This window comes from Chanos chanos, chromosome 3 (genome assembly GCF_902362185.1).
Source record: "Chanos chanos chromosome 3, fChaCha1.1, whole genome shotgun sequence".
NCBI lineage: Eukaryota > Metazoa > Chordata > Actinopteri > Gonorynchiformes > Chanidae > Chanos > Chanos chanos.
The window spans coordinates 50,462,257-50,584,152 of NC_044497.1; the positions used below are offsets into that span (position 1 = coordinate 50,462,257).

Here is a 121,896-nt window from a genome sequence, read left to right on the forward strand (position 1 = left end):
GAAATCACAAATTGCTGTGGATTCCCTGTGTGCCCAATTATCCTGCATCAATTTCTCTGACCCCTCAGAGTGCTGGTAAATTAATCATACGATTTCTTTTTCACTCCGTCATGAAATACATATGCACACGTTTGATAAACTAATCATACTTGCTCAGTTACACTCACAATGATTTCCTCTCCAGAAGATGTAGGCACCAGCAACGCCAGCGCGGGAACCAAACAAGAATCACAATAAAAGAAAAAAAGCCCTCACAAAAAACCGGACAAAGTACGTTCACTGTTCGTATACGGCCTCCAAAAAAGTACAGCTTTTTCAGAAGTTTCGGGAGGTCTTGCCTTTACCTTAAGGCATTCTGACATCTGAAAATGTAATCAAAATGACCGATCAGTTAAAAGGAAAGATACGTTGGCGTAGTTTGCTGCACCTTGGGGATCAAACACAATTAATAAAAATGTTCTTCAACCTCTGAATATTACTATTGTTCACAACAAAATAATAAGTCATCCCTTACATGGAATTACCGGTATTATGTCGGCTTTCCAGTTCAACTGATAATGTCCTATCACTTGTTGATTGGTACCGTTTATTGACGCAACAGCTAGAACAACAGTGCTCTCTAGCGGTGGCATTCCGAAATCGACCCAAGCTGATTTTGTAAATGAGACTGGACAGGATGCCGACCATTCAATATGTTTGACCAGGGGCGCGGCGAGAAATTTTTGGCCCCGTGAAATAATATAATATTGGGCCCCCCAAATCTTAATAGTGTTATTTATAGTGTGGTATGAGGGCCTCTTGTCAGTGCTGGGCCCTTGGAATCGCCCCCCCCCCCCCCCTTTACGGTGTCCCTGCGTTTAATTAATGTTCCGATTATTTGGTAGGGAGCTTTATGAGCGATTTATATAGTCTCAGTATTCTAAATCGAAATCCTAGCTCATAACAAAATATCCTTAAAGAAACAAAGGAACCGAACACATATGTTTACACTGACCAGAAATGCTGCTATGTCAGAAATGCTAAATTATCGACCTTTCATACATACATACATTTATGTTATTATCGAACTATTTTACAGTCAATACGTAAAATAATGTTTCTGATGACGGACATGTAGCCTACTGATGTACACAGAGCATAATCTATGCTTGGTCATTCCAGATCTGAATAACAAGGGTCACTTCTGAACATTAAATGAAACCGAGTTACATGTGCAGAATTTTCTGAACCATTTCAGCAAAAATATGAATACTAACTCTGCTCATGTCAGTTATCTGCTCTATAACTTATTCTTCTAATCTATTCTTTTACTTCTCTGAGCGGTAAGGATAGAGGCCTTATTGGCATTTAAGAATGCAGGGGAGGGAGAGGACGCTCTCTCATTCAGAGCATGTTGAAATCCTGAGCTGTTTCAGTCAAGCACTGTCCTATGATTCTCCTCCCAGAATTACAATACATGGTAAACAGTAGTATTAGTGACCTCTAAAATATGTCTAAAAACAGAAAATATTTTGTGGGGTGATGGTCTGTTTTGGGAAAACACCACGCTCAGCCAGTGTCTGGGTTGTCATAATATCCTTAGAATAATGCCAACAGGCTTTATCGGTTAGGACACTACGTGCACATGTCATGCTAACAACTGTTTTCCGTTGGGTTTCACCACGCATATAAAATGAGTCTTGCTGTCAAGGGAGAAAAAAATCCCATTAAAATGATTTTAAAACTATTTCAACATTCCCCTGCATAACAGTATGCATAACTATGCCCATCTTACCTGTCTCTCCCTCTGCAAATCTCAAAGAGTGCCAAGATGTGGTCGCTAAATGACAGTGCATGTCACAAAGTAACAGGTAACGTGCCCATAGGCGCAAACCTTAGCCAACGCTATTCCAGTCAACAGTGCGTTAAGTGCTGAAGAAAAAACTAAGAGCTGAGTTTGATTGACTTTTTGACTGCCAGTCTTCAGAGGAAAATAAGAATGTCTTGGCTAAATCGGTAAAGAAAAGGACACTTAAATAACAAACGACACGACCGCAAAATTGTAGTGCAAAACATTGAAGATGATTTTTTTTTATTTTTATTTTTTTTTATCGTTCACAGTTAACACAAGCAACTGCTTTTAGAACTTTTTTTTTTCCAACCTTGTATTTCAGAACTTTCGTCTCCAGCTAAGGAGAGCTCCAATTCAAATCTTTCCGTTCAGTCCTTGCTGATTGTACCTTTTATCTTGGTATGTCGTAGATTCTATTGTTGGCATTTTAAGTGGATTGTTGTACATGCTTTAAATAGCAAGGCAGAAGGGGATGACAGTAGAGATTTCAAGGGGACAACAGGATTTGCATTAATCAAACAGAGCCAAGAAAGTGCACTTTCACAATCCCAATCTCCATTATATGTGCCACGTAACCAACTATAAGCAACAGTAAGTGGATACACGCCTGCCGATTAAAGCTGACAGTGGGATCTTGCTTCATTCTGGATGACGATAAATAAGACCATCACTAGCTCTACATAAAACAGTGCATGTCTTAACTGAATTATAGGCCTTACTGGCTAGAAGATGTTGAATGAGTATGTGTGTGAATAAATGATATCTTCACACTGCTAACAACTTTAAAGGATATGCAAATGTCCTGAATCATACCAAAGGTAATCTCATGTGTTTCTTACATTTCAGAGTTCAGATTAAATAAACGAAATCAAATACGTATGTATTTTGTCAATCTGACTCAACAATTTGGCACTTTTCAAAAGCAAGACCAAGTCTGGGAAGTTTAACATGATGAGCTGTGTTTGTTTGTCCAGCAGTGTCGGTCAAGATGTAACACAGCACCCTGCTGTTTAATCGCAGTCACCTGCAGACTATTAATGCATTCATTGAGTCAGCTTATTTTCAAGATTTGAAAATGACGTAACACAAAAGAAGAATGGCACAACACCGATGGTACTGGTTATGTTGACTTTCCACTCTTTGTGGTAAATAAGATCATGACGCAGGATGTTCTGAATCATTAAACTGTGGAGGACAAGTTACAGCGTCTTGGTTCAGTTACTACACTGCTAACATGTACATGAGGTTTTGTGAGAGCCGCTCCAAGTCAGCTCACATATTGCTTGACATATTTATGAATGATTCCTGGATTACAGATTGATCAGATTTTGAACTATGAATAAAGATATGTGGTTATAATTTAAGGTTTGACACACAAACGATGCAGAATTCTATGATGGCCGGTACCGAACCGAGCATTTCATTACTTCAAAAATGTTCTTTACCAATATGCATGGTGAACACAAAAGGCTGCTTTCTGTCCTTTTCCTCTCCCCGATACTACTGACCGTCAATACAACTCTCCTTTTAAGGACTTTGTGAAAATGGGTTTGTCTCAGACAAAGAAAGGACAGTAAAATAAATAATTTTAAAATTCTAGTCATATAAAAAAAAAAAAAAAGCACCACCGGGCTTCTCCAACCTATCTCATTATTCTGGCTTCTGACTGCAGGATAACACTCAATTTCATGCACACACACACTCATGTCTATGTGTGTGTGTGTGTGTGTGTGTGTGAGTGCACATACACACACAGGGATTCGTAAAGATATGTATGCTTTCCAACACAGGAGAAAGCAGTCATTTCATATCCTTAACCAAGAAAGCTGGGCATACACTCTAATCCCCACTTGGCACAAGGAAACTGATCTTGCTCTATACCTTAGCAACATTCAATCAATCCACCCCAATCAGATATTGCTTGAAGTAACACATTGCTTTCATACTCTAGGTGACTGATTTACACTAGTTACTTAATCACAAGCTCTCTTCATTACACTGTTAGAGTAAATTGTTGGCAGTTGCTTAGGTTTGAAGCTAGATGCAAATAACTGAATAGGCATTCTGATAAACAAATGTAGCATTGTGTGTGGGTGAGAGAGAGAAAATGGAATGAAAAGAATGGTATCTATTCACTATGTCGGCCTGCTCATGACTGTGCACCACTGTGCCACTGAAATCCATCCTTCCAGTTTTGCTAAAGGAGAAAGAAGGAGAAAAAAACCAACGTAATTCTCCAAATCCTGTTGTCTTCTTGAGGGAATGGGACGAATAACACTGAAATCAAAAGAGTCTTGCCTTCCACTCTCAAGCCTTATCATAGTCTGTTTGCAGCTCCTTCCTCCAGATCCACCCTTCATCTCCTCCTCTCCCCAGCTCTCTCTCTCTCTCTTTCTCTTTCTCTCTCTCGCTCTCTGTTCTGAGTGTCTAGCTGTGCTCATGATGCGTTTCATTGTAGTCCATGATCTTAAGCTGCTGCTGCTGTTGCTGCTGCTGCCTGGGCCGCGCCGCGCGCCCGCCTTCCCGGTTATTGGCCCTCTGCTGGGCGTCAGGATGGGCTTCTTTAGTGGGGGTGGCCAAGCCGGGCTCCTGCTTGGAGGCGGGGCCGGAGGAGACGGGGGCGTTCGCTATGGGGGGCTCCACACAGAGCTCAGTCTTCAGGCCCTGGGACAGGCCGGTGAGTCGGCGAGGCGGCGCGTCGGCGTCGGCGTCGTCCTCGTCGCACTGGCTCTCGCTCTTGTTGCGGAAGAGCTCGCGCGCCCGCATGCCCAGGAAGCTCTTGGCGCTGGGATACGAGCCCACGGTGAGCGGAGCGTCGGGCGGCTGGGCCGGCCCTAGCGGCACGTGGGGGTGGGACGTGGGCGGCTCTAGGATCACGGAAGGGGGGGTGTCTCGGTTGCCGTTGACGGAGCTGGTCGCGGCGGGTTTGGGCTTGGCCTTGGGTTGCCAGGTGCTCCCGTTGCCTTGCGGGGGCGATTTTGCGTCAAGCCCCTCTTTGGTGGCTGGTTTTACTGGTCCGTCTGGCAAAATGACACTGTGGCCGCGCAGCCAGGGAAAAAGAGACATTCTTTAGCATAAAAAACTAAATAACAGATTCATACGTGTTAAACAAAACAGCCTTATTAGAGGTTTAGACTGCGAAGGCAACAGAATACCTGCTGGAATACTGCAGTGATATAAAAATAAACTCATTAAAAACACAGAACCGTGTGAAACAGATATCGATGTTAACTCTCCCAAGCCAAAACGTGCTCTTACTTGGGTGCTTTTGACTGCGCTACCATATGAAATTCAATTTCAGGCTTTAAAAGGTTCATGAGAAAAGGTTCATCGTTATTATTTACCATGCATTTATGGAGATGACCATTACATATCCCCACACTGTGATAAATGGAACTAACGCTTTTTCTCATATCACCAAATACTGGACTCTTCTCAACTGGGCAAACATCATTTCAACAATCATCTCCATGACCAGCTTAAGCTCTGCTGTGTATTCTTATACCAGATCTCTGAGTCTCACAGTAGAGGGTTATCTAAAATGACAGTGGTTCTACCTGGATTGGCAGGGCTCAGTGGCGCCCCCTGGTGGTGGTGATGCTGCAGTGGGCATGGGAATCTCCATCTCTAGCCTACTGTACAGCTGTAACAGTTCTGTCTGTAGGGCTTGAGTCACACACCTTTGTGCCTGATACCTGCCTTCAGAGGCCTGTAACTCAGCCCTGCAGTGACACACAGATACAGAGACATGGAGGTCACACGCTGGTCACACACAGAACACCACAAACAAGTTTGTGCTTTCAAAACGACAGAAACACACAAATATGCATAAAAGATAACCGCACTCCCTCAAATTCAAATCACACAATCCTCTCTCACAGAGTAACCTTAATGAAAAACATGTAACTGTATATTTCTCTAAGTTTTTATGACTCTCTCTCAGTTTTACGACTTTTAAGACACAGCTGGAAAATTATCCACTACTATCCATGTTATCTATTTCTGCAGGGAAATCTGTAATTAATCTACAATAATCAGACAAGGTAGAGCTTTTGCTCAAAAATGATGATAATGACTAAATTCAAACACTGAACCTTTTCTAATGTTAATCCACTGCACTAACATTTCATTACTGTTTCCCCTGTAAGACTCAATGAAATGCTGCAGGTTTTAACTATGTCGAATTGCACAGTTATAGTTATTTTTAAAGTGCTTTTAAAGGCTGCGCATAGCACTCTGGTTCATTTTCTCATGTCCGCGTTAAGACTCTGCAGTTGTCTGGCCGTAAGCGCGACTTCTGACTGTTTGCGTCCGGCGTGGGCTGGAGCGGGACGGAAGCGTCGTACTTAGCCTGGCACTTGACGTCTTCTAGAAACTTCTTCTGCTCAGCGATCAGGTGTTCCTTCTTCGAGAGCTGCATTTCTAGCTCCGTCACACGCTGCTGCGCGGCCTCCAGTTTCTGAGCCTGCACTAACAGACTCTGTTTCAAACGCTCGTGTTCCTTCTCCCACGACGCCTGCAGCATCTGCACCTCCTACACACAGAGAGAGAGAGAGTCAAAACGAAAGAAAACAAGGGCTTAAACACTAATGCAGATGATTTCGAGAGCCGCGTTTTTTTTTTTTTGCGTATCTCTGTACCTTGCCGTTGTCCGTGTCTGAACGCTGCAGCTCTTGAACACACAGTTTGTGAGCCTCTCCTAAAAGCAACAGCTGCTTGTTTAAGAAACTCATCTGTTGTTGCATGTTCTCACTTGACGTCAACTGAGGGAACGGGGAAAAAAAAAAAAAAAAACAAGAGATTAAGAAGAAAAACAAAGTGTTTCATCTGTTGCCAGTACAACCAGTCTCTCATGAAAGCATTTCCATCGCTTTTTTTTTTTTTTTTTTTCAATTTTGTGGTGACTTCATGTCTTTTCTGGAAGCTTCTCTCACCTTAGCAGACAGCTGATTGAGCAAATGACCTGTGTGTAAGACTTTGTTATTAGCCCTCTGTAACTCTGCCTCCAACTCTCTCATCCTCTTCTGGCATTCCTGTAATTTACTCTGACGGGAGTAAAAAAAAAAACAGATCTACTGTTATGTCACGTCCATAAAGCGCTAGCACAACGTGAGTGGGCGTGTGACACACGCGTGACGTACCTGTAACTCCTGGTTCTTGGTGTAGTAGTCATCGCGGCCCTGTTGCAGCTGACGAACCTGACTGTGTAACCGTGTTACCACGGTCTCCCGGTCCTCCCACAGCTGTCTGTATCTCTGCTGTTCAACCTGTAGACTCTCCCTCAGAGACATGATATCCACACACTGCAGGTTCAGTTGGTCCCTCTGTACACACACACACACACACACACACACACACACACACAAGCAAGACAGACAGTAAACACTTACTCATCCAACAGAAAGCAAACTCACAAGAAAGGTGTTTGTGTTAAAGCTTTTAAACTAATGTGGCAGTCGAGTCATCACTAAACCAACACCTCTGAAATATCAATTCATCATGGGGACATGATCCTTTATGTGCTTGTTTACACAAGGTTTCACAGCAGAGTTCTGTGTAACAGAAACCTGTTCAGGAATGAGTGGTTTATTTGTGTCTTGGTAACTCGTGTGATGTGGTTTGTCGTATAGGGGACAAAAGAAATACCATGGCGTTATTCTGCTCCTCCAGAGCAGTGGCGTTTATAATGCGACGTAGCAGGCGACGGTTTCGGACGGCGTGCTGTTCGCGCTTATAGCGCTCGTACAGGAGCTGGTTATGAAGTAGGAGCAGCTGACTCCGCAGTGTGTGTAACTCATCCAGTGGCGCAGAGCCTGAACACACACACACACACATGCACACACACACGCACAAACACATGCACACACACACACACACACACACACACACACACACACCACAGGCAGAAAGAGTGCATGGAGAGAGGTCACACAGCAAACAAGTAGATGAAGACGACCAGAGGACCAGAGAGGAGGGGTAGTTCAACGAGACAGGATGCGGGAGAAGTAAGGAAAAAATGCAGCCGGAGTTCACTCTGGAAGCTTACATAAGCTACACAAAGTGTCTTTCAGAAGTTCATTTCATGCAATCAAACATTCATGACTTTCATAAACTTATACAACCACGGGAGCTTGTTGAATTGAGACGTTTCTGGCAGCAGGCTACATAAGCCTTTTTTTTTTTTTTTTTTTAAACCGGAATCAGCATCTGGATATGATTAAACTTCAGTGTATTGCACAAGTGGGAGTCGCACATTTAAAGAGAGAGACAAACTGAGCTTTTTCCACCCTTTTCTTCCCCTCCGTCTGTTTTAGCAATATATTACATTTTTCCACTTTGAGAACCACACTTGATTCTATCTAAATGCACTACAACTTCTGCACGTATCAAAAAAACAAAAAAAACAAACGCCTTCGTGTTGTTTACCTCCGAAATGTGTCCAGTCAGCTGACTTGCTTGGCAAAGGTAATCTGAAAGAGATTGTGAAAATAGCAGTGGTTAGGAGGTGAGGAAGGGAGGGGAGTGCGAGCTAAGATCACGTAAGGTCAGCTATGTGATACACGCTCCTGGGGTTAAAAGCCAGTTCATCCGCCCTCCCGACAGAGGCCGTGCTGGCCAGGCCGGGGAGGAGGGGTGGTCGGGGAGGGGGAGGGGGGCGACGACAACACACCTAACTTTGTGCGGGCCACGAATCCAATTCGATTATATCCTTCTAGCACAGCATACTCATGCGATTCAGCTTTTTTGGCAGTCTCCCAACGGGAGGGAGGGAGGGAGTGGAGGGGAGGGAGAGATGAGCAAGGCCTGATTGTTCTCTGCTGACATGGCTTCTGCTGTTGAACTGTTGGCTGGGTTGCCTGGCAGTGTGGGAGGAACGGGACAATGGTTGCAGTTGTTCCAGGCTAAGTGCGAGCCAGCGGGTCAAGCTACGGCTGGAAAAGGCCCGACCCACTTCAGCTCAGCACACTAAAGCTTAAGAACAAAAACACTGGAGGCTTTCTCACCGAAAACACACACAGATCCTTACTCATTTACCACTATGACACCGAAACAATGAACGCCTGGAAACGGCGGAAAAAGGGCAAACACCGGCGCGCTTTCATACGCGAACGTCTCCGTAACGGTTTTGCATTAGGTGCGGAGACTGCCGTCGACGGGAGAAGCCGGGACTCTCGGCGATTAAAAACGTGTCCGCTCTTACCTTTTCAGCACTTTGTCGTGGGCGTCGTTTCCCTGTTGTATAAGGCGATCCAAAACCTCCAGCGGCGAAGCCGAAACTGCCACCTCTGTCTCCCCCACCTCGTCCTCCCCTAGCCTGCCGTCTTCTCCGAGCTGCAGCCTCTCCGTCGTCGCCCTCTGCGCCGCCTCCGACGTCTTCCTCCCCATGAACAGTAAGGCAGCCCTGGGCAGAGCCAGCTCGAACAGGGCTTCGTAGGGCATGGCGGGCGGCTTGCAGGGGCTAGGAGAACTAAGCCCGTATTTCAGCGACTCGTCTTCCTGGGCGGACGGGCTCCTGTGGAGGTGACTTAGCGTCGGGCGCTCAATGGGAGTGAAGACGGGCTGGAAGGACCACGGCTGCTCCTGCGACGGACCCCTGCTGCCCCCGCCGCGCCCGCCGGCCACGCCTTCGGTCTTATCGGGCGTGGATATGGCGTTGTGAGGGTCTTGGGCCAGACCTCCCAGGGCGGAGGCGCACAGGGGCTTCTCCTGAGCTCCGGTGAGGGTTTCGGTGGTACGGTAGAAGGGCGAGTCGAAGCCGTGCAGCACCGCCCGGTCCCGTTTCTCCTCCGTCAGCTTGAGCAGCTCCTCCGTGATCGCGGCTAAGGAGGAGAAAGAGAGACAGCGCACAAGGGCCTAAGGGTACTTCAGTTTCAAATGAGAGATGCTTTGGTTACCGAGTCACGTCACTTCTCCTCTGTGATGGGTTCTCACCACGGGACGACATGTCTCATCTCAGCGGTGGAAGCAGACACAAAGGAACCCATCACCTGTCTTCCCACCTCCGGCAGCCGCGGGAACAAACTGCTGTCTCAGTGCTTACCTTCCTCTCTCTCTTTCTCCATCCTCAGCTGCTCCTGTTCCCTCATGTACACCGAGAGCTCTGTCAGCGTCATGGAGACATTCTCGCCACTGGCGTCTGCTTCAGACAGGGCAGAGCAGTGTATCAGACCAAAACCTTCGACAAACAAATGTCTCAATCTCTCTCTCTCTCAATCTCTTTATCATCAAACTAATTTACAACTTGAAAGAGTGAATCATGTGAACAGTATAATGGAAATGTTTCACCGATGTATTGGTGACGATCAGTTTCAAGCAAACACTTCGCTGATTTCTCATAACTAACCAGCAAATATGCGCTGTATTGTGCTGTATCATGTTCAAAGAATCCACAAATCATATTGGAAACGTTTCAGTCCCCTACCTCTGTGATTGGTCACCTCTCCAACTCCTTTCTCGAGTTCTCTGATTGGTTCCTGCTTCACCAACACAGGTTTGGTGGATTCCACAGCTCTGCCATCCTGTAAAACACCACTCAGTTAAAACACTGTGATCGCAGACAGTTCCGACAACCGAATATTTCGCTATGCAGATGCTCAGAGTGCATACCCTGCACAGAGGACTGGCCGTGCTGTGGTAAACAGAAGCCGGGAGAAATTCGTCTGAGAGAGACGGGGGTGGGGAGGGGGCTGCAGGTGTGCTGGATGCAGGGGTACTTTTGCCACCAGCTGTAAAACACATCCAAACACACGCATCATCACTGAACTTCACCTTTTAGCCTTTCCAGTACAAGGTCAGAGCAAACATGTGTTTTGGTAGCAAACCATAAAAACTGAAATCTTCATTATTAAAGATGTTTTACTGCAAAAATGAGAAATTATCACTAACATGGAATGAATATTGTGCAAGCAATGCTGTATATTCTGTTTATAGTATGCTACATAGTCGACAACACATAGGAAAAGTTATCAATATGAAAATAACAAATAAAGTTATCACTGCGCAGAAAACAGTGATAATGAAAGACACTGGAGACTCACCGGGAGTGCTCTGAATACGGCCAGGCAAGTGTGAGGCACTCTGGGATAACTCTGGGTTAGGTGACATCCCTCTGGAGGAAGGGGGTGTGGCCATACCACACAGAGAGGAGGGGCTCCATAGAGGGTCCTTACCACCATAGGTGGAGTTATATTCACAGCTGGAGTTCTGAGAGCAAGTGCATGAAAACATACATACATACATACACGCTTTCACTTTCATTTCAATGCGATTAACAAGTAGGGCTGTAAGGTAAGAAAGGGGGGGTGGGGGGTTGGGGGGGCATGTTACAAAACAGACAACATGGTCCATCTCAAAACCCTTTTAAAAGGACGCAGGCAAAGGTTTAAATAACGCTTTTGAAAAAGGGATTTTTAAAAAATCTCTCAAACTTTGACATATACTGTTCAGTATTCATTTCTCATTTAATCTCAAAGTCTGCTACTTTGACTAATTTGGTTAATTAACGTGGGTAGCAGCACAGAGTTGCATGTCAGCACTCCTGTCTGCGGTTGATGAGGGGTTAAGAAGAATATGGACCCCAACAGAGCGAGGCTAAGAGAGCACCAAAAGAGCACCCACGTCAGCTGTGTTGCCAGGGCAACAGGTCCTGCGTCAGCTCAAAGATGGCATGTTTTTCTGTTTTTAAAGCCCTGCACACCCACCCCAATGACTCAACTCCTCTCTTCTCTTCTCTCTCTCTCTCTCTCTGCACTTTCCTACCTCAGCCGGGTTGAAAACAAGGAGACGATTCATGAGATTGGTGGGTGGACTGGGGGGGCAGGTGGGGGGGGGGGGGGTTATTGCGGGGGAAGAAATGGTGGAGGGGGGGGGCGGAGGGCAGAGACAAGTGATTTACAAATAGCGGTCCATTCATCAAGTGTAAACACCCTCTGGAAGGAAAACAACAGGAGAGGGAAAAAAAAACAAAACAGTAACCCACTCTTTCTTTTCCTGGCATAATTCTTCTTCATGAAACCACAACTGATGGGTCTGACTAGAACACATTTCCAGCATGGTTTTTTTTTTTGTCTGGCACTCAGGTGACTCTTACCTGCCGGCGTGCTATGGGTGGGCTGCGGTAGAGGGGCTGGCTACCTGAGAGAGAGGGCAAGGTCAGAGGCAGGGGGGGTGGCTGACGGGGAGTGGAGAAGTGAGTCGAGGATGAACTTCCTGCGAGCAAGGAAATATGTTCTGCGTAAACACACATCCATTCGTCTAAGTGACATTACAAAAAACAAAAAGTGACCTGTTTCTCGTCTAACTATCGCACGACTGGTCGTTCGTCATTAGATCGGATCGCGCCGAAGAGAAGCTTTCGACTGATCCTAACTCGGCTAAAATCCACTTCTCCAGACAAGTAGGGTAAAGGAGGAGAGGGGGAAATGGTCTTGCCATAGCTGCTGTGGAAATCTGTGTAAGGGCTGGCGGTACAATCAAGAGGGCGCTGCTGCAGGTGCTCCGGCATGGTGGCGTAGCCCTCCTCGCAGGACGCTTCTCTAGGGTCAAGTGAAACTTTGGCACACTCGATGACGATGTCATGGATCTCAAACCTTTTCCATCTACACAGCAGAGAAAGAGAACGAGAGATTAATAAATAACTGCTTTTTCTTTCCCTTCCTCCCCCTCCCCATTCATCTGTTCAGTTAGAGGTTCACTGACCTGGTGGGGTCTAGTTCGTGATCTTTTGTTCCAGTAACTAATTCGGGGTGTATTCGAACATGCTCCAGCATTGGCTGAGAAATGAATGACAAAATAACAGAGGTGATAAAAAAAAAAAAAACCCCACAAAGATCAAAAGTATTCATCCTTTGCTTTTCTCTTATAGTTTATACATGCACATCCAACAAAAGTACACTGAAAATACACATGATCCAATTCCGCTACTGCCAAAACAAAAGTTATTTTGACTGTAGAAAGTGTTTTGACTGCTCACCTTGACAACTTCCTCAAAAGTGTCCATGTTTTCTTTCATGCTGTAATGGGATCGCAGGTAGGACACAAAGTTACACGGGTACATGCCATAGAGCCGGTGGAACAGCGAGTAGACGCTGGCATGGAGGTGGATGAGATGCACCTCTGAAATGTGTCCTGTGGAGCCCGGAGTGTGAAAAGCCCAAAGAGTCAGAAACAAATTCAGTCATATCACGCCATATAAAGTCAAATGTTTCAACGGGTTCAAAACTGCAACGACACGGTTCACGGCACCGCTTTGAGCCCGTGACCACTAACCAGGGTTCTTGTGGTTCCAGGAGGCCAAGCGACCAAAGATGTCGAAGAATTCATACAGGTGCTGTTTTCCAGCCTGAGGGATCATGGGTAGGAGGGTGATTAGCACCAGGACTCCAGTTATGAGAACGACAACGTCGGTATCGGTCTGTTAAGGGGAGGAAAACAAAACGCGAGAAGTTGGTTTGACGTTCATTTGACAGGTTTGTTTTTTAACTGAAAAAGTTCATTCAGCAGACGCTCAGACCCACACAAACCTTGAGGCATTTGAGAAGTGAAAGCAGCAGTGGGTAGCGAGCTATCTTGTGGATCCAGGACGGCTGCTTGCGGACAACGTGTCCCAGCAGGGTGAGAGTGGGCAGTCTGCAGGCCTGTTTGGCCATGCACTCGTTCATTTTGTCAAAAAGGTGCTGAAAGACAAACGACAGCAGGGGTCTGACATTTTCGATAACACGGATCCGCAGTTCAGCATCTCAGATGCTGAACTGATAACCGAAATAAAAGTTCACTATTCACCAAATGCTATGAAACTAAGCTTTCGTAAACTAACTTGTGGTCGCTTTTCAGTTCTCTGAATAATCTTCTCGACATTCTGAGACCTTGTTTATGTATGAGTCTCTTGCCTTAAGCATAATTCTAGGAAAGAGAACAAAGCGTGTGTGTGTGTATGTGTTTGTGTGTGTGTGTGTGTGTGTGTACTGCCCAGTTAGGCAGAAGGCAATACAACAGAGCGGCCGTGTGTAAACCAAAGAAGATTTCTCTGCCATTTTCTCTGCCAGCCTGGGTGTGTTCATTTCAGATATACTTCAGAAAACCACCCACTGAAACTGAATATTCACACAGAACACAAAACGGCTTGGCTAAAAATTGTCGAGAATAAAAAGAGACAGTCTGTCTAATTATACTGTTTATGAGAACAGAAAAAAAAACCCCAACAACAATTACTTGTCAAACACGCATGTCATCTCTCGAGCCGAGCGAGCAGCTCCCTAAAAAAAAGCTTTGTGGAGGAGAAATGGGGAGGAGCGTGATATATAGAGAGTGTTTGAAATGTCATTGCACTAACCTTGTCATGTGGCTCCCTCACAGAGGAGAGGATGTGCATGGCCTGTGCAGAATTGGTTTCTAGGAAGTAGTCTACCAAACCATTTAACAGCACAGACCCTCGCTCTGGAACCAAAAAATAAATAAATAAATAAAGCTTTTTTAACTTTAAAACATCAGTTTTATGACAAACTATTGAAGTAAACACGCTCAAAATGTCAACTGTGTACGAATATACAGTTACACCAGTGACGCTCAGATGTTTTCAGGTAATACTGAGCTGGAGTGAGGAGTGTCATTGCTAACAGATTTTGAAGTCGCTGGTCTAAGCGACATGCTAAAGGTATGGAGGTGATGCTGGAGAAGGGGCAGTAGTTGAAGCACTACTGGTTGTAACTGCGGGGACACCAGTCCTTACGGACAACTCGACCAGATATGCCTGCATTCTAGGTGGGGCAATGCCTTTCCATCCCACATTCCTCCTCTGTCACTGGTCTGAGGGTCGGAGCCGTCGGTCCTGGTGGCACATAAAGACAAACAACGGCATACAGCACACCCACTCCCCTCCATGCACTGGCACGAGCAGGTTCTGTTCTCCTGATGACAACTACAGAGCCACAGGGAGCGACTCTTCACCCTGTTCAAAAGTGCTGAAATAACCCATCAAGACATGCGTCTAAAACGCTATGTGATCTTTCAGACAGCGAACCTAATTCCGTCCTGTGACAAATGTACTGCATGTTGTTGTTGTTGTTCTCCCGTGCTGTGTGTTCCCCTTTTCCAAATGCAAGAATCATTGAAACAATGAGCTCTGGAACAGAAATTTTCACACCGTGCCTTGTTTAGTATCCCCATGCAAAGTAAGATTCATGACAAACATCGTAGTATGTGCCCGGTAAAGCTCATAGTACGCTTTCCACGTTGTAACCAGTTTAACAGGTGCACCATTTTTTTTTTGGTTACAAACGTACAGATGATAACAAAAAGAGGAGGGATTGCAACCCACTACATCAGCCATGAACAGCCGACGTCCAAATGTCCCAACACCCTCGATGGTCATTGCAGACTTCCCATCCCACCTGGATTAAAGATGACCTGTTGCTGTTGCTCTTTGCTCTTCCTGTCGCCGTTGTTGCCACTACTGTTACCTCTACGCCATCCGGACGTGGTGTTCGAGACTGCAGCCGAAGCAATCCACGCTGTCTCCATTGCCCGAATTTCTAATCCCGCGTGAATCTCGGATCATCCAATGAAGTTCATTGCGACTCCAGAAGGACAGTTTCAGCTGCCTCGTCTTCGTGATCGCTCGGGACCCAGAGCTCCGTACATCTTCCATCCCGACGGCCGACCTCCAGGCGACTATCTTCTCTTAGTCGCAGAAGCTCAAGACCGGACCGTCGGCAAGAACATTAATTATCCCGCCTTTTCTGTCACAGGTAATAGTTAGCTCTCCTGATAACTGCATTTACTTAGTGCTGGTTAGGTCAAACACACTGCAACTTGGACTGTACTACATCAAACATTTACAGGAACCCAGGAACCCTTATTCTTTATTATTGATTTGCTATCTGTTTCTAGTCACCTCGCTTCATGAGGGCTTCCTGTGTAAGCTCTTCCATAATCTACAATTTTCCATTATTCATTTTATGTTGCTTAGTCTGTTGTTTCAAATACTCCATCTGAGTGCTTTTCATTCGTCCGCTGTTTCTACCCCTTGCTTGCTGTTTTCTTAATTATATTACTAACGACCATTTAAAACTTTCCCCATGTGGTATTGTTTCTCTTGCATCATGTCGACTCTACAAACTCCAAGAGTTTACGTCCTTCAGTAAATACCTGATTGGACTGTCCGTAAGGACCGGTGCACCGTAATTATAACGAGTAGTGCTTCAACTACAACCACCTCTCCAACATCACCTACAGTTAAGAGCCGTAATCTAACCTGTACTGAGGTGATCGTTGATAAGGCCTTTGATCTCCTCCAGCTGGTGGAGGTCAGAGGTCTCCAGGAGATGCAGGAGGTCTCCGACGTTGAGCTGCTCCCTGGCCATGACGGTGTCCAAAGGGGAGGGCTCAACTCTGTCACAAGACGGGGAGGGGAGGGGCTTTCAGACGTCACTCTCGCGGTGTCCTGTCCTGCCTGGCGGGGTCCCTGGGCCACCCGCCGATACAGTTTCCAGGCACCACTGCAAAAGATGAGAGGGAGCCTAGATGCAGTTTAAAGCAGTATTACCAGCTGAAAGGTTTCCAGAGTCAAGTTTGCTTGACTCTTGCCATAATGATAAGAGTCATAATAATAATTTTACTCGAGTATTACCGTGATCAGATAATGTAATGTGACTGAGGGAACAAGCACCAAGAGCGATAGTAAAGGTTATCCTTTAATGGTTATCTATTAGCCTACTCCAACACTCCAACATAAATTCTTCAAAATGCTGGCAAAATGCATTTAATCAATTCCAGTGTTCTTCATCACAGCCAGAGATCTCATGAGCATTAATCACTGGTCATTTTTAAACATAATTCATATGCTGTATCATGTGAAAATCAATGTGCAATAGGCTTACTGTTCCTTAACTTAAATTTTCAATACACCCTATGACTGATCTCATAATGGTGGCAAAAAAACAAAACAGTAAAACCAAAGTACATGCTGCTTTGAAGAAAACACTTCAAAAGTGCTTCTTACATTTGCCAAAATACAGACAAGTCTAATCTGATTTGAGTCTTATGCTGAGCAACAATGCCTTTCCAATGAAAAACAGTTAGGCATATACAAAAGCACTATCCATTGCTGAAATCCTCTTTACAGCCCTACTGTTATTTTAATGTTCAGTTTACAATGGGATTAGTGTATCATACATACAGCCAGCAAACGAAATCTCCAACATTTGAATTCACCTTAGAAATCTGGAAGAGGCATTTGTTTAAAGTAAAAGTAGAACTTTGTTTAAAGTAAAAGTAGAAGTTGAGTATGTATTTGACCCAGTGTGGTAGGCAGAATATTTCTAAAATTGCCTTTTTCAGACATTTTGAGACAAAAAAAACCCCTGAATTAAAAAACATGCGAATGTTGTTCAGAATTTTAAAACAGGCTAGTTTATAACAAACAGCATCTCATGATTCAAAGTTCATGATTCATCAATGTCAGAGCTCTGCCCTACAACACAAACATAAACAAAAAGCCACTATATGGGGTTTTTTTCCGCCCTGTATTGCCTCAACTTTCAGAAACCCTGATATACTGAAAAACAAGATCCATTTCCATGAAAAGAACATTACTGGAAGCATCAAGAAACCTATGACTTCCAACGTGTCCTTCTGGTTACAGTCTTGTGGATGGAAAGTCAGTCCCCCCAGTCCGAGTGTGTTTAAGTCAGTATCATTTTCAGATGAACATGACAACTCAGTGAAGAGGGCACCTATGTTGCACCTCTTAATGCAAATATTCTTAGTTCAAAGTAGCACAGAAGTGAGGTGGAAATTGACATACTAAAGAACAACAACAACAAAAAAAAAATCAAAGCGAGGAAATCGGCAGATGCCCAAGCAAGTATAGCCCAACTGGTGACCCTTGACAGCGGCTCGCAGCAGCTGAAAAATCAAGAGGATGGAACACTGCGCTCTATGTAAACAACTGGCATTTGTCTGTGCCTATGCTGCGCTAATGCCCCCAAAGTATTCTAAGGACGAACGTGGGCAGCATTCTATTATCTTCCATCATGCACCACGAGCGATGAACAACTGAGAACCGCAAATCCAATTATTCAGTCTTGAACTTTGAGCAACCTTGCCTCACACCCCAAAATTACATTGTTATCTTTGCAGATGATATGATTTCGTGATAAGATGCATGTCTCACGATGAGGCGTGGTCTCTCGTAAGAAAATAAACAGCAGCTTTGCACGTTAGCTTAAGGGCCAACTTGTCAAATGGGGCAATCATGACTATGACACTGCGTCCCAGGTCATGGTTTTCCATCTATTAAAGGAGCAGGCATTCAGGCTTTAAATCCGTTAGCTAACACAAACTGGGTAAAATTACTGTAACAACTGGCAAGGCAAATAATTCCGTTAAACGGCTAGTGTTAACTTTTACTCTGATAAAAACAAAATGTCTAGCTAAGTCAATCCTCTCACAGCTGCAAGTATTCAGCTAGCTAACCCGAGCTAACAGCTTTCTGGGATGTCCATTGGCGTAAACAACTCCCGAGAACAATGGCCAGGATTCACATGCATTGCCTTCAAATATTTTCAGATACTCGGGTTGCACTGAATGACACATCCAACTTTTCCTCAAAACGGTTTGCATGTGCATGAGGTAGCTGGCACTTAAATTCACCAACCTATATCAATGAAGGCTATTATTTTACTGTCGGTCCCAAGCAAGTGGGCATTATTATCGATAGCTCTTAGAAAAAAACACCCTTGGTCCGGCAGACATGACGGAGGACGTAAGAATCAAACCATCAAGAAGACTCAATATTTAGAGTGTTGCAGAGCATTAAGTAGGATATCACTTACTGAAATGAAGCGATAAATAGACCTGTTTACCTGTTAGAGTAACTGCACTCCACAGGGCGCCGCCATCTTGAACACCTCACAACCCCTCCCTCTGCAATCACCCTCCGCTGCTGTACAAGCAAAGTAATTCTCTAGTGCTCCGCTTAGTGTTGATACACACTTCCTTGACATTGAATATCAGTCTCGTAAAGAATTACTTTTTATGCATGAATCATAACTTTTGACATGATATTAATGGAGCCATCGTCTAAAAATCCAAATTTCTTATTGAAACTGGACCCAGGATTGTTTTTACAAAGGGTGGAGGGATGCGTTTCACAGTAATGCGGTTTCGCGTGACTCAGGTGGTGAGCGCATGCGTTTAATCGGACTGGCAGAGGAGAACTGCACAGGGAAGGAATGAGATGGTTTGAAGTACCAAAGTTTGTTGACAAACCTAAGCTATCGTATATGGTGAACGATTTATAATAACGTCCGTATGCCCGACCGAACAGGTCCAAATTTTCTCTTTGTTTGATTTCATGTTGGAACCTTAATAAGTTCTGTAACTAAATCAGATAACTGTCATCGTTGGCTACAAATATGCTCCAACTTTCGAATGATGCTTGTATGACAATAAACAAAGTGCCTAAGTAAATACTGGTTAACGAATTGCAAAGGTATCCTTTTCAAGACATTTGGGACATGAGCAATAACACGGTTAAAGAGCAACACAGAGAGCACGCAAAGGAGATTACATGGAGATATATGACCTATTACTTTCAAGATTTAGGCCTTCATCTAGTAATGACTGAAACATGCACTTTATGCAGTTAAACTGGTTGACATTAGTCATTTGAAGTAAACAAAGCTCTTTCCCTAACCTTTGATACCTAATGCATGAACATCTCATGACTTGTTACGGATGAACAAATATGTAATATGTTTCCTTTAGTGTTTTTATGGTATATTCAAATATTACTAACTTGTTCAGCATCCAGATTCCACAAGCAGTGATACCTGGTGAAAGTTAGACTGGAAAGGACCCTCTGAACAAAATGCAGATAGACATGAACAAATTACTTGGCACAGCACACTAGTCACCATCCCTCAAAATTCCTTACGAGCCATTGCACAGAAATTGAAATCATGCTGTTTTGTCCCTGCACAAGGATTTATTCCTGTTAACAGCACCAGTCATAGCAAAAAATTGGGCCACAATGGGGACTGAGATAAATGATTTCCAAATCAGTGTTTTACTTTGAAATACTGAGGTGGATTTTTAAAATATATATATATATTTCCATGGCATAGTTCATTAGCATTACATCAAGTAGATGTTAATTTCTATGGACATACATTTTAAATAAATTCACCTCAACAAGTAATCCTAAACTACAAAAACATGGGAGAACCTCAAAACATTTAATGCTACATGAAAGAGTTAAATGAAAAGAAAACATTAGTATCCTATCACCGTTAAAGGGTGAGCAGCAATGCCACCTTGTGGAGCAGAAGTGTGGCTGCATCCTCACTGTTTGATTACGGTTACGCTCTAAGCAATTAAGTGTAAATCTGACCCTTTGTTCCACGTGTCCATTTGTCTGATTTCATTTCGTTTTCACTGTTATTCTGTTCTATCGTGTCTGCTCCCTTCTCTGCTTCCCATACACGCCCCACTGTCCTTCAGACTGAATGTAGTGAGGTAAATGTAGGGATCAATTGACTTGTTTACTGACTATTTGACTGTTAGCCCATTATCTCGTTTCAATCATTATATGTGCATATAATGTCAAAGATATTTATCTTATAGAAAGTGTTGTGCATCGGTGCTTGATATTCTTACTTTAAGTGATACGTTATTATTCAGAATAATGAAGTTAAATCCTATCTTGTATTTTGCGAACTGAAATGTTAAGTTTGTTTTTTTGCCACAAATGCAGGTAAAACTCAGTGAATACATATCGGTGGTTACTGGTCTTTGGGCACGAGTTGAATCCGATTGTAATGCCCATTAAATCCACATGGTGGCGGTAGGATCTCGCTTCTGACCCATTGGGATGGGATCTACTCGCCTCCTCTCTCTCTCTCTCTCCCTCTCACTGTCTCTCTGTAATTATATATCTATCTATATATCTATATTTAAACGAGCTGACAAATGATCTTACTGATGTTAACTAAATCTTCATGTTAACTGATGTTACTTAAATTTCTAAAGTCAGGGCATTTAATTAAGAACATCTCTAAGTTATGATTCACTTTTAACTTATTCAAAGGGAAATTCCCTTAATAAAACCTTCGATAAAACCGTCTGCAATATACAATTCTTCACAAACAAGTCTATGTAAATGAACCTGGGCACGGATTATACTGGTTTGGCGTGTATGAATGTTTCACTCAGCCTTGAAGTTTCTTTTTCATCGTCTGGCCTTTATAAATGGCAGTTACTGAACAGGAATATAACTGATTGCTGACAGCAGCCGAGGGACCTGAATAAACTATACAATGAGACCTTTTCCTTCAAAACTGAAATGTAAATGTAACATCGTTTAGCCTATTCTAAAAATAACAACCAAAGAAGTGAGATTTCTTCAAAAGAGTTCAGCATGTTTACGTAAACATTACTGAAATATGGACTGCTTTTCAAATTATGTTACTAAACTCCTTGAAAATCTGCCACAGGGTATAGGAAAATTAAATAAAATCGTTATATCCTTAAGTTTTCTGTTTTTTCTTCTTCTTCATGTTCTCCTTCTTTTGTACGCAAATTTCCACCTGTGCCTTCGCTCTCATTGGTCGCAACCACAGTCAGATTCCACCACAAATTTATCAGATTGAAAATCAGGGAGGGGAACAAGCAAGGCGAGGCGCAGAAGTTCAGAGATGCACTGGTTATGTTTCTGAAATTCATTACGGGATTTCATACGCGTCATTTCTTCTTTAGCACTACAGAGAGCCTATACATTTGTCTCCTGATCTTTTCTCTCTCAAAAAATTTTAATTAGCGAAGTTGGTTTATCATCGTCGGGATCCTAAAATTAAAGGTAGGGTTGTTTTTGTTTTTGTTTTTTGTACATCATGTAAAAGTGGAAAGTGAATTTATATATTTAAGTAAATTTGAATGTGAATGTAGCCTGGTGTCCTGAGTCACAATGCATAGTATGTCATGCTAGGATAAACAACGTTTGTTACTCAACGTACCTTTTTATTTTTAAATTACTTGCCACAAACTATGTAAAACATAAGGTTAACCTTTTGTTCCTAATCATACTCAGCTGTGCAAATATTTTTAAGAATGAAATGAAAACTTGCATCAGAAGAATCACATACGTTTTTTTAATATGTTTAAGCGTATTTAGCTGCTGAGAGTTATCATTTTGTCCCGGCCTTACTGCACGTACTATGCTGAGAGATTTTTGTTGCTGAACAAAATTTTAATTTTGAATTGCGGCGTCAAAGAGAAGCGAATCTTTGTCTTATAGGCTGCAACAATTAAAAAACAAAGAAAGCTAATGTGTTATCTCATGGTTTCGCTAAAGTTGCTGTCTTTATAACATTTTATTGGGATACTGTTTTGTGGGTCGATTTACAAGGATTTCTATATTGTCCTATGTTCAACGAAGTGAGAAATATTTGATTTTTACATTTCCAACAGATTTACAATGCCCCGGTCATTTCTGGTAAAAAGCAAGAAGTGTGCGTCTTACAGTGGACACCGCTTTAATGATGAAGATCAAAGCAGACTAAGAGACGTATCCGATACCAAACGCATCCTGAGTAAGTAAATGCTCGTACGTCTAATATTCACTTGTCTGGTCTTGTACAAGTACAGTATATATATATATATATATATATATATATATATATATATATGTACATTCTTATTTGAATTATAAAACGACAAATCTTTGTTCACGTTGCGAAATAAAGTTAAGGCCAGATTTGCTAAAGTTGCTATGGTGAAACAGAAAAAAAATTGTAAAATAGTGGGTCGTCCTCACCATAAACTGTAACCATGAACCGACCATCTGACATGTGTCCAAATCGATTTTAACACTGTCTCTAAATCCATTTTTAATTTTAAGTTTATAGTAAGAATAGATTTGTAAGAAAAAAAATCACGTGGAATGCAACCGATGACTTGAACTGCACACCTGCCAGATTGATAATTGGTCAAGATTGTGCCTCGGGAGATCAGTCTGTGTAACTGTTGTTTGATGCTACGATTACCAGGGTTCAGCTCTATGGAAATCCTTTAACTCTATGAGCGGTTAGGGTGGGCGGCACAATATGCAAATTGAGTCGCATTCAAATGAGGACAGCTCCACCGTTTCTTAAAACGTATTAGCGCAGTCATGCTGTGACATCAGATGAACGTGAGAATGACTTAATATAACTGGCACAAGATTGATTTAAGCTTTTATGGAAAGCATGCGAAAAAATATTTTTTTTGTGAAATACTTCCTTTTAGGAGAAAGTATGCCAGTGATTCATTTAAATGTGCATTTCCAGTGAAAACAGCTGAAAAATATTCTGAGCAATTTAGCTTCCTATAGTTTTTTATCTTACTGAGGGAAAACAATGTTAAATGAACTGTCTGTATGTTGTTCCGTTTTCCTCTCTTTTCGTTTCTTTCTTTCTTTCTTTCTTTTTTTTCCCTCTTGCATGAGAAGTCAGTTCCCTAATCCAATATATTGTTCTTTAGAGCCATCACTGGTCCCCACAGAGTCTGAGGAGCCAGCCTCTCCAGAGCAACCTCAGTTGGGAGCTACTGTGGACTCTTCACAGACAGACCCCTATTACAACAAGTGTGAACAGGAACCTCAGTGTCCAATCCCCACCCTTCCTGAGCCGAATGTGACTGTTAGTCGGCCTTATTACATGTCTGGTAAGAACTTTCTGTCACTTCAGTTAAAAAAAAAAAAAAAAAACGCTGTTACTGTCCTGGCATGTCTGCACAGGGAAATTACTTCTGACTATCTAAATAACTGTGCCTCTTGTTTGAGTAATGATGTTCTGTGCTTTCGCTCATGCTTGTTTGACACTGTTTAAATCAGTATGAAAACACAAAGGAACTTCCTTTGTACATAACTGTACCATACCACTAGTGATTGGTGAAGGAATATTTATGTTTTTACCCTCAGAGCCTCAGCTGGCAGAGTTTGCTCCCTACTACAAGACCCCCTATACTTGGGAATCTGTGACCACACCTTATGACTTCAGGTCTCTGAATTTCTCCAGCCCTATTCTCCAGCATGCCAATACTTTGTACGGGGCTCACCTGAGGCAGAGCCCAGAGTCTCCGCAGCCCCTGGACTGCAGCACACACTACTCGCCAACCTCTGACACCTACCACTGTATCACATGCGAGAAGGTGAGAATCTAACATACACTACAACAGAGCAAGGAGTGGGTCATGTAGTGATAAGAGCCTGTCAATAACAGGTGAACTGGGAGGGGAACAAACAGTGTCTTACTGACACTGGATTTCCAAATATAAATGTTAGATATGATTTTCTAAAATAGATATCAGTATACAACATTTAAGAAGTAAAACAAGAAATCATGGAGTCGCGGTGACAAAGGGTGTTGAGAGTATATTTTTAATTTTTGAACTTTCACATACAAATGAGAAATCAAATCAGATACAAGTCATTGTCAGACATAGTGGACTAATTATGGACAGTGACTTGCTTGCCAACTAGAAATGAGAATATGAAAAACTTTGGTGAACTCCTTTTCTTGCCCAGGTATTCTCCACTCCTCACGGCCTGGAGGTACATGTCAGACGTTCCCACAGTGGAACACGGCCATTTGGATGCAGTATCTGCCGAAAAACTTTTGGTCATGCAGTCAGCCTTGAGCAGCATATGAATGTTCACTCTCAGGTACAAACACATACTGTACCACACACAAAATGCCCCATTTCCCTCCCTGAATTTACATACAGATAACAGCTACAGTTATGACAGCTGTGGTTTTGTAGCCGTTCCAGTAACATATACGGTAACTGGGTATGGTAAATCATTTTCTGTTATCAGAGTGACCTAATTATAGAACCTCAACACTACAATTGCATCTTCCATGTATGACAGGAAAGAAGCTTTGAGTGTAAGATGTGTGGAAAAACCTTCAAGCGCTCCTCGACCTTGTCCACACACCTCCTCATCCACTCAGACACACGCCCTTACCCCTGTCAATACTGCGGCAAACGATTCCACCAGAAGTCAGACATGAAGAAACACACCTACATCCACACAGGTAACAAACATTTAAAATAAACGTCTGTGACCAGCCTGCTTTGGTTTAAACTGTACAGTATCCATTTACATGTGTGCAAACATCTGTGACACCTTAAAACTGTTGAAACAGAGAGTTCAGATGAAACACTTGAGAATGGTTTACAGTACCGGAAAAATGAACCTCCAGATATTAAAAGTGATATTAAAAACCAAACCAAACCCCCCCCCCCCCCCCCCCCCCCACGTTGCTGTGCTTTAAGCCGAAACAGCTCTTATCCTTTTCGCGTGACAAAGATGCTTTGCTTTCCAGGTGCTGTTTCCAAGAGTAATCCAGCTAAAGATAAATCAAAAATGAAAATTAAACAAATGCTCTACTGATTTGCATATCTGGTTTTCCTACTTTGCTGAAGCTTCTGTGAAAGACACCTTTGCAGGTGTATCGTAACAAACTGCATGTTTAATGCGTGTTGGAGAAATCTGAAAAATCACACAAATCTTTCTCGTCACTGCCGTCCAGATCACATGTTCAGATATGACTACATTTGTTTGTGATTGAGTTAAAGCTGTTTCTGAAAGTACGCATATACAGTAGGAAGTGTAATTCCGATATGGGATAAGAGATTGCTTTTCCCTATTAAGCTGGCGCACAAAGACTCTGTGAAAACCTTTCAGAGCTTTCGACTGTTGTAAATTGGCCTATGAATGTGATCGAAAACCTGCGGCCGAGACATATTATTGATGGAAATGCATGTCTGCGTTTATGTTTGCAGGTGAGAAACCCCACAAATGTCAGGTGTGCGGCAAAGCCTTCAGTCAGAGTTCTAACTTGATCACACACAGTCGAAAGCATACGGGATTTAAACCCTTTGGCTGTGAGATCTGTGCTAAAGGATTCCAGAGAAAGGTGGACCTTCGCAGACACCACGAGAGCCAACACAGTCTGAAATGAGAAAGATGACGTGAGAAATGATGGACAAGGAGTGTGGATTGATACATGCAATGTTACATTGAAGGTTTTGTTGTTGTTGTTGTTGTTTTATTTAAAGGATTGTAAATTAACAAGAATATAAACAGGTGAGATAAAGTTGGATGTGAGATTTTCAAGTTTTGCTTGTTCCAAAGAGAGACATCATTTGCATATATTTGTATATACCAAAATAAATCTTACAGTTTAATATAAGACACAATTTGTGATCTTCATTGCCCGAGAATAATGCCCACACACTGACATGTGGCGGCAAGGTGAATGAAATGGTCCGTTTGTGACTTAAAACCGTGTTGTTGTTAGTGCGGTGAAAAATGAGATGAGACAGCAAACAGCCCTCGCTCTGTTTGTTTTCTGTGTGTCCGCTTTCTGGAGGAGCCGGATGTGAAGTTCCCGTTGACTTCACCAGAGCTAGCTGTATTTTGCCAGAGGCAGAGCAAAATCTCTGGTGTGACTGGAGATAGAGCCTTATTCAAATGGGTCCCTGGAACTCCATGCAAATCTCTCGTCGAGCAGGTTTGTAAACTTCAAGGGCAGACTGAACGGACCTCAGAAGCAAGTGTTCTATGACTTGGCACGAGCCAAGAACCAAATTAAGGGAAACGGACCGTAATTTAACCCTTTAGGCCCTCCAACGATATTGTTCTTTTTTTTTTTTTTTTTTTTTCGTCCCCAAGGAACCTTAAAACCGGAGCGACTCACGCGAACCAGTTACAGAGACGATTCTAGGCAGCAGTTTTAACGTCTAACATTTGTTAGATCTAACATTTTTGAAGGTCCAAGGTTTAAAAGTTCTCGAAAAACACAAAAACAAAATTTTGTGTAGGAGAGTGTTTTACAGTTTATCTAAGACAGTCGTGTAACGACAAAGCTTACACTGTGTTATGTCAGAGACTCGGAGAGAGATTTCGAGTAATGTTCTCATCAGGTCACTCCCATCGCTGCTGCCCGGTCTGCTTTGACAGACAAATTCCCAGCGATAGCGCTCCTGTGCACACCACCTCTCTCAAACAAAACAGACTGTTAAACCATTTCAGCTGATAATGGGAAACCTAACAAGATTATAGACACCGGCGCATCAGACTTACTGGGCAGTCCATTTGCCAAACACAAACACTCTGGATTAAGAAAACCACAAACTCACCCGTAATCCTTAAACTGTTTACATCACATTAGTGTTTTTACTTTGATAGTCCTTTTTGAGTAGTGTTTTCTCTAGAGATTATGTCAAGTCGAGGAGTTACTTGGTTGTTGTGTGACTGTAGCCAAGCCCCTAAGTTATACATGATATTAACACAGTGAGGAGAATAGGACGATCAGAGGACAAGACTATGATCTAACGTAACATCAAAGATAAAATCAACCCTACAGCCGAAAAATTCCCTGCTCTCTTCCCTCCTGTGTGTTAACCACACACGTGTCATTACAGGTTATATAGGGGCCAGTAGAAATCAGTGTCCAAATGGAAGTGGAAACGTACAGACTGACTGCGCTCTGGTACAGTCGGTAAACAAATCTGTGGTGCTCATGCAAATGTCTGTTTATATTACCCCAGCAACGGGGTCTGTGCTGGGACAGTTAGGGCTGCATCCTGGTGTGAGGAAACGAGGCAAATCAGAATCCTGCACATGCAGCCCATTGAGTAAATGAAGATGAAGACAGGCGGGTCCTTAGCAAACAGGACACGAGCCATCAAAAAAAAACAGCTGGGCGGGGACCTTTGCGTCCCTGAGGGATAAGGGGGAGAAGAGGGGAACAGCAGTATATTGTACACCTGAGCAAGCTTTACTTCCCCCTTTTTCCACTGCTTGAACATAAATGTGTGTGTGTGTGTGTGTGTGTGTGTGTGTGCGTGTGCGTGTGTGTGTGTGTGTTAGGGGATGATGCACTTGTTAGGGAGAGAGTGCTTTTTTTCTGTAACAAAACTCCAGGATTCAACAAATGATCTGTTATTCAGAGTGACTCACACCTCCTAACTGCCTGTCAGTTGGAACATTTGTTTGACTATTTAGAAATGTGGTGTGTGCTCTACGCCACATTTCTCAGCTGAAACTATGGTTCGGACTATGGATCTATCGTCTAAAACAAATTCACTTGGATGTCGGACCACTGTAAGGTTGTCCAAAATGATTTTATGACCAGATTCATATTATAACTTTTCGGTGACATAGAAAGGATTTTTTAACCCTTTTAACCCTTCAAAACCCTGTGGTAAATACAGTTTACTGAGCCAAAGAACCCATAAAATCATCAAGACATGGATAGGAATTTGATCAGTACTCACTAATACTGTATACGCAAGCAAGCAAACAATATCAGACTTTAATGTTCTTAGTAAATACACATATATCAGAAAGGAATAGAGCAAGACAGGGAGAGAGAGAGGGGGAGAGAGAGAGAGAGAGAGAGAGAAGGAGAGAGAGATTTGTCTTGCAAATGAGCCATATGCAAATGAGCTGGCTCTTGTGCACAGATAGATGTGTACTTTGTGCTAGCCCGAGGCAAAAAGGATAGTTGAAGAGACAACAGTGAGAAGGAAGGTTGGACTATCACAGATTACAATAATCAGCTTTAAATAAAACTGAAAACTATCTATTGATCTAGAGAAGAGCAGGGAGCAGCCTTCAGAGTTGCATAACCAGAACTAGAACAACTCTACTGTCACGATAGTTTAAAATATTAACAGTGCAAAAGACATATGCTTTTATGAGCTGACTTAGGGTTAAGAGTTTATTCAGAGATCCTATAGTATCATTAATAATGTAAAATAAACATAATAAAAATCAATCTTTTACTCTTAGCAAGGTCTTTCAATCAGGTAAATATGAAATCCACAAATTATTATGTGACATTTCCTAAAACTGAGCAGGTGGTGTAACAACAAGGAAATGAGTCAGAAGGCACACAGAAATATTTGCTTTAAAACACGTTTAGGACCAGTTTGTTTCTGAAGCTGTACCCTCACCATTTACAACTACTAATGTTTCACCAAAAAGAAATATGGCCTTTGATTACTTAACTAAATCATGAATTGTTCTTGAAACATCAAACAGTTCAAAAATGCAACATGAGCAGAATATGAATATGCATTTTTTGCTGTTGACCCAGTAATTCTATACTGACTGACTATTCACAGTGTCTAATATGTGCTGATAGTTTTAGCATTAAGGATCTCAGTCAACTTTCCCAATGAGGTGTCGTTGCCTCTCTGAAAAATGACCTGTCATTAAATTTTATAGACTTGGTACCACTGTAAGGTCTCAGATAGGGTGACCATTCCTGACACAACCAAAAGGATTACTGACTGAAAGACGATAAGAACCAATCATTATTTAAATCCAGTGAGTACAATGTTTGTCTGTGCAAAGTATCTAGTTAAACGTAGAATGAAGCCGCTTCAAACATTCGGTAAGAACAAACGGTCTGTTTTCCTTCCAACCTCTTCTCAAAAGGCTGGAGTACATTCTCTCGCCAAAGAGTTTGTAATTTAACAAACCAGGTGCATACGGCCATTTCCATGTCTGTGTGAAGCTGTAATTTTACCCTAAAGTAGCTGCATTTGTAAGACATCACCAATAATGAAAATAGAAACAATGCTATATCTAAGTGTTGGTGAAACAGCTGGAGTAAGACCACAGTCACCACCGTGTGGGGTCAGGCGTATGAAGAGGAAGCCTGTGTCTTTTTCCTGAGGACAGGAAATGCGTTTTGGGTCATACACTACAGTCGTAGGGTAGTGATACTGAGTGATTGACAGATACCATACAAGGGAAAGAGGGGGCACGCACTGGGCACCCGGGGAAGTAAAAACAGCGGTCATTTTTACGTTACACAGCAGCCCGAAATCAAACATCGCACGGACATGGCACTAACCATCACAATGGTCACACAATTTGATTGTGTAATTGGGAGAGGATATGGAGCGAACAGGCGAATGGCAGATGGAACGGCAAAAAGCAAGGGGAGGAGGAAAGTAAGTAAACACAGAGTAAGAGAGAGCCTCAGTGAAATCTGGGGAGAGCAGGCTCTTTTAGAGCAGGCCAGACTGACGATGGGAGGCCGATAACCTTATCAAGGCTGGCCCACGCTGCAACGGTCGGAACATGAGAGGAGCGTGTCAGGGAGGAGCACGCAGCCGGGGGTGCAAGATAATGCCCTGTATCCTGGTAATCAGAGGGGAGCAGAGAGGAGGACAGAGCAGCTAAAGCCACGCTGCGATGTTTCACTGACTAGCTGCACCACAAGACGGATTGACACTCCTCTTCCACATCTATCCATCTGTCTTTTTCCTCCCATTAAAGCTCAGTGTTTCATAACAGGAGGCAGGAAGTCCCCGCTCCTTATCGGGGCCCTACTAGAAATGCGCGAGCTTTGCAAATGGCATGGAGAACAGCTGTCACACCCCAAAAATAAATCCCATTTCATGAGCTTGATTGTCTGTTGCGGAAACTGCACTTATGACTCGTGGTGTCGTTACGTGCGTTGGAGAATAACGTGAACTCGCACGGCGCCGAACGCAACGCTACCCCTGTCATTTTTGCATAGATACCAGAATGACCGAGTACTCCTTGCGACATATCTCAGGAGAAGCCAAAAAAAAAAAAAGAGAGAGAGGTCACCGCAGAAAGAGGCAAAGGCCAGCATTGACCTTCAGTGGAATCCCAGAGGGCTTTGAAAATAAGAATAAACAATGAGACTAACCTAACTCCAGGTCTCATTATAGATATGTTATGTTCACATTTCTACTAACTGAATATCTCAGGTATCACTGTGGTATCTAATATTGAAACTAATATAGGCCAGAGCATAACCACAGTCATTCACAGTATAACCACAGTCATTCACAATCCACGCTGACAGTTTCTTCTCTTGTGCATTATTGGAACAACGTTCATCAGCTTTTTTTTTTTTACCTTTACTTCCTTAATCTTTTCTTGCATTTGTATCTGGTCTTTAATGGCCACATGCTTGAATGGTATTTTGCCTGAATTAGAAGATGGTTTAGATGAAAGCATCTGCTTAATGAATAAATCTAATGTAAATGTAATATACAGATCATGCTTGCTATATATTCTAGTGTATATAAAACCAGTGCAGAGCAGGAAGAACAGCATGTTGAAATGTGTTTACATAAAATGTATCACAGCAGAACACAAAACTAAAACAGACACAAATCCTGCAGTGTTCAGGTGTAAATCTCACATGCTTGGCATTCTGTAACATGAATGAAAGACCTATACACTCAGCTTTGGGGGAAATGACTTCCTGTGTAGGCAAAGTAATCTGTTTGATCATCCACATTAGAGACACAAAGGTATGACAACTTGTAACTAGTTGCTTGAAAGGCTGACATTTCTGACAAATAACTCTATTCAAATGTGCAGATCTTACAGGACAACAAGAATGCAAAGCAAACAATGGTAAATCTGGGAATGGGGCCTGTTTTTTTTGTTTTTTTTTTAATGCTATGTTAAGAAAACAGGTGGGATCCATAAGCCATCACACACTAAATGTGCACGTCAAACTAAAATGTCTGTATGGTCATATGAAAAGTTATTTGTGGGAAGACTATTCAGAAATGTTCAACAATAAATATGTCAAACAAGTATTTGTTCTTTAATCTCTGAGTGAATGAATATAGTAATCAAACTACCAGTAAACGGGTCTGGTTACTATAGAATGTTTAAAACATTGTTATTACAACAAAATGGTGTCAGCACCTTATTCTCACTGCACAGCATGATCTGAAACAGAAAGTGATCGACGCTGACTTCTCTTTTTCATTCGGCGATCGTTTACTTGGATAAAGGTAGCGTCAGCTGATGTTGGTTGAGCAGTTGTTTCCTAAGGAGTTGTCTGAATCTGGGCCTAAGTCTCAGACATTGTTTGGACAAGGGTTAGTTTTTCATGCCCATCCCATTTGATTTTCATTTTGAAAGGCACGGCGAATGTTCCCAAGAATGATCAAGCACTGGCCCCATGTGGCCACCAAGAAAAGTACATTATATAAATCTCAAGGCGGCTTACGTAATGACCGCATAAACGTCACTGCAGGTCAGGTTTCTGCGCTGACAAAACGGCAAGAAATCAGCTACGAACGACTGTGAATCTGAGCATTTGGAATGTGGAGTAACAACTATGGAAAAAATGATTAAATAGATACAGGAGGTTTTATTTAACATTTTGTGTACAAACAGAGGCTGCAAATGCCTTCCAAATGTTTTTTTTTTTTCTTTTTTCTCCTCAGAATACAGTATCATTTTTTCTTTTTTTTTTTTTTACAGCTCTATAGTCAGAACACCAACGTTTTAGCAGAAAGAAACTCATTACCATAAGAGAAGTCCTAAAAGGAAACATAAAGTAATCTAACTCTCATCCCGTTGGCTGGCCAGTAAGTGTCATCATTTCCCCATCAAGGCAGGGTTTTCAACAGAAATCCGGATATGTTCATGAAATGACAGTAACAAATTTTTCCCAGTAAAAAAAAAAAAGTAACTGATCTCAAATGAATTCAAAACATAGACAGTACATTTTCATAGAATTTCACAATACATTGCACATAATATGGGAATGTTTTGCTAAAACCTATTTTAACACAAATTTTAATATCAAGTAAAAAAAAAAAAAACCAAAAACAAATCCATGGTACAGTTTATGCATACACTAAAATAATAAGTCATTCCCTAAAGCCTTCAGAAATTGTAAAGCAAATATTTAGCTTGAGCAGAACCAGTAACATGGTTCCTGATTGGTCAATGCATTTGTCATTCTCTAACCTGTGTACCTGTTAATGACCAGTGCTTGTATAATGTTTTTTTTTTTTGTTTGTTTTTTTTAGATATTCATAACCGTAATATGTTCTAAAGGCTTTATGGTTACTCTTCCTAGCTGACTGCTATTACCCATTCAGTCCTTTAAAAGGTGTGACATACTGTCTGAATTCAACACAGTTTGACAAATATTGCTGCTCCATTAGTATTTAAGTGAGAGCTCATAGAAGCTAGTAGCAATATTCCACAAAAAAGAATCATGTAACGCAGACAATCAAATCTTCAATAAATAATTATCAGTTTTTCATTATAATCTATTTCTTATTTCAATTCCTATTTTGAACAATAACAACATACAGCACAATAAATAAACTCAAAAACACAATCTGAAGTATGTATTTATATGATACAGCTTTATACCATGTTTAGTACAGATTATCACCTTAGTTGAATTTCTCATCAAATTTCTCATGACCGGCCCTACATTAACATGTTTGTGCCATGGCATGGGACCTCTTTTATAGCTGTCACAGATGGCGGAGGTCAGTGCTGAAACACACAAACGCCACTTTAAGTGCAAGCTGTATCAATACAGGCCATACCAGTATGCTGCTGATATGATGTTTACAGCTTGAGGTTTAAAAAAAAAAAAACATTAAAAAAGAAAAAAATCTAAACAAACTTTTTCGCTGACAGAAATGAATTTTTTCGCTACAAGACATGGGTTAGAAACAGCTGCAAGACATGGGTTAGAAACAGCAAAGAATTATACAGATCAATTCATTTTTGCTAATCATGTTATAAACATGTTGAATGAGTAGTACTGTATAGTCATCACAATTTTAATCATATGTAATAGATGAACTCATAACAGAACTTTTCAAAAATACTGTAACTACCATTACTTTTTCCGCATATTTGACTGAGCAGTTTTGAGATGAAGATATAGTGAGATATTTCTCTCACTGTCTGTTACTAGTGTTGGTCACATGACATTCACCTTCATTGACTTCACTTACTTAAAAATGTTGAACTGAAGATGAGGTTTGGTCCTACCACAGTATACAAACTGACAAAAAGTTCAGTTTAAGTAAAGTCTTATATAGAAGATCATTAAAAAAAAGGGAAACACAGTTTCTCGCAATCTCCGAATCTGAACTTAATTGTGAGGCATGGGAACAGAACTGCACTCAATGAGATCCAATTACACAGGTCTAAGTGCTCAGACTTAATATTGATTAACACCGCCTGTCATTCTTACTTGAGCTAATTTCTTTGTGCTTGACAGTATATGCTGTTTAAGGATCTATCTAAACGTATTAAAGGAGTCTCACGAGCACATGCAAAAATACAGATGATTCTCCTGTGAACAGCCAATATGATTCTGATTATGAAAAATGACTGCAAACAATTTGTTATTACTGAACATTGCTTCAGTATGACATTTTGATGGGGTGAAACACCAAGAGACATGATTGTGTTGAGGAAACTGTCCTGGGAACTCAGTTCTATGTGCAGATAGCTTACAGTAAAGCAATAAAATGATATTAATTAGTGGATAAATGTGAAATTCTTCTAAAAATCAACCTTGACATTTTGCCTTTTTGATGGTCTGAACACCTGCGTACAGTAGCCAGATTTTGGTTCTATGTAACCAAAACAGCAATTATATAAACATATACGAAAATGAAAAGAACAAAAAAAAACAAAAAAAAAAAACAAAAACAAAAAACAACAATAATAACAATTCTTCCTTAATAAAACATGCCTGCATGTTAAATCAAGTTACTAAAGCATATCATTTCATTTCTCATTTGAAAACAAAACAAGAAAAGAACCAAGCCAAACCAAACCAACCGTAAGAGTCCAGGTGGCGTCTGAGAGGCAGAGTTTTGGGGAGTTATAATACATTGTTTGGGGGGGGGGGGGGGGGGGGCACTGCAGTGCTAAGCTATAATGCTGCAGAGTACAGCGCTAAGGGCACCTAATATTACCGGGAGGAATATTTCCTTTATGAAAAAGCTTCGGACAGTACTCAAGATGCCAAAGATGAGTGTCTTCTCTCACTTTTGGTCATGACCCCACCTCATATAACAAGTGAGTATTGTCTTACATATATACACACAGCGTTTACTTATACACAAAACGTCTTACACGAGGACAGAGAGGCACTGCTGTAGAGTTATTGAAGGAATACATGGTGAGACATATATTTATATATATTCATATATATATATATATAGGCACACTTCCCTTGACTTTAAAATGACATATACGAGACCGTGGCAGCCCTGCAGTGCCTGTCCTGTGCTGACAGAAAGAGGCTCTGAATCAGAGGGGCATGGGATTATCAGGTCCCCCATACAAAGCCACTCTGTCACCTTAAGTTTCAAAGAGAAATCTCCCAAATCCAATGCCACATATGGCAGAGAAGTGGAGAGTGGAAACAGTGGAGCTCGTCACTTTGTTGTGATGTTGAGGACGAGAGTAAACAACAGAACAAAAAAAAAAGAAAAAGAAAAGCTGTTTCCTGATCAGAGTGCAGGATATTTTAGTCTCCAGAAACTACAGTACAATTCAGAGTGAAGAATACAAATTTCTTTGTTAAATGCAAAGACACACACAGAAAACAAAGAACCATGTCATCCATCGTCTCAAAATAAATAATTACCATTGACTCAATGGACATCACACTGTTTAAAAGGAAAAAAAAAAAAAAAAAAAAAAACACCCTTCAGATTATGTACATACATATTTGTCAAAGATTCTTGTTCTCCCAAAGTATAAAACATTTTGGCAGGACCTCCTAAGGAATAACTACATAACATTTATGCAGTCGTCCAATGATCCAAACAACGTCTATCATGTGTTGGACTATTGCTCACTACAGATTTAACTAGCTGAGGAATATGGAAACGTATGGACAAGATGGCAACATTAACACTATACTCCGACCTGGGACACAGCAACCAAAGCTATTACTTGTGTTGGAGGGAAAAAGAACTTCATTCCTTTGTTAGCAGAGTCAAATATCCAAATGTCACATATCTGTTTACTGAATTTCTCACTCTGTTGATTTTGGAAAGTCTCGCACATCTGCTAATTATCGGACTCACGTCAAAGTTGTGTTCACTGTAGGTTCTCCACTGCAAATTGTTGACTTTTACCATTCTAGGTGACTTTTAAGGTAATTTATACATTCTGTACAAATTACCCATCGAGACTGTGATGGCTTCACAAAGCTACTTCAGCAGGTATCAAACTGAGCTAGAGACAAATGTCCCAAATATCTACTCGCTTTTAGAGTTGAAAGAAGATGGACTGCACATCTCCAAGAGGAGGATATCCAACTCTGGTTCACCAGCCTTAATAGCATGTCAAATAATTCATTTCTAACTTTAACATGAAAAAAAAGTTCATCTGAACATGTGCCGGTGTAACACTCAGACACATAACCTGTGAGATTTTGGAGTGCTGTAAGGTTGCAGTTCCACAGACAGCAAGTGCACTGAGAGACAGTAGAGAGTGTTTTGCTAGCTGTCAGTATGGACAGAAGAACAATACAGACAGAAAAGCCATGATAGAACAGCAGACAATGTAACTGAGAAACTGGTCATTTTTAACAGCTGTTTTGATTGACAGTGAAGGCCTGTTTGGGGATAAGTTGAGGAGAAGTTCAGTTCTGGCTTTCAATACAATGTACATCAGCAGTGAAACTCTTTACTGGAAAGCAGACAGGGTAGAGCTTAAAACAGACATATACACACACACAAAAAAACTGCTATAACAAAATACACACTGAAAATAGCATTAGCTAGCCTATGTGCTTCAGGCATGAAGTTCAGTTCATGTTCTCAGGAAAGTGGTGATGCCCTCTGTTGGCCATGGCTTGAACATGAGGGTATGCAAAAACATTACTATTACTGTCCAGTAGGGGTCACCCTCACACACCAATACAAAGATCCTACAAACAGTGAGTGCAAACGGCACAGTCTCTCTCCCTTTCTGCACAGATGTCCTTATGAAAAGAAGCATTGTACTCCCTCTACACTTCCGTGGAGAAGAGAATGCTCTGTCTTTTACTATCTGGTGTTGGTATGGTCTCCAGTTGAAGGAAGTACAGTAAAACTTGGACCTTGGGAGTCAAACACACACACATACACACACACACAAAGACAAACAAAAGATATGAGTCAAAAACATAAAAAGCTGGATCTCAAAAATTTCCTGTATTCATATGATTTCTTGTACCTGTGACATAACTTCCAGAGACCAGCTGTCACCCATGGTGATGGGCTGAGTGGGGTTAGCAGGTATTTTGCTGTCTTTCTCTGCAGGCCGTAGCAGGGTTGGACCGAAAACTGTGGCCAGATTATGCAGCGACATCTTGTTAACGCTCTCTTTTTCTGCCACCCTTGAATATGACAAGGGAAAAATACAATTTTTCACACAATGTACTCACATCATTTTAAAAAAAGGCACTGGTTTTCACTGATGTATCAACTATTTGATGAACGATACTTTGATTGGTCCTTATGCATGCTTGTATGACCACTCAATCACTAAAAAAAAAAATCAATGAACATTTATCAGTGGCGTGTGTTTATTTATCAAGTGTGTGATGAGAACTCTTCACTCTTTTTTCGGCAGATTTCATGTATACCTCTTCAAATGATCCAGCAGGAAGAGGAAAGTGACCAAGTTTGGCTCTGGTAGTGACAGCAGAAGATTCAACATGCAGCTTTCCTTAGCAACACTGTCTGAAAGAGCTGCACACACACACACACACACACACACAGACACCCACACACACACACACACACAGACAAACATTCATTTTGTTCTCTCAGTCGATTGCACACAAGAACATTTCATGTTCTTTTGTGAAGAAACATTTCAGCGGAGACGTCACATTTTCAATGAGACTATATAATCATCATCAAGAGTGCTGTTGTATAATTGAAGAGTCCTGCTTTATAATAGGGCCGTTGGAATACTACACTGAACATTTAGCAGTATTTATGCACACTAATACGCGTATTTAACACCACAGTGCATATCGATAAGAAGCTGTGACTAACCGATGCCTCCAGCGAAGTTGGGGTACAGCTCGTCAGTGAAGAGAGGTTCTGGAAGCTCCCGGAAGTACAGCTTTAGCGTTCCAGCGATTGCGTTGACGTCCATCTCGCTCATCATCACAGACACGTCTTTATTGTCTGTTAAAGTCACACGGTAAAGTTAGGATTCAGCCTCAAGCCTGGACAGAGCCGAACCAGCACATTCACCTAATACAGTGCGCCACAGTATACAGGAGTACACAACAAGACCAACAGTAATACCAGGAATGGAAATACAGTGATTATCCTGAATGGGAAAAACAGTGCCTGCAGACAAAGAAAAATAAGCAACATTCTCCTATAAAATCAAGTCATATCCCCAACTCTAAAGACAATCGCCACACGAAGACAACCGAAGGGAGACAAACACTGTGCCACCAAACAGCCCGTTTAGCCCTGAGTCACAGAGCGGACCAAGGGGGTCACTGGATACTCACTTGTGTCAAAGGCAGCTTTCAGGGCCTGGATGTCAGTGGCCACTCCAGAGACCCGGTAAATCCCCACCTCCTCCATCCCTCTCCTCTCAATCTCCTCCAGACACTGTCTGACAATGTATGGCACCTTGGAGCGCTCTCGTCTGCTCACAAACACAAGTGCCAATTCATACAATGTAAATTATGATACATTATGACATCTAAAAGCTACATCTTTAATATAAGTTGATCAAATTACAAATAATAGTTGGTTGTTTTGAAAAACAAAAAACAAAACTTCATTCAATTTTTTTTTTTTTGTTAGCAAAGTCAAAACAGCGTTGAACACTGTTGAAAACTTGGAACGAAAACAGCATAGTTTGTTCTGTGCCGTTGACGTGTCATCAGTTCTGAGGAAACATAAGCTGACACTGTGAGTGGTGTGTTGGTATTATTAGAGACGTGTTGTTACTACAACCATAACTGGTTCTGCCCCTAAATCTGCTGAGCAGCTCGTTACCACCTATCCTCATTAGCGTCACTCATCACCAATCAACCATCTCACAGACGAAAACACAGAGAGTATATCATGGCTTTGCTCAGTCTCTCTCGCGCTCTCTCTCTCTCTTTTTTTTTTTTAAATGCATGTTTCACTTTTGCTGCACATCTCCTCAACGCCTGTTAACAGCATTGATTCTTTTGTGATGTCTTGCTCTGAATCTTTCCATGTCCTTAAAACACTAGTTCTAATTTTATTTTTCTGAGTCTACACATAAAGACAGACCAGACAGGATTTATCAGATGGAATGACATTCACCCTCTTGTCTGTAAATTCTCTCCTTAAAGACTATGTGTCTGTCATGAGCAAACTGTGCTCATTTAATCTCCTCTTTGAAGTGAGATAAACAACTGTTATTCTGGTGTCACTAGCGACCAGTAAACTCAATAATCAGCTAGGTCAGTATGAGTGTGACTGTGCGTGTGCATGTGTCAGTGAGCATGTGGTTCTGGTTTTGTCTGTGTGTCTGATGCCTCCAAGTTCATCAGGGGGGCGGGAAGCAGGACAGGAGTTTCTCAGTGATTGGGTGACATGGAAATGTTCATGGGATTTAGTGTTGTGAGAGGCTCAGGGACCTGGAGGGAGGGGGGGGGGGGCTTGTCCCTGGTCTTTGCTGGCTCTCAGATTAGGCTGTCAGATTCACTTGAGTCACCGCTTAGACAGCTGGCCCCATAACCACACACACACATACACACACACACACACACACACACACGTACACACATATACACACACAGGCACATACACACACGTGCGCGCGCACGCGCCCACACACACACACACACAGGCACATACACACACACACACACACACACACACACACACACACACACACACACACAGAGGACTGTATGCTGATGCCTCCTTCAGGACGAGCTCCCAGTATAATACAGTCAGCAAAGCACCACAGCCACAAAACATTTATCTCCTGCCCACTGCCTGTCACCCCAGTCCTGGACAAGCTTATTAGACCTATCCCTTAGCTTCAGGCTCTTCACATGGATGATTGGATGAATTCTGCATTTAAGCACAATGTCTTATTGAACATAGCTACTGCAATTTGGGCAGATACACTAAGCATATACAGATTATGTGAGAGTGCCTTTCATTTTTTCCACTCACTTGGTCACTGTGGAGATGTTCACACCAAACACACCCAGCTCTTTCCTTGAAGGCATTCTCTTTAAGCTGAACTCTCTGCTGGTGAACTTCATGGACAGCTTCACCTCAATCTAGAAAAGACCACAGAAACAATGAACATCCCACAAACTGAGAAGAGGTGGAAAAGAGCAGGATCATCACGGGGCTGTCAGGGCCATACTCACCCCGTTCATGGGGATGACCGTTCTCTGCCAGTCTTTACCCTGGAGCATCTGAGGGTCCAGCTGAAAAGGCCAGAGACAAACACTGACATTAAAATTAACATTAAAACCAGACAAAGCATTGATAAGTGTGGGATTTGCCTTGTAATGAAAGTGAATCAGAAATCAGACAGACGGCATCCAGAGGATACCTTCTGGAGATTCAGCAGAGAAATGTTAAAACCTCTGTATATACAGCGATCTTTTGAAAAATATGCCTACGGTTTACTGTCTGTTTGAACAAGTCACGTAACGCGTTCTCTTTCTTCCACGAGCCTGGAACTAAACGCTTGCCATACTTGTGTGAAGTGTTAACCAGATGTGTTGAACTGTCAGAATTTACAAAGATGTAAAGATCTCAAGCATGTTCAAGGGGCAGATGAGGCAAGGAACATCTAACATACTCTTTTTCAGATGACTGTGAAACACTTTAACACCACAAATAAATAAAATGTCAACTTGCAATTCTAAGGCAGTTCACTTCACAGCTTTTTGAGTAAACACAAAATTTGGGCCCAAATGCTGAATTCTCTTGGACCCAAAACTAAAAAAAAAAAAAAAAAAAAAATATGGCATCTCTCACTATTTCTTCATTTTTTTTTATACTGAAACTTTTTATATTTCCAAAATGACAGCTTTTCAGCTCCTGCAGTGTATCTAAAGGGCAAGCTAGTTACACAGGGTTTTCTAAACACATACAGTGATCCTACCATCTGGAGTAAGCTAAGATTGCATTATGTTCCTTTCTCTCCTTCCATCTTAATCTCCATATGGTCTCGTGCAGGCCTGGACCCTGCTCCTCTATCTAATCTCATCATCTCAATCATTAGAGCTGATCCACGCTCATCAGACCACAGTGGCAGAGAACTGGGGCATCGCCTACTCATGCTGCACCAGGTAAGGGAACCGACAACGACAATGCATCAGTCGCTCAGGGGAACAGGGAGAGAACATCACTAAGCGCTAACACGATGATAAAAAGCATTCATTTGTTTACAATGCTAACTGGCGACGCGACGCGAGACAACATGGCTACGGTGTGAACAGAGCTTTCTTGATTCTGCGTGCATTCTCTGACACGGCTATTTCATATGTAACACAATGGTAATGCTGACACTTATTAAACAAACAAAAAATAATAATCTGACAACCAGCGGTAAAGTCTTTTGCAAGGTAGGCCTAAATGCACAAAATTCACTTTGATAACCGTATGACATCTACGCGCGATGCCGCAGGATGGCTCAGACTAACACCGTCCTCCTGGATCTTTTTAAAAATTCTCTCACCCCTCCACAGTCACTCCATAAACACCTTTACCTTGCGTCTCTGCAGGGCATTGCGAACGTGTCCCCACAGTTTCACCCCGCTCCCCATTACTGTTGTCCTGGAGCAAAAGCTTTCATCATCCTCTTCAACGCTGCCGACCTCCTTCTGCTGTGGGCACCTCACACCTGCCTCACAACCTCCTCCTAATGTACTCTCACTCATTAAACCTTCACACTTATCAAATCCTCCCGAGGAACCGTGAAACACAGAGAGAGTCTTCTCACGGAGCAGAACTCATATGTACGGCGCTGAAGTCCTTAAAGATTCCATGACATCTCTCTTTGTTGTCGACAGTTTCCTTATATGCCGGTCAGAATCATTAAGAGCAGTAATGCAGCTCAGAAGTCCAGGTTACGCCGCTCCGTGGCTGAGAGAATATTACCGGTGTTAATCTGCACGACTCCTCCACCTGTCCGCCATAACCCAGAGATGCCCACCCATGCAGTGTGCTCAACACAAATGCCCAGTTCATATGCTCTGACCATCAGTGCATGTGACTCGAACGTAAGCTCAGGTTTCTGTCATTTAGTCCACCGCGCGTCTGATTTCCTGTCTCCCGCCTTCTCTCCTCCTCCTCGTCGCAGAGCTGATCCCTCTGCTTACCTTAGCCACTATTTAAGTTGTCACATGGACAGATCAACCAATGGCCCACCCCCTCCCCACTCCACAGACAAACACAACCCAGGCACTGACCGGGGCAATGAGCTTTTGAGTCAATGAGCTGTTAGCAGACTCAGTCACTGATTGCGGCGTAATGAAGGGCTGATCATTTGATGAGTGCCTCACGCTAGGCCAGGCAGCCCCGTAACACAACCGCTCACTGGACCAGAGCACAGATTTTATTTTCTCTTTTCATAATTAATGTGAAAGTACATAACATGCCTCAGCTGATCTGAGTCCTGCAGGCAGCGGGATACAGAGAAGCATGCCGAATTAAAGACCATGAAAATCTCTTTTAAAAATCTTACGAATAAAAACCTCATTTTAAAATTCAATGAATATTTATATGAGATTCGGTTTACTTTATAGGCATCACTAGCCTAACATAAACAAGTGCAACCATTAATGTACTTGTTTGTACTTAATTACCACATCATTAATGCATGAATTGAGCTATAACTTAAAAGAGAATGTCCAGAGCTGTTAATAAGCTCTCCCTCTTACGCTAAAGCATTTGGTGCTGTACAGATGTTGATGGATTTTAAGAGTGACCAAGTACGCAATGTCCCTCCGTCAGAGTTGGACCCATACTCTAAGGCTTAGTCTAGATCACACACCGCACTGATGAGGGAGAACGTGTGTTCTGCCAACAATCTGTACGGTTCCCTTTTGAGAACAGACCAACACACTCTATATCAGTTACACTGGCAGCCAGCTTCCATATAATTCTGTCAGCTATGGTTTAAAATATTGCAGCACTTCAACATGTCATTCACATAAGATTGCCATATGTAGGAGATTCTAACCATGTAGAGTTGACGGTAGTATAATCTCATGGTAACAGAACTCATTCGGCCCAGACAGCATTTGGTTGAATAATTGTGACATTTCGACAGAGACTCTCTAATCGTGTTCTTCTGAGAGTAGCATTTGAGGAACAAAACCTATGTAATGCTAATAATCAAACTGTTCACTAGCATCTGAGTTCAGTTAATTCAAAAGAGTGGAGAGCTTCAGCGATAAGATAGCACTGAACATAAAAGAGTTTCCTGTTCACACACAGCGAACTGAAGGGGAGCTAAGTGTCTCCACAGGGACCACATGGAAAACAAGACGCCGTCTAGGACAGCTGGAAGATCAAAGAACAACCTCCACCTCAACAAAACAGTAACTGATGCCTTTCAGATCCAGACCTTCCTAGAGCCAGACAATACACAAAGCGAGCGAGGGTGGGACCGCCCTATTCTGTGCCCTCCATACAAGCACCTCACAAAGAGAAGCCAAACTCTCTCTGGAGATCCTGCTGACAGGCCAGCACCACTGAAGTCACTTCTTTTCACAGTGACATTTTCAGACAGGACACATGAATTATGGATGGTTTGATTCAATAAGCCTGGGCAGAAGACGGAACATGCTACCCATTACTGATAAGATTAAATGTCTGGAAAAGGAAAGCGGCCGTCCGGTACAATGACATATGTGCACTGTTCCCCCGGTGTGACCAGATGCATCTTTCACCTCATATGACTGGGCTGACGATGGACAATCAGGAATGAGAACCAAAGGTTCTAGAACTCTGATCCACCTAGGGATACAGTCCCTCTTTTTATCATATTCATATTCTACTCTCGACAGACAAATTCCATCTTCTCAGTGACAATTACGAGTATGTAAGCATGTTAATGAAGAAAGAGCTGTGAAAAATAAACGCTGCATCTGAATATCTTAAGGACGATTTCATGTTGCTTAGCATGCAGCATCATGAATGTATTTTGAAAAATGCAGTTATGATGTTGAAGTGACCTACCGGGATCTGCCCTTTGCCTATGATGCGGTCTGTACTCTCACCATCCTCTTTATTCATCTTGGTTTTGTTGTAGCTCTTCTCATAACAGAGCAGGCGCAGTGTCTGGGAGCCCTCCAGTTCAATCTCAAACTCCTGTGGTAAACACCAGGGGAGAAAGAACTACATTACCCACAACGCACCGTGACCTGCAGCAAAACTTGCATTTAAATCATGCTGTCGCGACCAACCACGTCCCCCTGTGATGCATATCAACATTTTTATTTTTCATTTCATTTAGCTATTTGCTGAACAGTCCAGCAGAAAATGCTGCAAACTCGTCATCAGCATGTGCTGACTGCAGTTTTTTCACATTTCAAAGTTTAATTTCACAGCTACAAAGTAATGTGAGGTCACTAATGACATAAAAGAACTTCACGTTCAGGCTAAACACCTGTCCCTCAATCATTACAAACCTAGCTCTCCCTAATTAATGAGGATAAGGCCTCTAATTAAACCGTTACGTTTTAAATCCAGAAGGCGTATATGTTTCACATGTTTGCACTTAAGTTCTCTGACCTAGAACATGTTAGCAGTGTGTACTGTAGACATTTCCAGAGGTCTTACCTCATTCCATTTGGGCTCGGTGGTGTACCTATACACTCTTGTCTTGGCTTTGTTCACAAAGTAGCCAAAAGAGTCCACCTCTAATGTGCAATACAGATCTAAACAGAGAAGAGAGGGTCACTGTTAACATTCCCAGTAGACATGAAGATTCAAGGACTTAAAATGGAGCTGAGATTCGATTTGCCAGAGTCAATGAGGAGAAATAAAGCACTCTGTCACTGTAAGCAACTGGCTCATTAATGTGTCGCTCTTCCAGGCTCAATGCACCATTACTGGAACTGATGAACACAGACAGACGGATAGAGAGAGAGAAAGAGAGAGAGAGAGAGAGAGAGAGAGAGAGAGAGAGACTGAGACTCACTTAGGCTCTGTTTGAGGCCAGAGGCGGAGTGGACAATTACATTCAAGAAACCATGGAGTCCTGTGCACTCATCGTCTGAGGAGAAACAGGACAAGAAGGGGTTAGAATTTGGGACCCATATTCAAGTATCGAAATTCATTCTCAGATTTCCATGCCACTGACACAAAGACAGGTTTGCATTCATTTTTACACTGTAGAAATGTAACTGTTTTACGTTGCAACAGCCTGAACATTCCCAACAATGCTCTACTCGACACACACCCAAGTAAGACAAAGTGTTAGCCTGTGTTATCTGCAGGTCTTTTACCGTCTTTGTTGATAGTGAGTGGAATGTGGTGGACAGTTTGAAGTTTGACACAGGAGTTGGTCAACATTTGGAGCTCCATGGAGGTCAGACTGAAGCTCTTGAAGCCTGTGGGGATGAACATTCAGTCAGAGTCATGAGCAGAGACATAACTGGAACTGGAACTGGAACAACTGCAGTGTTTTATTCCTCATGAGACAGCAGGATGAGTGCTGGAAAAGGTAGATCTCTTGGTCTGTGACTTGCTTTAATGTACTAAAGGAATCTGACTTGTGCTGTTATTAGGCATGCTACTGTGATTCTCTATGGTCACTAGGCCCAGGTGACAGACATTAAATAAATGTTTCATAATGACTTCCCTTGAGCAGAAGTCTTTCATTATCCACTAGCAGAGCAAGGTCACAAAGAAAGGGAAGACTGAAGTATTGTGGCATGGCTAGCTATTCAAACACATGAAATAAACAGTCTTCCCAGGGTCTGGAAGTGACTTACATTTCTTTTGCTGCTCCCTGATCATCTCCTTCCATTCAGCCCGTTCATAGTCTGATGAAATCAGAAACATATAACTCTGCAACATAGAACCAAAAACACAGATGAGGAGTTTGTGTGTCAATAAGGAGGTACAGAGAGAAATGAAAAAAAAAAAGCAAATTCATGTTTAAGCTGGCATGTCACCAACTTGTTGTGTCACCTTGCCATTCCTGTTGTGTACTCTGAGTGCCATGTTAGGGGAGGTCAAGAGCAACAGTGACTCCTGCTCTGACAGTTTCTTTCTCAACCTTTCAATGACCTTTGATCCCTTGTTGGCCCTCTGTAAAAAGGAGTACACATAAAATAATTCCAGGATTTTTTCACAGCCCACGGTTAGAGTACGTGTCGCATTTAACTCCTGAGAATAAAAAACAAAAAAACAAACAAAAAAAAAAAAAGTTCAGTTCAGTACCTTCTCTCTCTGGATCTCACTCTTGAGCTGAGAGATTTTCATCTTCGTGGCATCTATCTCCTCGTCAGGCACCTGTGGGATGGGCAAAGGCTCAGCCTCGTCTGCCGTTTGGAAGGTCAGGTCAGACAGGGGGATGTACCATTTCGAGTCGTACTGCTGACTCTTCCTGTGGAGTGTGAGAGCAGGAGAGACGAGGCCTCAGGAAAACGAAAAACAATCCATACAAATACATGCTATAAAATCGAATTACAAAAGTATCAGTATATGGGGAAAAGGACTCAAACTACAGCAACGGATCAATAGTTCTATTGTCTAGTGTTACAGAATAAGTGGAATTCACACAACTTAAGACACAAAACAGAGGCCTCTTATCGGGAATCCATTCAACTCATGTTACCAAGCCGTTACTGATGGGCTGAGATGCTATTTGTGAGAAACGGATTTAGAAAGAAAGGAAAAATGACAAGGGGAGAGAGGAACATTAAAAGAGAAGGAGAGAGAGAAGCCTATGCGTGAACGTGTTCTGTACCCTCCGATCTGTTTCTTGAGCTTGGCACACAGCAGCAGGTCGGTGAACAGGAAAACATGCCGCAGTTTTCTTGCTCCCTCCACCAGCTCCACCATAAAACTGTCTTTCAGAAGCTGACGGTTCTGCTCCACCAAAACAAAACAAAACAACACAAAACAAAGAACACATATTCAAATCCAAAGGTACGAGACAGCGAGATCATCTACGAAAACTGCATGTACTCTTTGTTTGCAATGAAAAAAACATGCCAGAAGGGGGCACTCTTGTAAGGTCTCAGACAAAAAGACACTAGCCAGCCCTCAGGATAGGACTATACTGTCTGCCAACAACACATACAGCCTTTGTTGTTATATTACAGGGTGAATCGGGTAGACATTTTGATACAGGTAAACGATGTCTACAGAATCATATGTTTACTAAATTATCAGCCTGAGAGCTAAATCTGTGACCAAGGTGTGAAAACACACCAGTGCATCCCCTCCTCCTCCTCCTCCTCCTCCTCCTCCCCTACCACCTCCTGGCTAGAGATCACGCATCAGTGCCCTTTCAGCAACACGTCACCGCTGCAGTGAGGCAACAAAAGATGACATCACTAACAGACCATCCAATGAGAGCTCTCTACCTTTTTCAGACCTCACCAGTGAACCCCCCCCTCCCCCCCCGCCCCTCTCCCTCATCTCATACCCCTCTGCTCTGAGGAGGGGAAATGAAGATAGGGCTTCTTCTCAAAGGCCAGTCATTTCCAATGCAACACCACAGCTGCTAAGAAGATGTCAGCTATGGTGAGTCACTGGCTTACCACGTGCATTGTTATTTTGTGTGTGTGTGTGTGTGTGTGTGTGTGTGTGTGTATCTGTAGATGAGTCTTAGCTATTGTCATCAAGCAGTTCTCCAGAGCAGGACGTCACATAAATGAGATATTCTATGTGTCAAAGCAGACAGAGCACAAAGCAGATGGCCTCATTTCAATTCAGAGCACTGCTAAGTCATGAGAAATTTCTATTCCTGACGGCACAAATGACATGACTTTGGAGAGTTTTGGTAGTACGAGAAAGGCCTCCTCCACATCTTTTATGACAAAGCGTGCTATCAAAATGCTTCATACAATGGTAATAATTTCATTTTTAAAGTAAAACGTGTATTCTCTGTCAGTTCATCAGTTTCTGTTGTTAATGATGTTAGGAGTCTGGTGACAGTCAGCAGGGTAGAGATCTCATATTAATTGTGCTGAGTCTCCTCTCCATTCACGGGACACAGCGTGTAACTGTGTATTAAGGGTACTGTATGCTACCGTGGTATGAAGGGGCACACCTGAAACAGTCCCTACACAGTATTCATAACTATTAGAGCCTGGCAGTGTGATAAACGCCTTTATTTCCAATCCCATGCAAAATCTTGTTGGTCCTACATCCAAAGCGAATCATCTATTAAACCTACTAACTAAAAGGAGATTCTGAGATTAGGGCAGATTATCCAAAAAAAATCCCCTAATTTAGCTCCCTTCAACCTGAAAGAGTCTAATATAGATCAAAGAAGTGACAAAGGGAGGAGAGATAGAGCACCATATCGTTCCCTGAGAGGAGCTGGCACCCCTAGACATCACACTGAGTGGGTCAGAAGTACAGTTGCTTAGAGAGAGAGAGAGTTTCACAGTCCTTACTGTCAAATGAGGTGTGGAGCTGTAAAGGGGACTATCACAGAGAATTTGAGTTTACACACTCCTGTGTCTATGGGAGTCTCATTGTGTCTATGGGCCCCAACAGGGAGCTTCTTCTATAGTAAGACAGCTTGTAGTGAGACATTCAACCCAAACATGAAGGGGGGCCCCACATCTGTTTATTTACATTACTTTGGTTACAGGGCTTTGGTTATAAGACTTATCCTCAGGCATTTGGTAATTGCAAAGGTCTTAGTCAACATCCAGTCATTACTTAAGCAGATGACATAAAAAAAAAACATCGGAAACACTTCAAAAACTTCTGTTTACTGTTTTAACTGTATCTCCTGCACAGTGAATTCAGTCCCTGGGGGCCCAGTATTTTCATCACTATATAAATGTGTGTCTGAATGTGAAAAGTGTCACTTTACATTAAAGAGTGTTGACTGATCTGAAGTGTAGAGTGTGAGAATTTTACACTACCTTATAGTTAGACAAACACACATCCCTCTTAAAGAATGAGCATCTAATACAAATCCTTCTTAAAGAATGACTTAAAGCACCTAATACAAATCCTTCGCAAAGAATGACTTAAAGCACCTTTGAACTATCTTTTGATCCCCAAAAAATGCATCTATTCTTCTACCTCTGAGCTTCTGAGCACAAGACAGTTTAAAGCAAACAAAACAAAACAAAACAAAACAAAATACAAGAACAACAACAGGTTCAAATTTAAATCTGGAGTCTGCTTTCAAAGAGAAAACCCTCTCTTCTGAACACGTGATGAGCAGAGGTGACATGTAGAAACTTAATGCTTAGCATTCAGTTTGACATGCGATGCACTGAAGAGAAGCTTGTTCTTAACAATACTAAATTTCCCTATTTTCTCTCCTAACAGAATAGACGCTCATCAAATGAGCTGCCTAAGCAAATCAGGTGACATTTCCCCTAATACCCGCCTGTAGAAGAAACATGGCAATAACAATCCCTTATAATTGCTAACTAAAAAAAAAAAAACAGCTTGGAATCCCTGCTAAATAAAAAAAAAAAAAGAAAAACGCAGACACAGATGTTCAGCGCCTAAATATTGAGCAAATTGTGGAAAAAGTGCTAAGTGTGTCTGAGTGTACAGAACAGTTCCTCTGTTGGGCAGTGAACTAAAATGACTGCAGAGTCAAACTATAGACAAGACGCAGTTAATCTTCTTGTGGAAATAAACAACAAAGACTGAATATTCCTTTTCCTTGGTTTCACGGACAAAACCGGCACTATTTTTAGAAGAGATGTTAAGATGTTTTCGGTTTCATTTACGCATGTTGATAAAACATTAATTTGAGCTTACGTCTGGTTCCATCACTGACGAGGAAGATGAATCATATTAGTCATCTACAGTGTGTGTTTGTGTGTGAGCATCTCATGGAAAGAGAATTCAAGTGGGTTGGAGCAGGTGGTTTTCAGCAGCCTTAGGTCGTACACTGTGAAAATGAATGTGACAAGTACAATACTAGCTCAATATACATATGTAGCCCACAAGTACCCGTGAGCATCAGCCTATGTAAATCTGGCCGTTTGTTTACAGCGCATCTGCGTGTGTGAGTTTTTACTGTGTACTCATAAAGCTGCACACAAGTATACACAAAATCACTGTGTTTATACTGTGTTTGCGTGTGTATAGTATTCCGTGCTTTTCATGTGTGTGTGCATATGTGAGCGTGTGTTTAGATGTTTGTGGTAGTATGTGTAGTGTTGTGTGTACGTGGAAGTTTTGAACACTCACACATCACGGTGAGTGCATGTTTCCCAGAGGCAGATAGGAATGAGTGAGGCCTCAGAAGTCGGTGGCTACATTTGCATTTTAATTAAGTAGCTTCTGTTCAGCCCCTCCCCCCTCTGGCCAGTCAAGGTCTCCCAGGGCAGCCTGAGATCTTGAGTTCTCCCTCATATCTCCATCTCTCAGAACAGGTTGCGTTTGTTCCCTATACTCTTCCATTTTTAAGCTACATTAGACCAGGTCCTCAAAGTAAAGGAATGTCAAAGTAAAGGCGCTGATCTCCGATCATCTCCTCCTGGTCCATATAACCATATTTTTCCAAGTTATGAAGACGTGAACTGATCTCAGATCCCTAACTCCTCTTCTAAGAAATCTGATACATGCAATTCATTTGGAAATCAGCTTTGGCCCTTGTGGAGTCCTATCGGACTAAACCCTAATCTATCCATGGAAACAGGTATGTGTGGTCTAAAGATAATTAATGCTATGTTATGACTGGTACAAAGACAAGCCTGCAGGTCTCTCAAAGGCCATAGACACAAACCCTTCAATTATACAAAATTGTGCTAGGTGTTTTATCTTTCCTTGCTGAGGTTTCTGTATGAAAACCACTAGCACAGCATGAAAGACATTGCTGAACAAAACCAAGCCACAGTGTGTTTGATAAACAACGTGAGTGTATCAACATTTGGGAAGGTACAATGTGCATAATTCATGTACCAGGGTCAAAGACAACTACCCCCAGGCATCTTGAACTATGCAGTCATGACAATGAGAGCTACGAGAGGCCGCAGATTTCCATGCCTGCCTTTCATGTACAAACCATCAATATTTGATGATCGGTTTTGGTGTGTCCACATTGGGCTCCAGGGGATGGGAGATGGGTAGAGAGCGATAATGATGAACATTCCCTGCATCTTCAGGGAGAAAAGGAGGAGCCACCGTTTTCTCGAGATTGCCCCTTCATGAATAATCGATGACAGAGATGCGAATCAAGACTAGGGTGGCTCATTAAAGCACATTACACGCAACCCTTGTTTGCCGTCAATCAGGCAGCAACAATTCATCCGCCACTCCCATGAGAACGGACTGGAGGAATGGGAGGGGAGGTGGTAGAACTGGAAGCTAGTGTGAGGTGGGGGGAAGGGTGTAGTAGCTTAAACTGGACTTATCTCTGATGCCTTTCTTTACAGCACACAGAGATCTCTTAAAGACCTGATGATCTCGTGGTGTTTCTTTCTCCTTTTCCAGCGGAACCAGTGAGGACGTTTCATTCCTCACTGGATGAGGTTCATGATCATCATCATGACACAAGCTGATCAATAGATGATCGAGGGGTAGATAATTCAGAATAAATCCCATTATACCTTCACTATACGACAATTAGCCTGGTGATCTAATACGGTAATTTCTTTTTCCAGCAAAGGGCTACATAGTGTAAACAGAGAGATTCTGAGAAGTAGTGTCTATTTGTGTGTGTGTGTGTGTGTGTGTGTGTGTGTATGCGTGTGTGTGTGTGTGTGTGTGTGTGTGTGTGTGTGTGTGTGTGAGCACATGCACCCACGCGCGTGTTTGTGTGTGACTCAAGAGTTAGAGTTGAGACCAGCTTAAGACGGTGATATAACCAAATAGAGAGTGGTATCTGAAGGAGGTAGCTGGTTCAAAGGGGTATATGGTGACTGAGGAGAATAATCTAGATCCCGGAGAGTGGCTGGTTACATTTCATTTTTACAGCTCTCTACTTATCATCTGTGTAAAGCTGATGCACTTTAGCTGACCCCACAATTTAACCACTACACTTGGATCATTCCCCTCCAAAAATATGTCTGTGCTGGCAATTCTGCAGGGGTTGAAATTGGCCCAAAGCCCTGTCTATGCAAAATGGATGAGAAAGCAAGGTAATGTTCTAATCTGAGCACAGATCTCCATGAACCTGTAAAGCAGTATCTACTAACCTCCCCTTTTTTAACGGTCATAGACTGGCGTCTGGGTGTGGTCTCCTCGTTGATGCTGGACAGAAAATTCTGGGATATGCGCAATGCATCCTGCAGCAGTGGGTGATCTGGGTGACTAGTGGGCGTGTGCTTCAGCAGATCCTAAACCACATGGACACACACACACACACACACACACATATTTCACACCAAATTTTTTCAAGACATGGTTGAATCAGAACATGCACTACACATCAATATCTGACTGTATTAACTAAATGGATGTATACCACCATTTGTATGTTTCCACAGTACTGTATATACTAAAAGCTTGACTTACATGCAATACCAGAGTGCTCCTGGTTACTCGGTCCACTGGTTTGTACAGGAGGGCTGGCAGACAGAGTATAATAGGATGTTATCAACTAGTACTTTCCAGCAGTTGAATGCAGAAAATGTTTGCAAGACTAACTTTGAAGAAAAGGGAAAATAGAGAATGAATACAGCATATACAGTCAGGTATTCAGCTATATTTCTACCGTCTGATCTGGTTTTATCTGAGAATGGGACATAATTAAGGGTAATTTAAAGACACACACACACACACATACACACAAACAAATAGTATTTTTTTCCACTTACTCTCCAGTGAGTATTTGGCTGTCTGGTCTTTGCAGTCTTTAGTACTTCTGACCTTGAGATTCTGCAGGGAAGTTCAGAAAAGTCAAAAGAGAAGTGATTAAACGTGTAAAAATGAAGGGTCCTCCTAAAACGTTCCACACCACTTTTCTCCACTCTTACGGGTCTTTATCCGGATTTGTCCCTAACATATGCCCCTGCTGTGTGGTCCAAGGTGTTCAAGTCACATGATTTAACTGTTCTGTTTACGATGAAATGTTTCCACGGTGATCTCCTTCTGTGGTCAGTGTTCTAACGAAGTCTCTCACATACAGAGCACCCATGACTCCAGTGCTAGGGTTCAGTCCACATGCCCGTTTACAGGACAGCCGCACAGCGCTTGCTAATGTGTAGCTGAGAAGCATTTGCTGTAGGTTAAACTTATTGTGAAACACCCCCATCCTATTCCACAACTATATGCCCTTAAGGGTGCTAGAAATCTGGTTTGTGTGAGTTTAATTGAATACATTAGCTTGTCACACTTCATTTACGTATAGGTAAGTGAGAGTATGTTCTCTCGCTGCAGGCTTTTCATCACTGGCTTGAGGCTGAAAGCCACTAGAAAATCTACTATCCTCCAGAGCATACATCACTCTATGATCCCATTAAACACCCACCAGTCAGACCCACAATTATCCTAATGTTTGCCTCTAGTTGTGTTGGAAGACAGAAAAATCCTCCAGTACAAATCAGAAAGCATTTTCAGAGCATAAAATGAAAGAGCAGTTGGCATGACAACACCCAGTGTGATGGTTGAAATGAGTGGAGCTGAGCAGACCTAGATTGGATATTTCGCCTCTTATAAAAAATGACCAAGTCATGACATGTTTCATTGAGCATTTTCTAGCTGTAGTTTTCTCTGGTTGTTTTCTGCTCTTCGGTTGGACAGCTGCACATGCCATGGGACTTCACAGATGAAGCTGTCAATCTTTCCTCGGAAGAATCAACAGTCCTACTTTACCTTAAGGGTAAAGTGCTTCTAAAATGCCCTAACTCAAATGGGGTTGTTGTGGGGTCCGTGGCATTTTAGGGGACACACTTTTAGATTACTTACCATCCCGTAAGAGGAAAGAAACCTATCAATAAACTGCTCAGCCCTTCCTGGATGTGCTCCGTGAGCTATTACCTCAGAGATCTCTGCAAACTGTGCATTGGCCTGACAGCACTTCTCTGCTGTCTCCACAGCAACTTCGTAGTTGTCCACGAACGCCCGGTACACTCCCAGCTGACTGGCCTGTAAGAGAGGGATAGAGATATATATTACTGCTTCCTTTCTTTTCTTTGTTTCGCTCATTTTTTTTTTTTCTCCTGTGCTAAAACAATCCGGTCATTAGAGCATTTAGATTGGATTTGTTCTGTTGTAATAATTGGGAACATGCAGAATGACAGCTGCAGCCTCTGGCCTGTACTCCAGTCAAACTCACAGTAATGAGTAATACACACGCTCGGGCAAGGAGCGGCGACACGGCCCAACAGACGGGGCAGTGTCATCGCCGCAGGAAACGCTGGCATTGTCTCTCTCTCTCTCTCTCTCTCTCTCTCTCTCTCTCTCTATGCTGTTGGGCCTACAGTGGTTGCTATGACAGCAGAGGCCAGCTCTGGGGTTGAGCAATTAATATGTGCGCCTGGCACTGTAAAAGCACATTTGGAAATTTAATTCAGCTTTCCAAACTCGACGGCCCTGCCTGCCAGAGATGCCATTTATCTCTCTCCAGCTTAACAGCCCTATCAATTCCCTTAAATACATATATACATGCAGCAATGATGGAGGGTTGTGCTTGTGCCATACTGAGCAAGGAAAAGTGGAGCAAGGCTCTCTTGGCAGGACTCTCAGACACAGGGAAACGTGCTGACTGCATTTATCTCTCTTAACAGTACGGATATGATGATTTTTGGGCGTGGATTTTCATACATTAAATTCCACATATAAGTGCGCAATCTGCTATGAGTTCACTGTCCCCGAGTTACGACAACATGGAAAAAAAAATAAGATACAAGATTCCACAAATATCTCCCAGTTGTGCAGTATACACAGTGTGCTGGTACGGGTGTCCTACATCGTTCTTTAAAAGAAATGTAACATCTTCTCATGGGCTGTAAATTTCCTACCTCTGTGTTTGTGTTTAGGTGACACCGCTGTGATAGTTCGCTACGTCACAGTAATGACAGACGGAGAGTTTGAGAGAAGTGAATGAGGACAGTGCTTTGAATAACTGGTCTGAACAACTCTCGCTCCACTAAAGTAATGGCATCGTTTCACATGCGCCAGTCTCACCTGGACCCTGACCTCTCTGTGACCTCTATCACCTGCTGAAAAGAGTGAAACAATCTGCGCTCTGAGGTGAGAGACGAACGTTTTTTTTCCGCCAAAGAAGCTGGAAGTTGTAAAGTAAAGCTATTTTCTCAGCGCCTGCAATCTTTCTCCTACTGCGCAAACTGACGCCCGAGGCCAAAATCAATCTGCAGCGTGGTGGACAGGAATTTACTCTGTGACAATCTCATTACAGTGAGGAGAGGGATGATGAACGTAATGCAGCCATGGACAACGCTCCAGCGGCTGATAGATCCAACCACTGCAGAACGGCGTAAACCCACACTTTAAGCCACCGAGTCAGAAACGGGATTTCTCATGTATAATGGATACCAGTAAGCAAACCTAATATGGCGCTACAAGCACCACAAACACACTGGGCAAACAGCCCACGTACACATCCAAACATACTTAAGTACACAAAACGGGCGCGAAAAAACCCAGACAAACGTTGGCGTTTGTCGTGCGGAGCGCTCGAGCGGTCTAAGGAAGCGTATCCTGTCTGAAAGAAAGAGAGGCTGGACGAACGTCTGGATAAGACAGGCTCACAAAGATAGTGGAAAAACAGGCCTGACTAACTGCTGGAGTCACTGGAGGTATAGCCTCCTTCATAACGACAGAACCATATGGTGAACCCTACTAGACATGACAGTATATGCCCCCTTTTTTTTTCTGTGCATGCAAATGAATTAGCACATGCTTGCGTTGGAGAGCTCAAAATGCTATGAGCCTTTTCATTGGGAAACGTTGGTATACGCATCATAAAGGGAATTACCAAGTGAATGTCACCAACGGCACTAAAATATGTAGAATAGGTAGAGGGAGGTTCCTTTCCTTCTGCTGCTCAGTAAACGTTTCTCAGTGACGTACCCACTCGTAACGTGTCATTGCTTACATCTGTTTTTCTTTTCAAGTCAGATTGTTTTTTCTTTTTCTTTTTTTTTGCTCTACACAAACTGACAGGAACAAGATGACTTCAAGTACGGGGGAAAAAAAAAAAAACAGCTTCATCAAAAACTCTGCTTGAATGCTTTCTCTATCTCTTTCCGCATCTCGCCCCCTCTCTCTCTCTCTCTCTCTCTCTCTTTGTAAAACTCGTCCGTGTAAGGACGCTCTGCGAAGCTGTTGTCCATTGTCTTTCCTCCCCCTTGATTCTCATTAACAGCCTCCCGACGAGCAGGAGGAGGGCTACGCAAGGCGAACACACAGCCTGCGGCCAGAGTCACTCTGCCTGACTGATTGACTGACTGACTGACTGCCTGGAAAAACAAAACGTCTCCTGAGAAAAGTAAAGCTCTGCTTTTTTTTTTCTTGCCACAATCTAGGAAAAAAGTAGGATAATGAAAGAGAAACAATGCATGGGAAAAAATGGACAGAAATAAAAAAAAAAGAAAAAAGAAAAGAATAAGTGAACAATACAACTCAAGCTCAACCTGAGGATTTTGTCTAGTCTCTCAGCAGATCCTGGGGACTAAGGACAGGGCCTTTTCAAGTTAATGGGAGGTACAGAGGGGCAAAGCAATATACAATCCTCCTGTGGTACTATTAATAGCTGCCTCTTTGACACACAAAGCACACACACACTGTAGTATTAGCCCAAACTAAAAAGACTGAATCGTGACACTGTTCTTAATACATACAGATCACCACACTGAAAAACAGTCATAGCTTGCTGTAGTTTTGCTTTAGGAAAAGAAAGAAGTTATTCACTATGGATTCACTGATTCAGTTAAACTGGAAAATAGCGGTATGATTCATCCAGGCTTGGTAAACAGTCATACGATTACTGCGGCTTAGATAAGCCTCTCCCTCTCAGAGTCATTTTTCATTCTGCTATCTGCTTTGCCTTATGAGGGTGTCTTCATCAAAGCATGATGTAACAGCAGATAATTCACATTTAAGACACTTTGAAACATCAGTTAATTTGAAGAGTTAGGCCTTTGGGCTTGATGTCTAACCATTGCAGCGTTTTGATCAAATTCGCGCCCAGCCTGCAGGCTGTGATGGACACCCGAGTGAGATCTGACGCGTCTGGAAACTCACTTGCTTTTGGAAGAGATCACCCACACGCTGGTGATGGCTCCACTGTTGCACTCTGGGTAAAAGGCCATCGTAAAATTCTTTGTGTATCTCGTAGAGCTCAGGCACTTTGAAGAAGATGGTCTCTATCTGCTGGACGGTAAGAACTGGCTGGGAGGTGGTCGCTGCAGCCTTCAAGGGCTTCATGGGCTGAGAGAGAGAGAGAGAGAGAGAGAGTCACTAAATCAGTCCCCTCTGATTGTGTGGTTATGTGTGTGTGTGTCTGTCAACGCTGGTCTCAGCTCCTCTGTACCGGTTTGAATTAGAGGTAGTGACAGACTACTTGCCCACGGCTTTGTTTTTGACAGAGAATGGAAACAACCCTTGTTAAATATTTGAGGATACAGACAGATATAAAGAGGAAAGAGGTGCCGTAAAAAAAAACAACAACAAATAAATAAATAAAATAAAGGACAAGAGGGAAGGGAGAAGACAGAGGGAAGTGCGTATAGAGAGGCAGTGTGTGATAATGAGGCAGAGTGACAAAGAGGTGTGGGCAGAATTTGGGACAGTCCTGAAGTGGTCTGATCAACAGACCAGAAATGTTACAACAAAGTATTTTCAGACGCCAAACATTACGGTTTATTTGTTCAGTTCAGCTCTGTTTTTCTAAGTGGCGGCAATCGATAATGAGTTTGCTAGTCTATGCTGGCATCGTGCCACAGATGTATTAGTCGAAAAAATTTCCACATGTCATTTTCTTCAAAATGAAAACCAACTGCAGCTCTTTACACATGTAGCGTGTACCAAAACCATTGGCGGCAGAGACAAGTTTCCGTATTCAAACGTTGCAGGCCTAACTCAAACAGCAACAAACATGTCATCTACAAAGACTCACACACACACACACACACACACACACACACCCTCTTTAAATGGAAAAAGTGCAGGAGTGACATCACAAAGAGCAGAAAACAGATGGGTCCTATGTTTGACGGATTTTCAGGCTGAGTGACAAGCAGGAGGAGACTCTTTCGTGTGAGTCTGAGCACACATGCCGAAAATTCTCCTGTTTGTCCTGATCTGACCTGCTCCCCATGACAAAAATCTTCCACTACGTTACTCTGAGAAAATCTTTTCTTTAAGCATGAAACATGACCGTTAAAGCTCGAACAAAACACTACTGTCAGTGTACAACACGACACAGATCTGAAGAGCACTCACCAGCAGCAGGGCCTCCAGGTGGCTAAGGTAGGTCTCCTCACTGGCCAGGATCCCAGACAGAACCCACTTACGCATTTCAAGGCCTTTCTCCAGATCCAGCTCAGCCTGAGAAAGAGAAGACAGATCAATTTTAATAATGACCCTGTGGTACACTCTGTCAGGCGACTGTAATAACACAACCTCACAGCACGTCCACTGGGAAATTCACTCACATAATTATTTTTTCTGGGTCTGGATGAATGTTAAGATATGCCACAAGAAAACTAAGTGTAACGGCCCTGTATGCTGAAAAGTGGAGCTCCGGGTGCATTACACGTATTAACAGCAATGACATTCAGTGGTAAGGCCAACAAAGTTCTTTTAGATGACCACAAAGTTGTCATAGTTTTACACAAAACACATCCATACAGCCACATCTCCACATATCAGCAAACTCATACTCACACACACACACGCAAACACACACATTCACACACCTAGATACATACTCCCACACACCTACACACACAAACACACACACAAACACCATCTCTCTCTCTCTCTCTCTCTCTCTCTCTCTCTCTCTAACACACACACACATACATACACACACACACACACACACACACACACACACACACACACACACACACACACACATACATACACACACACACATTTCCTTTCTCTTAGTGTGCGCGTGGTTTTCTGCATGTGTATAGATTAGTGAGCAGTGATGGGGGTAAATGAGGCAGAAATGCCCGTTTCCATGGCCACTGCACAGGTAGTGGGAACAGCAGATGTTAGTAATATTCTCCAGAGATATTTTAGACCCGAGCACAGGATGAATAAAACATTCTTTATCTCCCTAATGTCTGTGCTTTTATTACCATGTTTAACATTGCTCTTTCCTCTCATTAAGACGGTGACTCTCTGTGCGACACTGCTCAAAAAAAAACTTACACACTGTTTGACCATCTGATGACAGAAGCATAAATGTCAGGTGGACATTTCAACGCTCAGATCTTGAGTTACGAGCGTGGAACACTTCACATTCTGAATACTTTCCTGGCATTCTTGGACACATACAGAGACCATGCTGTTTTCTACAGCTGTGAGTTAAGTAAGAATGCTTCAGCTGCTTTAAATCTATCTTTTCTGCCTCCTTTCAGCGCGGCTTTGGGAATTTCAATAGACATATTTCATATCATACATTCTATCGGTGATCTCAACATTCTCACCAAACACATACTCCTCTCCTGAATGGGGCATCCACTAAGCAGAACAACAGCTCTTATTATTCTTTACGTAAAGCATAAACATATGCATTGAAGCAGAGGTCGTTACAGCCAAACAACTACTGAAGGAAACAACCTGGGATATGAAAGCTAGCTTATTGCCAATGAGCAAAGACAACATCTTTGCATAATTACAGGGGTGGAGGGGGTGCTTCTGTTTATTCATGAACGTAGAGATCCAGACACTGCTCCGCAGGGAACAGCATTCCATCTTCAGACTATCATCTTTTATTCATTCACATATTTATTAATGAAACCTTCCCAGATTTTGGACACCACAGCAGGGAACAAACTCACCTCAGTTCATCAAAAAGACAACAAGCGCTCGCTTCTATCTCACAGGGGTGAAGGGAACGTGCTGGAACCCTTCTCACAGTACTGACATAAGACAATTACAACAAAAAAAAAAACCCCAAAAAACAAAACCCCTCCCTGGAAAATTCATACTCTATATTCATATAGGTGGGGGTTCAGATTGAGGGGTTAGATATCTAAATTCACTTTAGACAGTCACTCTCTCACCCAGTCATAAAAATACTGCAAGTAGAGAAATATACACATCATTAGTAATAACTGTTTATGACAAAACTATGCATTATATCTTGAGCAGATCTGTGGTATCTGGAGAGAGGCGGCTGGTTTGGTTCCAGTCAAGAAGATTGGCAGTGAGATGTCTTCAGTGCTGAAGTGTATTTCAAGGTCTGTGTGGGTGGTTGATGGCACTTTTGTTCAATATTGTTCATGTTCACTGACATAAATCATCTCTACTATCAAGAGAATCTGCCTGAGACGGATTAGGAATTCATTCCTTTTAAACGCACAGATTCACTGAGACGCTTCATGGGAGAAGAAACCAAAAAGAGCCATCGAATTCAATTAACGTATGACAGCTTTAACTCACTGGAGTTCCCTCCATTATATATTCAATCAGCAAGCCCAAATAATTTCTGTTTAATATTTACTACGGTCAATCGAACCAGAACAAAAAAAAAAGAGAGAGAGAGAGAGAGAGAGAGAGAGAGAGAGAGAGAGAGACAGAATGGTGATTTTAAATGCAGGTACCCGTAAGGCAGGTCTCTAACCTTTAGGACCAAATGATCCCACAGGAAATGCTGAATGAGATGCATTTGAGAATGGGTTTGTTCCAGGCTGTTGCTTTCTGCATAATGTGCATTTGATTAAGTCATAAAATCTGAAGGATTGCTCGGGCCTATGGGAAACTGAATGGCCTGGGATCATGTAAATATTCAGTGTGACATCAGTCTACTCACGAAATGTCCGACTGGATAGAGCCTCTTCTAAAAAAAGAACTGAATATGAGATTTAGCTTTATGGCCAGGGGTGAAATAGCCAGTAAGACTAGGACTGAAGAAGGATTGTTAGTTGCAGCTTCATATGGTGCATCACTGCACTGTCCAACATTGCACACACAGGATAAATACAATGAATTATCTTTGTTAGCTGTCTGTAGAGGCCTTCAGAGCATCTGGTTTACTTTGGGATCATGGCTCAGAACAGCAAAGTTTTCTTAGAAAATTCCTTTTAAATTCATCAGTTAGCGTTAATCCCATATATATCCCCGGCACGTTCACCAAATATGGGTGGAGTGTGTGAGACAAGAGAGGACTGGGCTTGCAGATTAAAAGCAATGTGGGAGTCTGTCAGTGAGGTCAAAGGCCAGATACAGATCCAGGAGAAAACACATAAAATCCTGCTAGCCTCAGGACAGCGTATTGGCAGATAGGAGACATCAATCAATTTGATAGTCAGTGGTCTTGTCCATGGAGCAAGACTCAGGGGGCAGGGATACCTTTATCACCACTGATGTGATTACACATAGCATGAATGCACACTGCCCAAAGAGAACAACACTGAGGCAACAGATTGAGAATTATATCGGCTTTCTGAAGCAATAGCAGAAAAACCGTGATCCCTAAACACAGTCCACTGATTTTGCCATGCTATAGATCCAAATAATCCATGCAAATTCAAATGATCATGCAAATAAGGTGTGAGATAAACTAACCATGATTGGGAAGTCGGCACATCCGATCACAAAATCTGAAAATGTCGGACTTCATATACTACATTTAGAGGGGACCTGCTCAGTAGTAACCTTTGAAAATGGGAAGGTCACAGATCATGGCCAAGTTGACCCTTAGGTGGATTACCAATGAGGCTGTAAAAGCAGTATGTGGAGGGGGAGGGAAACCCAAGACTACCCAAGACTGCATCGTGGCTTTTTATGGAATTGCAATTCAGCAAATATTCCTCTACTTCTTTTAGACCCATGGATTGAACAGGATCTGCTTTGAATCCTTAAACACCTAGCACTGAGGTTTTAGATCCAGTGACGTGATCAGTCGTTTGAACAGTGGTAACAGTGGGCAAAGACACTTACAGATTTGGAGGACTCAAGCGAACCAGAGGACAGGGTGTCTCGGCTGCTGCGGCTCTTGGAGCTGAGGTGAGGGGAGGAGGAGGGGGAGTCATCGATGTAGGGCAGGATGTCATGGTGGCGTCGCTGCTCCTCCGCGCGGTCGGCGTCGTAGCCGTAGGTAGGAGGAGTCCCCGTAAACGAACCATCTGCGAGAAACAAACAAAGATGTCTATGAGTCACCTGTAACGAATGTTTTTTACATGCAAAAGGGACGGTGACTTTATTTATCACAAGGTTTGTTGAAAGAATTGCTCTAAAAAAAAAGGAAATCTTTTCAAGAATCTTATAGTATGGTCAATAAAGTTTGCGCCGTCATAAAAAACCAGCGATGCGTGATTTTACTAGAGGAGAGATTTGTGCAAAGATTGTTTTAGACCTTTTGGTAACCCACTCAAACTGCCCATCAACTGAGTACTGACTCAGTCAGAACATTCAACAATACAATCACCACTGTGTCTTGGTAAAGACCGCATTCTTTTACCCCGCAATTAAAATGACAGCCAGATACTCCTCCACAACATAATGTACTAATAGGGCACAGCAGCAAAGGGAAAAAAACAGAATAGAATAGAATAGAATAGAATAGAATAGAATAGAATAGAATGGAATGGAATAGAACAGAATCTGACAAGTCAATCTGACAGTCCTCATGCAGAAAAAACCAGTCTATATGGGAATATTTTTCCTGTCGAAGGACAAATAATAAATAAAATTTGAAACGAGTGAAAATGATCCTGTCCAGATCCCTTTTACTGACTGTAGTCTCCAAACAAAGGAGTCTGTGTTTGTGTGTGTGTGTGTGTGTGTGTGCGTGCAATATGCATGCATGCGAACAGTCACTCAGACACACCTGCCAGCAGACTGAGTGTGTAAACCTGTTCCTCTGCCCAAAGGCAAAATCTCATCCAGAGCCCAGACCACAATCACTCGTTTCCACAGTCTGCCAAAGGAACTCTGAGCATTTTCATATAATAAAACTCTGAGAATAATTCGCCTCTTTTATCATCTCTTACTGCTGCTGTCATCAGCCAAGTGACCCACTTTTGCTAAGCACACAGTGTTAATTTGCTTCAGTGTTTAATTTGTAGATTACAGTCAGCCCGTGCCTGAGGGTTACACAGTTCTGTCTCTGGAAGAGAGAGGCTTGTATTCCAGTCTCGCTGTAGGTTTAATGTTGGCATGAGACATGGGAGGCCCATCTCTCACACACAGCACATTAACTTTTCAAGAGCTTTCACCCGCTAGTATTAGTGAGAGAAAGAGAGAGAGAGAAAGAAAGAGAGAGAGAGAGAGAAAGAGACAGAGCAGACACCCCCAACAGAGACTGGCTAACCGGCCTCATTCCTCTGATTGGCTTTTCCATTAGTGTTCTGGCAACCACACTGCTAGCACTCATATTCATGCCGGTCACGCCCCTGCTCCATTTCCTAGCCAAATTTCAGCTCTCATCCCAAAAGCGACCACAAGAGAGAAATCTAGCCCCTCCCCCTTCGGGCCACTCTTCCAGAGTAAAGGAGACTTGAGACGCTTTATTGATTTCTTCCTGAACCCACTGGCAGCTAAAAACATTTTGGGTGGCTGAGAGCAGAAAATAAAATGAAATTAAAAATCAAACAATTAATACATGTTGGCGTACAAATCCTCTTTTTACGAGAAGGCATTGTTTTTGTTGCAGACGTATGCACAGGGACTACCTGAGACAACCTGGGTTTTTTTTTTTTACATCACAGAAAGGGAAGCTGAGGGTGAATCATGTGAGCTCAGAGCCAGGAGTGACCCGGTTTGAGACAGCCTCCAGGTAAACACAGGAGAACCGTTTCAACGCAAATTCATTACAGCGCCACAAATTAGCATAAATAACCTTACTTGATCTGAAAAGGCCGGGGGATTTTCCATTGTGCTCCAAGCAGTAACACTCTCTGAATTCATCACAGATCATCACACCTCACTGAATGGTTATAAATGATTTGCCTAACATTTGAAATATGCACACACATGCACACAAGCATGCACGCACACACACACACACACACACACACACACACGGTCATTCGGATTGGATTGCTCAGGCATGGCTCAGCTTGGTAGTAGCTGAACACGATAGGCTCTCACGAGAGAAAATGGATTATAATGGACAACAGAACAGGACAACATGACCCCACTGTGTTAGGAGGCTTTAGAACCACTCATGGCTGCAGCAATGGTACACTACATTCAGATTCACACAGGACAAAGTCCTATTCATTAACTTGGCTAAATGAACTGCACAGCACAAAACGGCCCAGCTGTGTTTTGTGCTACATACAACTCTGTGTGTGTGTGTGTGTGTGTGTGAGTGTGTGTGTAAAGCAAAATAAGTGAGGCCTCTACCCTGTGAGTATGACACAGCTGGCACTGCCTCTGACTCACTGAGGCCTTATCATCACAACAAAAAAAGAAAAAAAACTCTCTCTCTCTCTCTCTCTCTCTCCTTCCCATCCTCCCCCTCTCATTATTCTCACACCCTTCTTCTTCTTCTTTTTCTTTTCCTTCTCTCTTTCTCTTCTCTGCTCTTCCTCAGGTTTACACAGATGCAGATGGTTTTTTTTTCCTCTTTAGCCTGGGGAGTAGCAGGATGCTGAGAGAACATCTGGAAACATCTTTATTTCTGATTATTGTAAGAGATTACAGTCTCTCCAGTGAGTCACACAAAATACACACCGACAAAGTATATGTACACAAAGAATACGCATTTACACTGACTGGTGTATAAGCATAAACACGCACATTATCTTTCTTCAGGTCACAGCATTTGGTATGCAGCCTCAGGAATCTTTACGGACTGATCTGTTCCAGCAGTATTTTAAAAAGGATTCTCACACGGTCAGTCGCGCAAAACTGACAGAGGACCATTCAAAATAAACAACCACGATAGTGCGGCCTGATAAATCTGAAACTGCTATCTTTCTTTTTTTTTTTTATGAAAACAGAGGAAGCCTCTGTCCTTTCAAACTCTGCCAAATCCCACCACGCATACCGTTTAACATAATGTGACTTTGCCAAAAGGGTTTCAGCTAATCCACTCATTTGGTTACAGAAAAAAAAAAAATGTTATCAGAGTGGAAAAATATGTCTATTAATACGTGCGAGGAGACCCAGCCTTCTCTGCTCGGTGTTTTCCAGTGGGAGAGAACAGGTTAGGGAACGGGCAGAACTTGGTGCTGCTAATGGTGGTTGGAAGGTGGTCGGGTCTGGAGCGCGGAGATAAATGAGGGCGGTCCCGCCCTTCCTGTGACTGCAGGTTTCGTTAAAGCCAAAAGAATGTGCGCATGGAGGGGTGGGTGGGATGCCTTCAGGATGACACTCCATTTCCCCAGTGAAGTCAGATCGCCTAAATATCCAATTTGAAGGCAATTTAATTCTACAAAAAAAAAAAAAAAAGGACTGAAAAAAGAAACTAGAGACTGTACAAATCACATAGAAATTACAGCTGAAGAGTTGCCGTTGGGTAAACTTCTATTGAGAGGGGACCTTGAAGAGAAGCTAATTTGATGAGCAGTGTAATTGCATTTATCAAAAACCACTGGGTGGGGACAATTACTTTGAATGCTAAGTCACGAGATGTCAAATATTTATGATGTGCAGTCGATACTTTTTTTTAATAACAACAATGCATCAACTGGTTGAAAAACTAGACATATTTTAATTTTAACTACAGATTATGCAAATGAGCACGCTGAATTAAAAAGCCAATTAGTGTTTCGGGGGTTATCTATCTTGGTGACTTGATTAGGTCTGGAAAGATACACACAGAAAACGGTTGTGTTCAGTCTGGGACTTGAGCCAAGGTAGTGCACCACACAGGCCTGAGGAAGGGCCCTGCTGCGAGTAAATCAGCCCTGATGTCAGCACTAAGAGAGAACCAGTCACAACACAGCAACACACAGAAACCATCCCTACAATCAACACCACATTTACAAAAACGCTCTTACTTAAGCTTCTCTACCACCCTCTCTCTTCTTCACAACCCCCCCACCCCCCACCCCCTCCCCACTCCCTCCCTTTTTCGCTTTGTCCATCTCTTCTCGTCTTTTTCCTCTCCAGTCGGTCAGAGATGAGTATGCAGTAGTGAGCACGTCTCCAGTTCCGAGGAGTGGGCTTAAACAAATGCCGCCGCGGCGAATGCGTCTCCTCTTTATATTTGACTTTGTGTTTCACATTTGGGTCTGTTTTTGTAGAGTTAACTATTTCATTTTAAAATATATTATTTTGTGAAATTCATTTGTTGCGGACAGAAATTACTACGGTGTGAATCACTGTGGGTCTGACCCTTATCTTCTCTGTACATATAAGTCTCTGAACAGCTCAATCATTTAAATGCATTTCCATCTGTGCTGTGACAATGCTTGTTTTGACTCTGAGAAAACACATAAGACATTTCTTTATAAGGCCATATAAGGCTATGTGACCATTCTTTGTCAAACTGGAACTGTTTCACTCCTTGTTTGTCTGTGAGAATGAGACACTTGTTATGTAAACAGAGAGAGATGTGTTCTGCGTGTTTCCTCAAAGTCAAGAAGAGTGTTGTCACAGGACAGATGGGAATGCCTTAAATGATTGAGGGGCTCAGAAATACTTTACAATGATTGAATCAAGACTAATTTAGTTAAGAGTGAGAGGAAATTCCCATGTGTGTCTAAAAAAAGAGAACGAGAGAAACTAGGACCCTAAACACTCTGTTTGGCGATTCAGCTCCTTTTGAGTGCATGTCAAATATGCCTATGAAACAGTTCTTCATAAGCAGGGGTGGGAGATAAACCAACAGATCCATTATGGTGGAGCACATGAGTGGGTAACAGCATGACACAGTAAAAGAGAAGGGCGAGAGAGAGAGAGAGAGAGAGAGAGAGAGAGAGAGAGATCAGGACACAAAGAAGCTGACATGGTGTATGTGTAGACAAGTCGGGCAGCTCTGTGGGGAAAATGGATGACATCAAATGTGATCAAATGATTTCTGTCAGACTTGTGAAGAGTTACGCGGCTTACATTTGCAGTAAAAGCGTACTGCATAGCCCGTGGCCAGCGCCGGGACTCCCCCGCCAAGCGTTTCATCGCGCAGGACGAGCGAGAAAAGTTCTCTCAAAGGGTCTGACCATTAAGGCTCTTAATTAAAACATCATGTCGTCTGCATGACTTTGATAGTCTGATACACACACTGTGCATTCTAAAGCATTCAAATAACTCAGTCAGAATGTAATTATACAATCTTACTCAATTACAGACTGCATTCCAGAATGTGTACACTATGAATTATAGAGGGCTACACTGGCAGAGAAATTAATACATAATTCAAAAACCCTTAAAAAAAAAAAAAAAAAAAAAAAGTAAAGAAAAAGGGAGAAATCATTGAAAAACAGAGAGCTGAATGTGCCTCTAGGATTCAGCCACTGTTTCATAAAAAAATAGTGATGGGAGGAGTAGTAATAAGGCATTCCTTATCTCTTCCATTTGCTCTCTCTCCATCGCAATCAAGCTCTTTTCAGAGGACACAATAGGTGAGGCTTTATATCAGATAACCCCGGCTGTTACCCATGAGCCTTTGTGTGCGGGGCTGTGCAGCAGGCAGTGTGGAAGTGTAAGAGCGCTCTAAATCTTTAGGGGGTACTTAAACCTTCCATGGCTCCCACTAATGCACCACAAGCACTGCAGTAATATCGTCGCTCTCCGTGCGTGGGCAAGGAGGGGGAACGCACTCGTTAATTTATCTGTCTGTGATGCGACTTGGAATTTTTATCTGTTCTCTTCATTCTGTGCCCCTACCTTCGCATCCCCAGAGAGAGAGAGAGAGAGAGAGAGAGAGAGAGAGAGCGAGAGAGAGAGTCAGAGAGAGAGTCAGAGAGAGAGAGAGAGAGAGAGAGAGAGAGAGCGAGAGAGAGAGAGAGAGAAAGAGAGAGAGAGCGAGAGAGAGAGTCAGAGAGAGAGAGAGAGAGAGAGAGATAGAGAAAGAGAGAGAGAGAAAGAGAGAGAAAGAAACCAAGGCAAGAAAGAAAAGCAGTGAAAAAAAAAAACGGGGGGTGCATGAAGGCTTCTAGTAGAAAATGACAGCACTGACATGTCTGACATTTTACAATAGCATAATGAATCTAATTCACTGAAAAGCAGATTACAACCAAAGATCTACTGTATCTGCAAGCATAAATCACAGCTCGTTTTTTGAATATAACCAGTATTATGTAACATACGAAAGCCAGTCCAACAAAGCCCTGTGCAGGGGGATCAGGGTGTCAGCTGTCGACTAAGGGGTCAGAGGACTCATGTGGTTTTGTAGTAGCCTCTGATCTGCATGTATCTCAAATTTCACTGTAGCATCTGGCCCTTAGTTTCCGTCACCAGGGAGACGGGGCAGTGGGGCTTACTCAGCTGCTCCTATAGCGGGAGACCACTTGTGCACAGTGAGAGGAGCAACAAGGCCCTGTTTCTCCACACTGATCTCGATAAGTCACTGTCAGTCTAGCAAGCAACAATTCTGCATAACGTGTATCAGTGCAGAGATGAAAATCTTGCTCTTTCTTGCTCAGTGGCCTTTGTTTGGCTTAAACCTGACTCTTTTGGGGTTATCAGTAACTCAAGGTAAGCGATAGGTTGCAGCTCAGTGCTATGGGAAGCACGGTCCACTGGCGATGTACCCCCAACGACAACACCCCCACCCCTCCTCTCCCTCGAGAGCTTTCTGATAACAAATCAATGCCACCTGAAACCAGCCAGCTCCACCGGCGAGACGGGCTGTGCGCAGAGAAAGCGTGGTCTCCTCGCTTAAGAGGCACGCTACATTACTCTCATTACTGTTCCCTGGTCTGTCAGAGGCAGACACAGTCAGTCTGAGCTCTCGCAGAGCCACAGACGCACACGCCAACGAGGCCACTGGGACTCCCAGGAGTGCTGGCAAAGAGAACAACAACAGTCTAGTTCTGGCCCTTATCAACAGCAAACAGGAGACTGACAAAAGAGAAAATCTCTCTTAATCTCCTGTTAAACAGACGCCCAATATTACACGCTCGGTGTTTTGGTCCCTTTCGCCGCGACCGCTTCTGCCTGTTTTTCTAAACGAGGCTTAAGGATTTGGTACCCACGGTCTGGAGGTCCCAGTTGCCTTGGAAACAAAGGCAAACAGGCTGCAGTTTGCACTTCCTGCTTTTATTTGCCACCTGTAAGGAAAAGGGCCAGAGAGGAGGAAGAAAGAGGTGGAGACCATTTGGTGAGCTCTCAGCCTGCAGACAAATATTCTAATTACTTTGTTTTTCTGACTTCTGCAGCCAGTCCTGTACAACTGGGAATAATACTAAAACTTGACATAAGTCCTCTACATGTATCGCTGAATTAGAGCCAACTGTTTGAAAATCTTCACTGAAAATTCATCATTGAAATGTTATTGTGCCAAAATGAAAATAAGTCAGGGTTATGCTTGAAAGAGGTACAGGCCTGTATCATCTTAAGCTTTCATGAAGAAGAACAAAGCTCGAGAGGGAAGCACCTCCTTTGGCCCTGAGCCAGCTAGCATGCCTGCAGCACACCAGGATCAATTACCTGAACACACACACACACACACACACACACACTCACGGCCCTCACAACAACAGTAGCCCAGATCAAACAGCATCAGCAGACCCCAGCAGAAACACCCCACACTTTATCATCATCACCGCGACCTCGTGAACACAAACAGCTGCGATTCTGAGTGGATCAGGTCCAAAATACGTCCTTGAAAACGAGGCCAATGAGTAATTAGGAGAATAAAAAAGGGATATCTGCACACACTCGTTTCAATTATCTCCTTCCTCTGACTGCCTCTGAAGGTTAAGTGTTCTGTTTTCCATAGCTTTAATCAGACCGCAGGTGACAGAAACTGACAGTCAGAGGTGAGACAGGGGCTAATATGTTGTTTTCAGATTCTTACCTATTCCAATTGAATAGAAATGATGTTCGTTTAGGTGCAGTATGAAAAGCAGGCCAGGAATAATATGTGCTAGATTAGCAGGGTTGGTTTCATTGTAACTGTAAAGTGATATGAGCAGACCACTGAATGGAGGCACTTCTAATTACATAGCATTCTGCAGTGGGCCTGATCGCCGTGACAACCAGACCCTACGTTCCAAAAGCGCCCTGGCAGATCTGACCAGGAGACACAACCCTTTATCAGCCTCGCACTGGAAACAGCGACTGTTTCTTTATGTCCCCCGAAACAAGGTCACCTTCTCTGACACACACACATACACACACAAAACACACACACACACACACACACACAAACACACTTATGTACTGCTCACACAGCATTGCATGAGACAAAACAAACCTCTGCAAGCCCTCTCACAATGGAGCCAAAGAGAAAAAAAAATGTCATTTAGACCCACATCTCTTTCTTATTACAAGTAATCCAGTTATAGTCACATTGAAAACATTCACTGAATATCTGTCAGGTCTAATCAACAGTGTCATATGTTCAATCAGAATGAAAAACTGCAGAGAGTTGGCTGAAAATCTCACTGACTATAAAACAGATCATTACAATCCCTGCCAGCCCCCGGGATGGACCTGCTCGAGGGAATTTTCCTCCTCCTTCCCTCAGGGATAGCTAATATATTCAATTTTAGGAAAAAGGCCCCATTTAAAACGGGAATTCTCCAATGGCTTGTGAGACAAGGAAGGGATTTACAGATTAATGCGGTTTCTCTGTTTCTCACTCAGCTGTGCAATAATTGAGAGATTTAGGATAGGGGCTTTTACGGAGCGAATGCCTGACTTCAAGTTGGCAGTAATTAAAAAAAAAAAAAAAAAAACGCGTGCTTTGAACGAGTCTGGTAATACAACACAGAAAGATCCTCAATTAACCCCTTTCTTTTTCTCTTTCTAAGTCTTCCTCTCCTACTCTCTCTCTCTCTCTTTCTTTCTTACCTAGAGAAGAGCCAACACCACCATGTCTCTCCTTTTTCCAGTCTCACTTGCTCAAGTCACACTTGCAGACATTCAACCTGTCCACACTGAGCTTAGTGTGTGTCAAAGGTGAGGTCAAATTTGCTGTAATGACACTAGGTCAAGTGAATTAATGGGAGGTGTGAGTCGCTGGGCGGAGCAGAGTGGTGTCAGGCACCACAGGGAACAAAGCGGAGTGATTTCACCTGTAACAGGTTGGCCTGCAGTGCACACAGTCAGTGTCTCAAAGTCGAATTCACCCCCTACAGAACACCACAAACTGAACAACCTGAACAACTACACACCACTGCTTTAGACAAAGGGTCATAAATGTATTGTGCCTTGAATCGAGGATCTTTACCTTGCTCTGTGTTTTGTTTCTGTCTGTGTTGGACCATCTACAAAAATAAAATTAAAAAAAAAAAAAAAAAAAAAAAAAAAAAAGCTTTGGTTGTGACAGAATGGTCAAGGCAGACAAACCGATCGTTGCTTGCCTGGACTGCTCTTTAAAATGTAGCTTAGCTCCTTAGCGGCTACACAGTCCCACACATATCTGCCCACCTGCCTGTGAAAACAGCCTTTGCCTTTGCTTTCTGGGTTTTTTTTTCTCCCCATTTTAGAATGAAGAGAATGCCACAGTCAGCAGTGTGAGGCACTCTGTCAAACAAAGGAGATTTCCCTGAGGAGTGCCTGTCCTTAAACGATGTGGAAAAGATCTCAGTGAGCACAGGGGGGGACGGGGGCCAAGGTGGAGGCAGGGTGGGGGGAGGGGGCGGGGCTTAATAACATCTGCAGCAGTGCACCATCCTTTACACCAGCGACCAGATGTGTACATGAAAGTCACACAGATAAACACACAAACGCCCACACACTATATGCCAAGGACACACAGAGGTAGCACAAACACCAATAAACAACACATCTATTACCATCAAATCAAGACACATCAAGGTCTGAATGATCAATCCAGTGTTAGCATACATATATCCGTATGTACACAGCCCCCCCCCCCCCCCCCCCACACACACACACACACACACACACACACACACACACACACACAAGTCCAGAGTCCTCTTGCACATACTCTTTCACAAATCCCAAACAAAGGCTCTAAGGTATGGGATAAGAGCATGGTAGGTAAGATCTTGTCAAAGGAGGGTTCTGCTGGCTTGGAGCAGTCCCACAGCAAAAACATCACCACATGGTTCTTCACCACTGCCTGAAGCACATGACAAGGGAAGGGCAGAAGGCTCTTTAAACTGCAGATGACCCATGAGAGAGAGGGAGAGAGAGAGAGCATTAGAGAGAGAGAGCACATTAGAGAGAGAGAGAGAGAGAGATAGATAGATAGATAGATAGATAGATAGATAGACAGACAGAGAGAGAGAGAGAGAGAGAGAGAGAGAGAGAGAGAGAGGAAATGAGGGGACGCATGCAGTCTGTGTCTGCACGGCCAAAAGAACAAAGGAATCTTTAACACAGTCACTTTACTGAGGTAGGTATTTAAGGGCCGTGTCATGCTGCATCGTAAATTGAATGTTTTCCCCACTGGGGTGAGCAATGCCCCCTCGGGCTGAAATGCCACAGTACCCTTACACATGACAAATTTCTAATTTACCCTGTTGGCTGGACTGGCTCCGAGATAAGTGCAGTATCAGTGTACCACCTCGGCAAACACAGAGTCGTTAAGATATGTCAAGGAAAAAAAAAAAAAAACATGTGGCAGAAATTTCTGTTTAATGCTTTGGGCCTGAAAATGGGTTCACACCTCCATTTTAGCTCTTTTCACTACCAGTTGCCAATTTAGCCATTTTTGGGCTCAGGCCAAAATATCGCCATTAAAATGATGTGTACCAGTTTCAGACAACATATGGAGCTCTTTCAAGGTGAGAAAGGAATAATGAGTTGTAGTAAAAAAAAAAAAAAAAAAAAAAAAAAAGAAAGAAAAGAAAGAAAGAGAGAACAGGCAGAATATCACTTTGAGTCACTGAAAATCACAATGCCCTTGAATGTTATAACCTTCAGCCCTAGTGTTGATTTTTAGCACAGCAACTTCTGTTCATTGTCTGAGAAGGATGAACCCGTGAAATGCAACATTCAATGCAACTTTAATAGCAAAGTTTACACTGTGTAAGAATTTTCAATCTATTTGTGGCACATTACCAAATACAGAGAAAGTCAAATGGTAGCCAAGCAAAGAAAGACAAAGGCCACATAAACACAAAACTACACACAGAGTGAGAAATCAGCAGAAGTCTAACAGCAGCCCACAGAATGAAGAAGGCAAAAACAGTGCATATGTTAACATACCATTTCTACACTACTCCAAATCATTTCCTCGGCAGGACAGATTGAGACAGCTGTTATTATAGTCAACACATTACATAACCAAAATAATGAGATTATTTCCAACTGATTAACAGTTTCACTATTAATTAGAGTAGAAAACGGTACAAGTGAAAAGAAATTCGGATGCAGCCAGATTTAAAAAAAAAAAACACAAAAAAAAAACGGGGGGAGGGAATTGAGGTTCTGTCGCTACATTCTGCTCCGTTGCTGCTGTCAGAGCTGTTTAATGCATTTAATGTAGAATTTCTTCCTCATCAGTCACTACACACACCAACGCATTCACAGCACACATATCCAATCCGTCAGCTTGACAGGCCTATGTCTAAAACCAGACCACAGCCCAGAGAGACAGAGAGAGAGAGAGACAGACAGGGGTTATCTCAGGACAACTGCCCACAAGTTCTCACAAGCTATATACCTCAAAGACACAGGGAGAGGTCTGTTTTACTGAAGACAGAACAGAGTCAAGATGAGGCCACTGGCACCCGTGATAACAAATACTGCCTGAAGGCTGACATAGCTAATGACCCAGAGCCCACAGAACTGGGATTCAAAACAGACAGAACACCATTTAAGACAAATGATGCATGCTTGTGGAGTGTACATTCATCTTGAATGAACAGAACAGGATGTTTAAGTGCACTCAAAAGCATGCCGTTCTATTTCTGAAGTTTTAATGTCTCTCAATTACTCCTGTCAACATCCCAAACAGCTCTTCAAAAATGAATTTAGTGCCGAGCTGTCATGTTGAGAAAGACAAGTCAGTTTAAAGAGGCCCAAAAAAAAAACCCCGAGTTTTTTTTTTTTTTACTCTTTGTTCTTCAATTGTTTATAAAAAATTAAAGGTTGATCGTTTGTTTTAGTGCTTTCTCACTCAACAGCTCCGCTGACATTTTAAACACTTTCAGTACAGGAAAAGAATCCTGTGAGAACCAGAGAGGTGTGATGTCATCGACCGTGTACCATGGTAACACACTGCTTCGCTTCCCACACACCGCAAGGGAACCACACAGCAACCATAAGAGGTCCAACGTACTAACAACTTGTAACTAAAACCATTGATCCATGAGATCTGGTCACCACAGTGTAATTAGTAGTCACTGTTTCTCTCCTCCTGTGGCAGGGAATACCACGGAAACATCCCTGTCAGTGTCACAGTTTCAGGAACGCAAAGCTTTGTCATCCAAACAAGGGTCCTCAAGGACCTGAGCAAGAACAGCGTGCCCCCCCCCCTCCCCACTGCGCACGTGGATCAGCGTGGTGAATATTTTTAGCCTGCTGTTGCATCAACGCAAATATTCCCTTGAGGGGGGGTTGTATGCTCCAGTAATCTTTCCCCTCAAGGAGGGCAATGCAGTTTTGACCAGAGCTGGACAGGGTCTCAAAGAGGAGGAGGAGGAGGAGGAGGAGAAAGCGAGAGAGAAAGAGAGAGAGAGAGAGAGAGAGAGAGAGAGACCCAAAATCCACCAATAAAAACAAGCGTAAAGGCAGACATAACGTCCAGTCATCAACAAGAAGACTAAGGTGTTAAGGCTGATACAGCAAATTTGCGTAAATGCATGAATTTTTTTCTGTGTACTCAAGCATATGTATATGTCTGCTATCTGCATATGCTTGTGGTAGTTGGAAATATGTGCATGCTTGATTTGATACTGAACATGAGTGTGAATACGCACTGATCCATACTGCACATTAACACAAACAAAGCTGTTCCAACTGCACTGAGTTCATATGGGAAAGATATAGCAATCTCTGCTCTCCGTGTTTTAAATGTACTCCAACAACTGCATCCAGAGTCTCACCCACCTCTCTGTATTTCCCACACAACTCCTACAAATACCGTCTGTGTCTGAAACAACATGACTAATTACAATACCCATTCTCCGTTCATGTTACAGGCAGATTTCTGGATGTTTCCATGCCAGAGAGATTGTTGAAGATCCTAAGGGCAGGCTGAATTCCCTTGAGACTGAAGAGTGTGATGCAGTGTTTCAGCCATTTATCGCTCATCGGCCACGCTCCACTTCATTGTTTAAGAGCCAATGAGCCATCACTGTGCGTGTCGACGGTTACAGAGAAAAACAGAAAGACAGGCAGGAAAACAGAGGAGATGAGAGGAACAGCTAAGTAAAAAAAGTGGTGTAAGTGGTCCTAAAACAACAAAGTCATCCTTTGGCGGTGGTCTCACACACACACACACACACACACACACACACACACACACACACACACACACACACACACACACACACCACAAAGATTACTTTCATTTACTATCAAAACAATCAAAATCATATATACCTTATAAGGAAACAGAGTTATTTTCACTTCAATAACCACACCATAGCTTGTCCATGAACCAAACCAGCAACTTGCCAAACAGAACATGTCAGATTCCACAAACATACATACATGGAGGTATATTCTGACAAGTAAGGAAATACCTTTCACGCTCTTTGTTTTGGAAATTTTGTTTGAGCATTACTTTTTTATGGGATCTCACTACCCAGCTTGTCTTTGATGAGGGGCACGGGAGATACAGGGGGTGTTGGTTTGTTGCACTGATATACTGTAACTCATCTCCCGTGCAGGGTGGGAGGGGCGGCTGGGGGTGGGGGGGGGGGGGGGGGGGGGGTCTCCTGATGTGGGCTAGGCAGACAGCCCTGACTTATGCCTATTAATGATTAATGAGCATCACTCCATCAGACACCAATGCTACTCAGATACATGAGCCCGGAGGGCTGTACACATAGCAACAGCAGTACGCCATATCACAGCCTGAAAGCAACGAACAATGGGACCCTACAAACAGTTACACCTTCCTTACTTAAGCTTAAGCAACACCCCTGTATTACCCAAACAGTTCATCCAACCATTTACCAACCGCTGTATGCATGTGTACTGACAAAAGAAATCGGAGACTGTTGTTTCCAGGGGTAAAAGATCCTGGAGTTGCATGAAATTGGATTTCAGAGTTGTTTGACATCTGTTAACCCCATTAATTTTGAGAGCTCGTTGTTTTCTCGTCCTTTCGTGACTGGACTCACTCTGGTGAATGTTGATTTCTGTTAAAGAAAGACCCTATACGCATTTCTCTGGGTTCATTTAACACTGGCAAATTTGCTCTGATGTTGCCCTTTTCTCACAGAAATTGAAAGCAGTCTGTAATGAAAGTAACTGTTCAGTTACCACAAATGTCTGCCATAAAATGATTATGGACAGCCAAACAGTTTTGTCAGAAGGGAAGATATTCAGAGTAGAATAAAACTCTAAATGTAACATGTCATGCCCCCTTTAACGCATAAGCCAGATGTAAATTAAGTTATGTAATAAGAATATTTTTGTGCTTATACTTGTTTGTAAATATATTTATGCAGTAAAACATTATCATACACTCACAGAACATCTCAAGTTTCAAGTTTTATTGTCATTTACTAGATAACAATGTGGACATCATTATCAGCAATGAAATTCTTGGGCTTGGGGCCAGCTCAACTTGCAAAGTGTAGCAGGTAAATAATAATAATGAAAGAACAATGAAAGGTAAATATAGGGGTAATATAAGGAGATATATAAGGGAATATATATGTACATGTGCAATAAATAGAAATGTACAGAAATGTGGAAATATAAAAATATAAGATAGATATAAGAGTAGGAGTATAAGAGTGTGTAGTGGATGAACAGTCCTGAGTGGAACAATCTTAAAGTGCAGGTGCATGTGCAATATGTATTCACAAATACGTGAACAAATACATCTGATGAACATGTTGTTATCATATCCATTATAAAGTCAGAGTGTGAAGTCTAATCCACCAAAACTGAAAAAGCTCCACATCACCTAAGCCAAACAATAGCTACAGAGGCGGGGGGCCTTTTTTTTTTTAGCTGGCCAATCAAATGAGACTGATGCCACATCGCCAGTACATCCAGTCACCCAGTCATTGTAGTGACCTGTGATTTTGTATGAGGACCCACACGGTCCACAGTCACTGACCCCAAAGAAAGATGTGCATAAAAGGGCAGGAGTTTGGGTGGAAAAAGTGTGGGAAATCAGCATGTGGTTCAGATCATTGCAACCCTCCCCCCCCCACCTTGCCTCCTTCTTCTCTTCTGTGTGTTCACTGTCCCATGTCCTTCCGCGCCCCCCCACCTTCCTCTCCATTTTGTCTTGTCATTTTGCCTCCTGGGGGAGAACAATGCTCCTGCTCCCTCCCTGTGGAAGCTGTGTGTCTGCTGGGGGGGGGGGGCTCCAGACACAAGGATTCTCCATCACGGTAGATAACCCCACGACCCCACTATTCTTTAGACCACACCATCTAGGGAAAGTGGGTGGGGGGGTAGCAGTGGGAGAAAGACAGTTTGTCTGGCAGTCTTTCACTGAGATGGAAAGTGTGTAGAGTTCTGTCTGAATGGAGAGTCCCATTCATTTCAGAGCATCTTTCAGGCAAGCCCTATTCTCTATTTTGCCCGTAAAATACAAAATTTGAGGGAAATTATGACAGTTAACACAAATGAGACTTGAACAAGAGCTATAATTAGCCACAGTGTTCAGATTAATTGCAATGACCTGAAAAAAAGGCTACGTGATTGATGGAGTGCTCTGATGAGACTGATGTCTGACAGCAGCAGCAAAGAGAGAGGAACAGGGAGAGATGGAGAGAGAGAGAGAGAGAGAGAGAGGGAGAGAGAGAGAGAGAGAGAGAGAGAGCTCAATCCAAAACTCTCTGCCCTCCATCATCTCTCACTTCTGACCTCTTTTTGATATCTCCTCATATTCTTTTGACAACTGCATCCATCAACACCTGTACTGTCTAAACTAGACAGATCATTCCATTTTTTTTTATCCCGCTGTGTCTGCACTCCTTACCGTGTATGGGGTAACTGATCCAGAAGATCTCCCTGTGAGGAACTGAAGGCAGGAGAACGTGTGTTGCCTGTAGCATGCGGCCTGATGTTCTGTTCTGTGAGGGGAGTGAAGTGGGGGATACGTGTAGTATGTGAAGTGACAGCTCTCTGGCTTTGTGACCGGGCCTCTGTGCCAGCTGCAGTGTTCACTCTCCTTCTTCTTGCCAGTTGGTGGAGTAAGAAGAGATATGTGTGAAGTCCTGTTTCTCCCACTGCTTTGTGGATAAAGCTAATGCTGCCCTGAAGTGACGGGCTCACAGCCATAGCTATTCTCTCCTCCCCCCCCGAGCAGAGTATGAAAGCACCCGTGTTCACACACTCCCTCACATGTCCAGCAAGGCATGTAAGATTTCACACACACACACACACGCACACACACACACACACACACACACACACACACACACACACACACACACACACTCTCTCTCTCTCGATCCAGTTTTAATTTAATTCATTAATAATAACAATAAATAATGACAATAAATCCAGAGTGCAGGTTATATGCAGACATCAAATCCCTCAGAGCACCATGTTACTCATTCTGGCTATTACTTTTCTTATCCGTGGAGAATGACTGCAGAGCATGGCAGAGGGGGGAAAAAAAGAAAGAAAAAGAAAGAGTGGAAAGGCTCCCTCAGTCTCACTCACGTAGGGTGTGAACCGATACGCCCCCATCCCTCCCTCCGCAATTCACATCATTTTTCCTTCTCCTCTATTAGCCATCACGGTGTAATTTTAGTTCACTGATTTAATGCAGCCTGACTACTTTCCTTCAAGACTCTTATTCACACACACACACACACACACACACACTCATGGAAATTCACACACACACACTCACGGTCATGCAGGGTTTGCGCCCGGTCTTTCCATAGCCGTCGTCTGCCTTTGTCCGGACGAAGGGCAATGTACACACACTCAGTAGTGTCCATTTCTCCTCCTACCCTCAAAGCCTCTCTTTGAACATTAAAGAAACCCAGCGGGAGAAAGAATCAGGCCCCATTTGCAGAACATGACAAAAGCATGGTTTTACCGTGCCTTAGTGATTATGCGTTATCCAGTTAGCTTTTACAATCATTATTCTCACGTGCTCACCAATTAAATTTGGCATAAATGGAGTCATTGCGAAGCCAACACCCAAATGTGGTCAAGATGAGACAGCAGCAAGATACAGTCACTTCAGGAAAACACCCCCAAAAGTAATATAACACAAAGAGGACATCAATTTGTTATTTATGACACACAAACCCGAAGACTTGGCATTAAAGTGGACTTTTTACTCTATTGGGATAGAAAATAAAAACCCAAAAGGTTCATGTGCACTGAGGAGTAAAATTGAAATTCGGAAAATGGGTTTAATTGAATCGGTTTCCTGTCCTTGGACACCAATGGCCACAACCCTCAATTCAACTGATATATTAATCATCAGTAAAATATATCCATGTCAGTCTGTGCCTAATACCTTTGAATATTGATCACACTTCTGATATAGATAAGACAGTTCTTCATTTGTATAGAACTACATTTCAAATACACATTTGTCCTTCAGTAACACACAGCTACAACTGAATTAGGTTGTTACAGCAAAAGTTCAAGCTGTCAATAGCCTATGTATGCCTATGTCTTATGAGAAAACTGACTGTATATTACAAGTTTACAGTATTTCATCTCTCTGCACTTGCAATTAACTGCACACAGCTATAGTCAATCGATACCCATAAATGTTCAACAGTCACACATCATACATTCCACAATGTAAACATGTCTTAACATTCGCCAGCTGTAAAAAAGAAACAAACACTCACACACGCACACATAGACACACGCACACACATGCACCAGAACCTAAAGCATCTAGTGAACAACTCCTAAAGTAAGAGACCGTGTGTTGACAGTGTTCAGTTTTGGCTACAGTTCAAAGGCAAAGGCATTATGACTCATTTTAAGTTCAGAGACTGGAGCATCCAACATAATACACATGAAAAAGTGAATATGGCCTTAGAGGCAAACACTCTCATTTCAACACAAACGGAAAAGGCCATGAAAATACAATGAACACGCATTCACTCCTGTTATACAAAAATTACTTTCATCAGAGTTACCACGGTAACCCACTGTATCTCTCTTTCCATAAGAGACAATGAAATCTGAACACATATACTACCAGGTACACTACTGGGAATAAATTGACTTACATTGTAAAGTCAGTGTGAGATGACTAACTGAAATAGTAAATGAAGGTCAGTGTCAAATGGGATCAGCATTGTTTGAGGCTTTTTATTTTGTTTTTCCACTAAATTATTTAGCCTGACAAATCTTTTTTTGCCACAACACCTGTATGTATTGTAACTGTGCTGGCAGATGAGAAAAAGACAAAAACAGTGATGTGTTTTCATTTGGCTAAAGGATGACAGGATATGTCTGTGTGTGGCCTTAAACCACTCAACAGGACAAAAATAAGTCATATGTACAGCTGTGTATCACACCCCAGCTTAGGTACCACCTCATGTTAAAGATACAGTTAGCAAAATAAACATCCTCTGTGGGGTATGGCGCTATCTTATCCAGCTACGCCATACGTTTTCCTCCATTACCTCAAAATGGTGTCTGATGACCCAAAATTAGCACCAATAATTAAAACCCTCTCAGGTCAGTAATCTGCTTCTTAAAGAGGCCCTCATAATTAGTAGGTTTAAATAGCTCTGGGTGGCCACACTGGCACAGAGTTAGTGGAGGAGTTTTTTTTTTGGGGGGGGGGGGGGGGGGGGGGTCAAACCTGGTAATTGCTCCAGTCTGGAGCTTAAGAAAACACATGCATGTGCCCACAGACATGCACATGCTTAGTATGCGCCTGCTGGAAACCTGCTGATGCTGGCAGGGCGAGAGCAGAAAGGTCAGAGCAAAAGCAGTGTGAAAGACAGCGCTGTCTTCTTAAGACGGATCTCTGACAAACATTCCACCGTTCATTTTTCCAGCTGATCCCGTCTGGAAGGTCTGGAGCCAAAAACTAGTCATCCTTATGTTCCCTTTTCCAAAACAGTCTTAAAAAAAAAAACAAAAAAAAAAAACAACTCAACTCTTCTGAGAGGAGGAGTGCTGGGATATGATTCTCAGGAGACTTATTTTAGGATGCACAGTGTTGGTTAAGCTTTTTCCTTCACATTCCTCTGTCTGTCACACCCTTGGTGAGAGAAACAGAGCCCTTCCCATCCTTTGACACATCCCTCCTTTCCCAAAGGAACGTCTACATCATCCCAGGAGGAAGCAGAGGAGGCCAGTGTACGGAGGTTATTTTGCTCCACATGCAGGCAAAGGAGGCGAGACACGGTGAAGGGGGAAAAAAAAACAAAACAAAAAAAAACGTTGCCTGACTAGAGGTCACGGACTGGACTGACAGGCTGACAGCAGGACAGATTGGCCTAAAGGGAAAATGCTAATCAGTGTCAAGAGCGAGGAGATAAAAAAAAAAAAAAAAACTCACACAAAACAAAACAGACTTCTGAAAACGCATAAAGCTCTCTTCTTCCCTTCCCAGGACGAGCTCGAAGAAATTAGGCTTTATGGTCCATAACAAATCGATTTTCATGAAACAAATTACAAATTGCAGTGGACTTACTATGAGTGAATCTTGTAGTTGCTAGATATTAACTGTCCCATTGTTTCGACAATAGAAGACCGGACAGTAGAGCATAAAAAGCTGCCCCTGCAGGACTTTAACCAGAGCGTTTTCTCATCTCAGTCGACAAAAAGCAATTCAAAACACATCATAATGGTGCCAGTCGTGCAACAATACAAACATGCATCAGCAAACAAATGTGGCCAGAGGAACAAATAAACAGGATTATCCTTCAACTATTAAAGAACTTTGCAGGTGAGAGACTATTTTGTTTCTGTCCAAGGTCAGCGTTTGGTGAATCCGTAGGAGGCAAACCTTTTAGAAACTTTGAATCTTTTGCAGTTAGTAGAATGAAGCAAAACAAAACTCTGGCCCTTTCCCCTATCTACAAATGTCTGCTTATTTCATTTTCTCTTAACTGGCTGGACTGCAAGGTGTTCAGTATGTAGGCCAAGCGGAACCATATCTGAGTCTATTATGGCGCTCTTGGCTTGGGCCACTCTCCTTGGACAGTAATTTAATTCAGTGTGTAATCACGTTAAGTTAATCACTGCAAGATTTGTCTCATTTTTTTTAACCACAAACAAAAACAAGGGATATTTCTTGGTCTAAATTGAATATTTTTGTCTCATAATTCTAGGAAAGTACATTAATTGTACTCGGCAAGCTTGCAGAGCAGGTGTATTGTTTTCACGGAGGCAGTGAGATCTTTCTTGACGGCAGCGATGTCAAACGCGTTTTCCATACAAAAAGGTCACCTTCAAGACTGCTCTGTTACACCATCTCCCCCCCCTCTCCATATCAGCAGGAAAATTCCACACAACACTGGGGGAGATCCTTGCTATCAGATAACACGACTACAGGAGTGCAGTTCAGGGCAAGGAAGAAAAAAGCTCCAGAATCTGGTGTGGTGTGGGTCTGTCCATCCCCCTACTCACATGTGTACTTGTGCGTGTGTGTGTGTGTGTGTGTGTGTGTGTGTGCGTGCATATGTGTGTGTGAGTGAGAGAGAAAGAGTGTGTATACGGCTAAAACACAGTGGAATAATGGGAGGAGCAAGGGAAATGGGAACATTTGATGAAACCATTTATCACGATCGGTTCACAATATTGGTGACCTTGACTGACATTGAACATTGAACAGAACATTTACATAATTCCCTGTGAGAATATTTACATGTTTTGCCTCAAAGAAGTGTAAAAAGAGCAGTCAGAACCCAAGTTCCCAGTGAATGTTTATGGGTGAGTGTGCATGTGAGTGCGTGTGTGTGTGTGTGTGTGTGTGTGTGTGTGTATGTGTGTGTGTGTGGGAGCTGCATAAGGTTCTCAACTCATTTTCAGGACTCCACCACAGTGATGTGAGACACCTTGTAAACTCCTGTAACTCCACACCGCTGTGAGGGGTGGAGGACAGAAACTTTCAGTCACAGTCTACACTGGTACTCTATGAAACTCAGATCTGCCTTCCAGGATGAGGTGAGCATCGCTTCCTGGAATAAGTAGGTCACTGAAATATATTTCCTAATTTTGTGTTTAGCTGTAAAGAACCAAAATGCTGATGTACACCAAAACTGGTCAAATACAAACAAAGGGGTGTAAATATTCCCATGGACAAGTTTGTCACCTCCATCACATGAGGGTTTCAACCGTGGGGCTGTAAACATGACACCAGCTCCGCAGCAGTTTCTGGTTTTGCAGGAAGTGGGTTTGAGTGTCAATAATGGATGAACATGCAGTCTTTCCCTCTTGGGAACAGAGTGTAGGAGGGGAGGAAGGTGGAAACTGAACTAAAAACACATAACTGCAGATAAACTTTGCCATTTGGGCAGTGCATTGTTTGTTCAGTAGACAACACTGACATGGATTGTGCTCTTATGTGGGTGTAGTGTAATAGCCTACTTTTGAAGTAAGCATAACTAGGGCACATGATGGTTTAAATATTTGGTGAGGATATCTGAGTTTTAACACATGGAAGAGGAGGGTGTTAAAAGACAAAGAAAGAAAAAAAAAACATCTAAAATGAGGATAGGTAGGCCAGTAAGAGCAAATATGGTGCTATTTATGTGCATAGCTGATTTTGAGGATGAAAAGCAAAAAATGTGCTTTACAACGATGAAGAAAGGAATCATAGCAGCAGAACAAGCCTAGCTTCAGTTTTACTGGACATGTAAACTGCCTTAAGGCCAGACCAAATCCAAAACATATTTGCCTTCGGAGAGCAGGAGAGACAAAGCCAAGAGCTGGCCAAGGTACGTTCTTTTAGGTCCAGGGGAGAGGCTGGAACACTAAGAAAGAGGAGAGAGGCTCCACAGGGTATGAAACTTCAGAACAAGAGTATGGTCAGGTAACGCGAAGTCCGCTTTAAGCACACAAAACATCATCAAACATAATAAAAAAAAAAAACCATTGCATTTTCTCACTTTTCCCTCACAGAATCCGTGTTTTGGACTGAAAGTCACTTGGACGTACTGAAATGTCTTCAGCTGATTTGTATTCAAGGTAACCACAAGCAGGAGACAGCAGGCTTGGAAATCTAGCCAGCTGCATTGTGCTAGCTCCTATGCCTTTCCTCTGAGTTTTAAATCAGAACCGGCCGGCCCGGTCTGATCTCCGTCCAAGTCAGTGAATGGAGAAAGAAAAACTAGGCCCATCTGGATTACCAGAGAAGAGTGCCACTAGGCAACACAAATGTCTTTGTCTTGTTAATTTGATAACGCGTTAACTTTACAACAGAGTCTGTCATTCTACAGCAACAGTGAACCTTTCTACTCTCACTGCAAATTATCCGGAACTTTTTCACCACTCCACATTACAATAAATCCAGAAGGAAAGAAGACAGCCAGAGAGCAGAAGTAAAGTGAGAATCAGTCAAGAGCAAGGGAAGTAAATGCTACAGACTGCACATTTAATAATCAGGTGATTAATGGAAGATGCTCTTTTCACAATATCTGTGCCTCTCTGCATGAACTGATACTTCGTGTGTGCACAAGCCTGTGTCTTTTTTTAAATGACACAGTGTGAATGCATAAGAAATGGAATATTTCTTGAGTAATACAGAGCAATCCTGGTCCGTCCCAGGTTATATGAGTTAAGCTCCTGACCCATCATATTGTTGGGAGCAGGGTGAGATGAGAGAGAAAAAGAAAAGAGGAGAGAGAGAGAGAGAGAGAGAGAGAGAGAGAGAGAGAGAGAGAGAGAGAGAGAGACCAAGCTAAATGGATGGATGTATCTTGACAGGGGAGTCAGTCTCTACAGTCTCTCCAAACAACCGCACTATATACTCATATCTACAGCAGTCAGAGAGAATCAGGGCAGACACAACCACACTCCCACTGAGGCATGTCAAACACGGGCCAGCCAGGATTGATACTGCATCTCTCTCTCCATCTCTCACCTTCTCCCTACCACCACCCAACAAAACTTCAGTCACTTCAGACAAAAGATATAAGATTGAAGACAAGTGTTAACAAATTAAAGTCTTAAGCAGTAAGCCAAACCCTAATGCTAATTCCAGTAACCTCAAATTTAACCCCATTGATCTATGAACTTTATCCTCACAGAGACATGGGCTTAACCCATCTCTAAACCTAACCACTGACCCTAATCCTTAGAACAGCACAGTGAGGTGGGCTTCAAACTTTGAATAAGTTGTGGTGAAAACTAACATATAGCATAACAAAAGTTTCACATAAGAGTTGACAGCATATAAAGCTATAGCCTACCACTTCAGTTCTTCATGAATAACACAAGGTGTATTTTTTTTTTTTTAAAGAGAGGCAGTAGAGATTATGCAACTCCATAATGCTAATCCTTAGTATAATCATGATGTCAGCAGAGATCAGGCATGTGCGCTGTCCCGAATGGAGGCCAGCAGGTCAGATGGATCCTGTCACCACCAGACAGGCCAGCTGAGGGCTGAGTTCCACAACTGCTTTTCAAACAAAGTACCGAACAATTTAAGTTCAAAATACACTCATAAAGCTATAGAACAGATTTCACGAGACCTTCGAAGACCTTGACACAAAAGGTCATTGTTAGTTGAGACCTGTTGACCAGAGTCCATGAGGAAAGGAAAAAAGAGAGAGAGAGAGAGAGAGAGAGGAGGGGGGGGGGGGGGCGGGGATTGCAAGGGCAGCTTGACAAGACTGACATTTGGTTCTAGTTCCCCATCTATCTCTAAAACCTGTTGAGTTATGGAGAGACCCCCTTGAAACCCAAGGACCAAAGCCTTTGATCTTTCTTTGTTTTCCCTTTGTTCGGCGGAAAACGCAAAGAGACATCAGAAAGGTGCAAGCAAAATAATTGTCTGCAAGTGATCCAAATTCAAAGCAGCTGTCCAGAACGCATGAGGGAGCAAATCTGGCTTTAAAAGAATGACTCGTGTGACCACAAGAAAGAGTAATCTGGAAAATTTTACTTTTATCAGCAATAGGGTAAATTACAGTTGATTTATGTGGAACCACAAAGTACAGTAGTCAACTGCAAACGGTACAGTCATACAAAATGGGCTGCCACAAAGCTGATTAGCAGAGTGTACCTCATTTTAAATCTGTCATTGTGAATGGTGTCCAGTTATAGAAAACAACGTAATGAAGTGGGACAAAAAACATTTGGCAGATTACGAAGGCAGTGATGCATGAAGTATACTGAAGTAAGACACAGAATAATCTGGCTGTAATTCTCACGACTAAAGGAGAATGTCAGATTACACGGAATACTCGTGTCACCACATTGGTTTAAACGGACAGCTGTAATCCAGGGTACTATAAGAGTCATCTCAGAGACCACATTACTATAAACACCCCATTATTCTCAAAACCCAATTACACCACAACCAATCACTGACTCTGAGCGGGTACCATGTGACCCGGAGTGAGTGCTGTCACAGATATGTAACACAGATCATGGCACTGTAAAACAATCACTAGCATAATCTGAGATTATCTCAAGAAGAGGGGGGTCTTCACCTCATTGCACCCTACAGAGCTGAAGCTCAACACAGAAATAAAGCGAAAAGAACACAGCAAGGTAGCTGAACGGTTATTTTGAGGATTTTTCTAATTATGTCCACTTAGTTGCGTATCAGAAAAACTGTAACTAGGGGATGCAAAAAAAAGGGTTGTGTCACAGCTGGGGTTAGGTATCATTTGGGTTTTTTCCAATACTGGTGCTAAAATGATACTTTTAAAATGGTGCTGGTGCCTACTTAAAAAAAAAACAAAAGCACAAGACAAAGGTTGACGACATTAAAGAACAGCTTTTTTTTTTTTTATTTCTAAGGCAATTTTGAACTTCAAATTGAACAAGATATTAACTTAACACTTTACATATATAAAAATAAATAAATACAAAACACTTAACAAGTTTCATAACAAATTCACATAATAAATAAAACCTAACCCAGCCACAACAATTTAACACTACGTATCAGATACAGTAATAATATAAGCAAAACAAATCTTGTCTTGGAAGTCTTCATATTCTACAAACTTCAGCAATTCTTTTGCAGAAATATTATCATATTTGATCATTTCAAGTGGATCCTATGCGTCGCCAGATGCTTTTTTAAAATTTGATGTTTTCCTCCCTTTACACGCAATTCTTTTTAAACATTTGTTGTACATCCCAGTGTTGGAATCCTTACGAGTGAAATACAGCCACACTTTAGACTGTTCAGCTTTAAGCATTTTAACTGTGTTTAAGGTAGCTACTAGCTAACGGTAGGCATCTGCCGCCATCAGAAGAGGTGCAATGTTAACTAGCGATGACATGTGACGTGCAGTGATGCTTCTGTTGCCTGTAACATCCGCTTTGGAGCACCAGACGGCAAATATTTCACTCAACAGCTCAGGCATTTAAGTAGCACCGAAATGACACAGCAAAATCTGCATTGCGACTCGGTCCGTTAGATACCGATTGTATAGGAACCAGCGCCAGACTGGCACCGGGTTGTGGTACCCAACCCTAGTCACAGCACTTGGCATAAACATCCCCACTAACACACAAACACGCTTTGGAAAGGGTGAGGGAGAGCAGTACCCTGGGTGGAGTGTGTCAGAATGATGGGCACTCTCGGCTGGCCGGGGCGGGCTGCAGAGTTCGGTCTCCCCCTGAGCCGGGGGTTATTGTCCAGATTCTGATCCTGGCCTTATGCTGCTGGGTACACACAGAGCCACAGCCTGCCAGAGTCATGGCCGCTCCAGGAAACTCTCAGTGGGCATCTGCCATCTGTGCTGTGCCCAGCCCTTTAGGCCTGTCCAACCAACCGCCTCTCTGCAAGCATTCTGTAATCTTTTATGGGCAGCACTGGCCCAGTGGTTTAGACCTCCATACCAGGATTCAGATGATTTGTTAGTTTAAATCCCAAAGTGGGGCACTGAGGGATGCTGACTTAGCACTGGAGGGTTGCTGGTTCCAACGTCTTTGCCGTTACTCTAGCTGCTACTGTTGCACCCATGAGCAAAGCAATCAACCCAGGCGTGCTGAAATGTTCTGTCCCTGTCTCTTCTCCCCCAATAGCGCTGCAGCCTTCAGTTCTCAATAGTCCTGTGTGGCTAAATTAAAGAGAAAAATCTATCTTGATGCTGCAAGTGACACATCAACAACCAGGGTACACACAAGCAATAAAGAACATCTTTATACAGATATACAATGTTCGACAAAGTTAAGAGAGCTCTAAGAAGTCGCAGTGACTGAACACTACATAGTAAAGGTGGGATTTATTACTGAGCTTTAGAGCTGCAGACTCTGGCAACAATATAAGGTAGAGAGAATCCAACTAAGATGTAAACTTCTCTGGTGAAGCATGACTCACAGTTCTGTTCTACAGGCATGGCGCCACCGCAGCAAAGACCTGGCTAAGGCGTGATTGTGTAGACAAACTTACAGGACCTTCCTCCCAACAACCTCTCCAATTCTACCACCTTGCCAGCTTTGAGGAGAGGAGACCTGGGCTCCATCCAGCTCTTTGCCCTCTGCAGTTCCAGGAGATATGCATTAACTGGCAGAGTCGTTAGGACTGACTGAATGAGGCTTTACAGAAACAGGGTCACCTTACAAAGTCGCCCAGTTACAAAGGTTTGACAAAAAGGTTTTGGTGCCATCTGTATTATACAAAGACATTCTCAGCCTCTTCTAGAGTACATGAACTTCTCAGACATTCTGGACTTACCCCTCCTTTGTAAAATACAAAGAACAAAAACAATTACTTCTCAAAAAAAAACCTGCCATAAATCCCACCATCAGAGAGGACCTGAGTATGTCTGTCCTTGGACTCTGTCCTTGAGTATATCCTTGGTTGTGGTGGAAAGTACTCCTGACTGGGTCTAAACTGCCGGTCTAAAAATAAGGCCTAGCGGACCTGACCTCAGAGCAGTACAAGGGACAATAAGCTCACTGAGTTATACACACTTTAAACTCCCATCTATTTCTTTCCCTCTGTGTGTAACAAGACTTTAATGTCATTCACACACTAAGACAAAGGAAGCCTCTCACAGACCTGGTCAGATTATTCTGTGAACCTGTGAGAAAAAAAAAAAACAGGCCGTTAATGAGATAAGTGGTGACCAGTCTGACATGTCTATTTGTGCATCTTTTCTATGTTGGCTCTTTACCATTCATTAACAACGATATCTGATCTTTCGATCACCATTTGGTTGAACTACTCAAGCACTTAATGTCAGATATTCAGAATGACATATCAGATATTAAGAATGACAGAACTTTTTCCTCCATTACGTGAGGGGAAAAAAGCTACGGTTTTCAGGTCTCCGGTGACCCTGGCTCTCACGTTATACAAACATATGACAGTAAAACAGGATCCATTTTGAGCAATGAGGCAATCTTAAGTCAGAGTCTTCAAATTCCTTATCTTATTTTTGGTGCACCTGCATCCTCAGGCACTTATCAATCCGGCTAAGCTTAGCAGCATGTCATATCTTTTCTCCTTAAACCCTTTTCTACTTTCCATTTCTCTTATCTCTGCAAAACTATTCTTGTACATTCTACCTTCTTAGGTCCTATTTAGGTAGACGTGTCCCAATTTCAGATGGTAACGCTGGAACACAAAGCATGACAAATTTCCCCTGGTGAATGACAGTATCAGCAATAGTCTTGCAGCATCTGTATCAGAACTTGAAGCTTATTTAAACTTAAATTTATTTGGTAGAACAAACAGATATGGCTCTCATCCAGTTAAAGGCTATGCGGCTTCTTTTATGATCTTGTGTTTGGACTGACTTTTCAAATTTGTATAATCCAGGATCAGCGCAGAATAGGTCCTTTCAGTTATGAACAAGACCTAACTGAATGGATGCAGAGTGAATGACTGATATTTTCTCGAAGACATCTCTAAGAGAAGTTAAAGAGAGTTGTTTGACATCAAGTGCAGTCTCTCTCTCTTTCCAGTGCTTTGACAAACTAACTGGTAATCTCTGACTTCTGCATGAAAGTTGCATCCTTGCAGAAATCCATATTTCCTTCAAAACAGGCTAAAGGACATCAGGATACTATTACAGTTGTTAATTACAGGAGGGACATGTACTGTGGAAAAGCACCCATGGGGAGGAGGAGTAAAACAGACAGTTAGAGCAGATGGATCCAACTCTACAAGCAAAAATAATAAAGCCATTAAAATTTCTCTAGAAAATTCTTCGACTGACAAACACAGATCGGAACAAAACACCAGACTGCCAGTGTGGCAGAGCATGATAACCATAGGAACAAGACAATGCCAGCTGCCTATAAGATTGGCTGGCAAGATTCTTTTTTAACTGCCGCATTACAAGAGCTTAGTCACTTCATTACACTTTCAAAGAAAGGACATCACTGCACAGTGCAGTGCCTGTAGATCCTAAACCTGGTGTGCACACACACATATATCTACCCACAGGCAAACACCAAGAAATACACATACATATATGCACGCGCGCACACACACACACACACACACACACACACACGGAACAGCCAGGAGCTAAGAAAGACTTTTCACGCTGTTACGCAATGGGAGAACTCTACCCATCTGTGCCTCTCTGCAGCCCCCGCATCTCTGACCACTGAAGCAAGAGACAGCAGCTCAGCGCATTACTTGTCCACCCCCCCCCCCCTTTTTTTTTTTTCTTTCTCTCTCTTTCTCTCCCACCGCTTAGGGTCTTACCCATACATCTTATCCTGGTCCTGCTGCATGCCATGCCTCAGCCATTTGTCACATTTGTAGGAAAATAAAATCCCAAAGCAGAAGAAACCCTTATAAAAAAAACAAAAAAAAACACACACACACTGGCTTATTCAAGAGACAGGAAATATGTATCACACGCATTGACATAATGATCATGGTAAACCCCAAGACCTAAAAGTACAGCCATTAATAATGGTTATTCATTAAGTGGATTGCTATGTTAAACACAGATTTTCCTTAGACCAGTTTCTCCTGACATTGAAGAGCTTTGTATCAGGGAATATTACAAAGCTACAGAACGGGCAAGTAAGTTTCTGATAAATGCCAAAGAACAAAGAAGTTGACGAACGACTGCTTCACAAGCAGGAGGAGACTAGTTCATTATCTGATTTCAATCAAATCTTATTCAAACATTCAAAACTTGCAAACATTCAAAATTTACCTAGTCACAATTCAGTCAGCACTAAAGTAGTAAAAAAAAAAAGGAGTAACTTTTGAAACAACATTCAGGTGTCACGTCGGTACATTTAAAAGTCAACAGTAGCTGAAAGGGCAAAGGCAGTACGGTTCACAGACACAACCTCACACACAGTGGGTCAGAATCATCTCATTTCAGGCCTTCTTAAGCCACCCTATGTGCTGTATCTCTACCGCCATGAAGAGGACCTTCTTGGCAATGATAACAGGTCCACTGTGCCAGCACCCTTTGGGCCTGTCTGCTTCACACTGACATGCCATTCTCCTCAGCAGTGAAAGCCAAGGGTAAACTGAGCCAGACACACCGCCTGACATCACCATCCATACAGCAAGTCCGTTACCTGCTGTCAACCTGTCTTCGGGCTACAGGCAGGTTAAAAATGCCAGAGCAGGTCTGGGAAAACAATTTGTCCCTCATCCAAGACTCCTGGGAGCTACCAAAAATCAATCAGTCTGCTGGTGGAAATATCCATCTGAGTCAGCTATCTATATCTGTCTCTCTGGCTTAGCCATGGAGACACCTGTGGTGAGATTACGTGCCTGGGCTCTGGAAACCCCTCAAAGGTAAAACTCCCTGTCCCATTCATAATGGCGGTATCCATTATTCATTACTCCAACATTCCAGGAAAAAGTGGATGTGCACCTCCTACACAAATCCTGGACACGCTCTCTCTCACACACACACACACACACACACACACACACACTTTCAGTTGTGTCAGTTTACACTCATCCTGCTGAACAGAGTTTTTTTTGATGGGGTTGGGAGACTCCCTCAACAGCTTGACAAACAATGAGAGGACTGAGAGCAGGCCAACTGCAGGACAATCATCTGATGCTTGTGAGTGTGAGTGGGTCTTCTTAGAGGCCTTGCCCTGAACAAAGAGCCAGGCCCATCAACCACCCCCCCCAAACCCTGACCTCATTATGCTAAAGATGCTCTTTCGGTTAATTAGCTGAGCATTGTGGACCCTCCCTGTCAGATGAGTCAGTGACTACTGATGGTCTGAGAGCACCTGACTGACTCCATCACAGTGTCAAGGAAACACAAAGACACACAACAGGGTATGGACAATACCAAAGGTCATTAAGATATGCAGATTAACATGGGGGAGAAAACACAAGAGAAAGGGCTGTTTACACAGGGGAAATTCCATTCAGATAGTTTATTGATTAGTGTCGTAAGTACTCGTGATACTTTCACACTGGCCATAATGAATAAGAAACTGGCTAATCACCAGCAGCAAAGTCTGGATGCTTCAGAGAAGGCTCACAAGCAAAATATGTGCAGCATTCCATTAAGATGAAAACTTTTTAAGGTTGGAAAGTAAAAGAGGACATAGTCTAATTATCAGAGGAGGTTATTTTCACCGTTGTTACCTTATAAGACCTTTATTTCCATTATACTCATTTTTATTTTCAAATATAATTTATTTTCAAATCCTCCACCGAATACCTGTCATGCTGCTGCAGCCACAGCGACAACACAAGACAAGCTGTATACAGCATAAATTAAAGGAGATAGCCATCACTTACCCAGGTCTCCATGGAAACTGTTGTCATGAGAGGCCCTGCTGGAAGGAATGGAGTCCCCATCATGGGGCCAAATCTGTCCAGTTTTCCGCACACCTACGATGGTGGCCTCCGACACCACCACGTGCTGTTGCCTATGTCGTTTCTGAGACTGCGGCGTGGGGGGGCTACTGCTGTCGAATGAATGCTGGGAGTTCTGGGAGTTCTGAGAGGGAGAGCGGCTTTTCTCTCTGAATGGCCGGCGATAGGCCGTGGTCGGGCTGGGTGACACATGGCTGGACTGTCCCGATGAAAAGTCCTCTTCACTGGACGTTAGGTTCTCATTGGAACTGCAGTCTGGCGTATAGCCACCTCCTCCACCTCCAACATCCTCAAAACTCCCAGGTGAGTAGGACCTCCTGGGCCAAGTCATGTGATGATCATCACTACCCCCATGGTCTCTCATGGTGACGCCCCTGGCGTCCCCACCCTCTCCCATCATCATGCCACCAACATAAACACTAGTGTATGGCTGGAAATCTGACGGTTGCCATGGAGGTGGCGGAGGTTTGCTCCCATTGGAACGGATAGCATTGTCTCTGGAAAAGCGAGGATTAGGCTCCCCATCCTCATACTCCGCGTCATAGCCGCAAGTGCTCTCAGTAGAGCGTCCCCTGTACACTGGTCTGGTGCGAAGCTCACCTGCCACGGTGGCCAGGTTTCCTGGCAGCGAATGGAGGGACCTCTTACGCTCCATCTGCATAGCTTGGCTCCCGATGTTACTGATCTTCTCCGTGACCTCTCGGTCACTGACTCTCACCAGTCCCCTTTCATGGTGGAACTCCATATTTGTGTAGAAAGGCTGCTTGTCCTGCCCACCTTTCCCATCAGCAGAGGAATGGGAGTTGGCCCGTTTAATCCGCTCAAAGTTGGACCTCAAAGCAGCTACACCAAGTCCCATCCCAGGTTTGTCTTTGAGAGAGGGATCAGAGGGAAGTTCTTTTTCAGGTGGTGGTTGGGGCCTACGAGGAGAGACACCTCCTCTCTGTTTGGATGGTGAGAGCCCATCCGTCTCAGTTGCATACCCTTGTTGGGATGCCTCAAAAGCTGACTGGAGTTCAAGACCATCGCCATGAGATGCAGACTTCCTAGTTGGGGGTGGCTTTGGTTTAACTCTGCTCTCCCCCACTGGTTGGAACCTGCTGCGCTCTCCTTGCCCTTGCTCCTGTGCATGGGTATGTTGGGAGTCAACATCAGCAGAGGGCTGCTCCCCTTCATTCAACTGGGGTGTCTTCCTAAAACCCCATCTCTGACGATCATAGCTTTTTCTTTCCTTGGCCAACAGCGTCTGCAGGTAGATCATCCGGAAGCGCTCTTTGTTCACCTCCATCTCTAGTCTCCTAATTGATGCTTTGCACTTTTCCAGTTCCTGCTCAATTCCCCCCACAGATCTCAGCTCCATCTTTGGAGGGTCAGACTCTGGAAACTGTGCTTTCCAGGCTTCAATGAAACCCACTGGCTCCACCATTGTTGACATCAATTGTACTTTCTCAAAATGAACTCACAAATATCACGACTGTAGAGGGCAATCTCACTTATTTCCAAGGAGGACTGCCTAGTGCCAAATTATTTTACAGCAAGTAACTAAAATTAAATCATATTCAACGTGAAACACAAAAACACCACTTCGTTTAAGATTGTTTTGTCAAGTCTTGTCGCCTCGTTAACAAATTTGTCCTCGCTGTGTCCAATTTTTTCAACAGCAGTATGACCAACCGCAAGCACGTCGGACAGAAACAACGGAAAAACACGAATTCTCTCGTCTTGCATCATTCTGATTAGACCACTTGCAGACTTTCACGCGCACAAATCTCAGACTCCAACACAATGACAGCATCGGTCTCCCAGAGCGAACGGTCTGAAAATACAACTCCTGTGCGTATAAGAGGTATAACTGAGTGAAATTCTGTTTGAACTATTTAGCCGTGTCCTTAGCAATGTATTCCACCGCTGTCCTGCGTTCATATATAGTACGACATAATTTTTCCATCATTACATCCAATTCTTCCAACCCCTTTTGTACTGACGTTTAAGATGAGCGGAATAAAACGTCTCTGAAAAACATGAAAAAACAAGGACCCATAACGTACCCCGTTACTCCGTGTAGCTTTCCCGCGATTATAACCTTTTTAATTTCCTTTAGTTTTATTTTCCATGTACTTGTTGTTAATTAGTCTGAGAACATTTCACTCATATAGACTCGCCGCACTGCTCTCTCTGATTCTGTGGAGCATAATGAGTCTTTCAGCCAAGCTGTGAGAAGCTGCACCAGGAAAGGGAGGGACTAGAGAAGATGATTGACAATGCTCTCGTTATTCCTTCAGTTTAAAGGAACAGTGGACTACAATTGTTCCTTAACCTTGTTCGTACCAGTATAAAAATGTTTCGTCGACATGAAAACATATACCCACTGAACTAAGCGGACTTAAATTCAATTTAGTAAAGAGTGCTCGTTGCTCTTGTGCGGTGATCACGATTCTTGATGAGAAAAGACTCTAATCTGGCTTGGAACGAAAGGCAATGTAAGAAACAGCACCCTGAAACATGAAACACTCATAGTCAAATGTTATACGAACTTAACTGCTGCATTTGCCGCAAAATGTCATGTATGTATCTAAGATAAGTGTAAAAACAAGCTCATGTGGTGGTGGCCACAAATGACCCTTAGACTGAGTAGCATAACAGCGCCATCCTGTGGATCAGGCCGGAACATGAAGCAAGGAGGTGAGCGAACGTTTTGCCTTTTATAAATGTTTTTTTTCCCCCATCATATTTTTATTTCGTAAATGATGAAATTTCATAGAAGTTTGTAATAATGTGTTTTATTTTTAATAATTGTATCTTTTACGGATTCGGCATCCTTGTGACTTCAGTCTTCTGTTCAATGTCAAAAAAGAAAAAAACAAAACAAAAAAACACTACAGCTGAAGATCCCCCACATGTACTAAATTTGTTGTTTTCAGATTTAAGTATGCCCATGTAAGCAAATGTAACTGTTGATAATGCTGTACCAAAATAGGCTTTCAGCATCTAAGCCAGTTAATCACACTTTAAAAAAAAGAAAAAGAGTAACACTTATCTTACAAACTACATCTGAAAGAATTGCTTTCAGCCGCATCAGTAAGAAAAGGGGGGTATGGTCATATCATGTTCTTTCGTGCAAATTTTGTACACAGTAAGCTACAGGCAATTATGTTATATGGTGCCATCACCATGTCTAAAGTTTAACCTATCGAAAATGTGGAAATAGTTTTCTCCATGAAATATTTCTGTTTGGCTCAGTCATGTGTTATGTTGTTGGTTGGCTTAATTAAAACACTGACAAATTTATGATGCATAATTGTGAGTTATTCTAGAATGTTTTTTTTTTCCTTTCACATTACAACTGTTGTTAAAAAACTTTTAGAGTATAATGGACTGGAATGTTACATTTAGCTATATATAATAAAATAAACCTTTAATATCCAAGATAAGGAAAAATATGTTAAATGATCAGTTTGGCAAAACTGTAATCATTGTTAATCTTGGCAGGATGTTGTAACACTGCCCCATGTAATGTCAAATTATTTTCCTTTTTTAGACAAAACAAAGCATGGAGACCCAGTGAAGAGACGTAGGCCATGATATTTTGTACCAGTTTATTAGTACAATGTCTTGACAGACAAGATGGTCCACTCTAGATGTTCTTGGACAAACTGAGTATTTGAGTGATAAAAAAAAAAAAATAATTATAAGAATCACCAGAGAATTCAGAGGAGTACACTACTGACCTTGGGTAAACCCCCCCAAATAGGCTTCAGAGAGGCTGATAATGATGAAATTAATTTTGTGCATTTATTTGTAAAACTATGTACGTTATCATATACTATACCATTAAGCAATAATATACAGAGCAAATACCTATACAAATTTTGATAAACTTTGATTTGCTACTTACAACTAAAGGCATGCATTTCTGTATAATGTATGTGTATATTTTTACACCATTTAAAAAAAAGAAGAAAAAAAAAAGAAAAAAGATGATGTTTCTTGTGATGCAAATTAGCATGGGTTAAAGCCTGATATCTTGTCTGCATGCAGGATCTTGGATGACTGATGCCACACACACACACACACACATACATACACTCTCACATAATGATAAGATTTTCATACCTATATACATTATTGTCTGTTTAATACATTCAACCGTATATCTCACTACACTCATGTGTTTATAGATTTTTAGTACAACACACAATGGATGCTTTTTCTGCTTGTCGGCACACTGATCATGCGGGAATTGGCATTAATATTGAGAATGTGATGTCTCAAAAAACAGACATGCACAAGAAGCCTGTGGTTTTTCCAAAAAGTAGCTCTAGCGAGAGGTACTAGATAACAAGGCGCAAGCTGTAAAGAAAAGAGAAAAGAGGATGTAAAATTTGAGGAAATTTCAGCATAAAAAAAAAAAAATCAATCATTAAATACAACAAAGCTGTGCAAAGCATTACAGTACAAACGTCTGAGACTCACAGTGAACGATATACGTGTCATAATAGTTTATCATCAGTCAGTCAAAATGTCAAACAACACCGTCTCCATCAGAAAACTGTGCTCCAATATTAATGCATATAAAAGGCAGTGCCAACAGAGATCGTTTTCAATTTAAGACGCAGCACAATCACAAATAATCCTTATCAAACTCCAGCATGAAGCAAGTCAGGCCCCTACATTTACTGCAATGAGCCTTTTTTTCCCCCTAAATATGACTTGCTTAAGAAAAATAAGCGGGACGTTTTTATCATTTACTTATCGTTTTATCTTAAGTACCATTTTTATACAGAGATCAGAGAAAATGTGTCAAGGTGGCGGGCTGTGCATGTTGGAGTTAAATGTCTGTGGACATGTTAGTGCTACTTACTCAGTAAGGGCAAGGCCTACTGAAGGCATTGAAGGGAAAAGCAGATTGTTAGAAGGCGGCTGACAGCGCCAGACAAAAGGCACAATCAGAAGCATGCTTTTGTATGTTATCTAAAACATTTTTTTTAGTTGTTTTTTTGTTTGTTTTAGTAAGCTAGCATTAGCATGAAGGTGAAGAATGCAGCACAACTTAAATCTCTCTTATAAAATGTATATATTGCACCGTATGGTGCATATGCTGTGTACAAATATACAAGCCTCTCTATCAGTTAGCCTCAGGCTAGTGAGATTTCGAGACGCACATTCCCTGCTTAAGGGCCTTGCAAGCTGTTTGTATTGTGCTCAAATATCCTGACGTTCATCTACTCATTTACAACAGTATTCAAGTATGTCTGCTTCCCGAAATGACTTTACTCGACATTATCTAGAAGCAAATTTTTAAAAAGACAAAAGCAGTTAAAATAAATGAAGACAAACACCATTCGGTTCATATGGTTCATGAGTGTATTTTTTTTTTCTTAAAGTAGAAAAAAAAAAAAAAGGTGAAAACTGTTTCGTTTAATAATGTATGTTCATATTCTGAATGCAAGACCAATGCCTAAACTGTTTCTCTCTCTTTTCCTCTCTCCACAAAAACTCAGGATCTACACAGATGGTAACATTTGCATCCTTTGTCGACCGTACCCCAAGAACTTATCGAAGAAGAAAAAAAAAAAAAAAATTCAAAATTAAGTTAAGTCAATTAAAACATACAAAGAAGGAATATCCTTAAAACAAAAATAATGGGGACAGGACAATTTCATTTTCTGCACAAGCCAAACAGGGGCACACCTCAAGAAATAATGTAGTATACGGGTTCTGTGAATCTAATGGGGAGGGGGGGAGGAAGGGGTGACCAGAGATAAGCTAAGTTGACTGTATTGAGGTAGCTGTGCTCTGCCTAGTGCAGAAAAACTGGCTTTACTAATCACTGTGTATGGTAATCATTTTGATTTTTTTTAAGAAAACAAAAAAAAAAAAGAAAAAAAAGAAAAAGACAGTTGTTACACAAAGGGATAGACACACAGATGAATCATAAATGAAAAAAAAAAAAATCCACATACAATGCATGCAAGACACAGAACATGCAGGTTTCATCACAGAACTTTTGATTTTAGTTGATGCATACAAACATTCACTCCACAGCTCCTCCCATGCGTCTGTGCCAAACCGTGCTTTGTCCATTGGCTCTGAAAGAGATTCTGATGGTCTATACACTGAAGACATAATGGTAAACATTAGTAAACAGCCTCGCTCTATGTCTCTAACCTGCCTGTCCATTCCTTCCTCCGTTCCACAAAAATGATATTAGAATACAAATGAGGGGTTGCATAAAATAGTGTTAAATCTCTGTACACATCTGGACCATTGGTCATTTCATCATTACGTATTCATATGGAATAAGGGGGAGCAAAAAATATATATATATATATATATAATCATTTGTCTCGGTTTGAAATGACACACAAGGAATGATTAAAAATACAAATTTAAAAAGGCAACAAAACCAGAAAAAACAAAACAAAAAACAATAGTTTCTGATCAAACCAGCAGTAAGCCCACAAACTGTGGGAACAATGGTCACTAATGCACTAACAAACACTTCTGCTCTATGTGGTCCCCTTTATCCCCACTGGACATTTTAAAAAGTTAAGATGGTTTGTGTTTTTATTTTATTTTTTTTTATATTACTGTTATGTTTGTGTTAACTTTGTCCTTCTCGTGCACACTCCCAGGTGCACAGGCACACTTTAAACACACGCACACACACATACACACGCACACACACACACACACACATGTTCACTGTTTATCTACACACATGGTGAGGGGGTTTTGTGCTCATGTGAGTCAGGACCAGAACATTTCGGCCAGGTTAGTGTCGGTGCTGTAGATCCACAACACGAGTGGGAGTGAGATGGCCACGAAGGGCCAGGAGATGCCCTCCGTGCACGTGCTGAAGGAGCAGCTCTTGCCCGTCTGCTTGTCCAGCTCTTTACCGGGCTCCAGGTAGTTTCTGGCCGTGAACTTGAGCACCTCGTCCAACAGGATGACGGGCAGCGAGATCTTGAGCACCATGAGCCACTGGGTCATGTTGAGCGGAGTGATCTGGAATATGATCTGAGGAAGAGAAGACAGGAAGAGGGATCAGCGGGAGCTTAACATTAGTATAGAGAGAGACAGAGAGAGGAGGTCTTCAACCAAAAAAGAAAGAAAAATAAAATAAAGGAGGGGGTATAAGGAAAAAGAACAGCAAGGAAACATGATGTACAAGTTACTCCTGGAGTACGCTAAGCCGCTCATTCATTGCCAGTTTCCTGATGCAGCACAGAACATTAGTGCTTTTCAAAGGCCTAGCACAGGCAGACAACGTGACAAGAGTCAGGGCAGAAGAAAAGGTGTGAGATGTCTGGGTTTATAACACTGCTAATATGTGGAGTCGGGTGCTGTTATGGGGGGGTCTGGTGCTGTTATGTGGGGTTCTGTTGCTGAGCCTACCGGGAGAGGCTCGACGTAAAGGATGAGGAAATGCAGAGACATGGACAGGCAGATGGCTCCTAGCAACCAGATGTTCTCCCAGGGTGGCATGCGCAGCAGAGACTGGTTCTCTGACAGGCTGAGAGAGAGAGAGAGAGAGAGAGAGAGAGAGAGAGAGAGAGAGAGAGAGAGAGAGAGAAGGGAGGGAGGGGTGGTAAACACAATGACCGAAACATAAGCACTCATTACAACATAAAATCACTGCGTCATTTTTGAATGTATACATCTTGCAGTTGCAGATTTTGTCCAAAACTTACCTGTTGAGGGCATTGCACATCTCTATGGTAACCAGCACAGACAGGGCCATGGTCATGGGGTAAGGAGATTCAAAGACCTCACAGTCAAGACCCTTAAACTCAGGATTGTCTGGAGCACACTGCAGGAAGTGGCTCTGCAGAGACACAAAAAAACAATGAGAGGGAGAGGGAGAGAGAAAGAGAGAGAGAGAAAGAGAGAGAGAGAAAGAGAGAGAGAGAAAGAGAGAGAGAGAAAGAGAGAGAGAGAAAGAGATATCCATCAGTGACAGTGAGAGACTGTTTCTGGATGAGGAGGAACATATAGTGGAGTATGTTTGCATTGTGGCGTGATGAAGCACTCACCAGCTGGTACAGCGTGACTCTTGGGCCATCCTCAGCTGCAATGAACCACCAAGCTGCAGCACCCACTGTAGCAGCACCCACATAACCTGCAGGTCACAGGACAAACAAATAAGGGCCACTTCTGAGCCACGACATGATTTCAATACCGACTTACGGTTCTGTTATGCATTCAAACCCAGTTTTGCAGAGCTGGACAAGGAGGACGATACTCACATCCAATAGCAAGGTATCTAAAGAACAGCCAGCCTGAAATCAGGGGCTCGCGGGCATTGCGTGGAGGTCGGCTCATGATGTCGAGGTCAGGGGGGTTGAAGCCCAGGGCAGTGGCAGGCAGGCCATCGGTGACCAGATTCACCCAGAGAAGCTGCACTGGGATCAGTGCCTCAGGGAACCCCAGTGCTGCAGTCAGGAAGATACTACAAAAGAAAAAAACTCTTTAGAACAGTCACGGGAAGTCCCAAGCCGTGATCATAAACCTCTGCCAGTTAATATGCAAACCGGATGCTGAGGTCTGCCCGTTTAAGTGCGGTGGTCATACTGGCAGCGGAGAGCTTTTACGGGACTCTTACCAGACGACTTCTCCCACGTTGGATGAGATGAGATAGCGAATGAACTGTTTCATGTTGTTGTAGATGGCTCTGCCCTCCTCCACTGCAGCCACGATGGTGGCGAAGTTATCGTCCGCCAGGACCATCTCGGATGCCGTCTTGGCCACAGCGGTGCCCGAGCCCATGGCGATGCCTATCTCAGCCTTCTTCAGGGCCGGGGCATCGTTCACACCATCCCCAGTCTACGGGAGAACCGGTGAGAGAGTTTAATGACTGCAGGACAGACGCGTCCTATCAGTAAACCTAACTGATCTTGGACCATAGAAGGAAAATGTTCATTAATATCATTCCGGTACAACTGAATACACGAGCGCGCTATTTGTTTTCAACCACAACTTCCTGAAAAGGAGATTAGTCATTTGCAAGGCAAACAGACGAAGTTATTACCATGGCAGTGATCTCATCAAAAGACTGCAGGAATTCCACGATCTTCGACTTGTGCGAGGGCTCAACGCGGGCGAAGCAGCGGGCGCTGAGCACAGCGTCGCGCTGGGCGGCGGGGGACAGGTCGTCGAACTCGCGGCCGGTGAAGGCCATCTGAGAGACGTCGTCTCCCTCTCCGAAGATGCCGATGCGTCGGCAGATGGCCACGGCCGTGCCCTTGTTGTCGCCGGTGATCATGATGACGCGGATGCCCGCCAGGCGGCACAGTTTGATGGAAGCTGCCACCTCGGCTCTCGGAGGATCCAGCATGCCCACGCAGCCCACAAACGTCAGGTCGGTCTGCGCAGAAGAGACACGCTGTCAGTGTCACTCTCCTTTGTTTAATGCAATCTCTTTATCCGCACTGACTGTTTGACTCTTCGCTTATACCTTCAAGGCATTTGCAGCGATTTGTCAGTCACATTTTTGCTGCTTTATTTCACCTCCTTTAGCGGAGCACGCGACCGTTACACGGAGCAGGAAGCAAATAAAACGACCCGCGCTAGACGCCGCGAGGTCGTCCCCGTCTCTCGCAAAGTGCGGTTTGCGTCTTACCTCGTACTCGATGAAGCGCGACGAATCCTCCAGCACGAGGTCCTCTTTCTTCAAGGGATTGTCGCGGGTGGCCAGGGCCAGGCAGCGCAGCGTGTCGCGTCCCGTGCCGTACTCGCGGATCACAGACATGATCCTCTCCTTAATTCCCGGAGTCAGAGGCACTTTGTTTCCTCCGACTCGGATGTGTGTGCACCTGTCAATCACTCCCTCGGGAGCGCCCTACACGAGGATAGATGTGTCAAAATTAAGTAATTATTAGAAATGTTTGCACTGTACAATCTCCAAGAGCTAAAAAGGCCTCAAGGCAAACCACCGCGAGCTGCTCCACGGGCTGTCTTTACCTTGACAAACATTTTGCCCATGGAGGAGTGAGCCTTGTTGGGGGTACAGTACACAGACATGGACTTCCTGTCCCGAGAAAACTCCAGGGTGAACTCCTTCTTCATCAGCTGCTTGATCACCTATTAAATTAATTCGGTTAAGACCAATTAAAATCCTGCAAAGTTCACTGTAAGGTACAACTTTAAGTTGTTTTTTTGTGTGTGTGTGTGTTTGTGTGTGTACCAGGAGCTTGCTAACTACTGAACTCTCTTTAGTAAAATATAAATCAGAGGTTTGACTTACAGAGTTGCAGGCGTTAGCTCTCTCGATTTTGGAAAGGCCTGAGATGTTGGTGTCAAACACGTTCATTTTCTCCACTAGACATGTCAGTGCGGTCTCTGTGGCCTCGCCAACCTTCTCATACACGCCTTTCGTCTGTGAGGACGACATTATACGATCAGCATAAGTAAAAACAGTGAGAAGCCACGGGCAAGCAATGGGTATTGTGTTGCTTTTTTCTCCTGACCTGTTCGATTGATTTAATTATTAAGATTCAACACACAACATGAAACTCGAGACCACGAGTTACAAACCTCATTGTAATCAAGGGATGAGTCATTACACAGGGCACAGATGGTGGCCATCTCCACCAGGGCGTCATACTGAGAGCATCTGACTGGTTTACCATCATGGAACCTGGAAACACAGGATGACCAGTGAGGATTCCCAATCAATCTATCTTTTTATTGATCTCTCTCTGTCACAGGGTTTATCTATGTGAAATGAGCAGGCAACTGCATGTGTTGCGTCTGTATTATGAAAGCGCTTACACTTCTCCCTCGGGGGCATATGTGGAGCCGGTGACAGTGAACTCTTTCAGGGTGCACTTGTCTCCTTCCGCCTTGTCGACAATGAACATCTGCAACGACGCACAAAGAGGAGTCAGTGCGCTGAAGACCACCAGGTGGCGGTAGAGACAGCCGGTACATATTTGAGCACTGAAGCACTTGACACTAACAGCCAATAAATCTCACTCCCTGTCCTATGAACACCATTGCCACAGAACTCAAGTGCTCTGGGAGATGCATTAGCAGTTCATTTCAGGGTTACATCGTAGGGTTGCATTACCCAAAAAAACAAACCAAAACAAAGATGATTCACCAGTAAAGGACAGGATAGAATTTTCTTAACCCATGAGAAAAAAAAAGAGCCTCCGGGCAGAGCAGAGTCACTGATGAAGAGAGAGAAAGAGAGCGGAGAAGAGAGGGAGAAAGCCAGAGGACAGAGGGACACATGGAGACGGGGGTGCAGTCCTGGTCCAGGGACAGGCGGGCAAGCCAGTGTCTACCTCACAGCTGGCCATCGCTAAAAAGCACACAAATCTCCGCTGTGCCAGGCACAACACAGGAGACCGGTAGAATCTTTTAAATATAAGGCTGAACCCATTGTCCCCTTTCTTTTCCTCCCCCCCCCCCCGGCATAGTGCTCACATCAAAACATCAAACAGCTCTGACGTCAGTTGTACAAGGGGGAAAAAAAAAAAAAACGCTGAACAATGTGGAAAAATAAAACCAACAAGATTACATTTTTTTTGTGTTGGAAAGCAGCTAATTTTAGATCCAACATGTACACACAGGATGACACTGGATTACAGCAATCTGGACGTCATATGTTTTTGCTTACTCAGAACTCGGCTAAATGTTGAAGTTTAAATGAGAAGTTAAGCCTTAAGAAAATTTCTCGCTACCGTGGAGAAACGGAGCTCTGGGATATAGCTAAAAATGCTGAGAGCAAAAAGGGAAGGACAGGACGACAAGCGGTCCGTTTTATCCTTATAAGCAGAGATGAGCTCTGCGCGAATGTGCTCTTCTCTGGTGGGGAGCTGAGTGCTCCGCTCGTACGAGAACAGTTAGCCTACAGCAAAGGACTCAGAAAGGATCACAGGCAGATCTGAAACGCAAGGTCGGTTACGCAACACCACTGCAAGTAACCCACCACTGCATACTGATCAGCTCAAAGTAGATGCACACACAGCGAGAGAGAGAAAGAGCGAGAGAGAGAGAGAGAAAGAGAGCGAGCGAGAGAGTGAGAGAGAGAGGGGGCAGAGGGGAGGGATAGCACTCTGTGAAAGTTTCTTTCAAAGAAAAGAGTAAAGGAAAGAGGGTGCTGGCAGTCTCACCCGGCAGACAGACATCTGATTTGTGGTGAGGGTGCCCGTTTTATCAGAGCAGATGACGGAGGTGCAGCCCAGGGTTTCCACAGAAGGCAAAGAACGGACGATGGCATTCTTCTTCGCCATTCGCCGCGTGCCCAGCGCCAGGCAAGTGGTGATGACAGCGGGCAGTCCCTCTGGGATGGCGGCCACGGCCAGCGCCACCGCGATCTTAAAATAATACACGGCTCCGCGGATCCACGAGCCGCCGTGCACGGGGTCGTTGAAGTGACCGATGTTGATGATCCACACGGCGATGCAGATAAGGGAGATGACCTTGGACAGCTGCTCTCCGAACTCGTCCAGCTTCTGCTGCAGGGGGGTGCGCTCCTGCTCCGTGGAGGCCATCTCGTCACGGATCTTACCGATCTCCGTGTTCACGCCCGTGGCCACCACTACGCCCACGGCTTTTCCCGCCGCGATGTTAGTGCCCTGAAAACGCCACAGGCACGTTAGACAAAAGGTGTGATGTTTCCTTCCATCCCAACCACTTTCACACCAAACTCAAATGATCAGCGACAGTGAGGACGAGTCTGAACTGGGGGGGGGGGACCCCAAGGGACAGGTTTTGAAAAGGGCTTATGATATAAAACTACAAGAAAGAGGGAGGGGAAAAAAAGACGATGTTGAGGAAGTGGTGACTCACAGAGAAGAGCATGTTCTTCTTGTCCTGGTTGACGGCACGGGGGTCGGGGACAGGGTCGGTGTGCTTAATGACAGAGACAGACTCCCCTGAGGAGAAGAAAAGAGAAATCAAACTGTGAACAACAGGGCCACGCCGCAAGGTGGCGTTTCTCTAACAGATCCGTGAGAACAGTGATTACGGAAAAGGCTTGCTTGTGCGCGACTGTCAGAATGAATTCCTAATCTGAGCACAATCGAGAAACAGCGTCAGAAGCGAAAAACGGCCAAGGATGGAGAAGCTAAAAATGCACAGAGTGGTACCTCTCCTGACCCACTACCAATTAAGGCAGTGAGGCAAACCCTGACTTTCCTTACCCCTTTCCAGGATTGCAAAGAATGAACACAACTGACCTCCTAAAACAAGGGTTAAAAGACTCCGCTCAAGACTAAAACATCATCTTTTCACTGTGTTCCATCCAGTCAGTTTGAATAGGTGTGTGGTCAAACATCTAGAAACTTGAACAAATTTCCCCAAGTACTAAATGCTTCCAGTTAAACTAAAAAAAAAAAAAAAAAAAACTTCTGAGGTGCAGAAAAATACAGGATAAGTAACTATCCCAAGCCTGTTTTTTTAATGCAAGCATCTTACTTAGTCCTCATAAAGCATCTTACTTAGTCTTCAAGGTATAGTGCGTTAAGCGTCAAAAGTAATGATATTTCACTCCAAAAAAAAAAAAAAATTGAAGCACATATGGGTATTTTTTTTTTTTAAACATGTCTCTCACCTGTCAGTATGGACTGGTCCACCCTAAGGGTGGTGGACTTGATTGAAGAGATGCGGATATCAGCAGGAACTTTGTCGCCCACTGCAGAGGAAGCACAAGACGTTGAGAGGAAAGATAAGTTTAGCAGACAGAAGGAAAACATCCAGTTTCAGCACCAACAGTAACAGGCATTAAGAGTGTACCGCTTAATGAGAGGCTTAGCTGACATTAAACAGAAAGTTCTCGCGACTTCTGCAGACATTAATTAGGTGCTTTGGGGGGGTCTGACGACAAACAGGATCATAACAATGACAAAATACATCTACAACTGGTTCCTCCGACGCCTGTTTTAAGAGGACCGTCAGGTAGGTCGTTTTCGTGACACGAGCAGTCTCTTTCCCCTTTTCCAAAATGGTGGTGCCCCCCTCCCTACTCTCATTTTAAAAGCTAACCTGACACACTCTCCACTCTTAATGGAAGGTCCAGGGTGGAAGATGCATTGCCAGAGAACAGAACACATCCAGTTTGAGGGGGTGGTCATAACACCACTTAACTACATGTAATGTTAGTAATACCCAACTGAATAGAACTGAAAACTGAATAGCACTTTATTAGTCCCATCGTTACTGTGTTTTCTGATCTGACTTTTTTTCAATTCTAGAAAGAAAGACACCAAAAAAAAAAAAAAAAAAAGAAAGCGAGAAAGAAGGACAGACAGAGAGAAAAAGAACAGACAAAAAGAAGAACAAAGTGTTTTTTTTTTAACGAGTTCAAGCTACTTTTTCAAGCACAACCAGCAGTACCATGGTATGCCAAATACTGTGTTCTCCCCAGCAGCAGATCCTTCACACTTCATATTTGTTAAACAGTCAAACAGAACCCTGGCCTGTAAACTCTCTCGCCGACAATTTAAACATACATATGAACAGGCCTGACATCACATTTTTGCTTAAGCGACCCTTCAAGAAAGGGAATGTGAAGTATCAAAAGCTTACAATGTTCTTCTATTCCTCAGAAAGGGACAAAAATAGACTGCACTTCATTCTTTCCACAAACAGAAGGGGGTTAGAATAATTGCTGGTAGACAAGGGGAAAAAAAAGGAGGGGGGTGGGGGCAGATGTTAATATGCTTTTCCCAAACAATCAAGAGACAGATATGAGAGACTACTAAAACTCTTGACATTAATCAGTCATAGACAGGAAAGCATTCGATTGAACTGGGCACTTCAGATTTGTAAATGTTGAGTGCGCGTGAAAACGACATGAAGAGGGCTGACTGCGTTCCAAGTTCAAACAAACGCTGACAACGGAACCTTCTACCGCCGTGAGGACGCTCACAGTCGCTGAAGGGCAGGAGCGTGAAAACGCGAGGTACTGTTCGTCTACTCATTGCCTTTTCAGGACCACGTTCTGACAGACGTATAAACCAACCCGTACGCCCTGGTGCCCTTTTGTGAAGAGGGAGAGGGAGAGAGAGAGAGACACGGGTGGAGGGGGGTAGTTAGGGGAAGGGCAGCATTACACCAACAAAGCACACGTCCAAAAATGGGAAAACTATTTTGATAGGGTCTGTGGAGTACTGATGGGTTTTAAACGTGACGCCCGTAGTCAGGTTGTCTGTGTATCGGTTGACAGAGCAAGGTTGCCTGAGGAAGACACCAGTGTTCAATGTGTGCAATGCTGATGAGACTATCTGTCGGTATGAACAATAAAATAGACTTTTCGCGTGGGCTTGATGTATAAAAATACGGCGTCAATTTGCTCCTAAACCATTCTAACGAATGTGGAACATGTATTCAATATATAGCACAAGTTACAAAAACAGGACATATAGTAGGACAACCTACTTTAGCTAGACATAGTGCTCCTTTAAGACGCTCTCCTTAGAAAAAGGATCTCTGATGGGTTCAGTCTTGTCTTAACCACATCAAAATTAAAAAAAAAAAAGAAAAAGAAAAAAAAAAAAAAAAAGGTTTGACCAGTTCTAAGAAACCCAAAACATGTTCCACAGGTAATTCCAATAATGCAGAGAAGCTTGTGCCTGCATGTGTCTGATACAACGCTACAAATCCAGGTGATCAGTAGACAAAATACGAGGAGGGGAGGAGAGAGAGAGAAAGAAAGGCTTTGTTTGTGTCACGTAGGCCAAAAGGAGCGACGTATCCTTGTTCGCGCCGATCTAAACAAACACTTTGCACGATGAGGTGGGAGACAAAACTGTTCGCCGACGATGGGAGAAGCCAATCATCGAATTTGTTAAAGTATGCCTCTTTGATTTAATCACAGAGGCTTTATTTAGCAAGCACTCTATCCAAGAAGAGGGACAATCGCTCCCGTGTGTGCGCGCCGAACGCAAAGTGCAACCCTCTCAGACAGCCCGTGTCAGAGAAGAGGCTGAACACCTGCACTGACACCTCTGAGCTGCTGTCTTTAATGAGAGGACTGAACACCCTGAGCAAACAAGAGCCACTCTAGCATGGAGACCACACACAAATGGAAACAAAGACAAAAAAAAAAAAAAGAAAACAGGACATTTATAAGTTCTTGAAGGCATGTTCAATTAAAAGTTCTCTCTGACAATAAATAAGCGAGTTGCGTATCAGAGCGGTTATGGTACATGTTAGTTATTCTGGAGTTTTCAACTGAACAAACAAATACAAGTGAAGTGATTGAGAGATAACAGTCAGTTTAACCGATACTCTTCATCTTGAAGTATTTTATAAGATAACAAATTGCATGCTTACTAACTTCAAGCAAGATAAACGCCTTCATATTCAATGTATTAATGTTAGTATCATTATTATTAAAGGTCTCTAAAGGGGGGGGGGGGGGGCAATGACCCTTAGCAGAGGGAGCTTTGAAGGTCAGGGGTGATTTTTTTCCCGCTCTCTGGCTTACAGTAGCCTTACAACAGTTTGCACGTAGCACAATGTGTCTAGGCCCCCCCCATCACTCAAGTGTTCCTCCCCTGGGAGCTTTTAACTCTGAAGAAGTGATGGGGGAGGGGAGGGGTGCGCGACACAGCAGAAGGGCTGACCCAGGAATACATAAACACGAAGCCGGATACGCACAAAGCCATCCGGAGCTTTCTGACTCTGGGCCCGCTCCCAGCGCCGGCTGATGGGTCTAACCTGATGTCTGCGGAGGTCGGGCGAGAGGAGAAAATGCAGACCACCTAAGCCTTCAAACATTACAGACAAAAGTATGGCCATCTGGCTCACTAATTATTTATCTGAGTTGAATCTGCTCGGTGCTGAACCTCACATCCTGTCTGTCCTCGCCTCTCGCTCTGCGGCTATGACACGGTCCTTCAGGCCGCAGTGCTGGGTGGGGGACCGACATGTAACTGATATTACACAACTGCTACCCACACCGAGAGGACACCTCCCAAAGGGTCAGGGATGTTACCGTAGAAACAGATGAACTGTCATTTGACGCAACGCAACACCCAGACAGTGTAACTCACGAAGACCTGGACCAAGTTCATTTTAAAACAAAAAAGGAAAAAAAAAAAAAAAAAAAAAAAGAAGGAAAGGAAAAAAAAAGAAAAAAAAAAAAAGGCTACTGGCTTTATGGAGAAAGGAGTGTTCTGCATGTTATCCGTTTTAAAAGTTATGACCATCGTATCATGACTTCACAGAACAAAGTGGAGAGTCACAGGAAATTTCAGGAACCGTGGCTGACTGACAAGGCTTGTGTGGGCTTTTGCCAGCACTTGAGACAGCACTACTCCTCATCCTCTCAGAGGGATTAGTGCTGGAGTAACAGCGGTTAGCAGGTGGTGAGGGCAGTTGTCCATTGTTTCTAGTACTTTCCATAGCTCACTTAAGGGGCAATCCCTCACCAGCTAGCATCAGCACTGTGCTGGGTCAGTGGGGACTTGTCTATACCTCCATCTCCTATTTCTCTCTCTTATGTCACCGGTCTCTTGGGTTAGTGTTGCAGTGTACAGAAAGTTCTAGAGGTCAGAGCCAATTTTGATGGACAAGAGTAACAAGGCATACAAAACTCAAAACCTTGTAATCATAAAGGACAAACCCAATATACACCATACCTCTGCTTTCCTTTCATGGACCACAGCCCATCACATAGATGTAACTAATATTTAACAGCATTCATTTCACTCCATCTTTAGACTATTCCAGAATACTATATCCATCAATCAAACAAATTAAAAATAAATGGCTTTTTTTTTTGGATAACTGGGCTCTTGTATGTAGAGGGATGTCTTGCAGTCCAGTGTTGAACACAGGCTGGTGCGCAAGTTGGGAAAGATCAATTTGATTATCCTGTCACTAATCGTGGCAACCTCGATAATAGATTAAGCAAATTCTATACAGTGCTACCAGACAAATGCCTTCGCTGCAGACTGAATGGGAAAAACGCATCCGTAGGATTAACTATCACTACAAATTTACAAATGACTGGGTTCACTTCCACAGTCCAACAATATATTAAATATTTGGAATTGAATCCAACACGATGGCCTCCTGTTACACAGTAACATTAAACGTGTGTGTAGCACAAAAGTAATAAAGTCCAGCTTGGTGATGGAGACTGAGAGCTCTGGTTGTATGAGGTTTTGAGTGCATGTGTGGGAGTAATCTTAAGCAATGCCCTTCAAGGTCATCCATCAATATGAAGGAAGTAGAAAAACAGCAGCGGCATGGTCTGTCATCTATGACTCACACTTTTAGAGTAGGAGGGACGTGTGAAAAAGGAGAGAGAGAAAAAAAAAACCCCCTCCAAAAAAAAAAAAAAAACCCAAGAGGCGTTGCTTGCATATATTTCAACAGAGAGATATTCGGTGGAATGACATTCTCTAAGCCCCTGCAGTGTGCTGACACAGTCTCTGGTTGAGTGAGAGGTTTGGGTGCAGAGAGAGAGAGAGAGAGAGAGAGAGAGAGAGAGAGAGAGAGAGAGAGAGAGAGAGAGAGAGAGAGAGGAGAGAGAGAGAGAGAGAGAGAGAGAGAGAGAGAGAGAGAGAGAGACACACACACACACACACACAGGGAGACTGAGAATGTCTGATCAGCTGCGTCAAACCTTATTCTAGCCTACACTGCAGAATGACAAGAGAGAGCAGAGACAGCTACACAGCCAAACAGCATAAGAGGAATCCGTTCCTCGATATTGTCAGCATATTCCTTTTCTTGACACTGCGCCGCTGAATCTTTGTGTACCGCTAAACAGACATGTGCTTCCAGGGCTTTGACCCTTATATTGAAGATAAAAGCCACTTTCTAACTCAGCTCAGGTCACTGGTCCATGAGCCCTGCCAGGAATGATGCTGATGATTCAAAGGACTGTTTGCATGCATGCGTGTGTATGTGTGTGTGTGTGTGTGAGGTGCTGGCTTCATTTCCTCTGATCCAGCTAATCACACGCACTCTGGCTGTACAAGGCTACTTAATATTCTCCTCATGAGCTTTTCTTGTCCCATTCCCTCCCCAACCACCCCCTTGTCTGGCTCTTCACCTCCACCCGTTGCATCAACTTCTATTTGGGAACAGAGGTCATTTCGAATCTACCTTGAAATCTCGCTCTCAGTCCCTCATGCAGGGGGCTGCAGGACACCAAATCCCTGCCTTTCGCTTCAAACACCCCTCCCCCCCTCTCTCAAGTGGAGAAGAAATGCAGTTCTTTCCAGTAGGTTGCTAATGACACAGCCAGTGACAAACACAGCGCAGGGAGTGACGCAAAAGGACGTCGACCAATCCTGAGCGAGGCACAGTGACAAGGAGTGGAAGCTGTCTTTGAAAAGGACCAGAGATTTCAGCCTGTGGGGGGGGGGGCGACAACGAGACGACCCTCCCCCCAACCCCCCCGGCTCTCTATTCGTGCTCCATATTCATGCCAGGCTGTGTTCTGGTTAACAAAAGAGAAGCACCCACACAGGGGGCACTGTGTGTCAAGCATCTAATTGTACATGACCCTGCACCACTGGGAATCTTATGTAACAGGTACACTCACCTGGTAGCGCTTTTGTAGAGGATTAGTTGGACAGAGAGCCATGAACACATCAGCCTCAGTGGGCTCTTTGCAATCCTCATCCTGCTGATGGGAGCGCATTGCTCTTCTTCTCTCTCACATCATGACTAAGCACCCCCGTCCAACACCTTAGCGCTGCGCGTACTAAATTCAGCACAAGTGGAGCAACGCTTACTTTGTTTTAAAAGCCCCATGTTCCCATGTGAAGAGATATTTATGAGCAGCAAACCAACCAAAGTTTGTTTGAAAAAAGAAAAAAAAAAAAAGAAAAGAAAAAACAGTAAAGAGGCACGATTACTGTGACCTCAGTTTTTTTGTTTTTTTTTTTTTTAGAGTGCTCATGCCAAATCCCAGCAGGCTTAGCTTCACTATAGTGGACGCCCCCACGCTTTGCCGTGATGGAGGTGGACTTTAGACTGTAAAGTGAGATAAAGATCCTCTCTCACACCTGAAGTAGCACGTTAGCTACCGTGCTTCATTCGAGATACATTCGAATATTTTTTATCATTACAAAAGCCACATGTATAAGCCCACTGGCAAAAAAAAAAAACAGAAAGAAAGGGAAACAAGAAAGGTCAAGGATTTCGGTCAAATCCTCCTCATAACTTACTATGCCCAGAACAATTAAGGATGACCACATGGTCCCTACCACGCTGGCAATGAAACATTTACAGCGCACAGTTAATTGTTTGAGGAACAAATGGCAGATGGACATTGGGATTCATTTCTTGTTAATCCCAAGTGAAACAACAACGCCTAAGCGCTATGGAAGGAATGTTGCCAAAACAAATGGAGAATGATGAAGTATTGGCTAGAATAAATATTTTCTGAGTCAAATAATCTTGGGTCACAGATCAAAGGGTTTCCACTGTATCAGTGTAAACTACTCTTTGCTAAACAGCGTTTTTTTTTTTTTTCATTGCAAGACTGAATGAAACGTGCTTAAAACAAAGTCATCTTGACACAGCGGCGAGGACAGGGAAGATTATCTCCCCGCAGCACCAACTACTAAGCACGGCTTTGAGCTGAGTTTTTCTTCGACGTCTCTGTTTAGCAGAAGACATTGATCGAGAAACACACCAAACTATGGCCGTAGCTCTGTGCTTACAGGTAGGTTAACACAAGGTTCCAGCGAACTCACCCCTGCACCAGCAGAACGCACGCAGAAGACAGACTGTGTACACAGAGGAGACTACGAAAACATGATGGCCATATTTGGCTACTGCACATGTTAAAAGTTAGTCTTCTCTTGTGGGGGTTATTGTGCTCCCTCTCTCTTTAATGAAAAAATAAAAAAATAAAAAAATAAATAAAGCGACTAAAAGTGACTCATCTTACCAGCAACTTCTACAATGTCCCCAGGCACAATATCCCTGGCTTTGATCCTCTGGACGCTCTTTCTGTCCTGACGATACACCTTGCCCATCTCAGGCTCGTACTCCTTGAGGGCTTCGATGGCATTCTCAGCATTTCTTTCCTGTAAAATGTACAAGAGGGGGGGGGGGGGGGGGGGGGGGAGGAGTGAATTCAATAAAGTTATGCTTAACCACTGGACCACGGCGATATTCCTTACTGTTGTAACAGACTGGGGTTTTATGACTATTTTTAGGGGATAGTAAAAACAGTAACTCCACAAAAAAAAAAAAAAAAAAAAAAAAAAGATTACCATCACAAACCCCTACAGTTAGAGACTTGGGAATGTCTTGTTTGCGACGCATTTCAGAGGCAAACAAACCCGACAAAAATAGCTAGCTATTAAATCCAAATGGGAGGCTTTCTTTTTCCAGAAATGTTAAACAATATGTGCTTCCACCCTGAGAACATTTTTTTTTCTTTATTCCAGATACGAAATGTCAAAACGTGCCATCAGATATAGCTGTGGAAAACTCCCCTCTGGCAACTGCTACCCAGCCCATGGCAAAACTGTTCTGTTCCGAGTTGACCTTTTGCCTTCACAGTGATTAATCCTGAGGGACCCCGCTCACTAATTGTGGTAGCTGGCTCTGCACCACTTTTGGAAGGATGCTTCCTGTGGCCTCTTTTGTGTAATGGGAACAAAAGTCTCGATTTTACACAAACAAGAGTCAGTGGCCTGTGGGCACCAGTTCGTAGCTCTGGGTCCAGTAGAGTAAAAAAGACTGGCGCGGGCTGAGGCTTGACTCTAGTCAAGGGAGGGGAAGAAAGAGGGCGGGATCCGCTGGAGTTAGAGATACAGCGTAGCATTCAAAGAAAAATACAAAACTGTTTTCATTGGGATGGCGATATTATTTAGTGAGTCGTGCCTCTGAGCAGACTCTTCCATAGGCGCTTCGCTGAAGGAAAACGCGTCTGAGTGCAAACGCGCTGTGGTAAACTCTCACATCCCTTTTGAGTTACTGTACCACAGGACTCCCAAGTCAGTCTAAACGGTCAAAAGGAAGTGGTTTCCACTTGGCAAACAGCTTGATATTTTTTTTTTGTTTTGTTTTGTTTTGTAATTATTGTTGCATCAACAGGCCTTAACTGGGAAACAGAGAGAGTGGGCACAAAACTGCTCCGCTGGGATTTCGGTTGTCCTCGGTTTCAAATGGCGATCAAAAATTTAATGACGTAGATGACCACATCAGCCACTCTCCAGAGAGGGACAACAGCGATACACGGTTACTAAACGATGTGACATCAGGTCAGTAACCAAATGGAGAAAAATACTGATCAAACCCCTAGATTACAATTTAAAAAAGAAAAAAAAAAGAAAAAAAGAAAAGACAATCTGTGAGTATCCATTTGACTGGTCAAAACAGCAGGGAAATGCCAGACAAGGCAATTACCAAAAGGGAGACCTGCTGATAATCAGCATAGGAGCCAAAGGATATATTGTAAATACAGGCAAACCTTGTGTGCCGTCACAATGGTTCCATCTGGCCCCGTTGCCGAGAGACAGCCATTCTTATTTACTGTGGACATTTAATGGGCCTCTAAATCTTCCTTTCCATCACCAAGGCAAGAACACAACTCTGTTCTCTGAGATTGGGAGCACCCCTGGGCCACACACCTCAGTCTTCCACTCTGATTGAAAATGTGGTCGCGCAGAAAGGATGATAATTAGCCAACGTGCCTTGCACACAGCGCCAGCCATTAGAGCGGACCTGGCCAAATCAATACCCCCCTCAGACGATAACTCATTCAGAAAACACGAGCGTCTCATCTTTACAGAGACCGTCTCTATCCTTACACGAGGTGCACGTTCTTAGGTCACATTTCTGTGCGACTCATCCAATGCCGCCTAGATGGCAAAATTCAGTTTTGGAATTCTCTGTATATCTGTTCAACAGATGTGTCCAACAGCTTTAAGCACTGAATTGCCATTTGCCCCTTTAAGGACTCAAGCTGAAACCGGGGGGGTGGGGGGGGGGGGGGGGGCGGCCAGAAGGGAGGGAAAAAAGCAGCGGAATCTCAGTCCGTTCAGGGTAATGAATGGTGACTAAAATAAAAAGATGGAAAAGAAACTGGGACATGGGTTTCAGGGCCACTGAGAGGTGCCGATGAAAATAGGGCCTACATTCTACACATGGGATCCACTGGGATGGCTGAACTATCTTTAGACTAAATGAAAATGTGGATGATTATTTTTTTTCCCCTCCATGTTATTAACAAGGCTAACTACGCAGAACAAAAATGATGTGAATATCCCTTTTTTTTTTATGTTACTAGACTGGTGAGGTCAAGCAGCTAAAGGCAATTTAAGACCTCATCATGGTTAACATGGAAAGTTGGCCAGTGCTCATTTTTGGGTCTGTTATAATGATGTCCTTTTTTGTGTAGAAATTATTGGTGCAATTTTTCGGACCCTTCAAGCATACAATTTTTTAAACCTCACATTATTGACACCTTGAAACCAACTATGTACATCACTTTGTGACTTTGGTTGTTTCACCAAGCAGCAAGTCAAATACTTTGTTTTAAAGATCAATAATTTAAGAACATACTTTCCTCTTGCCTCCTGTGAGAAAAAAAAGAACGGAATCAACCAGGTTACACTACATGCTGGCAACTTTGCGTTGGTTAGAAATTTGCTTTGTTTAAATACCCACGGTTATTAATAGCATGGTATATCTATACAGTTTTGATTTAAGTTGAGTCATTATGAAAAATGGGCTTTTCATAATGAAAAGATTGCAAGTACAAGCAAACAGACCGCGTTTCAGTGGCTAATATGCAAAAAGTGTGGACTTCCCCTTAAAGACTTCTGTCAATGCAACTGCATCTTTCTTGAACCAGCTGGAGAGGGAAATGGTGCATAAAAGCCCATTACGAAACATGTGAAATACAGACGGCCATTCTGAGACAAAAAGGTAAGGCCCGTGAGACACTCAGAGCGTCTCAAAGGAGGCAAGTCACAAAATTAGCGTTTTTTCTGGTCATCATTTCGTCGTAAAGCTGAAAACATGATAACTGATGAAATGAGAGGGCTATTTATCCCTATTTCACCGTAACATCTCTTCTCAGAGTTAATGACTGACTACTAAAACAACACAATAACAGCCCCATCTCTTATGGCTTTACAATGGTTGTTACACACTCAGAGCTAAAACCTGTTCTTTTCTGAGCAAATCTAATCAATTCAAGCAGACAAATCTCATGAGAACAATGAATTATGGAGGTTTCTTGATATTAGCTTTCTAAAACACGCGTCATAAAGAGTCTATTAATCTCCACAGCTACAAGAGAGCTGGACGATTAGGGTGGAGTAATGTTGTATGGGGATAAGCTTACCTGCCAGACTCCAACGATGGCATTGGCAATAAGAATTAGTAAAATTACAAAAGGCTCCACAAAAGCTGTAATAGTCTCCTCTCCCTCTTCAAACCAAGCCAACACCTAGAAAGGGAAAAAAACATACAAATAAACAAACCAAAAAAAAAAACCCCATATGACCTATCAGACACATTCTTGACATCACAGAAATAAAACCAATGTCACACATGTTCGGCGGGGCGGATTACAGCTCTAACACTTTTGACTCCAAAAAAAAAAAAAAAGTTCATATCAGAACATAAATGCGGAGAGGGCGGCCACTCTGCGGGGGCTCTGCATCACAGTTTGTCATCACTGAAGGTCTTCCTTATTGTGACTGATATCTGTGGGTGTCAAAGCAAGCAGCCCTCCTTCCTGCTGTTAACAGCCGAATGAAAGGCATAATGATTAATGCATGTCCTCCTGTTGGGAGCGTTAGATGAGAGTGGTCAGTGAGCTGTCTGCCTACAAGTCATGCTTAGGAAACACGCTGCATGAAGATGCAGGGCTTTTTTGAAAATGCGCCCAGCACGTGGGTCAGGTGGCACCCTTGCAGCTCGAGTCAAAGTTACTCGCACAGCTGTGCAGTGCTGCGTTCAGGCTACAGATGGCATCAGGTCACATTTAGTATCATCAAGAGCAAAAGCGTACCCATCATCAAATCTAAACAAGTGGACATGACCCTCAAAAGTCTTGCATAATCACCTTGCACTTAACATAGATGATAAAAAAAAAAAGAGAGAGAGCGAGAGAGAGTGAATGCACAGAAGTATGGTGATAGGTAAGAAATTTAAAGATCAAACTTAACATTTTGTCACGCACTCGAGGTTGTATTCATTTCCACGGTGTCCTCGTTTTCAGAAGGCGAACTGGGACACAATGCAGCACTTAAAACAACGATCTTAAGTAGCGGGTAAATGTTTGAATCTAATCATACACTAGTAACCCGATACAGACGTCAGCACACTGAAATGTGATCTATGCGACTGGCAGCTTCCACAGGCTTACATACTGAGGACCTTGGTAGATACAACTAAATAAAAGCAACGTATTGGACTTAATTTCACCGAGCAGATGCCTAATGAATTAGGACTCCCCTAAACCATGAGGAAATTAGGACTCCCCTAAACCATGAGGAAATTAAAATATAAATACAGAGGAACCAAAAATGTTCTTCATTAAAAACAAATCCTGGCTTCTTATAAAAACCGTAACAAACCTGAAAAGTAAACAAACAGTTGAACACATTCTACTGAATGTATAATTTTTTCAATTTCCAGTTCAACAAATTCCTGAATGTTGTGTTATGTATAATATATGAAAGAAACATCTTCGAGCCATTTTTAAGTCCTGCACAAGCAAGACACGATCTTTCTGCTGATGAAAAAGAGTAAGATTACGTTTATTCTCATGGCTGTCTACACATCCTATGCAACCCATCACAGGTATGTTACCCTTCAAAACAATTCAGGCAACCTTTTCAGAGGCAAAGAGGATCGGGTCTTTTGGAAAGTAATTTAAGCCAAATTCACAGATAGATCTGATCGCACCTGAAAGAGCTGTCTTCATAGATCCTTAGAGCAATTGCCTGGAGTGAGTGAATAGGCACAATGTGCTGACTGAATGACAAATCCTTTGGGAAGGCCGAGAGGAAAAAGGAATTTGAGAGTAAGAAAGGTCGTGTGTGTGTGAAAGAGAGAGAGAGAGAGCGACAGACATCAGCGCTCTGTCAGTGATTTCAAAGCCAGATTCCAGGCCATCAACAGCATACTTGCTGGCAAGTGAAACCTGCTCTAGTGTGGCGCTGAAAGCCTGCCAAGGCATAAGAACTCTCAACAGGTCACAGTGAGGTTAGCCCCACATTCATTGCCATATCCAAGGCAAGCAAGGCCATTTTCACATGTCTGTGACTTGTTTACAGGCATTATAACAGTATCACAAATGCCATTGCAACACTAAATACCAGGGGTGTTCTGGGGGCATGAGGGCACAAACACTGGAGGCTGATGAGCCTGAAGGGTTGTAGCAGTAAACTAGAGGGAGGGTAGGGACAGGGCCATGGAGTTAGTAACACACAGTAACCTAATCTCCATTGATGTTCACACATTCCAGACAGAGTTAGCTCTCCAAGCTGTCGCTCATCATCGCACCACGTCTCCCATTCCAATGGCGTAACTTAAGACCAAACAGACAGACAAGTGCTAAACACTTCATATACCCTGTCTGAGAGGCTGGGGCCAATCTCTGACCATCTCCAAGTCGGGGGCCAATAAAATGATTTATCACATGTGTACCTTCGTAAGGAATCATTTACTGCAGTCACTCCTAAACTTAACAGGACCCCCAGGAGTTATTGTGGGAACGTCACTATTGGAGAACTCATTCCTACTTTTGACATACCCATATTTAGCCCCTATGGACACTAACAAATTTCTTAATTACTGTAAAGACTGCATATTGTGTTATCCCAAACAGAACAAGATGTATCTTTTTAGATGAACTTTCACAAGTTGATTTACACAGCGCCTGCAGGCACGGCAATCACAAAGACATGCTTGAACGCTCTTCTATTTGTTATTGCGCTTGTTTTACAAACCCTAATGAAATGGCGTTTGCTTTATTGTCAGTGACCAAACATCCTTTCACAAGGTGTACAATTTAAATTCAGGGTAAAGGTCAAGTGAACATGCTCCTTCGATAATTTGTTAAAAATATGGCAAAATATCATCCAATCGAAATCATGAACGGAATGGAGCACAGCATCAATTCTGCATCAACGATGACGTCAAATACTTACAAAAGATATGCAGGCGGCTAGCAGAAGAATCCTGACTAATAGGTCTTCAAACTGTTCCACCACAAGCTCCCACAGTGATTTTCCTATTGAATAAACATAGTAAATGTGTTAAACGGATAAATCACTCATATACAAAGCTGCCGATAAAGTATATTAATTTGGTTTACTTAGTATGGGTAGAAACTGAATGAATTACCCTCTTCCGCCGGTAATTCTGTGGGTCATTCAGAAGATCACAGTGGAGAAAAAAAAAAGAACAGGGAGACATTCATTAGATGCACATTTTAAAACAGAAAGTCCTATTCACACAGTACCCGTTTCACCGGTCTGTTTAGCTGCTGCTGATTTTGGTGGGATACACTGTAAGAGCCGCGATAGCCAGCCACACGCACAACATGCTGTTGGAGTTTAGGACACGAATGACGTTAGCAAATTTTTGGGGAAGCAAAGGATTACTATGATGTGCCAAACGCTTCTCCTGACTTGGTATGCAAGGGTTTCGAATATGGCTAAAACACACGAGGTCGTTGGCCGTGGTGACGTCAGACACTTTCATCTAATTTCTCTGAGCACGCCGGGTTGTAGAATGAAAACCCAAGAGTTGGCTTTTCGCTAGGCCCTACAATGCGAAACCAGTTCGATGTAGGGTGAGTGTATCGTCATGTTACGTCGTGGTATCCATAGCAGGCAAGCTAATACAACCTTTTACACATTAGCATTACCACTCACCGTTTGGTCCCCATTTTTCTCGTTGCCTCTTCACTTGGTCCAGGCTCAGTCCTGTGCTTTCATTAACGCTGAAAAAACTGTAAACTTCCTCCACCGTCTTTGTGTGAGCGTTCTCCATTGTGGACGGTTGCCTGAGGACACTTGTATTAACCTAGCTACTTAACCCCCACAGCTAGTTCGAGTCCTCAGCGATGTCCCACAGATTCACGATAACAAAACTAAACTAATAGCGGTGTGCGAAAGAAAAGTCTACCCGCCAACGTTGATCTGATTCGCGTTCAAGCTATATTTAAAATAGCTGTAAGGGAGATTTGCGTCGGCAACTGAACTTTAAATCTAAATCGCAAGAAGCCGGGTAAAATTCAGCATAGGTTACACAAAGAGCATGGCGAGCCAGTTCACAGCACAAGAATGAACAAGTTTCATCCAGTCTGCCCGGAGACAGTTCAAAGCGTGACTAAAAGTACCGAGCATTCAAATGCAGCTTTCGCTCTTGGTCGAAGTAATAGTTTGAACTGTCGCCGTGGATATCCTCGGTTCTTTCTTCGAGGAGCAAACGAACAGGGCTCACTATCACCATCAGCACCAATCGCGTTTCACTGCTCGCTTTCTCGACTGATCCGCATGCACTGTTCTGTGTCCGCATGTGGAATGCGCTCATTGGCTGGACACACTCCGGAAATCCCGTTTCTTCCCAAGCTGTCTCGTCTCCTCGAATGGATCAGGTGACCTTTTCCTGTTAACACGATCAAGATTGGTTTAGACACGCATGGCACTGCGTAAAAAGCTCAACCGATTTGAATCAACTTATGTCTAAAACACGTAGGGAAAATAATTACCTCTTAAAAAGGACACGTTTACTATATCGACTGGGGCTACATGCTGTTATCTGACTTTCCCCTTTCTGTTCTTGGTCACATGGCCGCAAGCAGTTACCAGTAGAGGGTGTCTTCCTTGAAGGTATTGTAACTTTCTTCGTAAAGAGTAATATTAAGCAATATTTACAGTCCGTTGGGAGTGATCCTTCCATAAAC

At 43.0% G+C, this 121,896-nt stretch overlaps 4 protein-coding genes across 7 annotated transcripts; 1 reads left to right on the forward strand and 3 right to left on the reverse strand.

Moving 5' to 3' along the window:
* Nucleotides 1-2,121: 2,121 nt before the first annotated feature.
* On the reverse strand, nt 2,122-16,300 carry tsc1b (TSC complex subunit 1b). Its single transcript, XM_030768500.1, has 21 exons — nt 16,083-16,300; nt 14,163-14,266; nt 13,354-13,506; nt 13,100-13,244; nt 12,804-12,958; nt 12,530-12,603; nt 12,263-12,429; nt 11,922-12,040; nt 10,870-11,035; nt 10,439-10,557; nt 10,254-10,350; nt 9,873-9,968; nt 9,033-9,651; nt 8,258-8,301; nt 7,478-7,644; nt 6,973-7,155; nt 6,766-6,876; nt 6,472-6,594; nt 6,178-6,365; nt 5,389-5,553; nt 2,122-4,865 (listed from the first exon to the last, which is right to left on the reverse strand). Exons 1-21 carry the CDS (start codon nt 16,189-16,191, stop codon nt 4,259-4,261), a joined length of 3,711 nt encoding a protein of 1,236 aa, XP_030624360.1. The 5' UTR covers nt 16,192-16,300; the 3' UTR covers nt 2,122-4,258.
* A 5,330-nt stretch (nt 16,301-21,630) lies between these two features.
* Nucleotides 21,631-25,982, forward strand: gfi1b (growth factor independent 1B transcription repressor). Its single transcript, XM_030769714.1, has 7 exons — nt 21,631-21,686; nt 22,298-22,394; nt 23,320-23,530; nt 23,787-24,016; nt 24,393-24,530; nt 24,738-24,903; nt 25,655-25,982. Exons 2-7 carry the CDS (start codon nt 22,305-22,307, stop codon nt 25,831-25,833), a joined length of 1,014 nt encoding a protein of 337 aa, XP_030625574.1. The 5' UTR covers nt 21,631-21,686; nt 22,298-22,304; the 3' UTR covers nt 25,834-25,982.
* Nucleotides 25,983-36,684: 10,702 nt separating this feature from the next.
* bcr (BCR activator of RhoGEF and GTPase) lies at nt 36,685-94,464 on the reverse strand. 3 transcript variants are annotated; one of them, XM_030768751.1, is made up of 24 exons: nt 94,180-94,455; nt 92,952-94,107; nt 61,895-62,079; nt 58,217-58,321; nt 57,017-57,202; nt 53,789-53,896; nt 52,627-52,687; nt 52,325-52,377; nt 52,006-52,146; nt 46,623-46,744; nt 46,094-46,259; nt 45,842-45,961; nt 45,643-45,718; nt 45,154-45,258; nt 44,847-44,921; nt 44,486-44,583; nt 43,883-44,014; nt 40,054-40,113; nt 39,851-39,960; nt 38,194-38,333; nt 37,721-37,855; nt 37,303-37,408; nt 36,891-37,053; nt 36,685-36,774 (listed from the first exon to the last, which is right to left on the reverse strand). In XM_030768751.1, exons 1-24 carry the CDS (start codon nt 94,453-94,455, stop codon nt 36,685-36,687), a joined length of 3,969 nt encoding a protein of 1,322 aa, XP_030624611.1. The 3 variants fall into 3 exon arrangements, with proteins under 3 accessions (XP_030624611.1, XP_030624610.1, XP_030624612.1); XM_030768750.1 differs by having other exon boundaries at nt 92,952-94,464; XM_030768752.1 differs by lacking the exon at nt 43,883-44,014 and having other exon boundaries at nt 92,952-94,455.
* Nucleotides 94,465-98,916: 4,452 nt separating this feature from the next.
* On the reverse strand, nt 98,917-121,450 carry atp2a2b (ATPase sarcoplasmic/endoplasmic reticulum Ca2+ transporting 2b). 2 transcript variants are annotated; one of them, XM_030767177.1, is made up of 20 exons: nt 120,863-121,450; nt 120,330-120,347; nt 120,134-120,216; nt 117,316-117,420; nt 113,902-114,040; nt 106,594-106,674; nt 105,831-105,916; nt 105,152-105,616; nt 103,803-103,891; nt 103,566-103,668; nt 103,276-103,407; nt 102,993-103,112; nt 102,652-102,870; nt 102,061-102,396; nt 101,635-101,855; nt 101,279-101,481; nt 101,066-101,151; nt 100,724-100,857; nt 100,428-100,545; nt 98,917-100,049 (listed from the first exon to the last, which is right to left on the reverse strand). In XM_030767177.1, the coding sequence occupies exons 1-20, from the start codon at nt 120,978-120,980 to the stop codon at nt 99,780-99,782; spliced, it is 3,126 nt and encodes a 1,041-aa protein (XP_030623037.1). In that variant the 5' UTR covers nt 120,981-121,450; the 3' UTR covers nt 98,917-99,779. The 2 variants fall into 2 exon arrangements, with proteins under 2 accessions (XP_030623037.1, XP_030623038.1); XM_030767178.1 differs by lacking the exon at nt 120,330-120,347.
* Between the last annotated feature and the right edge of the window lie 446 nt (nt 121,451-121,896).

Excerpts from the sequence above, each read along its gene's own strand:
- atp2a2b (XM_030767177.1), bottom strand. The coding sequence starts at position 120,980 with ATGGAGAACGCTCACACAAAGACGGTGGAGGAAGTTTACAGTTTTTTC. Across the intron at positions 103,669-103,802 it reads TATGCCCCCGAGGGAGAAGT|GTTCCATGATGGTAAACCAG; the intron begins GTAAGCGCTTTC and ends CTGTGTTTCCAG. Across the intron at positions 102,397-102,651 it reads CGCGCTTCATCGAGTACGAG|ACCGACCTGACGTTTGTGGG; the intron begins GTAAGACGCAAA and ends TCTTCTGCGCAG.
- gfi1b (XM_030769714.1), top strand. The coding sequence starts at position 22,305 with ATGCCCCGGTCATTTCTGGTAAAAAGCAAGAAGTGTGCGTCTTACAGT. Across the intron at positions 22,395-23,319 it reads ATCAAAGCAGACTAAGAGAC|TTCCCTAATCCAATATATTG; the intron begins GTATCCGATACC and ends ATGAGAAGTCAG. Across the intron at positions 24,017-24,392 it reads ACTGTATCACATGCGAGAAG|GTATTCTCCACTCCTCACGG; the intron begins GTGAGAATCTAA and ends TTTCTTGCCCAG.
- bcr (XM_030768750.1), bottom strand. The coding sequence starts at position 94,464 with ATGTCAACAATGGTGGAGCCAGTGGGTTTCATTGAAGCCTGGAAAGCA. Across the intron at positions 46,745-52,005 it reads TGACCGTTAAAAAAGGGGAG|AACCGTCAGCTTCTGAAAGA; the intron begins GTTAGTAGATAC and ends TTGGTGGAGCAG. Across the intron at positions 36,775-36,890 it reads CTCTGGAAGTTATGTCACAG|GTCCAAGTTTTACTGTACTT; the intron begins GTACAAGAAATC and ends TTGACTCCCAAG.
- tsc1b (XM_030768500.1), bottom strand. The coding sequence starts at position 16,191 with ATGGCCAGGGAGCAGCTCAACGTCGGAGACCTCCTGCATCTCCTGGAG. Across the intron at positions 13,245-13,353 it reads CACTTCTCAAATGCCTCAAG|ACCGATACCGACGTTGTCGT; the intron begins GTTTGTGTGGGT and ends TCCCCTTAACAG. Across the intron at positions 12,604-12,803 it reads CTTTTGAGGAAGTTGTCAAG|CCAATGCTGGAGCATGTTCG; the intron begins GTGAGCAGTCAA and ends TTCATTTCTCAG.